At 43.4% G+C, this 144,179-nt stretch overlaps 1 protein-coding gene across 1 annotated transcript; it reads left to right on the top strand.

The window, feature by feature from the left end:
- Window positions 1–36,128: 36,128 nt before the first annotated feature.
- LOC109895290 (A disintegrin and metalloproteinase with thrombospondin motifs 18-like) lies at window positions 36,129–85,954 on the top strand (the record flags this gene model as incomplete). The annotated part of the gene is made up of 22 exons (XM_031829445.1): window positions 36,129–36,300; window positions 37,047–37,366; window positions 53,987–54,254; window positions 54,769–54,968; window positions 55,151–55,234; window positions 55,343–55,493; window positions 56,324–56,429; window positions 57,401–57,538; window positions 57,678–57,831; window positions 58,799–58,894; window positions 59,497–59,645; window positions 68,184–68,356; window positions 69,906–70,036; window positions 70,260–70,383; window positions 71,154–71,398; window positions 75,671–75,791; window positions 76,287–76,413; window positions 80,865–81,069; window positions 81,881–82,075; window positions 82,471–82,704; window positions 83,094–83,268; window positions 83,373–85,954. Coding segments are annotated over 22 exons (3,714 nt in total), but the record flags the coding sequence as incomplete, so codon positions are not given.
- Between the last annotated feature and the right edge of the window lie 58,225 nt (window positions 85,955–144,179).

Genomic DNA, 144,179 nt, shown 5'->3' with positions numbered 1-144,179 from the left:
ATCACACCCAAAAGATGAAAAGGGTGCAGAATAAACTCAACCATTGTGTGTAAAGTATTATGAGCGTGCGCGTGCGCGTGAGTGTATTAGGTGGACGTGTCCTGACAGAGAAGGCTAGATGCAACCAGGGGTGTCGTTATTGGCCCATGTGACCTCAGTGTCAGCAGTACTCTCATGGAGTTGAAGGAACGTATCGGCTTTACAAGACAGTTGAGTGTGTCCCACTGTTGCCTGCCCTGAATAAGCCTTTAGGAAGTCTGTAGCATGGATGACGTGCACAAGACTCTCCTTGTCACTGCCAGAGTTGAACTTAACAAGCTCACTGCCCTGAAATGCCTTGATTATACCCAGTGTTTGTTACTTCTGCAATTATCAGTCCATCAAACCCCCTGCAATTACAACTAATCCACCTATTCATTCTGTAATTATAGGATAACTACAAAATAGATGGATAAACCAGACCTATACTTTGGAAATTGAGTTTCTGCTCTTATTTCTAGGAACAATAAAGACAATAACGTATATTACCACTGCTATAGTTTTTTTGTATCTAATGAGCAGTACAGACCTGGCCCTGGGTTGTCCAGTAAAGAACATAGAATGCATCTACAGTATGTTTTGCGCTAAGGGGGACATCATGCAGTCTTCTGGCATGCTCTTGGGGGTGGTTAATGAAGAGCCGCTGTTTCCAATCAGAAATAAATGACTTTTTATTGTTTAGAAAGTCCCAGTGCATGTGTGCAGGTGCCCAGTCTGGGTTGTTATATTATGAAACTGGATCTCAGCAGAAGGCCACACCTAAAACCCGCCAGGTCCTAACCAATCAACACACAGCGCAGCACTCTGCCTCCTGTGGGCTTTGGGGTCAAAGCACTTCATTCTGAAAACCTGTTGAACTTGGAAGGGATTCCTAGTCATTCCACAGTGGAGGAGCTGGAGCTGGCCGGCATGCAGACAGAACCCGTCTTATTTTCACAGACCTACATTTCAAGCTCGGGAGACGGGAGCCACAAATCCCCTTGAATTCAGTAATACACTTTTTATTGTCATTTTTATTTGACAAAGTATGAAGACACTATTTTTAGACAACGGGACATAATATCACTCTCAGCTCATGTAAAAACCTGTTATTGTGAGTTAAATGGTTGTGCATTTAAATAAACTGCTACATTCCAAGGTTACAGCCCATAAGTCCAAACGTGCAACAAAAAGCACAGGGTGAAATGGCTCCAGTTGAGCACTGCCATCTAACTCGGCTATCTAACCTCCCATCTAAACTATCACCCTACAAGGAGATAGACTTTCCTCTTCCTCGCACTAGATCTTTCAGGGAATCCAAAGACACTTATAATTTCCACCCCAGTGCTGAACAAATTTGAAATGCCATCCATGATCATTCTCTGAAGGGCTGCGTGTTGCTGTAATTTCCTGTCTCGATTGTATAGATTGAGTGTGCGACAAGTGACCTGAGGAGTGGCATTGTGCCACTCCTCAGGTCACTTCATCAATGAGGTCCTGTTCCTTTTCTCTGCCTCATTCCTTCATTTCTTGTCTTCAGGATAGTCACTGTGCTTCTTTTAAAGGGATGCTGCAAGATTCTGGCAATTAAGTCTATGCTAGGATACCTGAAGAGTTGGCTCACAAAACGACCTCTAACTTCCTTCATACTGCATGCAAGAGACATAAAATGGTTCTTCTGACTCTGGATAAGTAGACAAAATGTTTTATACGGCATGAAAGTTGTTTTCCAGGAAGTAGCCTTGTAGTTCTAGAACTTTTGTAGGCTTTTTGAATGTTATTCAATGGACAAAAACTTAATAAAAGCATACATTTATCCACAAACACAAATGTAATTGTATAAATATCTTAAATGAATGCGTTTTCATGAATTTGATGATCGTCAAACCCATTCAAAAGATTAGGGGAGAGGACCCAGAACTATGACGTAGCAAGATTATTTCCATAATCTCTCAGTATCCCTTTAAGAACACATTTTTGATGCAGGGCCCCCGGCCGCTTGGGGCCCCCGACCCCCCAATTTACTGTTGAGGGTTATAATAGTAGAATATACCAGTTGCTAAAAAATTATTATTGGTAAATTAGTCAACCCAGCTATCTAATGGCCAAATTACCGACCAGGCACGTGCCCAGGCGTCCTGACCTCCAGTGGGCCCCCATCGATTTTGCTTGTCACTCTCAGCGAGATATCATATTAACATAGCATAAGTCATGGCAAAATTTGTAGACTTTTGGCAAATTTGCTTTAAAACTGCACATTGGCAAAACGAGTAGAATTGCATGAAATTAGTTATAAAATGGCAATATTTTCTCCCGAAAATGCTAGGGCCGGCCGTGCACACACACACACACACACACACACACACACACACACACACACACACACACACACACACACACACACACACACACACACACACACACACACACACACAAACACACACACACACACACTTCTCTTAGTACGATCCAAAATGAGAAAGCCAGAAAATCAACCATTTCAATAATCCAGTGTGTTGCCTTCTTTGAGATGGGGTCAGGAGTTTGTCTCCCTCCATTGTATGACCCTGGAGCCCAAAGACAAGGCCGGCTTTCCAGGCACTGGCCTCAGACAATAGGCCCAATAGCGGCGAGCGCTGACAAACAGAACGAGGGCCCTCAATTTTGTATTGGCGATCAAGAGAAGTGAGGGAAGAGAGAGGGAGGGGGCAGGAATGGAGATGAGGTCAATGAACTTCACACCTCATAGCTGGACTTTGATACAGACTATCAAAAGCTCTTCAGAAGCCACTAGAAAATGTAATTGCCTGACCATGTCCTCATGTACCTCTCCCTTGCCCAAATGTCTTGACTTAAATCTACTATCTTATAAAAGACTATATGTTTCAATGTTCAGTCTTCAATGTCTTCAGCAACACGCAATTTAACATAAAATGTTACATTCCTGTTACCAAATATCACTTGTGCTTTCTACCCCCTTCTATTTTGTGGTGCGTTTTACAAACAAGCAATACATATTTATATATACATCAAATGCAACCATTCTACCCTCCGTCAGGGAAAGCCACAAATTGGGAATTAACCGTCTCCAAAATCAGGGATGAGATGATCTCTTGGAAAGACTAAAAATACAATATGCCAACATGTCTTCTACTTTGCTGCTTGCTTGCTCTGAAAGGTTGTGTTTATCCTCTCCTGATTTATTTTTACAGGAGATGTTTACCCAGGAACTTTGGGTGAGCTGTAATTTGCGATGTCCAGAGTAACTTTTGGGAGAGAGGGGAGGCTGAGGCCACTGACCGCTAGGCTCCTGCAGTCCTGCTGATAGTACGTGCTGTGCGGTGGGTACCTCAGTGTCCAGGACTCCAGCACCAGAGGGGCCTGAGCTCAGTCACGTCCCCAGGGCCCTGGGCACTGCCCTAGGCAGCAAGTGTTGTGGGCTGTGCCTGTGGGCCCAACAGGCCATGCCATGTGGCACAGATGGCTCCCTCATGGGTGAGAGCTGCATGTTGGCACGTCGTTGCGGAGCATGGCCTAGCCTGGATCTCACAGCCCTCATTATTCAATTTGCTCTGAAGTGACTCACTCAGGGAAACTTCCTTTATCCATTCTCTCTCTCTCTCTCTCTCTCTCTCTCTCTCTCTCTCTCTGTCTGTCTGTCTGTCTGTCTGTCTGTCTGTCTGTCTGTCTGTCTGTCTGTCTGTCTGTCTGTCTGTCTGTCTGTGTCCCCTCTCTCTCAATCTTTGTCTCTCTCGCTGTCCCTTCTTTCTCTGTCCCTTCTTTCTCTCTGTCTCTTTCTCTCTGTCTCTTTCTCTCTCTCTTTCTCTCTGTCTCTTTCTCTTTCTCTCTGTCTCTTTCTCTCTGTCTCTTTCTCTTTCTCTCTGTCTCTCTCTGTCTCGCTCTCTCTGTCTCTCTCTCGCTGTGTATGTGTGCAAGTGTGTGTTTTGAGTTATGTTTCTGTCTCCAGATTTTCTTCAAGGTTAAAACATGATCCAGACATGCATTAACCAACACTAACGTTCCATTTGGGTAAAATATACACTTTAACAATCTGGGAATAACATCACAATATATGCAACTTCTATTTAATTTAATCTAAGTACCACATGTTTAAACTGTCAATTAGGCTGGGATGAATGTAGTGTGAGCTGATGGTGGTCAAAAGTTTACTGATGTACTGACACGGTTTTCCAGCACACACTGCTTGATACCTGTTGTCTGTCTACTTTGGATACATATTTCATTTTATCTGCTAGCATACTTTGGAAGGATTAAAAAATGTTGCCTTCATTTTCTCAATCCTTCTGCTAGATGTAACTGCAAATGTATAACAACATACAGTTTTAATTTGAAGCTGTATAATATATTAATATTTCTGTTATGCTATTCTGAAACCAGCCAAAACATGCCTGAATGTCTCAAAGTACAGAAGAGTGTGCAAAGCTGTCATGAAGGGAAAGCATGGCTACTTTGAAGAATCTCAAATATAAAATATTTTATTTGTTTAACACTTTTTTGGTTACTACATGATTCCATATATGTTATTTCATAGTTTTTGATATCTTCACTATTATTCTACAATGTAGAAAATAATAAAAAATAAAGAAAAATCCTTGAATGAGTAGGCGTATCCAAACTTTGGAGTGGTACTGTATGTAGCAATCTTTCATTCATAGGCTAGGTTGTAGCAACCTCATTATGGATGTAGGGAAAATTCAAGTATCGTGTAGTAGCCTAAACCTATCGATGTTAAATTGAACTGCATGAATGGAATATGAATGACAGTCATCCAACATGCTGCAATAGAAATAAGGCCATGCTCAGGATTTCATCACATGAGATTAAAAACGATCATGCAATTAATATTTTATCCTGATATAGATAAATGATGGCAGGGAGTGAAGAGGATGAGAGTTTGAGTAAATACACTTTTTCTTTGTTTCAGCCTTTTTGAAGATCTGAGTGACTGCTGGTCCCCAAAACAATGCTTCTCTTATCCTCCTACAAGGCATAAATCCAAACTCATTTTGGTAATCCCTGACAAATATTCTCTTTGGATTTGGATAATATTCATCAAACCTTCCCTGCTGATTTTAACTTCTGATGAATTCCCACGCGCATGTGGCTTTATGCGCAATGGTACATAAAAAATATATATATCAAGACTGACACGAAGGTATTTAGAAAGTAAAGTATTTTTTTATTGTGCTTATTGTACTGACTCAGAGCTAGACTTAAAGACTTTCACAGGTCAAAAAGCCTTTTGTTTTGTGTGGATTACTGCACTGTAATGTTTTATGATCTGCATTTCCACAGTGTCCACTTAGGTTGATGGTCTCAGAAGGGGCTGTAAAATGTAGTGACCTAGTGCAGGGAGGAGCAGCATTATCCTCAGTAAAAACCCGGATTTACTCTGGGGAATATTTCTCAAATGGCTGACTAGATGGGTTGAGAGGAGAGGAGTATACTACTAATCATCCTCCATGCCCTCCTCCCTTCACCCCCGAATCAACGTCTCCATTTACATGCCACAAAAGTCTCGACCCACACTAATTTTCTTCACAGATCAACAGGGAGCAAGTAATAAAAGAACACAACAGAACAAAGTACACCAATTTAGATGGCTAAAGCATCATTTATGGTATTACAAATATAGCAGTGGATCGTGATCTGGCACTCAAGGGTGCTTGTGTGCAGTGCTCTTGACAGTGACGGATAGGAAGCTCTCCCTTTGCTTTTCTTCATCCTTCCAACATTGCAATCTCTTCTCATCTGGCTCAAAATAAAGTATAGAGTCTACTAAAGATAGTAAGAATGGAATAATGCTGACCATGGGTTTTTGTTTTCCCAGACCGTAGCATCCTTATGCCCTGCTGCCACCTGTCACCTGACGCCTCCACGTCTTTGTCTCATCTAACCTATTGAGCTGGTATCTCAGGCCGCCAGGGCGCCATGTGACAGCAACAAACACACTCTGTCATTCTGCGGGGCCCCCGGCACCCAATGAGGTAATGCTTCTCCATTCACAAATAAAAAAAGGTGCTCAACAAAAAAAACTGGGTCATAAACGTCCATTGTGGGATGGGTAATTGGAGCTGCTCGCATAACCATGTGCCTGCCAACTTCCTCTTCAAAAAAAAAACTCTTCTTGAATGGCTAACTATAGTTAACACTGGTGGCCCTGGTAATGACAGTGCCTGGCTTAATGTCTTCTCTTATCTGTGGTGACCTCTGTGGGACGAGTCCTCTCGTTTTCACATTGCATTGCGCATGAATGAATGTTAAACATTTGCTTTTGAAATCCCATCATGGACTATGGGGTATTTTTTTTTAAGGGGTTCTTATAGACTCTTACAACAGCAGTGATAGGATCTTCATCACATTGTTCAGTTATTATTGTTCATGTGTGGGTTTATGTCATTATTAAAACCCTATTCATACACAGAGTGTGTTTCTAATGGTGGAGACTAAGGTGTCCCTTCAAGACTGCTCTTGTCACCTCACCTCACCACGCTCTCCTCTGTAGTCCTTCCACTGCTATAGCTTTTAGCTTGGCAAAGATAGATGAAATCTTCTCACCCGTGCCCATTCTCTGTCAAAACAGTGTGATAGAGAGAGAGCACAGTGCAACAGCCAACTCATTTCCACTCAGACATAGAAATGATTTCCTCCTGCAACATAGTGGCCTATTCAGATTTGGTCTGAACAGGCCACACAATCTGAGGGCCAACTAGAGCTAATATGAGTGACATTTTCCTACCTTTTCTCCTGGAAGAAGAAAGCCATATTGTCAGTATTGTCCTAGATGGTGCTCACACTGAGCTAGGATTCTGCCTCTTTTGAAGAAAGAGGAGTGTGAAATAAGCAGATTTCTGCCAAGCAGCTTTCAGTGTGTGTGTGTGTGTGTGTGTGTGTGTGTGTGTGTGTGTTAGAGGCCAGAGGAGAGGGAAAAGAGAGGCAGGGGTGTATTCAGAGCAGTGAAAGGCCCACCAGCAGGAGGCCACAGCGGGCACCCCCACGGCCCGCTGGGACTCAGACCCAAGCCTGTCAATAGGGTGCTCAGCCTCATGACAATCCTCCCTCAGACTGGCTCCTCATCCCGCTATACCCCATTCAAACCCACACAGCCAACACTCTTCATTTCTCCCTCTACCCTTTCTCTCTCTCTCCTCCATTCTCCTGACGCATCTCTTTGTCTACATGAAATCCTTTATGGTGAAACTGCCATGTCCGTTTGCAATATTACAACAACAAAGAAGTTACCGCAAATAACCAAAACACTTTTTGTCCTTCTGACATTATTGAACCAGTGATGGAACAGAAGAACACTGTATCTACTGCTTTTTTTTACCAGGTTGCACAGCACGTCCTGATGTTCCTCACCGCTGCTTTGTCATAAAAGCAAAAACAATAACAGCCGTAGGGTAGACAGTGGCGGTGTTTCCCCCTACTGTGGATTCCATCTTTAAACTCTCTCACCCTTGTTTCCGTGTGTGTCTTTTGCCATTCAATATTATGATACTAATTGAGTTGTGCACATGCTGGCTTACCCAAAGACCATTGAGGTTTAATTACTGTACAAAATCCTTTTGTCTTAGATAAGCAAAAAGGGAGAATGTTTGTCACACAAGAAAACTGGTACTCACATTTAATCGGCACAATTTTTCACGATTGCAATGTGTGAGGTGATAGGCACATTCATGCATACAGTGCCTTCGGAAAGTATTCAGACCACTTGACTTTTTCAATTTTTTATTACGTTACGTCCTTATTCTAAATTGATAATATTTTTTAAAAAATCATCAGCTATCTACACACAATTTCACATAATGACAAAGCGAAAACAGGTTTTTCTATTTTTTACCAAATATATTAAAATTTAAAAAATCTGAAATACCTTATTTACATAAGTATTCAGGCCCTTTGCTATGAGACTAGAAATTGAACTCAGGAGCACCTTGTTTCCATTGATCAGCCTTTTTTTCTACAACTTGATTGGAGTCCACCTGTGGTAAATTCAATTGATTGGACATGATTTTCAAAGGCACACACGGTCCCACAGTTGACAGTGAATGTCAGAGAAAAAACTAAGCCATGTGGTCAAACTAATTGTCCGTAGAGCTCCGATACAGGAGTGTGTCGAGGCACCGATATGGATAAGGGTACCAAAAAATGTCTGCAGCATTGAAGGTGCCAAAGAACACAGTGGTCTCCATCATTCTTAAATGGAATAAGTTTGGAACCACCAAGACTCTTCCTAAAGTTGGCCGCCAGCCTAAACTGAGCAATCGGGGGAGAAGGGCCCTGGTCAGGGAGGTGACCAAGAACCCGATGGTCACTCTGACAGAGCTCTAAAGTTTCTCTGTGGAGATGGGAGAACCTTCCAGAAGGACAACCATTTCTGCAGCACTCCACCAATCAGGCCTTTATGGTAGAGTGGCCAGACAGAAGCCATTCCTCAGTAAAAGGCACATGACAGCCCACTTGGAGTTTGCCAAAAGGCACCTAAAGACTCTCAGACCATGAGAAACAAGATTCTCTGTTCTGATGAAACCAAGATTAAACACTTTGGCCTGAATGCCAAGCGTCAAGTCTGGAGGAAACCTGGCACCATCCTACGGTGAAGCATGGTGGTGGCAGCATGCTGTGGGGATGTTTTTCAGTGGCAGGAACTGGGAGACTAGACAGGATTGAGACAAAGATGAACGGAGCAGAGAGATCCTTGATGAAGTACAGAGAGATCCTTGAAAAAACCTGCTTCAGAGCGCTCAGGACCTCAGACTGCGGCGAAGGTTCACCTTCCAACAGGACAACGACCCTAAGCACACAGCCAAGACAACGCAGGAGTGGCTTCGGGACAAGTCGGCAGGGTAGCCTAGTGGTTAGAGCGTTAGACTAGTAACCGAAAGGTTGCAAGATTGAATCCCCGAGCTGACAAGGTACAAATCTGTCGTTCTGCCCCTGAACAAGGCAGTTAACCCACTGTTCCTAGGCTGTCATTGAAAATAAGAGTTTGTTCTTAACTGACTTGCCTTGTTAAAAAGTTAAAAGTCTCTGAATATCTTTAACTGGCCCAGCCAGGGCCTGCACTTGAACTTGACCAAACATCTCTGGAGAGATCTGAAAATAGCTGTGCAGCAACGCTCCCCATCCAACCTGACAGAGCTTGAGAGGATCTGCAGAGAAGAATGGGAGATACTCCCCAAATACAGGTGTGCCAAGCTTGTAGTGTCATACCCAAGAAGACTCAAGGCTGTAATTGCTGTCAAAGGTGCAAATACTGAGTAAAGGGTCTGAATACCTATGTAAATGTGATATTTCGGTTTTTCATTTTTTATTAAATTAGCAAACATTTCTAAAAAACTGTTTTTGCTTTGTCATTATGGGGTACTGTGTGTATGGGGGTAAAAAATGATTTAATAATGTGGCGTACAGCAGGTCAGCCACCAGGGGTGACTCGTCGAGGCCTGATGGCAGACGTAGTCTACATTACGAGGCGATGGCTCCCACTGCTGGACGTGCCAGGTCTCGACGGGCTCTCGGCCTGGACTAATTCGGGCTGATTGTGGTTGGTGAGTAATCAATGGCTGATTGCTCACCAGCTGTATGAGTCCCATAAAGCTGCCAGAATGGCAGCACACAAGGAGGGGACTGGGGGAAGAAAGGTGACTTCTGTAGAGTTGGAGACGGTGCCTGAACGAAAAGGAGGAAGTTCAGTTTTTGTGCCCGACCAGGATACAGCAAGACCTGGAGTCCAGAAGTTGGTATCCCAGAGAGGGGGTCATGGGGGGGAGATCTATCATTTTCTTTTGATTTATAATTAAAATATACACCCTTGAAACTGAGCTAATCCTACTCTGTCTGTGTCTGATCTGTGTAAACATTTTGACCAAACCCCTTGGTTTCACAAGTGGTGGAGAATACAGGCATTCTGATAACATGGTCAGATCAGGGTTGACGTTTACGCAGCATCAGCATGGACGAGTTGATAGCCCAACAAGCACAACAGTCGGTTCGGCAATGAACGCTGGAGGAACAGCGACTACAAAATGTCCGCCTCGTTGAGGAAATCAGGAAGCTACAAGGAGGAGAGTCTCCTGAACCACATCCCAACCAGTTTTTAATCAAGCCAACGGAAGACGATGACATCGAAACATACCTCTGTACATTTGAATGGACAGCACTACGGGAAGGATGGCCAAAGCCGAAGTGGGCAAGTTTGCTGGCCCTGTTCCTCTCTGGGAATGCCCCAAAGGCGTATTGGGACCTGAATGACGAACAGACGGCTAACTACGACGGACTCAAACGGAAAATACTCAGCCGCTACGGGTACAGCCTGGCTCATCGGGCTCAACTCTTCCACGACTGGAGGTTCGTAGCCGACGCATCCCCCCAAGCCCAGATGAGCGACCTACTGTGCGACATCAGGGCATGGCTCCTAAACGACGTATCCACCCTCTCCAACCTCAACAAAGTGGTCCTGGATTTCTTCTTACGGGCGCTACCCCACGACATGAAGAGGGTAGCGAGTCTATGTACACCCCAGACCTTGGAGGGCCTCCTGGAAGCAGTGGAGATGCATCAGAACACTCATGCCGCGCCGAGTCGGCGACCCGTTCGAGGGGACGGAAGGACAGCCCCACCACTGTGTACCCCGAACCGATAGTCGGCAGGGCCAAGTGACGGAAAACCCGTGGAGAGACGGCTGGGGTAGGCCCAACCCACTACCGACAACCCCAGGTAGATGGAGACCAAAGGAGGTGTTTTGAGTGTGGCACCCGGGGGCACATTGCCTGGAATTTCCCGGCTCGAGAGGAGTCGATGCCATCAGCAAGCCCCTGGAGGTGAGGTGGGTCAAGTCGTGAACTATGTCACCTCCTGTTGGGCGAACCACAAATCAACTGCACCCATGGTCCCGCTGAAGGTTGACAGACATCACACGGAAGCTCTATTAGACTCCGGAAGTATGGTTACGCTAGTAACCACGAGCCTGCTGAACCAGGAGACCGAACGTGGTAGGGAGATGTCCATTTCCTGTGTTCACGGTGACACAAAGCAGTATCAAACCGTATGGCCCAACATCATGAGGCCACAAGGGAGCTGCCAGATGAGGGTGGGTGCAGTACCACTGTTGCCGGTACCTCTCCTAGTGGGATGGGATTGTCCTCTGTTCACGGCCCTATGGGGGCACGAGCTAAAGAAAAAGAAACGAGCCGGCCGAAGAAGAGAGCGAGGACGACCCATCGCCTGTGCGGCCTGGAAGCAACCAGAGTCGGAGGGGGCCAGGAACCCTACCGGCACATCCTGGTGATAATAGATTATGCCACCCGGTATCCCGAGGCCATTCCCCTATGGGCGGCGGTTTCCAAAGGAATCGCCCGGGAGCTGTTCCACCTCTTTAGCCAGGTGGGCATCCCGAACGAGATCCTGACAGACCAAGGTACTGAGTTTATGTCCCGCCTAATAAAATATTTGTGTGCTCTCCTGCAGATCAAGCAGATCTGGACCTCTGTCTTTCACCCGCAGATGGATGGGCTCGTCGAGTGGTTCAATAAATTTCTCAAACAAATGCTGCGGAAGGTCATCGAGCAGGACTGGAAGAACTGGGACCAGATACTGGTCCTGCCTGAGGGAAAAGGAGGGAGTTCAGTTTTTGTGCCCGACAGGATACAGCAAGACCCGGAGCCCAGAAGACGGTATCCCGGAGAGGGTCTCATGGGGGAGACCTATCATTTTCTTTTGATTAATCATTAAAATATACACCCTTGAAACCGAGCTAATCCTACTCTGTCCATGTCTGATCTGTGTAAACGTGTAAACTGCCACAATATGTTTTAGAATAAGCATGTAACCTAACAAAATGTTGAAAAGGGCAAGGGGTCTGAATACTTTCGGACGGTGCTGTTGGTTTAAATTATAAAATCCTTGCAAGGTTAAACATTTACTTGCAAGGTTAAACAAACTTAATTTTAAAATATGTCTGGCATTGCCATTTCGGTAGCTCCTCCTTTTAAGAGGGCATGCAATCACCTTTTTGGATATAGATGTATTTTTTTATTTTGCATATCTTTGCGTTGAGATTTACTTTTGGATCTAGGACTCTTCTTGGATTTTGGACATCCTTTTTGGACATTATTTATGTTGGCCATTGGGACTTTAGTTAGGATTATACAGTACCAGTCAAAAGTTTGGACACACCTACTCATTCATGTTATTTTTTATTTGAACTATTTTCTATATTGTTGATTAATAGTGAATACATCAAAACTATGAAATAACACATATGGAATCATGTAGTAACCAAAAAGTGTTAAACAAATCAAAATATATTTTAGATTCTTCAAATTAGCAACATTTTGCCTTGATGACAGCTTTGCACACTTTTGGCATTCGCTCAACCAGCTTCACCTGGAATGTTTTTCCAACAGTCTTGAAGGAGTTCCCACATATGCTGAGCACTTGTTGGCTGCTGTTCCTTCACTCTGCGGTCTAACTCATCCCAGACCATCTCAATTGGGTTGAGGTCGGGTGATTGTGGAAGTCAGGTCATCTGATGCAGCACTCCATCACTCTCCTTCTTGGTCAAATAGCCCTTACACAGCCTGGAGGTGTGTTGGGTCATTGTCCTGTTGAAAAACAAACGAGAGTCTCACTAAGCGCAAAGCAGATGGGATGGCGTATCGCTGTAGAATGATGTGGTAGCCATGCTGTCACATTCGTTATAAGGATCGGACCAAGGCGCAGCGTGGTATACGTACATTCTTATTTATTTAAAGAATGAACACTGAACAAACTAACAAAATTACAAAACGAAACGTGAAGCTATACAAACGAGTATAGCACGCCAGAAGCGCTGGACTGTGGAGGCGCACTGGAGACCTGATGCGTGGTGCCGGAACTGGTGGTACCGGACTGAAGACACGCACCTCAGGGCGAGTGCGGGGAGCAGACACAGGACGTACTGCACTCTGGAGGCGCACTGGAGACCTGGTGTGTGGGACCGGTACAGGTGATACAGGGCTGAAAACACGCACCTCAGTGTGAGTGCAGGGTGGAGGCACAGGACTTACTGGACTGTGGAGGCGCACTGGAGTTCTGGTGCGTGCGACCGGTACAGGTGGCACCGGGCTGAAGACACGCACCTCAGGGTTAGTGCGGAGAGGAGGCACAGGACGTACTGGATTGTGGAGGCGCACTGGAGATCTGGAGAGTAGAGCTGCCACAATGCGTTCTGGCTGGATGCTTACTTGAGCCCGGCAAGTGCGGGGCGCTGGCACAGGATGCACTGGGCTGTGCAGACGCACCGGAGACACAGTACGCAGAGCCGGCACAGGATATCCTGGTCCAAGGAGGTGTACTGGAGACCAGGAGTGCTGCCTGGATGCCCATTCTAGCCCGGCAAATGCGAGGAGCTGGAATAGAGCACACCTGGCTATGAATGTGAACTAGAGACACCGTGAGCATCACTGCGTAACACGGTGTCTGACCAGACACACGCTCCCCACGGTAAGCACGAGGAGTTGGCTCAGGTCTCCAACCTGACTCAGCCAATCTCCCCGTGTGCCCCCCCCCCAAAAAAAAAATGTATGGGGCTGCCTCTCGTGCTTGTCTCGTTGGTACAACTCCTCGTAACATCGCCATTCCGCGTTCGCTGCCTCTATCTACTCCTTAGGATGGCAATACTTCCCAGCCTGCGTCCAGGGTCCTGCTCCACCCAGAATCTCCTCCCAGGTCCATTCCTCCTGAACACGCTGCTTGGTCCATTTTTGGTGGGATCGTTATAAGGATCGGACCAAGGTTCAGCGTGGTATGCGTGCATTCTTATTTATTTAAAGAATGAACACTGAACAAAATAACAAAATAACTAAACGAAGCGTGAAGCTATACAAACGAGTGCTGACAGGCAACTACACATAGACAACAAACACCAAAGGGAAAATGGCTACAAAAACCCTAGACATACAAAAAACCCTAAACAATACAAAATAACTAGAGTACCCACCATAGTCACACCCTGACCTAACCAAAATATAAAGAAAATAGAGATATCTCAGGTCAGGGCGCGACACATGCTGATTAAGTGTGCCTTGAATTCTAAATAAATCACTGACAGTGTCACCAGCAAAACACCCCCACACCTCCTCTTCCATGCTTCATGGGGGGAACCACACATGCAGTGATCATCCATTCACCTACTCTGTGTCTCACAAAGACACAACGGTTTAAACCAAAAATCTCAAATTTGGACTCATCAGACCAAAGGACAGATTTCCACCAATCTAATGTCCATTGCTCGTGTTTCTTGGCCCAAGCAAGTCTCTTCTTCTCATTGATGTCCTTTAGCAGTGGTTTCTTTGCAGCAATTTGACCATGAAGGCCTGATTCATGCAGTCTCCTCTGAACAGTTGATGTTGAGATGTGTCTATTACTTGAACTCTGTGAAGCATTTATTTGGGTTGCCATCTGAGGTGCAGTTAACTCTAACTTTTCCTCTGCAGCAGAGGTAACTCTGGGTCTTCCTTTCCTGTGGCGGTCCACATGAGAGCCCATTTCATCATAGCACTTGATGGTTTTTGCGACTGCACTTGAAGAAACTTTAAAAGTTCTTGTAATTGACTGACCTTCATGTCTTAAAGTAATGATGGACTGTTGTTTCTCTTTGCTTATTTGAGCTGTTCTTGCCATAATAATGACTTGGTATTTTACCAAATAGGGCTATCTTCTGTATACCAGCGCTACCTTGTCACAACACAACTGATTGGCTCAAACGCATTAAATGCATTACAGGTGACTATCTCATGAAGCTGGTTGAGAGAATGTTTTATTTGTTTAACACTTTTTGGGTTACTACATGATTCCATATGTGTTATTTCATAGTTTTCATGTCTTCACAATGATTCTTCAATGCAGAAAATAGTACAATATAAAGAAAAACCCTGGAATGAGTAGGTATGTCCAAACTTTCAACTGGTACTTGTATATTAACTTTATTTTGGGACTATAATAAAAAGATTGAAATCTAATTTGTTCCAATATATTCATCTTTGCTAATGAGTGCATGCATGTTTGTGTGTTGCGTCTTCATATCACTTTGTCTATTTTGTTTTGGTTGCTCTCATATCGACAAAGTATTTCTTTGAACATTACAACTTTGTAACTTAGTTGGTGATCCATGCTGATTGTTATTAAAGCAGCACTTGTTTATGCTTCAGTAAACTTCCTGAGCTAAGTGTGTTGCGCTAAGTGTGTGCGTGCGTGTGCCTGCGCACTTGTGTGTGTGGCATTTGAATGAAGGGAGATCTCAGCTGAACTGGGCCCAAGGGTATTGGAAGTAGTATTATGTTTCAGAGCCATGTAAAATGCCACCTTGGTATGTATATTCTGAATGTGACAGGATTAGCAATAAGACTCAGGACATACCTCCCATGCGGATGTCTTGGTCACCTCTATCTGAATGTCTGTCAAGCTGGGGAATCAACTGAGGACATTTATCCCCGAACCACCTCACCCTACCCTATGTATTCACTGAGACGTGTAAAGAGAAAATACACTAAACTTCTAATGCACCTCGTTCCATTTTGCCAGGTATGAAAAGTGGACTACTTTAGGAGTGACCTAAAACAGTTAGATTTACACAGCCTTTGATAAATCGAAATTAAATTAAAGGATGTGAACCATTCCTCGCAATGCATAAAACAGAATTCATACGTACCACAGCGCCTTTGGCAGGATTGGTTGTCATATAAATTACGTTTATAGATAGACATTATTTCGCAATCTCCTCTTAATAAAACAAGAACAAATAATCCTATGAATTCATAGGGACTGAAGTTAGAGAAGTGGCGGCGGCGTAAAAGAAAGGCCTTGCTCAAACTCATCGTGCCATTCCAGCCACACACACACTTAAACATGCATTAACAGTTTTTAGCCAAACTGGCTTCTATAAACTAATCGACATAGGTTCTATAATGCATCTCTCATCAGTCACTGAAGTGGTTAATTCAGTATTTTAGAATCCAACCTCAAATCCACAAAACACAGCCTTTCAAAGGCCAAAACCTATACTTTATCTTCATTTTTAGAAAAAAATAAACACCCACGTTGGCTGCAATTTCTCACTCTAGCTGGAAAGATGGAACCCAAATCCCATTCCTGAAAGCACGTGGAGATCGACAAAATAAAGAAAATAAGAAAAAAAAACAAAGTCCTCAAAGCTCAGTTTATCCAATTTTAACACAGAGTGTTGCCCTATTCAGAAAGCTAATTTGTCCGAAATAATCCGGGGAAGATGAGAAGAGGAGAGGTCTCTCTCCGTTGTCCATGTTGTTATTGATTACACTATTTAACTGTCACCTCACTATCTATCAATGAGGAAAAGATCCAGGTTTGTAAACCAGCAGGGTTTCACTGTAACGTCAATGTATCTGCATGGGTGGAGCCTGGATCGAACAGGTCAGGCTGATTAGGTGTGAGTAATGTTTTCAGGATAAGACAGGACACTTCTGCAGGGAGCCCTGCCAGTTGGTCATTCGGTGGTGCTGTAGGTGGGAAGTGAGCCATACAAACAGTCAAAATCAGGGCACGACTCCACCACCAGACCGTGGCTAATGCAAAGTAAACAATGTATTAACATTTTGTGCAGTCATGTTTCTGTCCCCCACAGCAGTTGGAAAAATGTTAAGCTGAGCTATGAGGACTTTAAGCCATAGTCCAGTGAGAGGGAGAGTGGTCAGTTCTCTTACAGTGTACGGAGAGATTCATTCTTACTATAGATATTGGGAGTCTGTAGAAGACCCACACCGGATGCACTTGTACTTTAAGTGGCATGCATTCTTTATTAACCTATTTTACTACATCCCCCAAAAAGAATAACAGTATAGATACAGTATAGATCTCCTCAACACTCCTAAATCAGATCCCCTCCCATCCACTCTCCGCCAGCTTGTGATCAAAGATGGCCTTATCCAACCAGAGGGGAATAGATTACAGATCTAAAAGGTTTATAGGTACGTAGAAGGTCAAATGTACATCTGGACATAAATCCAGAGGAAGACCAGTCGATACATACACTGAAGTGGGACAATGTTGGGTCAGTCAGACTCCACCATATGCTGTGACATGATCTACTGTACAGTTTTACTGTTATGCTGTAGCCTGTAATCAGAGAGGGACCGTTCAATGATCTCTATGCTTGACTGTAGTGAGTAATTGAACAATATGGCATGACTTTTGCTTTATTACAGCCATTATTCATTCCAAATTTTTTAGTGGCTTTTTTTTTTAGTAATATGGGTTATTTGAGCGTCATGCATCATTATGGTTCCTATAAAGTTTCTCTATAAATGCATGCACAGGCATTTAGAAAAACACAAGGACTTGTCCTTCAGACAACTGTTGTGATTCATGTTGGATCAATACAGCTGGAGACAGTACATGACTCACTCACAATAAAAATCTTGAACAATCATTAAGTCATGCTGGTGCGTTTTACATTGAGATGGATAAACAAGAACACATGAAAGTCCTTTTCTCATTGCTTTGATCATTGGTTTCTATGTGTGCTTGCTGAGGAGTGTATGTTTCTATATGTGTTTTCTATGACAACGTGACAAATGAGTGAATCAGTATGGTTGTGTGTGTGCGTGTATGTGAATCTGTTTGCATCAAAGTGTGAGATGAGCGGCAATGCACTTGAGAGGGGTCTGTCTTTGAGCCAGGTGGAGGCCAGGTGGCTTAGCTGGTGTGGCCCACCCCCCTAGGCCTTAGGCCCACCTACAGTGCCAGGTACAGTCTGGGACCTGGTACTGTTCTACTCTCTGCCTGGGTTCTACTTCTAGTGCCTCTTACCAAAGATTCCCAGATGGTTTGGACCAGGGCCAAATGGTACGCTTTCTGATCATATCATTTATAGTACGTTTAAGAGCCCTCGAGCCCAAATGTGTTGGAAAAAAGTGGTTGGCACTTTTCTCACTAAATCATTCAGCTGGATATTATTTGTGACAGTAACTTGTTTTATTGTTTTCATTTGTGTTGATGTTTAAAGGGAAGATTGTAGAAGTCTGTTGCTGTTAAACATTCAAACTTGTTTCATCCTTCCAACTAAAAGTCCCATTTTATATTTGATCCGAATTTGACCGGTCATGTCGGAAAAACATTGGTAAAAGTGACGTAAAGAGGAACACTACATGAGCTGGAGTGAAGCCACTGTCCATAGACAGTGGCGTGAAAAAGTATTTGCCTCCTTTAATGATTTTCTCTACTTCTGCATATTTTTGATACTGAATGTTATCAGATCTTCAACCAAAACCTAATATTAGATAAAGGGAACCTGAGTTTACAAATGACAAAAAATAAATATACTTTTTGTTTTATTTATTTAATTAACAAAGTTATGCATTACCCAATTCCCCTATGTGAAAAATGAATTTCCCCCTTACACTCAATAACTTGTGCCACCTTTAGCTGAAATGACAGCAACCAAACGCTTCGTGTAGTTGTTGATCCGTCTCTGAAGTTGCTGTGGAGGAATTCTGGCCCACTTTTCCAAGCAGAACTGCTTTAACTCAGTGACATTTGTGGGTTTTAAAGGAGAATCCTGCCACAACATCTGAATTGGGATTAGGTCTGGACTTTGACTAGGCCATTCCAAAACTTCAAATTTGTTGCTTTTTAGCCATTTTCATGTAGACTTGATTGAGTGTTTTGGATCATTGTCTTGCCGCATGACCAAGCTGCGCTTTAGCTTCAGCTCACAGATGGATGGCCTGACATTCTCCTGTAGAATGCTCTGATACAAAGCAGAATCCTGAGGCAGCAAAGCATCCCCAAACCATCACACTACCATTACCATGCTTGACCGTTGGCATGAGGTTCTTACTGTGGAATGCAGTGTTTGGTTTTCTCCAGACATAATGGGACATAATGGGTTCCCATGACCCAGTCTGCCCGAAGCGGTACGACTTTCTTCCCATCTTGACCAAATATGTATGCCAATAAACAATGCACTGCCGACACCAGGCCGTTCCTCTCGATGTCAAAAATAGAAGTATGATTATATAATTATTTATGTTTGTAAAAACTTCTGCATCAAGACCGTTTAGGAATATAATCAACCTATTATGCACCCTGTCTTTTAACCCTCTTTCAGGAAGTAGGCATGTGAAAATGACATGTCTGTATTGTACCTATCTGTAGCGATGCTGGCTGTGGGACTTACTCCCTCATCTTGTAGCTTAAATGTTTCGGTTCAGTCAGCTATGACGTATTTTGCAATGTGACAAACTGCTCAGTGAAACATGTCAGACACACAAAACAGTTAACACTTCAATTTGTTTGAGGACATAAAAGATGGAGAGAGAGAAAAGTGCTGAATCAAAGGAAATGGGCAATTTCTTTCTCCTGACATCTGGCTTAAAAGTGATGAAATATTTTTAAACCTGTAATCGCCTCAAGATCAAAGTAAAACTGGGGAAATCCCACCACACACTCGGTATGTATAAATGTTCTCTCTACTGCTAAGCAAAATTCCTTTAATTTGCTTTGCAGTAATAAACCCTTGGAGACGTTACTATGTCGTAACACTGCTACGTGTTTGGTTGTGATTCCTTGACACAATTTCTTGGGATAACAATTTAGGTCAAATAGTTTATTTAGGAAACAACACCTGCCATGTATCACCTTAAAACGAAACATCATCCTAGCCACACTCAACTCCAGATAATCACGTTGATCAGTGGTCTATGAGAGTCTGTGCTACGCATAACATTGACCATTTTACAGAAAACGTGAGTCTTGTCTCCCCTGAAACATTTGATCTTTAGTTTTGGATTGAGATAACAGTCAGGCTGTGGTCTTCAGCAGCCATTTAGACTGGGATAACTGGGATGATCGTAAGGATAAAATGTTAAGCCTGGGGGTCAGTCTTGAAAGGCAATTACCCAGTCCTGTAGACTGTTTGGGCTCTCAATGACTGAGAAAAATAAACAGTGTGAGAGACCCCCCACCGTATCCCTCCTCCCAATGTGTGCTCATGTCACATCTTCTGATTGATGATCCCGTAACCCAAGTGTGGTTGCTGGGAGTGTTAAGTACATAGGATCCAATTAGGATATATGCTGAGGTTAGCCTATACAGTATATCATTTGACTTTGGCTAATGTGTGTTCTTCAGTGAATCTCCCAAAAAATGAAGACCATGACTGAATCCTAACTTAGAGAGACACTAAACATGACATACGAACAGTGATTAATCTAAGTCGAACATCCCTCCTCAAAAGTACATGAAAAGTAATTGAAAGTATTCCATGCATTCTCGTTGGCCAAAAAGCATATGGGATCGGTGGTATGTCGTGCAGACAAAACAGGGTTATTTCTGCTCAGTTACGGAAAATCACAAGGGCAAAGGACGAGCACTGACTGACAGGCAAACATATGGCTGCCACAGGGGCAACCACTAAAAGCACCCAAAATAAAATCTAGGAGAAATAGCAGAACTCCTCCCCCCCCCCAAAACGCTTGCAGATATGAGCAGCAACGAAATTACAAGGGGATGGGGACTGTAAATGAGGAGCAGATACAGGGAGCAGCATACGGATGCTGGCACAAGAATCTGAACCCAAGCCACGGCTGGAAAAGGGACTACCACACAATAAGCAAATAAACTAATTAAAAACAAACAAAACTAAAGGAGGAAAAGAGAATGGGAAAAACGGGTAAAAAAATCTCTACGGTTACCCTTTGGTTATGACCTCACTGAGTATTTGTGTCATTGGGTAAATAATTTGATTCAAAACAGAATTCACTAATTATCTTTGCCAGCTCGCAGAGCAAATGCTGAGGAAACTGCTGTGGGTTGTTTATGATAGCATACGCTTTGCATATTGAAATGACAGCAAGTGAGAGTTCTCGGTTCACAGTATGTAAGCTAATCATGTCTTTTGTTATCAGATGTCATGTCCTGTTGCGGTTTCTGGGATTTTATATCCATCCCCACGAGAACCACACTGGTTACATGTATTCGTAATGTGATATCTTGTATTCCTCTCCCGAAACAAACAACTTAGCTGTCTGACAGGCTCCAATGAACAGAGAGGCTTGGGTGAACTTCTTAACATTTGGGACATTTTGGACAGTTGGTCAAGCGTACCGTATATAAACTCATCTGTGAACACAGTGGTGTGGTGTGGCCTTGTTCAGTTTGGGGCCATCTGTGGCCACTCTATCCTGAATTGTCAGGACTGAAAAGAGAGAAGAAAGAGAAACATTGGAAAACAAGAACCATCTGGTAAACAACCACATTGTAGTCAAAGCAAAATGTGCTTTCCTGCCCTCCGTCCTCCTTGCATGTTAACAGTTCCATAGGCTGGGCACATTAGGAGGGCTGTGGTTGACTGGCCTGACACCGCCGATGTCAACCACATTATCTCAGAATGAGTACTTTTGAAATCCTGACAGCACAGACAACCACACTCTTAGAAAAAAGGTGCCATGTAGAGCCCTTTACACAGAGGATTCTACATGGAACCCAAAATAGTTCTACCTTGAACCAAAAAGTGTTGTACCTGGAACCAAAAAGTGTTGTACCTGGAACCAAAAAGTGTTGTACCTGGAACCAAAAGTGTTGCACCTGGACCAAAAAGTGTTGTACCTGGAACCAAAATGGGTTTTCCTATGGGGACAGCCGAAGAACCCTTTTGGACCCTTCACAATCCCGTCAATTACTGATTGAAACGTGGATAAGGTGAAGAAAATCATATGTATTTTAGACTAGCCCTAACTCCAATATCTGCAACATTATATATTTTTTATTATATCATAAACGGGCATATTTTGTTTTGGCTAAGTATACAGTTTTGTTTAATATGAATCATAAAAGATAATAATGCCAATCATCGGTACACAACCTTATGGTAAATACGGTCTATGATACCAAATAACAGGCAGGGAGCTTATGACACTGAAAAGCTATTGACAGAGAGCCGTAGAAGTAAGCTACACCTAAAGATGTCCTCTGTCAGCTCCCAGACATGGCAGGAGCTCAGGGGACTTGCTGTGACACAGGTCACAGATGTGAAAGTTGGTGGAGGGAGAGGTAATGGGTAGCTACAGCTGAGGTGTCAGTGTGCTACAGGTGGCCTGAAAACATCCTACCCATATAGCCCACAGTAATATTATAACACATGAATAGCCAAATACTCTGATTCTGAATCATTTCACATGGTCTAGTGAGTGAAGCTGGTTGGCCTAGGTGCAGCTGTCTTTTCCCTAATAGGATAGTGGCAAGGTCCACAAAAATGTTTGATACTCCTACCCGAGGTATAACAAACCAGAACCATGTTTTTCCATATCTCTAAGGTCTTCCATATATGAACTGGATAGATGTGTCAAAATATTTTACTGCAAAAGGGGTTCAATTGATAGATTGTGACACACCCCTTTAACTCAGTGCAGAATAATGCCTGGCTAGAGAGGGGTGGGACACATGCGCTCATGTAACCCAATATTGCAAGCTTTGATAATGCTGAAATTTAGAATACACGTAGTCAATTGTCTGCCTTGCATACAGAAACAAACAACATTAGCATATCTTAAAGCATTTTGGAAATATAGACCTGTAAACACACAGATACAATATGTGGAAAAACCAACTATGAATATTTATGATTTTTTTTTGGTAGCTGTTCAATAGACAACTTTCCAGGACAAATGTGCTCTCAGTCAGTGCAGTATGGTCCTACCTTACAAAAATACATACAGTTACACTTTTGTTGATGTTGTGGCTATTGTAATCAGCTCTAAGGAAAACAAATGGGCTCAGACATCGAAATACAATTTTTGGGGGTTCAAGGTTCATAAAAGGATTTTGTATCTTTATCCCCTAGTCTTGCAATTAGGCCAGGGGGCTATCACAGATTACCTTTATACTTAGCCTCAAATTCAATATGGCTGCCATAATAACATTTGATGGAGGTAAAATCACATGTAAATATGACATTTGTAAATGAGTGGCATTTTTCAGAATTGTGTAAATTTGATTCTGAATCTGATATGGCCAACATGTGTACACTCAAACACCTTTGCCTGCATATAAGTAGCCCTTGTTCTTGTGGTATTGTGTTATTATGTCTTTAAAATGGTTTCGTAAGGCTCTTGGTATATCTAGGACTATAAGTGGCACTGCCATACCTCTGTTCTGTTTGAATAGCCAAAGCCAACTAGTTTTGTGTTCATGCTTAATCTCAGTATATCAACAATGGGCAATTCCACAAAATACAAGCACACAGTAACGTAACCAAGTTACAGGGAAGAAAACATGGTTGTGAAGTAAAGTCTGTGAAAGGGCTGTCACAGACAGACTTGCCTTTAGATATTTCCAATGCCTAATATGCCTGCGGGTGGAGTTTTTTAAAATGTTGAATGAGGCAAAAAGACATAGCACAGCTCCACACACATATGCATTTGAAGATGATCCCGGGGCTTTGATGGACAGTAAAAGAGTTGCAGAGGATCAAGCATGGCGCACAAAGGCCACTATGTCACAGTCAATCCCCAGCCAAGATAAATAATCACATACAGCAAGTTGTACCTCTTGTTTGCCATAAATGGCATACTGTACAGAACCAGTCAAAAGATTGGACACACCTACTCATTCAAGGGTTTTTCTTTATTTTTTACTATTTTCTACATTGTGGAATAGTAGGGAAGACGTCAAAACCTAAGAAATAACTAACGGAATCATGTAGTAACCAGAAAAGGTTTAAACAAAGGAGCCACCATTAGAAGGTACGAGTGTCACGAATCCCGTTTCCTGAGTCTGATATTTGCCAGTGTTCTGTCCTGGAGTGTTTTTTCCGGCGTCCTGGAACGCACCCTGTCTGGTTGCCGGGCAATGTAGCCAGTTGGGAGTTCTGATTACCCGCACCTGTATCCCATCAGCTATCTGCACACCTGGTCCTGATCATCATCTCTCCTCTTCATAAGCCCGGACCTGACAACCATTCCCTGCCGGATCGTTAGCCATGAACAGTATGTTGTGCCATAGTATCAGCCTCAAGTTGGATAGAATTTGTTTTGTTGTTTTGTACGTCTTGCTTGCCTTAAACTTACCTCCGTTTGTTCTGTCTTCAGTTACTCACCCGGATCATTTACCCCATTCCCGCCTGGTCGTCGGAGGATTCCGCTTCCCCATTGGATCCACCTATTTACTCCCATCAACTCACCACCGCTGCCCACTACGCCACCTGGATATATCTACCCATTCACATTCACTTGTAAATAAATACTCACCTTCTTCCTACTCTCCTTGTCCTGGTCTGCTTCTGGGTTCAATTTTGAAGAAACGTGACAACGAGGAGTTGCTTTGTGGTCTTATGGAACAGTTCCAGAACTTGGCCGCCACACATTCCTGGAGTAATTCCGTGGGTTGTCTGTCAGGCAGCCTACCATGACGGTAACCTCCCAGTCCCTCAGTCACTGTTACCCGGCTGTTAGCAGCACAACCTCCCCGGCTACCCCAGTTTCCCGGCAACCCTGCTTACCTCCCCGGGAACGCTTCACTGTAGAGTCAGGAACCTGTCAGGCTTTTCTCGCGCAGTGTTCTCTCATCATCGAGCTGCAGCCCTCCTCCTTCCCCTCGGATATAGCGTAACTCATCACACTGATGTCTGGAAGGGCTCTCGCCTGGGCTACGAAGTGTGGGAACAACAGTCGGCTGTATGCCTCAGTCTGGAGGAGTTCGTGGTAGAGGTGAAGAAGATTTTTGATTCTCCATTGTCCAGAAAGAGGCTGTCCGGAAGTTACTCCAGCTTCGGCAAGACTCCCGCAGTGTGGCAAACTATGCGGTGGATTTACGCACAATGGCAGGTGAGATTACCTAGAACCCGGAATCGCTGTTCAACACATTCCTAGCAAGGATGAACTAGCAGCCCGTGAACTACAGACGGATCTCGACTCACTCTTTGCCTTGACCATCCAGATCGTTGGGCGGCTACGGGAACGTAGGAAGGAGAGAATATCCCATTCCATTCGCACATCCAAGAATTCCACCTCTTGCCGAGCGGATGCAACTAGGCAGAGCTAGGCTGTCCCCAGCCAAATGTCTACACTGGCATCACACAAAGAGTTGCCTGTATTGCGGAACTACTAGTCATTTTGTGTCCCCCTGTTCACTAAAAGACCCATGCTCACCGGTAGGGGCGAGTACTCTGGTGGGCCATACAGAACTTTTCCTCTCCACTTACTCGCACCCCTTTCCATACCATCGTGTTGTAGGGGAACCAGTCTAAATATCTACAGGTGCTCATCGACTCTGGGGCTGATGGCAGTTTTATGGATGCTACCCTGGCATCCGAGCTGGGCATCCCCACTCAGTCCCTCTCCATTCCCATGGATGTTAAGAGTGCTGGACGGGTGTTCTATAGGCCGGGTCACCCACAATACCACACCCATCATTGGCACCAGCCTATGTCCAGAGTGCAGCTGCCAAATTTCCTGGGATTTGCCAACTTTTATCAACGCTTTATCCGGTGTTACAGCACCCTGGCTTCCCCCTGTCTGCACTCACCTCTTCCAAGGTTTTGTTCACGTGATCCCCAGCTGCGGACCGGATGTTCCGGGACCTCAAGCAACGCTTCACCACAGCTCCCATATTGGTTCATCCTGACCCGTCTCGTCAGTTCGTGGTGGAGTCTGATGTCGGAGTGAGGCATGTCCTATCCCAGCGTTCTGCCCTGGACCTCAAGTTACATCCCTGCGCCTTCTTCTCGCATCGCCTCAACACCATGGAGAGGAATTACGATGTGGGGAACCATGAGCTTCTCGTGGTGAAGATGGCATTGGAGGAGTGGAGACACTGGTTGGAGGGGGCGGATCATCCGTTCATTGTGTGGATTCGTTCATCCGTTCATTGTGACGGATCACAAGAACCTGGAATATCTCTGCAATGCCAAGCTCCTCAATTCCAGGTAAGCTAGGTGGGCCCTGCTTTTCAACCAGTTTAACTTCTCCCTCTCCTAACAACCGGGATCAAGAATATCATGCCGGATGTGGTGTCAAGCCGCTATAGCCCCGTCTACAACCGTCTACAACCTTGTACACCGAGACCATCCTTCCCACCTCGTGCCTGGCGACGGCACACAGATGGGAAATAAGGAAGCAGGTCTGTGAGGCACAGAGTTCCCAGCCGAACCCGGGGGGGGAGAGAGAACCTGATGTTTGTTCCTTATGCTGTCTGCCCCTTGGGAGTGGGATCACTCCTCCAGGCTTGCCTGCCACCCAAGCTCCTGTCGGTCCCTGGTCTTTGTGTGGCAAATGCTTTTGGTGGCCTACCATGGTCCCGGACGTCTGTGCAACAAGACTCCTCGGCAAGCTCCGGCTGTTCTCCTTCAACCACTGCCTTTCCCTCACCGTCCCTGGTCTCACATATCCCTGGACTTCGTCACGTGTCTCCTCCCGTCTGATGAAAACACAGCCATTCTGACAGTAGTGGACCGGTTTTCCAAAGCCGCCAACTTCATTCCTCTCCCCAAGCTACCCTCTGCCAAAGTCATGGCTCAGCTCATGGTCCGGATCCATGGACTCCCAGTGACATGGTCTCCAACTGGGGTCCTCAGTTCTCCTTCTGGTTCTGGAAGGCGTTCTGCACATTCATTGGGTCATCGGCCAGCATGTCCTCTGCACACCTCAGTCTAACGGCCAGTCGGAGTGAGCCAAACAAGACCTGGAGACGACTCTGCAATACCCTCCCCTGCTCCGCTACTGGACTCTCGCCTTTCAAGTGTTCTCTGGGTTATCAGCCCCCACTCTTCCTGGAACAAGAGGAAGAGGTCGGCATACCCTCGGCCCAGATATTTGTCTAGGATTAAACCTATGTCTCACAGCCCTTTGTCTCCTGTTTTTAGGCCCACCCCTCTTCCCCGTCTTATCGATAGCTAAACGGCGTACACGGTGATGTGCCTCCTGAAGGTTTGACTGTGGGACAGGGGATTCCATTACCTGGTTAACTGAGAGGGTTATGGCCTGGAGGAGAGATGCTGGGTCCCCGCTAGGGACATCCCGCTGAGTTTCAACGCCGGCACCAGGGTCAACCAGCTGTGTGCCCAGGTAGGTTGCCAGGTGGCGACCCTAGAGGGGGGGTACTCTCACACCCTGATTTGTTTAACCTGTCTTTGTGCTTGTCTCCACCCTCCTCCGGGTGTCACCCATCTTCCCCATTTATCCCCAGTGTACTTATTCCTGTGTTCTGTTTGTCTGTTTCCAGTTAGTATTGTTTCGTCAAGCCTACCAGCGTTTTCCTCATGCTCCTGTCTTTCTCTAGTTCCAATTTTTTTAGCTGTCCGGGTTTTTGACCATTCTGCCCTGACACTGAGCCTGCCTGCCATTCTGTACCTTTCAGACTCTGGATTACTGACCTCTGTCTGCCCTGACGCTAATCCTGCCTGCCTGCCATTCTGTACCTTTCAGACTCTGCTCTGGACTACTGACCTCTGCCTGCCCTGACGGTGAGCCTGCCTGCCATTCTGTACCTTTCAGACTCTGCTCTGGACTACTGACTACCTCGCCCTTGACCTGTCGTTTGCCTGCCTCCCTGTTTCTGTAATGAACTGTTTTTTACTTTGAAACTGTCTGTATCTGGGTTTTCTCCTGAGCCTTGATAAAAAAAACAACAATGGAGAAAATGCCTCCCATAACATTTTAACTAGGAAATAGCTGTTATATCATTCAGCCTACAGTAGCACCCAATGTGTGGTGTTCAATATAGGCCTACATTCCATGAGGCTTTTGAATAAAACATGCTGGGCTTGACATTTATCCACTTGTCCTTCAGACAAGGAGGTGACTGAAAATGTTGTTGTGGTGTTTGATGCAAGAAACCACTTTACAAAATAAAACACATTATTATTCCCATACCATTATTACAGAGAATCAGACAAATTATGCTACCCTGCCTATTGGCTACTTAGCTTATTCAAGCCTGTCTCGCATTACACCACTGCCCCTTTAAGACAAAAAAAATGCTCTTTACCTGACTTGTTTTTCAAAGATGTACATGTTTTGTGCTCTTGTAGGAAGCAATCACTCTGCATGCTGATCTCGCTTTGATCTCAAAACAAGCACATCTACTCATGACCTCTCATGCTGTAAACAGTCCGGTTCAAAGTAAATTTCACAGATCCATAAATAGCAATGGTGTATTTAAGTGATAATGCCCAAGAATCTTGTGTTTGGAGGATATACTGGTATCCTCAACACCAGCTTCTCTGGGATTATCACTTTTACACAACGGGTTACCAACATATTCAAATAATGATTTACATATTTTCTTTAAAAAATCATTTTGATGAATTTATTCATACTATTTCATCCTTCCACAAGATATAGTCCCAAAACAAATGTAGGGTTGCTACCCAAGCCGGCTGGCCGTTAGTTCTATTGGTTCGGTTGCCAGAGACGTGACCCAGTCGTTCAGTATTTCTGTTCTGTATCTATGGACGCGACCCGGTCGTTTGTTCTAAATGTTCCATTGTCATACTGGCCGGCAGCGTTCTTATCCCTTGATTGCTAGCTAGCCAACTACGGCTAACATACAGTCATGGCAAACAGTGCAGATAGAATAACAAAAGTAACTGCATTCGTTTAAGCTGTTTTCTAGAGACATTTATTTGGATGCATCCATAACAATGAGCTAATGAGGCACGATTTCACCTGGCATAGAAAATTCATTAGGGCACTGTTGTTCAGAGGAGCACGCCAACAACACAGCTAACACAATAACTTCAAACTGAAGCTGGAAAGACTGCAAACTAGCTGCACTTTGTTTTGTTTGACCTTTTTGTCAATTGAGATTTCTTTGTATATCCATAAAAATTATGCCAGCTGATTCATGATTTCGACTGGTTGAGAAACGCTGCCTGTCTCTCTCGTCCCGACTCCCGAACCCTACACGTTCATTACTATGTGACAGTTGGAGATCGAATGGCCAATATACCACAGCTAAAGGCTGTTCTTAAGCACGATGCATCGTAGAGTGCCTGGACACAGCCCTTGGCCGTGGTATATTGATCATATACCACAAAACCCCAAGGTGCCTTATTGCTATTATAAACTGGTTACCAACGTAATTAGAGCAGTAAAAAATAAATGTTTTGTCATACCTGTGGTATACGGTCTGATATACCATGGCTGTCAGTCAATCAGCATTCAGGGCTTGAACCAATCAGTTTAAAATTGCATATAGGCCTACTTCAGCTCTGATTGTTTATACCGCACCAGTCTGTGTAGATTACGGGCTGAGTCGTGGGTGTCAATGCAATAGAATCCTACAACAAAATATCCTGCATAGTTAGTTTTGCATACTAAGTCTTGCATAGTTTGTTTTGTTTCAGTATGATGCATTGAAAGTGGCTAATAATTGCGTTGATTCGATCACAATTGCCACAGTAAACGGAAACAGTGGTAGAGTTAACTAAATTAAAATTCAATCTCGTGATTCTCTCCATTGTCATGTACGTCTAGAAGTAGTGGGTGGAGGAGTCAGGCGCAGAGAGCAGGGTAGTTGATATGTGGAATGTTTATTCCCAAAACAACAGTGTCGGTCAACGCCACACACACCGGCGCAATAAGACCCAGTCCAAAACAACAGGACGAAACGGTTTGAGAACAAAATACTTCCACAGAACTCACACACATCATATAACAGAAAACAAGCCCTCACAAAAGCCGGTGGGCCTACCGGGTTTAAATAGCCCAAAACCAAAACCTAAACAAGAAACAGGTGCAACTAATCAGACAAAACTAAATGAAACAGAAAAGGGGATCGGTGGTAACTAGTTGGCCGGCGACGACAACCGCCGAGCGCCACCCGAACAGGAAGAGGCACCATCTTAGGGGCGGCAGGGTAGCCTAGTGGTTAGAGCATTGGATTAGTAACTGGAAGGTTGCAAGTTCCCCCGAGCTCCCAAGGTACAAATCTGTCGTTCTGCCCCTGAACAGGCAGTTAACCCACTGTTCCTAGGCCGTCATTGAAAATAAGAGTTTGTTCTTAACTGACTTGCCTAGTTAAATAAAGGTTAGGGTTAGTGACATCCATGGGTTGATACTCTATTTATTCTGCGCAGCAGTCTCGGGGCTATATGGAAGGCCAAGAGTTTCAAATCGTCTTAATACTTGTAATTATCATTTTCACTTGCTTTTTTCAAGAGTCAAATGTCATTTTTTGTAAACATGATTTTTCTCACCTGTCCAGTGTGTGTGTTTACAGGTGATTTGAACGCTTGTTATGGTAATTTTTACATGCGTTCATTACACCTGTTCAGTGTGCATTTACAGGTGATTCGAACGCTTGAATATTGTACTTTCAGACAGATTAAATTGTGCCACTGCACACGTTCTGAACGCCTGTGTAGTAACGGGTACATTTCATGCGTCTGAAAGTACCACATTGTAGCCCCTCTCACATACATTTCTGTGAGTTTGACTTTGTTGACTTCCAGCCTGTTGCGATGAATCGCTTACTCAAGGAGAGAGGAGATGTTTCAAAAAAAAAAATAATAATCATTTTTATTTCACCTTTATTTAACGAGGTAGGCTAGTTGAGAACAAGTTCTCATTTGCAACTGCGACCTGGCCAAGATAAAGCATAGCAGTGTGAGCAGACAACAAAGAGTTACACATGGAGTAAACAATTAACAAGTCAATAACACAGTAGAAACCAAAGGGGGAGTCTATATACAATGTGTGCAAAAGGCATGAGGAGGTAGGCAAATAATTACAATTTTGCAGATTAACACTGGAGTGATAAATGATCAGATGGTCATGTACAGGTAGAGATATTGGTGTGCAAAAGAGCAGAAAAGTAAATAAATAAAAACAGTATGGGGATGAGGTAGGTAAAAATGGGTGGGCTATTTGCCGACTATGTACAGCTGCAGCGATCGGTTAGCTGCTCAGATAGCAGATGTTTGAAGTTGGTGAGGGAGATGAAAGTCTCCAACTTCAGCGATTTTTGCAATTCGTTCCAGTCACAGGCAGCAGAGAACTGGAAAGAAAGGCGGCCAAATGAGGTGTTGGCTTTAGGGATGATCAGTGAGATACACCTGCTGGAGCGCGTGCTACGGATGGGTGTTGCCATCGTGACCAGTGAACTGAGATAAGGAGGAGCTTTACCTAGCATGGACTTGTAGATGACCTGGAGCCAGTGGGTCTGGCGACGAATATGTAGCGAGGGCCAGCCGACTAGAGCGTACAAGTCGCAGTGGTGGATGGTATAAGGTGCTTTAGTGACAAAACGGATGGCACTGTGATAAACTGCATCCAGTTTGCTGAGTAGAGTGTTGGAAGCAATTTTGTAGATGACATCGCCGAAGTCGAGGATCGGTAGGATAGTCAGTTTTACTAGGGTAAGTTTGGCGGCGTGAGTGAAGGAGGCTTTGTTGCGGAATAGAAAGCCGACTCTTGATTTGATTTTCGATTGGAGATGTTTGATGTGAGTCTGGAAGGAGAGTTTACAGTCTAGCCAGACACCCAGGTACTTATAGATGTCCACATATTCAAGGTTGGAACCATCCAGGGTGGTGATGCTGGTCAGGCGTGCAGGTGCAGGCAGCGAACGGTTGAAAAGCATGCATTTGGTTTTACTAGCATTTAAGAGCAGTTGGAGGCAACGGAAGGAGTGTTGTATGGCATTGAAGCTCGTTTGGAGGTTAGATAGCACAGTGTCCAAGGACGGGCCGGAAGTATATAGAATGGTGTCGTCTGCGTAGAGGTGGATCAGGGAATCGCCCGCAGCAAGAGCAACATCATTGATATATACAGAAAAAAGATTAATCAAATTGTTAAAATTAGTAAATTACATTTACATAATGTACACGCTACGGCAAGGCATTGGTGATAAAAATGGAGTAAGAAATTAAAACAACTATTTCCACATAGCATTACAACTACAAAGCTGACACTGGCTAGATAGCTTATTTTCATTGAAATAGCATGGCTAGTGAGCTAGCTAGCAATATATTTCTGTTTCGCCTGTAACTAATGGTTGTTACGTTGTGGATCAGAGCAATAGTTATTTGTACTTGTCATTTGGTTGAGACTATCTTTATATTGGAAAATAATTGTTTACTTTGTGTATATTTCTTGTGTAATTCGTTGGCTTGGCTAGTTAGCAAGCTGAGATTTATTTGCTCAACTTGGCTAACCTAGCTATAACTTACGACACTACGCGGAATGCCTGGATACAGCCCTTAGCCATGGTGTATTGGCCATCTTTTATTTGATTTTATTTAAACTTAATTTAACTAGGCAAGTCAGTTAAGAACAAATTCTTACTTACAATGACGGCCTACCAAAAGGCCTCCTGCGGGGACGGGGGCCTGGGATTAAAATAAATAAATACAATGTGAATATAGGACAAAAACACACTTCACATCAAGAGAAACAACACAACACTACATAAAGAGAGACCTAAGACAACAACATAGCAAGGCAGCAACACATGATAACACAGCATTGTAGAAACACAACATAACAACAACATGGTAGCAACACAACATGGTAGGAGCACAAAACATGCTACAAACATTATTGGGCACAGTCAACAGCACAAAGGTCAAGAAGGTAGCGACAACAATACATCACACAAAGCAGCCACAACTGTCAGTAAGCATGTCCGTGATTGAGTCTTTGAATGAAGAGATTGAGATTAAACTGTCCAGTTTGAGTGTTTGTTGCAGCTCGTTCCAGTCAATAGCTGCAGGGAACTGAAAAGAGGAGCTGCAGTAGATAGGGCTGCAGTAGTTATCTCAGAGAGGGGGTAGTGAGGCCTAAGAGGGTTTTATAAATAAGCATCAACCAGTGGGTCTTGTGACGGGTATACAGAGATGACCAGTTTACAGAGGAGTATAGAGTGCAGTGATGTGTCCTATACGGAGCATTGGTGGCAAATGTGATGGCCGAATGATAAAGAACATCTAGCTGCTCGAGAGCACCCTTACCTGCCGATCTATAAATTACGTCTCCATAATCTAGCATGGGTAGGATGGTCATCTGAATCAGAGTTAGTTTGGCTGCTGGGGTGAAAGAGGGGCGATTACAATAGAGGAAACAAAGTCTAGTTTTAACTTTAGCCTGCAGCTTTGATATGTGCTGAGAGAAGGACAGTGCACTGTCTAGCCATACTCCCAAGTAAACCCTCAGAGGTCGTTATAACACCTGTGGGAAGAGGGGCATTCTTCTTACCAAACCACATGATCTTTGTTTTGGAGGTGTTCAGAACAAGGTTAAGGGTAGAGAAAATTTGTTGGACACTAAGAAAGCTTTGTTTTAGAGCATTTAACACAAACTCTGGGGAGGGACCAGCTGAGTAAAAGACTGTATCATCTGTATATAAATGGATGAGATAGCTTCCTACTGCTTGAGCTATGTTGTTGATGTAAATTGAGAAGAGTGTGGGACCTAGGATTGAGCCTTGGGGTACTCCCTTGGTGACAGGCAGTGGCTGAGAAAGCAGATTTTCTGACTTTATACACTGCATTCTTTTGAGAGAGGTAGACCAAAGACCCAGGCCAAACCAGGCCAAAGACCCCTAAGAGACACCAATACTCCTTATCCGGCCCACAAGAGTGGAATGGTCTACCGTATCAAAAGCTTTGGCCAAGTCAATAAAAATAGCAGCATAATATTGCTTAGAATCAAGGGCAATGGTGACATCATTGAGGACCTTTAAGGTTGCAGTGACACATCCATAACCTGAGCGGAAACCAGATTGCATACCCGAGAGACTACTATAGACATCAATAAAGCCAGTCAGTTGATTATAGACAAGTCTTTCCAAAACTTTTGATAAACGGGGCAAAATACCGTATACCACAAATCCCCAAGGTGCCTTATTGCTATTAAAAACTGGTTACCAACAGTAAACAAGTAATATTGACTCATACCCATGGTATACGGTCTGATATACCATGCCTTGCTTACTTGCTATCTGTCTCATGTTGTACCGATCATCAACAAGAACAAGAGTGAATTCTGTTGAATTGTCTGGTCTAAATTCTTGTTAGGAAGATGTTGTTGTTCACAGGAATCTCCAAATGCTATGTTGAACGAGCACCACAGATGAAGGAGGGGGAGGAAAACGGACAGCTCCTTTCCACCACACCTTCACCAAGTCATACAATGTTTACTTCATGAACAACTGTTACATCAGATTTTAGTTTATTCTGTTTCTAATGTTTTTTATGCCTGATGTGTATTAAATATATATTCAGTCAAAACTTACTTATGATTTTATGTTTGCTAAAATAATGTATGTTTTGTACTGTTACTTTTTGCATACTGAAAAAGTCTAATTATTTTGTAGGGGAAATGTCTACTGTAAAGGTCTACTACCATTTTAAAAATGTTGTAGATGAATGACATTAGCACATTTTTTAAAATAGTTTGTTGCAACTGTCTGGCGAGGAAGTGGGCAAAATGGAATACATTGGAGGAGGAATGGAGAATTCACAAGAAACCAGAACTTGCACCCTGGTCCTTTCCTCCGCTGCCCCCTTAACAGTTTATAAATCCCTTTTTTAGAAAACATTTTAATCCAGCCTTTGTGGTTTGGAAGGTACAGTGACTATTATTGATTTAATTTATTTATCAAACAAATGGGGTTTTGGAGAAGTAGGTACTTTTCTCAAAACAATCCCATCTGGTGGATGGAAAGTGTCATAATTTTTATTTTTTTTTACATATGGACTTAGAGTTTGATACTTCAGACAAGGAAAAATGATGGATAGCTAATTAAAATTAAGAAAAATAAATCTGTGCTTTTTCAATAGATAAATGCTTAAATTCTACCAAATAAGTTGTCTTCGGGCAATTATCCAAAAACAACTACAAAAACGCCATTACTTACCCAATAGGCTGAACAGGTATAATAAACGTGTGTAAAAATAGCAAGTGTTCTAGTCCCCTGTAAATGCACCCTGGACAGGTGTAAAGAACATGTGAACAAAAATGCCATTTGACACATGGAAAAAGCAAGTGCAAAATGATCAGAACAAGTGTTCAAATCACGTGTAAACACACACTGGACAAGTGGAAAAAAAAATCACGTTTGCAAAAATGACATTTGATAATTACATTTCATACAAAGGTCTGTCAGGTGGGCAATTTCTTATAAGACTTTTAAAATGGAATGAAAATCTGACCTTGAATTATAGGCTACACAATTCGTATCCAATCAAATACTTTCTGTATCTTCCTTGGTGTGGAAAGTTGCTTGGACCTGAAATATTCATTTAACATCTCTATATCATTTCCACTGGTCATAGACGTCAGTTCAACGTCTTGTTTTGATTTACATTTGGTTAGTTGTCAACTAAGGTCAATTCAACGTGAAATCAACAACAAAAAATCATAATGCCATTGGATTTAGCTCTCAAAACTGGGTGAAAAAAATATGAAATGCACTTATGTTGATGACTTTTTGCAAATCCAATTTGTTTTCCACGTCGATTCAACATTATCACATATATTTGTTTGGGTTACAATTACGTGGAAACAACGTTGATTTAACCCGTTTTTGCCCTGTGGGTTGTGTGGGGAGCACGAATTTGTTCAGCTCAACACTGAGCCAAAGAGAGTTAAGAGCTTTCCTACACAACAGTAGACTACTTATCTCAGAGAAGATGATGCTCTTTGCTGATTGGCCCCGCTTCGTTTCCACCCGCGGGTGCTACTGCTGCTTTACAGTCTGCAGGAGCTGACTGTCACTGTTCACTATAGAGAGCACAGTCAGCACTCCGGCGATTTGCTACCTGTTTCAGAAAGACGCACGAGTGCGCTTTACCTCTCCAGGCACAGCCAAATGGACCCGGCGGACTTGACGTGATTATATGTAAAAGGCACCTAAAGAAATTAGCAATGTCTTACAGTTGCATTATGCGCTGCCGCAGGTTATTACTTCTGTGTTTGTTGAGGAGGTAACAGAGGAGGTATTGCATGCCAACATGGATTGCCTTTTTCTTTTGCTATGGACTTTGCCTATCCCACTAGTCAGCTGCACATCAGTGAAGATTTTATCCACTCTGTGGTTCTGGAACACATTGAAGGCAGGTGACAACTGTATAATCAGATATACGTTTAAATTGCAGTAGGCTGCCTGTTACAGTAAACTGTTGCGCATGTTGTGCCATTAACTTGTTCCTACCTGTCGTTTTGCAGACGCTGCATATCTACTGCTCACATTCCATTTACTCTGTTTCGTCCACTTTTGCCAGTGACACCAGTGGACTGAATCACGGTTCGTATTTTTGCACGGGCCGGTTGTTTACTTCTCTCCATAACAGATAAGAAAATGTTTACTAACAGCATTGTAGTCTGCAACAGTCTGTTCTTTTTTTTACAATCCTTTAGAATGAAACAATAACATAGCTACTGTTCAGAAATAATAAAACGCATTACTTGTATTTGGTGTGTTAGGTTTATCGATGAGTCGCCAGTTAAAGCGCTCATGGTGTCTTGCGCGCATACTGCCTCTCATCTTCTTGGCTGGTAAACTTTAGCCACGCGCGTTATGCCGGTGAAGGAATTCCCTGCAGAAGCGGCAGTTTCCTCATTGAGCAGCCGGATACGGGGCGGGTCAAGTTTAGATGATTTACATTCTTTGATTTACCAGTGAGAGTGGATGTGACTGTAAAAAACTATCTGGATTTGTTTCTGGGCGTTCCTATTAGGCCTACGTGGCGTCTGATACTGTTTCTAAATAATGGGTGTCTCCTTGTTCTTATTGAATAAATGTTTATTATATTGATATAGGCTATGATAGTGGAATAACGTTTATGACTTTTGGATCTGAAACATGATTTGATGATGTCTAATACTCCCCTCATAAATCAGTTAAATATTATGACACTGTTTGACCAACTATACCGTGATCAGTATAATTAGACTAGAGGGAATTGAGATTTGTGCAAATGCTTTGTGCAAATAAGATGAACCCATTGGATGTGGATTTGGTAAGTGACCTTCTCTGTGGTTCTCCTTCAGATTACGTGTTTGTGACGCCAATTGAGGTGGATGCTCAGGGTGGGTATGTGACCCACGATATGCTGAGGCGAGGCCGGAATAAGAGGTCCCTGCCATCCATGAGGGGCCCTGTACACTACAGACTCTCTGCCTTCGGGTGGGACATGCACCTGGACTTACAGCCTTCCATGGTAATGGCAGAGGGCTTCACAGTACAGGTACTGGGGACAGAGGGCATCACCACATTGGCACAGGAGCCAGCCCATCAGGACTGCTTGTATCAGGGATTTATACACAACTTCACAGCTTCCTCTGCAGCCATATCTACATGTTCTGGCTTGGTAAGTGTCCCCTTGAGTCCTTACACTTTATCCTTTGTCAGGAAACATTCACCAGTTTTTTTTCTTGTGATTTAGACTTTTCATGGATTGCATCTTGTGTCAGTCAAACCACCTTTATAATATGCAATGTAAGAGACAGTTCTGTTTTTTAAATTGCTGGCCTTAGTGACTTTTCACTATTACCTCCCCTCGGGTTGGACACGCAGATCACGTCCCACCCCGGACACTAGGCCTCCATAAAACATACCTTTATTTTTGCCAATAGCATCTACCTCTTCTGCTGCCTGCTTTTTGTCCCTTGTTTGCCCTGCTTCCCCAACTCCCTTGTTCAGTGCAATTAAACCCAGGGTGAAGTTTTAGCCGCTTGGCTGGCAGTGCTACTCTTTGTATTGTCCCTTTCATTAGTAGTAGCTTCTCCACAATAAAACAGCAGTGACCCATTCTTTTAAAACTGTGCAAGGGACACAATGTAATTTGGGAGCAGTTGCATTTGAATAGACTGGAAGGACTCTTTGACCTGTTTTCTCCTCCCCATTTTCTTTTTTTCTCTCCCAAGGATGACCCGAGGGCCATCAGAAATTCACTTAGTCCACCGTTACGTAAAATGTGCTTCTACTTTTAGATTTCAGACGGAAAGGAGGGAGAGCCACATTAAAATACCTACTTTTACAGTAGTACGTTAAAACTGGAAAAAGGGGGAAGATCGAAAAAAAACATGCACCGGAAAGAAGGTCTGTTACACTGAAAGAGTGCATAGGCTGGAGGACTTTAACCCCACATGTCATCTCCCCTTCACGAGGATCTTTGGATTAAGTACAAATGAGGACCCATTCATCCCCGTTGATCCTCAGCAGCTTCTTTTGCCCGGAAACGGAGGATAACTGGCAGCCTGTTTGGGTGAGAGCTTGATTTTGTTTTTGTGCAAGAAGAAGAATGTTCATTCCGAGTTTGGAGTGGCGCTCCTAGGGAGGATGGTTGCTCTCTCTATGGGCCTATGGAGGCCCTCTCTGTGGTAGTGTACAGTAGGTCCCCACTGCTGGCACACAGACAGACAGGCTCAGGGTCAGTCAGTCTGCCCACGCTGGTTCTCTTAACTACTGTTTGACAGCATCATGCCCCTAGCAGATGGAGGGGGATTCTGTTTTTAAATCAAGAACAGGCAGACTCTGTATTAAGACCGGGGATAGGGGATTTGCTTAGTAAATCCTGAATAATTTAACATGGTGTTTTTAATTACATTCCTCATGAGAAGGACATGTACTTCCTTTGTGTGTCAATAGTATTTTCTCTTTTTCTCTTTTCTGCTGACCTCAAATGACTTCAAGACACCAGATAAAAATTTTAAAAACTAGTACAGCTATTGCTGGTTGCACACGAGTTTTCTGCCTACATTCTCTGGTACCAGAGGTCACGGTGGTTGACCTCAGTCACTCTCTCTTTCAGGGTCGTGCTGGTCTCAGTTCCTCTGTAGTGCAAGTTCAAAGCTGCTGTCCCATTCCTCTGTGAATGCAGGGAGAGATAAATTAGAGCTCTGCTGTCCTCCTCAGGCCACCACTCCGTACACTGGGTGACAGAGCCAGCCCTTCCTCACAAGGACCAGTCCCCAAGAGCTGAACTGAACTCAACAAGAACTGTTCCAGCCCACGACCAGTAGGCTTGGATGCACTCTCTGAGACCTTCCTTAATATGTCATTTATTATCTTATTGGAAGGCGGGAGCATTGGTGTGTGGACCTATATTGTTTGGCTGTTGAGCCGTTAGATTGCCCCTTCAGCGGATTCCGGCTCTCTGGCTAAGCGTGTCCGACCATGACAAACTCGACCATGACCTTTCCCAAGCCCCCTCTTCCACGTTAGGATGCGTGTCTCTCTAATCTATACAGTTACAGCCACACCTTTTAAAGTTGAAGTGTTAGCTGAGAAAACGATGAAACACATTTCTGATAAGACTTCAAGTTCGTCTTGGGCGCATATTTTATGTGGTTGAAATAGTCGGCTTGCATAACAGCGTCAAAGATAACACATTACACGCGCTGTCACTTTTTCTCAAGAGATACTGAAAGAAAGAAATGCGATTTCTCCACTCCTGTAGCCGAGACAAAATGAACATTTGTTGTATAATTTTACAGCAAGAAATACATAATTCTTGCAAGAGTTAATATTATATTACTCTACGTGTGAGAGGTTATAGGCCTACAGTCGGTGTCCATATTTCAGTTAATATTCCATTTAACCAATATAATCTTAAATTAGGAATATTCTGTTTATTTACAGATACAGGGATACTCGTGAGCGGGTGCAGCTTATCCCGAGTAAGACTAAAACCGGGCTATGAGCTACCATCCGGAATACTGTGTGCATGTAAATGTGGTCACTGCGAGGCCTCTCTCCTTTCAGTGTTCCCTATTGAAGCAGGTCACTTTCGCTTAGGTAACCACATATATTCTGAGAACACGCTTTTGTTGTTCTTTGCTTTAGAAATTAGCCTGAGAGGTCTAGGTGTATTATTTTCCCACAACCCCTGTGGAGTTGTAGACCTGTTCTAATTAGGGGGGGTAATTGAGTCTGTTTGGATGTGTACTAGGGGTCTTTTTAATGACCCCCAGGTACTAGGGGATGAGTGAGAAAACTCCCCCCTTTCTCTTTCTTTCTCTCATTCCCCAGCGTTTTGCTCTCAGACACCTCAAAGCAAGTTGTTTATTTTGCTGAGTGCCTTATTGTGGTCGTTGACACCCTAGAGTGTGGAATACCACTCGGGGACAGTTGTGATATCCATTAACGATGAACTGAGGAAAGGAAACTTATCAGCAGACATGCACATTTGTCTGTCCCGACGAGGTGTAAGTCGCAGGACGTTCCGCTGTGTGAAAAAAAAAGACGGTCATTCCCTTCCCGTGGGGTGGTATTGGTCATATAACCGGTTTATTGGGATTATTATTGGGAATATTATAGTCCTACATACATTACAAAACATGATTTATAGGTGATGTGGTGGCCATAAATGATTGTCCTGGAGTGAACTTTTCTTTGGAGAGTATCATATTTAAATGCTGTGCACAGGCCTGAAATAAACAAGATGGCTGCAGATCAGTTCTTTCTCAGCACCACATATGACCTACTGTAAACCACAACTCTCTCTGCTCAGTGTCCCATGGGCTCCATCTCCCCACAATGGGCTCCATATGGATGCAGGGCATACAGGGAGTAGGGCTGAGCCTGATACATGACGAGGGATTCTCAGGTAGGGCTTTGGGCATTTGTACTTGTCCATTTTCATAAGAGGACTGGACAAATTGGAACGTCTGTTGGGCCTCTGTAGTTACAATGGCTCCCTCGTCCCTCTCATAACTCATAGGCTGTTATGCCACATACGACGTGAGCCGGTCGTGTTGTGAGCGCTGCAGAGGGCGATTCCCTGGTGGTCTCTGTGGTGACAGTGATGTAGTGCCCACCGCTAGATGCCAGTAGGAGAGGGAGCCAGGCCCTCGCCATTCTGCTCTTGTCACAGGCATTGTGCTCGGGTTTTCTCACGCAAGACGAATGAGGAGCGCTGAAGTGGTCGTCACTTCACAAAGCAGAATCCATACATATTCCTTGACGCGTCTGTGTCAGCACAGTAGATGCAGTACAGCTTTTGTTAGACAATATGTTATTTTCCAACAGCGGTTCTGGCTTGTTGTGAGATGAGGATAGTGTTTTGACCGGTATGGCTGCTTTAGTGAACATTTGTCTCTGTGTATAAGACGTGCACAAACATGGTTGCGTGCACATATTGGTTGCGTACACCGATTTTGCAGATGTTATCACAGGTGCAGCTAAATGCTGGTGTTTCTAGCTCCAACAGTGCAGCAATACGATGCAATACAAGACACTACACACATAATCCAAAAAGTAAAAAAAGTAAGAAATTAAGAAATGTCATAACGAATCCTATTAACAACCCAAATAGCACTGTAACAGTAATCCAAATGCAATCTCTACGTATCTACCCTGGATGAATTTACACAAGATATTCTAGGAATTATATGTACAGTTGTAGATATACCAGAGTGAGCTATGTCAAGAATCCAGTATATACAAAAAATATGCGGTGTGTATAAACAGTGTCAATAAAATGAAATGTACAGTATTAAAAATATTAGAATGAGAGAATAAATTATTGAAATACACAGTACAAAACCCAATAGCAAAATGGACAGAATTGCAGGAAATCAGCTTCCGGACCAGAATCAAAATAATATATACAGTGCCTTGCGAAAGTATTCGGCCCCCTTGAACTTTGCGACCTTTTGCCACATTTCAGGCTTCAAACATAAAGATATAAAACTGTATTTTTTTGTGAAGAATCAACAACAAGTGGGATACAATCAGGAAGTGGAACGACATTTATTGGATATTTCAAACTTTTTTAACAAATCAAAAACGGAAAAATTGGGCGTGCAAAATTATTCAGCCCCTTTACTTTCAGTGCAGCAAACTCTCTCCAGAAGTTCAGTGAGGATCTCTGAATGTTCCAATGTTGACCTAAATGACTAATGATGATAAATACAATCCACCTGTGTGTAATCAAGTCTCCGTATAAATGCACCTGCACTGTGATAGTCTCAGAGGTCCGTTAAAAGCGCAGAGAGCATCATGAAGAACAAGGAACACACGAGGCAGGTCCGAGATACTATTGTGAAGAAGTTTAAAGCCGGATTTGGATACAAAAAGATTTCCCAAGCTTTAAACATCCCAAGGAGCACTGTGCAAGCGTTAATATTGAAATGGAAGGAGTATCAGACCACTGCAAATCTACCACGACCTGGCCGTCCCTCTAAACTTTCAGCTCATACAAGGAAAAGACTGATCAGAGATGCAGCCAAGAGGCCCATGATCACTCTGGATGAACTGCAGAGATCTACAGCTGAGGTGGGAGACTCTGTCCATAGAACAACAATCAGTCGTATATTGCACAAATCTGGCCTTTATGGAAGAGTGGCAAGAAGAAAGCCATTTCTTAAAGATATCCATAAAAAGTGTTGTTTAAAGTTTGCCACAAGCCACCTAGGAGACACACCAAACATGTGGAAGAAGGTGCTCTGGTCAGATGAAACCAAAATTGAACTTTTTGGCAACAATGCAAAACGTTATGTTTGGCGTAAAAGCAACACAGCTCATCACCCTGAACACAACATCCCCACTGTCAAACATGGTGGTGGCAGCATCATGGTTTGGGCCTGCTTTTCTTCAGCAGGGACAGGGAAGATGGTTAAAATTGATGGGAAGATGGATGGAGCCAAATACAGGACCATTCTGGAAGAAAACCTGATGGAGTCTGCAAAAGACCTGAGACTGGGACGGAGATTTGTCTTCCAACAAGACAATGATCCAAAACATAAAGCAAAATCTACAATGGAATGGTTAAAAAATAAACATATCCAGGTGTTAGAATGGCCAAGTCAAAGTCCAGACCTGAATCCAATCGAGAATCTGTGAAAAGAACTGAAAACTGCTGTTCACAAATGCTCTCCATCCAACCTCACTGAGCTCGAGCTGTTTTGCAAGGAGGAATGGGAAAAAATATCAGTCTCTCGATGTGCAAAACTGATAGAGACATACCCCAAGCGACTTACAACTGTAATCGCAGCAAAAGGCGGCGCTACAAAGTATTAACTTAAGGGGGCTGAATAATTTTGCACGCCCAATTTTTCAGTTTTTGATTTGTTAAAAAAGTTTGAAATATCCAATAAATGTCGTTCCACTTCATGATTGTGTCCCACTTGTTGTTGATTCTTCACATAAAAATACAGTTTTATATCTATATGTTTGAAGCCTGAAATGTGGCAAAAGGTCGCAAAGTTCAAGGGGGCCGAATACTTTCGCAAGGCACTGTATGTATGTGAATGGGGGTTATTGACAGTATATGAATAGAAAAGGTGTGTATAGCAGTGAAACATTTTTTTTTTTAACCTTTATTTTATCAGGGAGTTATACTGAGACCACGGCCTCTTTTACAGAAATGACAGAAAACACACATCAAATATAAATACAAAATGCAAGCAGAAAGAAAAAGCACATTCATCCGTAATAAGGTCCCCAATCAGCTGTATAGGATGAGCCATGACAAGAATACAGTATATACATATAAAGTGGGTAAAACAGTATGTACACATGATTAAAGTGACCCGTGTTCAATGACTGTACAAGGGCAACGGTCTCAAAGGTGCAGGGTAGAGTACTGTATGTTAGCCGGCTAGTGACCGTGTCTGTGATTCAGGGCAGGGTACTGGAAACAATGGTAATTGTAAAGGTGTTAGCTAAATTGAACACAGAACCCTATACAGTATATCCCATATTTACTTTAAGATTGAATCAATTTCTCTTTTCCCCTCATATCCTCTTCTTCTCTCTATTTCTGACCTCTTGTGAGTTTGGGAGTGATGGGGTGCCAGAAATAGTGGACTTCCCAACTTGGCCGCCTGCAGAGTCATCATCCACTGTCAGAGGAAGTTGCTTGGTCCCAACTGGTCTGACAGGAAAATGAGTTGAACCTTGCCCATTCGATTCAGCTGATAAGGGGGCTGTATAACATCATTAGCCATGGTGTTTCCAGGCCCACCTCTGCTTTATTTGGAGAACAAGGGTTGCTCAGTGGGTGTCTATGCTCTTTAAAGGCAATTAGTGACGCCACACACTCTGTGGAATGCTCTATGCTAACGCTGAGGCAAACTCAAATCATTATGGGCCAGGTCGAATGATAGACATGGAGACATAGACCGCTCACACAGAAGTGGGCTGTATTTTGGACTGATAATGGCCTGTATCCTTTTACCATAGTTGACAGAAGCTGAGTGATGTGGATGCTCTGGTCTGCATTCACCGACACTGTGGTCACATGTAACGCTGAGCTGGAGTGCAGATGTGTTTTAGAGCTTTATAATCACTGGCTTTGAGTTTCTCACACATCTCTCTCCCAGTCTTTAACGGCATGTAAGCGCTTACTAACTTAAAATATAATGTCATGGCTGGGAGCCTTAAAAGCAGCTACAGTTTACACAAAGACAAGCTAATTACGTTTTCCCCCGCGACAGACCCTAAGGAACGAGCTATAAATTGTGTCCCGTACTAACACTGAAAACATGCATGGCCGAAATGTGTAAGGTTACAGTATGTAGTCACAGGCCTCGGAAAACCACATGAAAGCAAAAACAAAGTAATGTCGTAATAGCTTCCATAGGGAAGTCCTCCGAGACCATCGGTGTGTTAGCCAACTCCCAACATGTAGACTGTTGGGTTCGGAAAACTGTCTACTCAGAGTAACCATGTGTGTGTGGGGGGGTCGTCTGATGTCTGCAGGTCTGAGGAGAAATAGACTGGGGTTGAACAGAGGACATCTCCCTCTAATCTGTGTAACTCTTACAAGTGTACATTTAAGGAGATCACTAGAGGTCTGCCACATCAATATGCCACCTTTCCCTGAAGTCTGAGGACCTGGTGTCTCTCTACTCCCTGTGAAATTCAATACATCTCAAGTACTTTTCAGATGATATATGTTATCGTGAATAACATCCATTTCACAGCACTATACATAACAAAACATGTATTAAATGTTTTGCCCGAAAAAATACAGTACATTGAGGTATTAGTATCTGATATGACTGATATTTTATGGCTACAAGTATGTTTATGTTTTCTTTGCATGTTGTCCCTTTAGTGTTGTACTTTTACATTTCATTTTACAGTTCTGCTAGTCTTCGCAGGACTCTCACATGCATTTCAGGCAGAACAAGAAGAGAGACGCACCACATCTCGACAGATGGAATCAATTTCCTCCCATTATCAAGCATACTGCTAACTGCTGGAAGATGTTATTAGATATTTTATAGTAAAGTGTGGTATGTTTCTGAGACAAATGGAATACATGTGTGATAATTGAGTGTGAGGTGGTGAGTGGGGTTGGCAGACAATGGGAAGCGCTAGCTAGCTAACAGTGGATTTGCTCCAGGGTGTTGGTTAACTTTGTTGTGGGTTAAAGGGGGGGAGGCACATTACAACAGGAAGTGGCTAGCGAGATTCCAGGCTAATCTGCTAACAGACTGTACACAGATAGAGGTTAGAACCTGGAAGAGGTTATTTGTCTCCTCCATCTTTGTCTCTTTTACAGTTTCAGTCTGTGTGAGTGATTCTGTCGCTGACAGATTTGTTAATGTCACAAGCTTAGTCCAGGGTAGCTGTACAAAACATATGCAAATGTTAAAAATGGGCTCATCTGGGATGAACTACTACTACTATCACCACTGCAAAAAAAAGCAGAAAATATAATATCTTTATTGATGTAACGCATAGCCGAGATTTATACAAATAGCATCCATATATCCATGCATGGGCCTATATTGCTTGACAGTGTGCTGTGAGTTAGTTGGTGAGATCCCTAAACTCGTCAGTTCAAAGGGCTGGAGCAGGCACCAGACTGACCCGGCTACCAGATCTTTACAGTGCAGTGGAAAAGTGTAATGAAATGACAGTGAGGGTTGCACTCAAGTCTTGTGGCTATTAAGCCAGTGGAATGGCTTCTAAATCCAGTATAGCATTGTGTATCCTCACCATGTTTGTCAGTGTCTCCTTGCTCTCTGTCCTCACACTGTCTACTCCTAAATTATGGCCTGTGTCGTGGGCTAGCTAAGGCTGGTTCACAGGGAGGGGTCCTGGCTGTTCTGGCTGCCCAGCTGTGCTGAAGACATCCCGTACGGTTATTCTCTCTCTGTCTGGACACAGTTTTCTAAGGCTCTGCCGAAGTCACGTTAGAGAACAAGGAGGAAAATGTGACACAGGAAGGCAAGGCACACAAGGTACCCGGTGGCTAGGCCAAAATAGACGTCACTGCATTTAGTGTAAACCCCCTTTGATTGAAACCCATCAGTCGGAAAGGGAAATCACTCAACAAAGCACTGGAGCAACACAGAGAACGAGGCTGACAGACATCGACGGACGCCCGAAGCCATTACTGCCCATTACTATCATGGGAGAAACAGAACCAAGTTTGACAAGAGCCCCTGGGTCACACACAGGGCCTTTTGATCCTCATCGGGGGAGGAATGAGCGATACGAGGTGGTTTGGTGGTTCTGTCAGGTCCTGGGGGAAGAGAGATGGATGGGATTATGGTGGACTTGGCCTCCCCAGAGTGCCCCCGTTGTCCCCCTGTCCTGTCCCAGGAGGTGGGAGTCTGGGAGCGGATGCCTGTGCATGGTGGCAGTCTGCCATGGCCCGCCACTGTTTTCACAACAAGAGCTTCTGCATGGCTCCCCCTTTGTGCGCATATGTTTACTTTGCCACCTGCTAGTCTGGGGAAATGTGGATCAGGAGGGTGAAGGGGGAGGTGGGTGTCACACATAGAGAATGGACAGGGGTCATGGGGTGTGAGGGGTTTGGGGGGTGTGGATGACAATGCACAGCTATTTGAGCTGGATTTGGGGAGTAGGGGGTGAGATTAAATGGTATTCCATGGCCAGACGGAATGTGTGAGGTTCAGCACTCTAGTCAACGATCTCGGACATGGTCAGAGAGTGGAATTAACTGCTTGGTCATCGAATGAGAGAAAGGACAGGCTTGGGGAAACCAAAGAAAAAGGAATTCATTTTTCTTCATTCACCTCTCTTCACTCGGTTCTTTCTCTGTCTCATGAAATCACATCATCACATAAACGAATGACTAGGCAATACATAATAATATAGTAGTGCTGACCAAAAGAAAATACATATTTTTTCCCCCTAGTCTGCCAATGCTTACAGAGTCCATTTTACCATTATTCCTCTGTTTGTAACTCACAGTGGATGAGGCCAGGTGGATACATCCTGCTCACCAGCGCTGTCTAACGCTCTCTTTCCCTGCTGACATGAACATCCACAGTAGTGAACTGATTGCCTGTCAGAGGCCAGGGTGTTTATCAGCCTGTCTGTCTGGTCGCTCTGCCAGGCGGAATAAACCAAACCCACAAGCCTCTTCATTCTACAGCAACACGACACATTTCACGGACTGCGATAAATGCACGCTCAGCTAGCACAGCACAGCAAACTCTTCTAGAACGTCTTGGATGCGGTCGTGGCTGCCAGATTAATGTTATCTGTGTTCTTGTCTTATATTGCAAACCTTTAACTGAAGTGCTGTTGCAAATTGCACAACTTGAACTCATTCAAAACTACACTGGACAAAAACATAAACGCAACGTGAAGTGTTGGTCCCATGTTTCATGAGCTGAAATGAAAGTTCCCAGAAATGTTCATATATGCACAAAAAACTTATTTCTCTCAAATGTTGTGCGCAAGTTTGTTAAAACCTCTCTGGGATATGTGGGACGCCCACCTGGCCAAAAGCCAGTGACAATGCAGAGCGCCAAATTCAAATAAATTACTATAAAATTCAAACTTTCATGAAATCACACATGTAAGATACCAAATTAAAGCTACACTTATTGTGAATCCAGCCAACATGTCAGATTTCAAAAAGGCTTTTAGCAAACGATGCTATTATCTGAGGATAGCACCTCTGTAAACAAAGAGAGAAAGCATATTTCAACCCTGCAGGCGCGACACAAAACGTAGAAATAAAAATATAAATCATGTCTTACCTTTGACGAGCTTCTTTTGTTGGCACTCCAATATGTCCCATAAACATCACAAATAGTCCGTTTGTTCGATTAATTCCGTCAATATATATCCAAAATGTCCATTTATTTGGCGCGTTTGATCCAGAAAAATACCGGTTCCAACTTGCGCAACGTGAGTACGTGAGTACTTTGCCAAAACATTTCAAACTACTTTTGGAATACAACTTTAGGTAATTTTTGTTGTTGTTGAATTTGACCCCTTTTCTCCCCAATTTCGTGGTTGAAAGCCATGCGTCCTACGAAACACAACCCAGCAAGCCGCACTGCTTCTTAACACAGCGCGCATCCAACCTGGAATCCAGCCTTACCAATGTGGCGACCTGGTTAGCGTGCACTGCGCCCGGCCCACCACAGGAGTCGCTGGTGCGCGATGAGACAAGGATATCCCTACCGGCCAAACTCTCCCTAACCCGGACGATGCTAGGCCAATTGAGTCTCTGGTGGCACAGCTAGACCACTGCGCCACCCGGGAGGCCCAACTTTAGTTATTTTTTAACGTAAATAATCAATAAAATTGTAGACGGGATGATCTGTGTTCAATACAGATCAAAACAAACTGTAGCTAGCTTTCTGGTCACGCCCCTCTATCTAACAGTACACTTGAAGTGACCCTCGTTCTGAACAGGGCTACTTCTTCATTACACAAAGGAAAAACCGTAACCAATTTCTAAAGACTGTTAACATCCAGTGGAAGCGGTAGGAACTGCAAGAACGACCTGTTTGTCTTCGGGGTTTCGCCTGCTAAATAAGTTCTGTTATACTCACAGACATGATTCAAACAGTTTTAGAAACTTCAGAGGGTTTTCTATCCAAATCTAATATATATATATATATATATATATATATATATATATAAAATCTAATATATACTATATACTAATAATATGCATATCTCTTTGGGGGAGAGGGGTGGGCCTGGGAACAGGAGACAAAGGGCTGTGAGACATAGGTTTAATCCTAGACACATGAAAGGTGGGATGAATACGGAGGGTACGGGGAAACAGAAGATGAACAGCCGAGGGGCTAATGATCTAAAGGTATTTTAATTATAAAATATACAGTGGGGAGAACAAGTATTTGATACACTGCCGATTTTGCAGGTTTTCCTACATCCAAAGCATATAGAGGTCTGTAATTTTTTATCATAGGTACACTTCAACTGTGAGAGACGGAATCTAAAACAAAAATCCAGAAAATCAAATGTTTTATTTAATTTGCATTTTATTGCATGACATAAGTATTTGATACATCAGAAAAGCAAAACTTTATATTTGGTACAGATTTGGCATTAACAGAGATCATACGTTTCCTGTAGTTCTTGACCAGGTTTGCACACACTGTAGCAGGGATTTTGGCCCACTCCTCCATACAGACCTTCTCCAGATCCTTCAGGTTTCGGGGCTGTCGCTGGGCAATACGGACTTTCAGCTTCCTCCAAAAATTTTCTATTGGGTTCAGGTCTGGAGACTGGCTAGGCCACTCCAGGACCTTGAGATGCTTCTTACGGAGCCACTCCTTAGTTGCCCTGGCTGTGTGTTTCGGGTCGTTGTCATGCTGGAAGACCCAGCCACGACCCATCTTCAATGCTCTTACTGAGGGAAGGAGGTTGTTGGCCAAGATCTTGCGATACATGGCCCCATCCATCCTCCCCTGGTATTGGCCATTGTGGAGAGGTTGGAGTCTGTTTGATTGAGTGTGTGGACAGGTGTCTTTTATACAGGTAACAAGTTCAAACAGGTGCAGTTAATACATGTAATGAGTGGCAGAGCAGTGGAGGGTGTGGAGGGCGTATTCAACCCACACGAGTTGCTGGCTCCAGGTGGTTGGGTTTGGCGGAGACAATGCAGTGAAGAGTCATCTCCAGTTCTTGATTGGCTCGCTCCAACTGGCTGTTGGACACAGAGAAGGCAGTTGGCCGAGGCGATGAGTGGTAGCGGGTAACAATCCTTCACCGTGATGTCATTGAGGCCCTGGTAGTCGATGCATGGGCGCAGGGTTTTGCCCTTCTCCACAAAAAAAGAGCTGTAGGGTCAGTGCCGGAGCAAGTGAAATGGCCCGGGCCTTACTGAAAACCTCCCAGAGGTCCTGGTCCTGGGATACTTGAGAATGGCGGAGAGGTCTGGGGCAACTACCGAGCCCACAGGAAGACGTCCCTGGGAAGGCTGCGCTGACTTCAGACAAAGGCCGTGGCGCCCAACAGTTCAGTCTATGATGGGATTATGTCTTTGGAGCCAAGAGAATCCCAATACCTGAGTAGACTTAATCAGCATAAATTGGATTGCCTCGCTGTGGTTCCCTGGTTGATGGGAGTGGTATTGTGAGTGACCCGGCCTATAGAGCGCACATCCAGCATTCTAACATCCATAGGAATGGAGAGGGGATGTGTGGGGATGCCCAGCTTGGATGCCAGGTTAGCGTCCAAAAAACACTCATCGGCCCCAGAGTCGATGAGTACCCGAAGAGATTTCGACTGATTCCCCCACAGCAGGATGGCATGGAAAGGGGTGCGAGTAAGGGGAGAGGAAAAGTTATCCATATGGTCCACCAGAGTACATGCCCCTTCTTGATGAGCCTGGGTTTTTAATGTGCAGGTAGCTACGAAAGGTCCCGTAGCTCCACAATATAGACAACTCTGGGTGTGGAGTCGGCATAAGCGCTCAGCCAGAGTCAATCTAGCCCTGCCCAGGTGCCTGGACTCCGAAGGAGTCCTCTGCAGCCCTCGGTAATTCCAGAGAGAACTCGGGTGACTTCGGGTTCATGTAGACTTCGGGGTCTCCGGGATTCTTCGGAGGCAAGGTGGGAATCAAGGTCGAACGAGGGCGACAGGGCACAGATTCCCTCTCCCTCCTTCTTCCTCGAAGCCTCCCATCGATCCAGGTATAGATACACTGGGGAGAATTAGGAAGATGGGCGACGCCTGGAGGGCGGTGGAGACAAGCACAAAGACAGGTGAAACAGATCAGGGTGTGACAATATGAACGGGAACAGTAAAATCGTTTAAATTGTTGTATGTTGCGTTTATATTTATTTTCAGTCTAAATTAAACTGTCAGCCTGTGGTGATGTTTGAAATAATATTTTACACCTCCATATAGTGTGATGGTATAAACAAGGAATCTACAGTTGATGTATTATAAATGTTTTATTAATTGTTCTGTATCTATATGTCATCCTTTCAAAGATTGATCATATTGCTATGGATTTCCAAATGTAGGACTGAAGCAGTTGCACATGGCCCATAGACAGAAACCTGACTAGTGAGTAAGTCAAATACATTTCCAGAGGTGTTACAGTAGCTTGGTGCCTTATGTTCTGTTCTTGATTGACCTTTGCCTAATTTATGAAAGGATATTGTCACTTTTGAGTTGAACCTAAACCCCATTCTCCCCGACCTATTGCTCCATGCAATCATCAAGCTACACACACACACACACACACACACACACACACACACACACACACACACACACACACACACACACACACACACACACACACACACACACACACACACACACACACACACACACACACACACACATATGTGCGCACGCACACGCACACACACCACAGGGAACGAAGGGTGTTGAAGAAAAGCCTAGCTATCTGCCTCGAAGGATGACAAAGAGACAATATTGGATCTTTTCAATCAGTTGTTGGCTTGCTAACAGGGTTCCATAGAGAGGCTATCTCATACATCGTGGCCCTCCTCTAACATGTAAAGGGAAAGTGAATGCCGCTGTGTTCGGCTCTTTTCGCTAATCAAATTGATTCAGTCCCCTCCAGTTCTAGCTCCGTCAACAGGACCATGCTGATGCTTGAAGAGTAATGGCCTCCCGCCTTAATGAGTTTTTACAGGCAGACCCCGAAAGGTTGTCTCAACACTATATTGCTTTCTTTGGAGTGTATTGGAATCCTTTAAATGAAGAGCTGATTAATTAAAGAACAGTTTCTGTCAGAGGTCTGTTCAAAAGGAACTTTTTCACTTTGGGTTGTTGTTTCTGTTGACCTGCAAACATTTTTAGACACTACTAGTCAGGAACTTCTCTAACAACCTTTTACCAGTTACACTCTGACTGCTCTCACTATCACTCTCACTATCATCTATAAAGCTGTCTTGCATCATGCTACTTAATATTTTTTACACTGGATCTGACAGCTGTATCCATGGCAACTAGCAGTACTTAGGTTGTGCACAGGAGTTTTTCTATGGCCGTGTTTGAGAGGTAAACTACGCTGTAACTGAAAACTGTAATTTATACAGTATTGTGGGTTATTAACAACTGTAAAATATTCAAACATTTTACTTACTTCAAATTATGGTGCTTCAAATTATGGTGGGAAAATGTTGTGGACGAGGAAAGAATTGCTGTATTTAGAATGGTACTGTTCCTAGAATACTTGTCATGCCCTGACCTTAGAGAGCAGTTTTATTTCTCTATTTGGTTAGGTCAGGGTGTGATTAGGGTGGGCATTCTATGTTTCCTATTTCTTTGTTTTTGGCCGAGTGCGGTTCCCAATCAGAGGCAGCTGTCTATTGTTGTCTCTGTTTGGGAATCATACTTAGGTAGCCTTTTTCCCCACCTGTGTTTTGTGGGTAGTTATTTTCTGTTTAGTCTCTGTTACCTGACAGAACTGTTAGCTTTCGTTTTTGTTAATTTCTTCTTGTTACTTTCTTCAAGTGTTTTTTGATAATGAACACTTTTCACGCTGCGCTTTGGTCCACTCCTTCTGACGACAGGCGTTACAATACAAGGGCCGGGACGATACAAGTATCGCAATACTAGTTAGTATCGTGGCAAGGAAACAAAACACGAAGCGGATTTAATTTCTTTAGGAAAACAGCCCAAATGTTGGAAACAAACATTATGTTGTCATTGTATTTACTTTCCAAGCTATAGCACACAATATTTTACTTACAGCAGGTGTTTAAAGGACCAAAAAGTTTCATCTGCTTCATGTTTTCACTTTTGGGTACCGTATCTTTTGGAACGCCAAAAACCTTTTGGGGTGCATAGAATTGTTGTTAATGGCTCATTAACATATTTTGAGGCATGCCTTGTAAGAGGCTATATTTGTTGCATCCATGAGTGAGAATATTGTACAAATTTAACTCCAATGTGGTTATAGTACCCCATCAATTTAAAATGTATAGGGGACAGATTGCAGTGGCAGCAAGTCTTGAACCTTAAATTGTTGAGTGTTTTGCCATGTCCGTTTGGTCTGTTTTGTCCTGTAGTTGCCAGTTTGAAAGCCGTTATTGAGGCCTCTAGAAAGGCAAGTGATATAAAACACCAAATATGCATAAATACATATTTTTACATTGAAATACAAACCCCTCCCCTCAATTAATTTAATTTATCCATTCATTCATTCTGATTACGGTAGCATTGACTTTTGTACAGTATAATACAGTAAATTCTGCAGCATTGTACTGTGTGTCATTACACAGTACTTGCTTTGATACCATATTTATATTACAGTTGGTGTACTGCAATATGAAATACATCATTTTACTTGCCACTGAACTGCCTGTAAGTTACTGTCAAATTCATGGCAACCCCGATACAGTGTAAAAGTTGGTGCTAGATGGTCTCTGAACCCACTACCCTTCTGGGTTAGGAATCCTGTGTTGAGGAGCAGCTGCCCCAGAATACCTCTGATACCCTGTTCTATCATCCTGACAGACAGTAAGTCACATCCCTGTGGGAGCTTGACCTAAGGAAACACCTACGGAGACAGCACCTTGTCCCAGGGTTTCTTGTGTCTGTGTCTGGTTTGAGATGACTCCTCGCTATTTTTATGTCCCTTCAGGCCTTATCCAAGAACTGCTGACAGACCTCTTACTTACGCCATTCCTTAACACATGCCAATCTACATGACTTATTACTGACCCGACTCTCACCTTCATCCCCCATAATGAATGTTTAATGTTGATGAATACATCTAATGCCCAGGGGTATCTGTGCTCTCCAGTCAGGTCTGATCCGGATGTCTGATGAGGAGTACTTCATCGCCCCCTTGCCACAGCACCTAGCTGCAGAGCACAACTACAGCTCCCCGAGTGGACACCACCCACACGTGGTCTACAAACGATCGGCTGAACACAAAGTCCATGGTGGCCAGGGATCAATCCACAGCTCGCAACCTGACAACCCATATCTGCAGCACCATCATCAGCATCACCATGACGACCAGCACGGGAAGCTGCAGAGACAACACTTCTGTGGACGCCGCAAGCAATGTATGTAAGGGAACGTCCTTATTATTATGACTGCCTTTGATTGGCTCGCATGAGAAACACACATTACAGTCACTGTGGGACTGTTTGCACAGGACAGTGATAGTAGAGTTGGTAGAGAGACATGCATTGTGGTTTTATCACAGAAACAGAACGATAACAGTGCAATAACAAATATAAAATAAAGGTCAAAATGTCCCACTACTGATTGTTTATGATGTAATGTGTATAATGTACTTAGAAAGAAAAAGCGCTCAGATAGTGTATGGTATAAAGTAGCTGGCCTTTATTGAAATGAATACATGCAAGCAGCTTGAGAAGTGAAAGACTTTGAATATTTCCTACTCTTTCAACTCTCTGCCGGCCCCGTGGTCTTATCAGGGAAAGGTCCAGGAAAAAGGAGGAGCTGTCATTTGAGATCCTTTTCAAAGCATTTTTCCCCCTGTCTCCTCTTTCTCTCTCTTCATATCTCTATCCCTCCCTACCTGCCCTCTATCCCTCTACCATATCTCTGCAGACACTCCCAAGCCCCCTGCTGAGGATCGTCTCGTCATGCCTGATGAGTTTGAGCTCCCAGGCAGGGCGAAGCGATCACCCATCACATCTAACAAGTTGGGGGGCCTGAATGTGGAAACGCTGGTGGTGGCAGACAGGAAGATGCTGGAGAAACACGGCAGAGAGAACGTCACCACCTACGTCCTCACTGTTATGAACATGGTGAGCAGGGGAGGGACAACAGTCAGTCAGTCATCAGTCATGTAACATATCCCGAAGTAGGTTTTATCCTAAAGAAAAACCCTGGCCTAATCCTTGACCAACAATGAATGTCATGATTTATGTATTTATTTCACACAAAATGTTAAGCAACGATTAATTTGAACCAAAATGTTATGTTTTAGGTTTCCAGCCTTTTCAAAGACGGCACCATCGGAACTGATATCAACATTGTGGTGGTCAGCCTGCTTCTTCTAGAGCAAGATCCAGTGAGTTACATTGATCTGAGTGCATGACAATAAAATCACCAGCCTCCACAATGTCATGAATTCTCCAGTCTCCCTTTATGATCTATTTCCTCTCTGTCTCCTCCCCAGCTCGGCCTGTCCATCAACCACCACGCTGACCAGTCTCTCAACAGTTTCTGCCAGTGGCAGTCGGGCCTGATCGGGAAGCGCCACGACCATGCTGTGCTCCTCACCGGCCTGGACATCTGCTCTTGGAAGAATGAGCCATGTGACACCCTGGGTAAGGTCTCACCCCAGGGGGGATGGTGGGGGTGGGGGGTGAAGCAGGTCAGCCAGGGCCCCTGTTGGAGATTAGAGCCCTTAGTCATGGTGCTGCTGGGGGATTAGACAGCACCAGAGGTCATGGGGTCACTTCCAGGGTGGGCGGGATCCTACATGCTCTGCCTGGACTCCCTCCGGCACTAAATACAACCTTGTCAAAACTCACAAACACACACTTACAGTCCCCTCCAGTCCCCGCCATGCATACATGAGCGCACGCACTAACACGCACATACATGTACACACCCACACACATCTTACACCCATCCCGTTCTATCCTTCTCTTCAATAGTGTGAACGATTGGCAGCATTGTCAGATCAGTTAAAACTGAAGCATCAACCAACTGTAATTAATTTGTCTCAATGGCCCTAACCCACAAGTATGCACTTTGGGACGTACAGTGTGAGGAGCAAGCAAGGCCTTGATTTAAATATGCTCTTTGTAACACAACCCACAGCCTTCATGCTACTATACAAAGTGTTCATGCTGTCCGTGGACCAATTAAACCGTAAAGGCATTTATTGCCATGTAACAGCAGTCTTGGCTCACTCTAAAAGCAGGATTTGAATTTTTGAGGTTGGCGATAGTAAAAAAAAAAAGGCAGTGTCTTGTAACACTGCCTACGGCCTTCCTTCTCCCAGAACAGTTATGTTGTCTGGCGGTTTTTGTAGATAGACATAGTAGCTTTGTATGAATACATATTTGAGCCTGATATCTCCCCGACAACACTCTTTAACTTTACACCTCTCCTCCTCTCCTTCTCCCTCTTCCTCTGCTTATCTCTGCAGGTTTTGCTCCTATAAGTGGAATGTGTAGTAAATACCGGAGCTGTACGATTAATGAAGACACAGGACTGGGCTTAGCTTTCACCATCGCTCATGAATCAGGCCACAAGTAAGTCCATCAATGCCCTCGCTATTAGCGCTAGCCATTAGCTTTACCTTCACATAGAGCAGAATAGACCCCCATATATTTTAGGCGAACAGGAGAACACCTAGTACAGGCGATGAACTTGTTACTATATAGATGGCTTTAACTTACAGTGCCACATCAAAGAAGGATGAGTCCATTTAAAGCAACAAAAAATGCAGACCGAAACAATAGCATTGCGCTAGCAAAGCACTTAATTTGCTCCATGACCACATGTGAAACCATATGAAGTGCCACAGGCGATGGGTATGCTCGGTTTGTGTTTACACGTTTCCATCGAGATAAGAGGCTGTTTATATTTGAGATTTGAGATTTGAATTATTACGGTAAAGCCCTTTGTCTGCTTGGCACTCTCTCAACACAAACGGGAAAGAAGCTGTTCCTTCGATACGCCGAGCTGGTAACATGTCAGAATTCCTGTAATTTTCAATGGCTCAATCACGTTGGTCAAATGAATAGGAATCATTCCCAGAATTTGCACATTGTTGAGATGAAAACCACTTCCAGGCCAAATACCATTAATCACTGACAAATTGAGGAGATGTCATTTCTAAATAGATGACGTCGTCTTTTACAGACTAGTGAACCTCAGCTATGTACTGTACTGTAGGAGGGTAGACCGAAGCGTTTTTAATGCTGTATCAACACATGCCTGTTCATAACACATATGTTTCTCAACCAAAACGTGAGGCTATGTTAGAAACGTGTGACCCATCACACTCCATGGAGCTTAACGAGTTTTATAAAACTAAAATGTTTTAAGGTTACTAGGGTAAGAGTTCCGACCTGACCAGTTGAGTTCTGACCTGAGGTTGGACATTAACAGTCTCTCTTTCTCTTTCTCTTTTTCTTTCTCTCTCTCTCTCTCTCTCTCTCTCTCGCTCCGTCTCTCTCTCTCTCTCTCTCTCCTTCTTAATGATCTGTCTCTATGGCAGTTTTGGGATGATCCATGATGGTGAGGGGAATCCTTGTCGGAAAGCAGAAGGAAACATCATGTCTCCAACCCTGGCAGGAAACAACGGGGTCTTCTCCTGGTCTGCCTGCAGTCGCCAATACCTCAGCCGCTTCCTTGGGTAAGCCTTATAAATTAACCTCTGATATGGCTGCCATGCATGTAATGATGTAGTGTGGTTCTCATGCACCTGTTTGTGTTTATTAGTCTTTAATGATAGGTCCCTGTCCTGTTCAGTGTTTCTTGGTTTTACTCCACAGAACAGCTCAAGCGTCGTGTCTGGTGGATGAGCCCAGGCAGATTGGGCAGTATAAATACCCAGAGAAGCTCCCAGGCCAGCTTTATGATGCTGACACACAGTGCAAGTGGCAGTTTGGCTCCAAGGCTAAACTGTGCAACCTGGACTTTGTCAAGGTACCTGACACTGAAAGGCACATTCGTTAGTGGGTCTCACGAAGCTGTTTGACAAGTGTGCTACTGGGAAACATAGGTAGGGTTTAACCCAGTATTATCTCATTTGCATGATCTTTGTGGGACAAACCATTATATGTTCAAAACAGCCGTATTTAACCTCCAATTACAGTATTCAAAACGGGTCCAACAGACTTGAACACAACAACCCTAAGGGAATGGGCCTCTTTAACCTTCCACTATACTACATTCAACAAGACATGCATTGACATGCAAATCCAGCATGAATAAGGAACGGGTCAAGAAAGGGAGGTTGTGTGTGGGAAATCAACATCCACACCAGTCCATCTGTAGGATTAGTGCTCATGGTATAGGCTGAGCCATTGCATAGCCCCCATACAACCTTTTGTGTTCTCCTGAACCCCAGCCCTAAGTTTGAACCCGTCTCCTGAACCTCGACGTAGGTGACTCCACATCCTAATTAACAAGGATTTGGGATGTTTGCCTCCCTGTGTTTCTTCCCCCTGTTGGGATTCTGCAGTCGTTTCGCACGGTGCAGAGGAGAGCTAATTAGCCGCGTGCTCTGCCCTTACGGCTGGCCGTGGCACACTAGCCCAGTCAGTCTGCTGCAGAGCTAGATTAGCACGGGGGGACCAGCTCTCTCATAACCCCAGTCTCGCTAGCTGTTTGCCAGATGCAATCGGGCGGCACGCCAGTGTGGCACAGGTCCACTGCCTGGCTCCCAATGCCTCATCTCTCCATACTTACCGCTGCATTGTGGGAAGGAATAAAAGATACATGAATAGCGTGTTTCAGGGAATACAATGATTGGTTTTGACAGTTTTTTTGGAAATGGGGGGGGTTATTGCTTGTAACCATGGCAGTGGGGTGTTGGTGTTGTAGTGGTGTTGTTCTGATGAGGGGAGGCAGATGCTGGACTCACTGTTTGGTGTGTCTGGTCACTCGGCAGGACATCTGTAAGTCACTGTGGTGCCACAGGACAGGTCACCGGTGTGAGACCAAGTTCATGCCCGCCGCCGAGGGCACCAGCTGTGGGACTGACCTGGTAAGTGTACCATCTGTTTCCATGGCAATGTTGCCCATCGTGAAAGGGATGGAAGGAGACAGGGATTTCCATCTATCAGTATCACTCAATGTAACACGCATTTTAACACACATAGACATAAAAACACACACAGGGACGCGTACACAAATGCCCAAGGTACAAGCACCAGCACAAAAGACAGGTTCCCTCACAAATCCACATATGCACACACCTGCAGGAGCGTTTTGTGCATTGTTAAATGTCCCCTAAGAACACAAGGCTCCTATTCTTTTTCCGCAGTGAAAGATGATAGTGGGAGAGAGAGAAAGGTGGTGATGTGTGCGAGTGTGTGGTTTGGCTCAGATAGGCCTAGGTCTCCAGGTGTGGTGCTGGGCATTCACCCAAACCAGGAACCTCAGCGTTGGGGCAAGCCAAAGATCCTACCACCGATACTAACTCAACATTTTAATTTTTTTTCTGTCCATCCCGCCCTCTTCCTCCCCCTCATCTCTCTCTCTCTCTCTCTCTCTCTCTCTCTCTCTTTCTTTATATTTATCTTTATCCCTCTCTCATTCTCTCTCTCTATCTCTCTCTCTCTCAATCTCTCTCTCCTCTTTCAACAGTGGTGTCGGCGAGGCCAGTGTGTGAAGTATGGTGACCACGGTCCGAGAGCTGTCAACGGTCAGTGGTCAGGATGGTTTGAGTGGTCGGACTGTTCCAGGACCTGTGGGGGAGGGGTTATGTACAGGGAGCGATCCTGCACCAGCCCCAGGTACAGTACTGTTAGCCATACTAGGGGGTCAGGTGGGGTCATAAGAGTTCACTGCTAATTTAGAATCTCACTCTAGGCTATTTTAATGCATAGCCTACTAGGGGAGAGTGGTATCACTCTGTCACGGGAAATATAGTATTATTTTGAACAAATATATCTACATATATTTCAGGATGTTGTGTATCCCTGAAAATAATTAGAATTCAGGTAAAAATGACAGTTTTGAAAACCTAGATTGTCCCAAAAAAGTGTTATCTTAGCAGAACTACAGGGTAAGTTAAGCCGTCTACAAATTAACATAGGCTAGGCCCTGTTGTTACCTCATATCCCAGTGATAATGCCTTGCATTACTACGCCTGTGACGGAAATAGAAACATTTGCTCAACTTTCCCTTGGCTCGACTATTGGCTCAACTTACCCCATTTTGACAATATTAGCCCACACAGCTACAAGGATGCACTTTCATGCTAGGTTTAGGACCTCATATTCACACTTATAGAGACACCAACTGGTGTACAAAACAGTCTTAAAAAGATCTACTTGAAACATCTAACACACTAAATGAATTTGACTTGGTGAAAATCACGCTTACCACTTTTTCCGTGACTCTATGAAATTATGTTTGGTCGAAATATTTGGTCGATTAATATATTTTGTGTACAAGGATGGCTCAATTTACCCCTTTGGCTCAACTTTACCCCACTCTCTCCTACCATAACAAGCCTAGATTTGCACTGGGTGAACTCAACAACTCCTGGTCATACCCCAGAGAGGATTCTTACTGTGATAGTTACTTCTCCCTCTTTTGAGGAATTTTACCTTGTCTGGCAGAGGTAATGCTCCATACAAGACGGCTGGTGGATAGATGAGCTTGAGGCATGATTAGCCACATTTTACCTCAGCTGTAGCTTGTCTTCGCTAAGTCTCTACCAGCACTACCATAGAACACATGAAGAGCTCCACATACAGTGTGTCTGCTCTGTGCAAACAGAACAGGGTTGGATTTGGACAGGTGAACGTGGCCTTCCTCCCAGTCAGCTCCCCCTGACTTACTAACTGAGCACCTGAGAGCGTGGCCTGCCTGGCTGCCTGCCAGTTGGCTGTCAGCCCATTAAACGCTATTATCTGTCAGTCTACAAAAAGACAGCAGGCCAGATTAAAGGGTTCTCTCTCGTGCCAGTTTAACCTGCTCAGCTCACAGCGCTACTCAATGCTCTGCCTCAAGCTACTCGCCCAATCTTCTGACTTCCCTGGGCAACACAAACCTATTATTCTTCAAGCATTCACAGCCGAGGCAGACACTGAACACACACACAGATGTAAATATAGAGATGTAGCACACAAATGCCCCAACACTAGATTCAATTCTCAGACTCATTTTAGCTTATCAGTTAGATCTTCTGTGCGCTATATGTCTCTTTGCTAGATTGTGCTCATAATATGTCTGGTTGATGTCAGACTTTGTGTGCTTGTTGCATGGTACTCCCACTAGTAGTCACATTGATGTGAAACCTCAAGTAGAGCCAGATTGCATCTGACCTTTGGCTTCTGGATTAATTTGAGATTTACAAGTCCCCCTGAGGGCAGGTTTGGCTTCGGAGGGCTTGGCTGCTTCAGAAAAGGACAAGGAGCTGAAAGAAGGAGGGCCTTTATTGATGGACAGGTGGCTTAGATATCTTAGCATCTGGCTTGTTCTCAGGTTTGTGTCTTGCAGGATGGGATGTAATCATGCCTATTGGATAACATCCAGGCACTCAACCACTTTGATTGCATCAAGGATAGACTTTTAACTCAAACCTTTCGAGTGTGTTGAGAACACTGATTTCTCTGTTCTGTAATTTTGATGAATAAGACGATCTGTTAGCCACACCAATTAGACTATGATCGAGAAATGTAATTTAACAAGGCTATGATTTAGAAATGTAATGGCAGATAGGATTTCCAGGACAGTTTAGTGTGTATGTGTGTGTGTGTGTGTGTGTGTGTGTTTGTGTGTGAGTCTGATGGTGTAAGCCCAGGTGTTTCCTCCCAGCAGTTGCAGCAGGTTGATGGAGGATATCTCCTCTCAGCACAGGCAGGATAGAGTAACCTTCCCAGGCACAGGTGTCCCTATGCTGTCCCTGTGTGGAAACTATCTGGCTTGAGAAGTCCACCTTACCTTCCTCACTTACATACGTACGTGTCTCTTTTTGTTAATAGCGTAACGTCTCAATGGGTTTTACTGTTACCTCAAATAAATACATGCAGACAAAGCAACAAACAAAAAAAATCAAAAAATCCCACATGTTACAAGAGGGAAACCCTCAATTGGATTGGATGTAGTGCCTCAGCAGAGAATTAGAAACTACTTCTCCCTCTCCCCCAACATTCTGTCCAGTCAACAGGCTGTGTTGGAGGACTGCTGTTGGTGAGGTGCTGTCCTCTCTGCTGTACCTGATTGTTCACTTAAACCAGCCTGGACCAGCCTGGGAGAGAGAGAGAGCCAGAGGCAGACAGACCCTCATATGATGCACATTATACAGTCAGTGAATAGCATACATGGAGCTATAGAAGTATAATCCACTTTAAGAGTCATGCTGATTTTTTTTTTGGGGGGGGGGGGGGGGGGGCAATAAAGAGGTATTTTTAGTAAGAAGCAGATGCTAAATCTTGGTTGATGTTGCGAATTGGGAATCATGGCGAATCATGACCTATAAATTGTCACGGGTCAGTTTACCTACAGATCCTACAGGATCCTAATTTGATTACGCTGTTTCAGGAAATGTAAAACTTGTATTGTATTTGATGTTTATATTGTAATTTGTCATTTCCATTTAAACTACAGACTGGATTTTCCCTCACGAAAAATGCATCAACCCCTACACAAATGTCAATTAATTATAATCCACATAATAGTTTACATTTCTTCTTGCGGCAGGATTATTTTCCTGCTATAAGCAAACGGGCTCAAATTAAGGTCCTACATCTGTACAGAATGGAGCAATGATATTTATGGTACTTTACTTCTTTGCTGACTACTTTGCGTGTTTCTGACAGTTTGTGGTCCATTACAATATTAGAATCATATATAACTCCCTTCTGAGCACAGTGTCTTCCATTTCACCACTGGACTGTTGGATCTGTTTGTCTCCTTAAATCACATTTTAGCTCTGATCCGTGAGAACAGGAGAGTGTATTTTAAGCAATCCGTCAGATTATTTTGGCAGCCCCCTCTTGGTATAATCTGTGGTTCTGAAGATGGATTACCCTCAATCTGCCCACTTGTTTTGGCTCTCAGACTGTAACATCCCCGTGTAGTTTACAGATTAGGGTCGAATATGTTCTCTCCTCAAAAACAACAGAACATGCAATGTATTATGCAATTATATTCAGCAAACATTATTTGTTTGAAGACAGTTTCAAACGTTTCATAGCTACCTAACATACATACTTTGCAGGGGTTGTAAAATACAAATACACTTGTAGCGAGGGAATCCCCTCTGAACACAGCAATCACCTGGCAGATCAAATACATTTACAGTCCTGATAAATATGGCAACATGGTGTTTGATGGTAAGATCCTTTATAAGTTGGTGTTTGATGGTAAGATCCTTTATAAGTTGGTGTTTGATGGTAAGATCCTTTATAAGTTGGTGTTTGATGGTAAGATCCTTTATAAGTTGGTGTTTGATGGTAAGATCCTTTATAAGTTGGTGTTTGATGGTAAGATCCTTTATAAGTTGGTGTTTGATGGTAAGATCCTTTATAAGTTGGTGTTTGATGGTAAGATCCTTTATAAGTTGGTGTTTGATGGTAAGATCCTTTATAAGTTGGTGTTTGATGGTAAGATACCTTTATATATTGGTGTTTGATGGTAAGATCCTTTATGAGTTGGTGTTTGATGGTAAGATACCTTTATATATTGGTGTTTGATGGTAAGATCAAATCAAATCAAATCAAATCAAATTTATTTATATAGCCCTTCGTACATCAGCTGATATCTCAAAGTGCTGTACAGAAACCCAGCCTAAAACCCCAAACAGCAAGCAATGCAGGTGGAGAAGCACGGTGGCTAGGAAAAACTCCCTAGAAAGGCCAATACCTAGGAAGAAACCTAGAGAGGAACCAGGCTATGTGGGGTGGCCAGTCCTCTTCTGGCTGTGCCGGGTGGAGATTATAACAGAACATGGTCAAGATGTTCAATGTTCATAAATGACCAGCATGGTCGAATAATAATAAGGCAGAACAGTTGAAACTAGAGCAGCAGCACAGTCAGGTGGAAGTTGAAACTGGAGCAGCAGCATGGCCAGGTAGACTGGGGACAGCAAGGAGTCATCATGTCAGGTAGTCCTGGGGCATGGTCCTAGGGCTCAGGTCAGTTGAAACTGGAACAGCAGCATGGCCAGGTGGACTGGGGACAGCAAGGAGTCATCATGTCAGGTAGTCCTGGGGCATGGTCCTAGGGCTCAGGTCCTCCGAGAGAGAGAAAGAAAGAGAGAAGGAGAGAATTAGAGAACGCACACTTAGATTCACACAGGACACCGAATAGGACAGGAGAAGTACTCCAGATATAACAAACTGACCCCAGCCCCCCGACACATAAACTACTGCAGCATAAATACTGGAGGCTGAGACAGGAGGGGTCAGGAGACACTGTGGCCCCATCCGAGGACACCCCCGGACAGGGCCAAACAGGAAGAATATAGACCCTTTATAAGTTGGTGTTTGATGGTAAGATACCTTTATATATTGGTGTTTGATGGTAAGATCCTTTATAAGTTGGTGTTTGATGGTAAGATACCTTTATATATTGGTGTTTGATGGTAAGATCCTTTATAAGTTGGTGTTTGATGGTAAGATACCTTTATATATTGGTGTTTGATGGTAAGATCCTTTATAAGTTGGTGTTTGATGGTAAGATACCTTTATATATTGGTGTTTGATGGTAAGATCCTTTATAAGTTGGTGTTTGATGGTAAGATACCTTTATATATTGGTGTTTGATGGTAAGACCCTTTATAAGCTTGCATGGGATTGGAGATGATCAGATTGCCTGTTTCACGACAGCATCTGACAGGCTCTGAAAGATGCTTTGCAAAGGTTAAAACACAGCAGTTATTGACAGCGTGTGCAGCCTTTGATTCTATCAGATTGCAGAGCCCTGGGTTGACCGCAGCCTGGTATAGGGGAGGCCCAGTAGGCCCTGAGGGGAGAGGTCAGTAGGGCTCATTGGGGGCACCGCACCGCACAGAGGGGAGTGTGATCCAGCAGGGAGGCCCAGGTCCCAGCGGGCTGGAACTGGGGAGGAAGCAGGGCAGCAAAGTAGGAGGTCGAGGGGTGGTCGCTGTGTGAGGGACAGGGAGGAGGATGAGAGAAGGGAGGACAAGGAGGGGGAAGGGAGAGAGCAGGTGATGACTAGCCAGACAGGATGACCTCTAGTCCACTGAAGTTTGGACTCGTTGCTGTCGCCGGGAGATTTATCGTCCCTCTGCGATGCTGGAGGTATAGGATCTGTTGAGAGAGAGCGAGAAGAAAATAAAAAAAGGTATAACAAGAAGTTAAACTTGGCTGGCACCCCCCCACCCCCCACCCCGAGTCAGCTATCCCAAAACTTTTTTTCAATCTACCGAGTAGGGGGTCAGATACTGTACTGCAGGGTCCCCCAACTGCCTGCCCGTGGGACGAATTTGGCCCGCGTGTGATTTTATTTGGCCACCCCAAGTTTTCTGGAAATGTCATATATATGTATTTTTTTTAAATGCAATTGTTTAACCTAATAGACTATAAAAACACCAGCAAATCAGCTCCAAGTGATTCAATTTAAAAAAAATCTGTTCAAAAGTATTCCCACGCATAATTGAGAGATATATGTGATCTCATAAGAATGTAAGCAAGGTTTGAAATTATGATGTTTTAGTCAAATATTATATTTGTTTGGGCTTCTTGCGGTCCGTTTGCAGGCTACAAATAATTTGGAATTAAGTTCCAGTCCCCTGACTATCCACTCAAGAAAAAAGGAGCCTGCGGCTGAATGTAGTTAACGATCATTTACTGCATCTCATCTCCCTGAATTAAACAAGTAGCACCCGAACCCCTGTTAGAACCCCGACAACGTCTGGTTGTCTGCGTCCCTCATAAGCAGTCTAACATATGGGCCTATGTGTCTCCATTCTTAAGCCTTAATAGGATCAGACTGGGAGCTCGGGCCCAGATCTCTGCACACAAAATGAGAGGTGCTCTGAAAAACAGGAGGTTGACACTGACACCTGTAATAGAGCCTGTCATTCTGGGCCTTCCTGGCAGCTCCGGGATGCACCAGAAAGAGGTTTGCCTTCCAGGTTTTCTATGTAACAATCCACTGTTATCAGCACATGCTTTTCTCTGTGTAAGCTCTGCTCAGATAAGTGTTGACAGTAAAATATATTATGGAATGTGTGCCCGCTTTGATGCTGAACATCATGCACGTAACGTTTTCGCTGAGTGTGGTTTGATAGGAGTTAGTGGTATGAGATGTTTTTATAAGTCCTGTGTTGCTTTGCTGTTTAGTGTCTGGGCTGATGTTGTTTTGTTCGATTACATATTTGATCTTGGCAATGAAATCCAATAATATTTCCCAGAGTTGGTTGGCATCAGCCAGAGTTGGTTGGCATTTTAACACAGACGGTCTACTAATGCACATACAGTTGAAGTCAGAAGTGTCACGCCCTGACCTTAGAGAGCTTTTTATGTCTCTATTTTGGTTTGGTCAGGGTGTGATTTGGGGTGGGTGATTTGGGGTGGGCATTCTATGTTCCTTTTTCTATGTTTTGTATTTCTTTGTTTTGGCCGGGTATGGTTCTCAATCATGGACAGCTGACTATCGTTGTCTCTGATTGGGAACCATACTTAGGTAGCTTTTCCCCACTTATTTGTTGTGGGTAGTTATTTTCTGTTTATTGTTTTCTGCACCTGACAGGACTGTTTCATTTATTCTCTTTGTTTTTTTGTTATAGTGTTCAGTTTAAATAAAAAGCATGAACACTTACCACGCTGTGTCTTTGTCCCCATGTGCAGTTGCAAACTGTAGTCTGGCTTTTTTATGGCAGTTTTGGAGCAGTGGCTTCTTCCTTGCTGAGCGGCCTTTCAGGTCGCTCAGCAAGGACTTGTAGGACTTGTTTTTACTGTGGATATATCTTCACAAGGTCCTTTGCTGTTGTTCTGGGATTGATTTGCACTTTTCGCACCAAAGTACGTTCATCAAGAGAGACAGAACACGTCTCCTTCCTGAGCGGTAGGACGGCTGCGTGGTCCCATGGTGTTTATACTTGCGTACTATTGTTTGTACAGATGCACGTGGTACCTTCAGGCGTTTGGAAATTGCTCCCAAGGATGAACCAGACCTGTGGAGGTCTACACATTTTTTTTATGAGGTCTTGGCTGATTTCTTTAGATTTTCCCATGATGTCAAGTGAAGAGGCACTGAGTTTGAAGGTAGGCCTTGAAATACATCCACAGGTAAACCTCCAATTGACTCAAATGATCAGAAGCTTCTAAAGCAATGACATCATTTTCTGAAAATTTCCAAGCTGTTTAAAGGCAGTCAACTTAGTGTATGTCAACTTCTGACCCACTAAAATTGTGATACAGCGAATTTGTGAAATAATCTGTCTGTAAACAATTGTTGGAAAAATTACTTGTGTCATGCTCAAATTAGATGTCCTAACCGACTTGTCAAAACTATAGTTTGTTTATAACAAGACATTTGTGGAGTGGTTGAAAAACAAGTTTTAATGACTCAAAAAAACTTCCCGACTTCAACTGTTTGTCTACCCAGGGCTTTTGAAATTAAGACATATCAATCACTTACTTGAATGAATCATGGAAGACTTTCCTTCTCATCTAACAACACACTGTTCCCCATGTGTAAAAACACAAGCACACATACCAACACTCACACATTCACTTAGCTGGAAGTGAATGCTGGCTCTGCTCCAGCAGGAAGAGCCTAACAGAGATTCATTTGCTTTGAGGTTAGGCAGTGGAATCCTGCCCAAGAAGTGCACTGCTCCACTTTAAAACAGCCTATCAGGCTCACAACAGGGAAACCGGAGGAGGTTGGTGACACCTTAATTGGGGAGGACGGGCTCGTGGTAATGGCTGGAGGGGAATGAGTGGAATGGTATCAAATCCATGATGCCATTCCATTTGCTCCGTTCCAGCCATTATTATGAGCCAACCTCCCCCTCAGCAGCCTCCACTGTTAGGTTGTTTCTAAGAACAGAGGTATTTTCTATTAATGTGGCTGAGTGGAGATACATGTGGCTGCTGTCTTCACAGGAGTGGTTGGGAACCTGGATGAAAACCCAATAACCTGATTTGTAGTGTTGTTTTGAGGCTGCCATTGTATACTTGGTCTTGACTTGATCTTGCTGAGTCTTAAATGTGATTTATTTCATTCTGCTTTGAAACTGTCAATACAGGGCCCTAGAAATGTTGGCTTGAGTCCCTTCTCCCCATGTGTTGAAGAAGAGAACGCCTGCCCTAACCTAGTCTACATGTGTTAATTTTGTGTTGCTTTAGGCCACAACACAACGGGAAGTTTTGCCAGGGCTCCGCTCGTCTCAACCAGCTCTGTAACACAAAGCCGTGCCAGCCAAGCGGAGTGGACTTCCGTGCCCAGCAGTGTGCTGAGTACAACAGCAAACCCTTCAGGGGCTGGTACTACAAATGGAAGCCCTACACCAAGGTGGAAGGTATGGCAGCTATTTGTTCAATTCCCCCTGTAATTAGGAACAGGGTAAATGTTGAATGAGCCAATAGAGTACATCTAGAATGCACCTCATTCAGTCAGCTTTTATAGATTCGCCGTACCCCCGAGAGGGACATTTTATAGATTCGCCGTAGCCCCGAGAGGGACATTTTACAGATTCGCCGTACCCCCGAGAGGGACATTTTACAGATTTACCGTACCCCCGAGAGGGACATTTTACAGGAAGTCCAAGAGTACGAAAGCGACTTTATAAACCGAGAGAAGAAAACGCAGTCGAGTTAAATACAGTGCTTGTTAAAAGTGCATTTAATTAACATTGCAAGTGGATCAGATCTTTGTCCTGTTTATTCTTGTAAAACTGTCAAATGAGGCTATATGTTGGATGACTTTGCAAATCTTTTTTAAATCTTTTGTGATTAACCTTGTTTACTCATTTGAATGCTGAAGCCACAAATGTGCCTCATGTGCACCATGTCAATGCGTCAGTCTACTCATGCACGAGAGTGCTGTGAATAACCTGTGAGTCTAAACTACATGGGAAACATGTAGCCACCCTTTGCGAGACCTCTGATTTATGAAGATGCAAGCAGCAGATCCTGAACAGCCTCCTGGGGCCTGAGGTGAACGGTCGCCTCCGTTAATTAAAGGCTGATTGTAAGTGTGCTTCCACACCGCTCTCCCTGCTCTCTCTCTCTCCCTGTGGAGGGACTCTCCCTAAGGCCCTGCCTGACCTTTCTGACCTAGGCATCTTTTCAGCGGACAAGCCGAGGTACCAGGAGGTAAAGACAGTCTTACCCTGGTCTAACTGGGCTCTAAGCACCAGATCCAATACGCTTTATGAAATCCAAGTGCCTTGGCCTACGGATGTGAATTACTAACATGGAATGTCAAATAGAAATCCATAAGATGCTTCTGGAATGCATTCAGGGGTTCACATCCTCAGCAATGTAAGAGATTGGCATTAAGAAAAGATGGAAGGAATCTGAATAGCCAGAGACAGTCTAAAAACTGACGCTGGTCAGATAACGATGCCCCTGTGTCCCCAGGCTGTCATGCTGTTGGTAACACCCCTGTCATTAGACTGTTACTGTGTGTTGTACAGTAGAACCCGGAACCCATGTCTGGGAGCTGTGTGTGAGGTTTGTGGAGAAGCTGCCCTCTCTGCATTCCCTGTTTCATGGGCCCATTTGTAACAGCCTTTCAGGTCTGACGTATGTGAATTGTGCCAGAGGTCTGCTACTCCTTCAGTCCTCAGAGGTTCCGTACATTGCGCTGCAGTGGACATGCACCATTAACACAATAGAACCCTGTATACGTTCTTCACCAGTACTCCATCGATTGGCTCCTATCTTGCCTCATCAATTGGCGAGTGCGGCTCCTTCATTACCACAGCCCTGTCCTAATCCCCACATTGAAATATTGCGTGTATAAGGAGGTAGGCACAGGTGCACAGGTGCAGGATGCACAGGTGCAGGATTACGTCCATGATCTTGTTTATAACACATGTTAAATCTTCTCTATGTCCTCTGTAGCTGAGGATATCTGCAAGCTGTACTGCATCGCTGAGGACTTTGCCTTCTTCTTTGCCATGGCCAGCAAAGTCAAGGACGGGACATCCTGCTCAGACCACAGAGGTGACGTGTGCATCGAAGGAGGCTGTGAGGTAAACGGCAGATTTGTGGAACGGGATGTACTGTACTGCAACACATCAACTACTGTTCCGAGACCGTCATTGAAAAATAAGAATTTGTTCTTTAACGGACTTGCCTAGTTAAATAAAGGTGAAATAAAAAAATAAAACTACATCTAAGTCAACTGGATGTGATATAGGACACAGGGTGCCGTCTGTGTTCTCTAAGTTCCTTCTGTTTACTTCCATCCTGCAGCCGGTGGGTTGTGACCAGGTCCTGGGCTCTAAGGCAACTCTGGATGCCTGTGGAGTTTGTAGAGGGGACAACTCCACCTGCAAGTTCTTCAAAGGCCAGTACGTCCTCCAGCACAGAGCTAACGGTACGTCAAGCGAGAAGACTGACAGGGTCAATTTGAATCGGTGGGTGAGAGGGGGAGCTCTGTTGTAGGACAGTTCTGGCACAGTGTTATCGGGGCAGAGTTATCTGAACATGACAGGGTGAATTCTCTAGCAGATGCCACTGTTGGGGAGACATTCTCTTCCTCCAGACCTCATACTATACTCTGTGTGTGTGTGTGTGTGTGTGTGTGGCCCTTTAAGGGTCCAATAGACAGAGCTTTATGACTGAACCGAAAAGTGACCGCTTGGCAGACCTAGATGTTGGGTCATGGAGCACAGGCTGGGGTTGCTACTAATATAGTGGAAAGTTATTTATGTGGCAGCTTGCATGCGTCGTTACACCAGGGCAGCTGTGTACTGCAGAGAGTTATAATGGTTTATGCTGTCTCAGTGAATTAAGCTTACTGTCTCACCTCTTTACTGAAAACATGGCACCATATGATCATGTAAGAAAAACACATTGTAATTCAATGCACAAAGGTAAGATTAAAACCAGGGAAAGTTTTTCGTATGAAGGCATTTTTTGCACTGGTAATCTACTTTTTTTGTGTTTGGTGTTTGATGAGAATTCATACCAATAAAATACTTGAATATACCCATGACAGTCTATTGCTTGTATAGGATTATTATACAAATTGTGCTCTGTGTTTCCACTGTAATGTGTATTGCCACGTTGAAAAAAAGATGAATCTCTAATAAATCAATTTCCTGACTCTCAGATGGTAAATGAGCTCTTTCTCTCCCTGTTCAGAATACTACGCCATGGTGACCATCCCACCTGGAGCACGGAGCATCCATGTTCAGGAGATGGAGATCTCCACCAGCTACCTGGCTGTACGCACCCTGAAGAGGAAGTACTATCTGACAGGGGACTGGACTGTGGACTGGCCTGGAAAGTTCCAGTTCGGTGGGACGGTGTTTGACTATCAGCGCTCTTTCAACCGCCCAGAGAGCCTGTACGCGGCCGGACCCACTAATGAGACCCTGGTCTTTGAAGTAAGCTGCCCCTCCGTCCCCGTCTGCCCTGACGTCCGTTAGCGAATTAGCGGTGACAGGGCCTTGGCACAGCGCTCGGACACTCACTCAGATGAAAACAAGGCCGGGCTGTAGTGCAGGGTGGGCGGGAAAAAAAAGAGAAAACTCCCAATAACAACGAGTGGTACATCGGAGTAACGCTACTGTTCAGGATTAATTGTGTCCTGATTCTGATGTCGTCGGGGCTTTCATCTCCAAAATCAAGAGGTCTGGGGTTCAAACAGCTCGCCATGCGCTTTGAACTTCCAGAATCGTGCACTTCATACAAAAAGAAGAAACCAAATCTGCACATTCCGCAAGATTTATCTGAAACCAGGCCGGCGGCTTTAACTTCAATAGAGTAGCGGGGAGAGGTGTCAGGCATCTCAAAGCGGTGGCCAACAGACAGAGAGAGAGAGAGAGGGGAGGGGAGAGAGAGAGAGACCAACAGAGGAAGAGAGAGGAAGGGAGAAAAAGGGGTCCATTAGGCTAAACGAGCTATCATGCTCCCATATTCCATCCAGGTCAAAGCGGACCCCTCACCTTATGTGTCACAGGCCATAGTATGTGATCCTATGATGTAGTATTTTCCTTTTGAAACATACTGTTAATAAAGATGTAGAATTAGCAGCTGGTTGGACACAGACACTGCACAGTTTGCACACGCTCGGCACATTCTTATGTATTATCTTTGTCTGTCAGAGCAGAGGCCTAAGCTCTGAGGTAAAAGCGAGTCATTACTTGTCGTCGCACATTGCTGCAACTGATGGTCGAAAAGAATAGAAATTAAGATCCTGACAGCTGAATGTCATTGATTGTCCTTGGCGAATAAGTGACTCTCAAGGTTGGTCATGCTTTAGTTTGTATATTTAAGAGTTAGGGTGTTGAGAGGTAGAGGATATATTCCCCAGATAGCTATGTAAACGGTGGCAAGCTTTTTTCACATGCCCTTTGAACTTAGAAACAGAGGGGGAAAACCAGGTGAGTTTAGAAAGTTTGGTTTGTTATCTATCCACCAAAGGCAAGGTGAAAGTCATGTAAAAGCTAGTTTGGACAAAGCCCTCGGCCATCGGGCTACCTGTGAACTGAGAGCTGAAGTTTAAACGGTGCCTATAAATATACGAGAAATGCCATAGTGAAATCTCTGGAATGCCTTTTAGTAATTTTTGTCATTTTGCAGAAAGGGGGGATTTGACCGTGTAGTTCCAATGTAGCCATGTGTTTTTGTTAGCTCTACATCACCACACACAGTTGAACTGACCTGATTTGATCGACTTTAAAGTGCTTAGTGCTCCACTCTCAGCGTGGTAACAGCATGCTGCTCTCTGCACTGACTTGGTTTTCTCCCATGAAGCCTGAGAGTCATGTGTCCACTAGCAGGGTTAGCAGTAGCAGGACATTAATCTCTCTAAGTATGTTCCGTAATTACAAAAAGAAGAGAGAGGGACACAGATTAAAAGATTAAAATAATTCTGCAATTGAACTGTATAGATCTGAAAAAGCTTGGGTCAGGGCACTGAGAGAGAGACTTAAATACGTTCCAAATTAGAAACGCAACAGAAGGGGAAGGAGACTGATTTCTACTGAGCCTGGCAGATATTTTATGCTGTCGTGGAAAACTAGAACATTATTGAATGTTCTGAGACCCTGACTCAGCTAGAAACAATTTATGAAAACAAATGTTGAAGAGTGGTGAGGGTAAACTCTGACAGTGTTCATGTATATAGCCTAATCAGACAGGAGAATGGAAGGAGAAAGGCAGAGAGAAACGAGACATAACATATGGTGAGCTCTAGGGATGTTATTTGAAATAGAATAGGGCTTATTCTCTGTATTCACATTCTTGTGGCAAAGTGTTCGGTGGGGTCACGCCAGTCGAGAGCAGAGGATTGTGGACCTGGGCAGCTGGCAGGCAGCAGGTGATGCTGGGGAGTTGTAGCCATGTCTGCCACACTGTAATTCATCATAATTTTCCCCTTAGCCTAATGAGAGCTACAGTGAAATGAATAATATACCCTGGGACAAAGTATTAATGATTATTTTCATAGGCATTAATCTACTCTAATTATGTGAGAATGGAAAGTTGAGATGTTGTTAGATTGTTGGTTTTTGTCTGTTTGAAACCACTGTGGCATATCAGAGAGCAGTCAAGCACCGCATTTTTCTACGGCTGGCCATGCTTTCCACCTGGCTACCCCTACCCCTGCCAACAGCTCTGCACCCCCCACAGCAACTTGCCCAAGCCTCCCCACTTCTCCTCCACCCAGATCCAGATAGCTGATGTTCTGAAAGAGCTGCAAAATCTGGACCCCTAAAAATCTGCTGGGCTAGACAATCTGGACCCTCTCTTTCTAAAATGATCCGCCGCAATCGTTGCAACCCCTATTACTAGCCTGTTCAACCTCTCTTTCGTGTCTTCTGAAATCCCTAAAGATAGGAAAGCTGCCTCTTCAAAGGGGGAGACACTCTAGACCCAAACTGTTACAGACCTACATCTATCCTACCCTGCCTTTCTAAAGTCTTCGAATGCCAAGTTAACCTTTTGTAACTAGGTGGCAGTATTTTCATTTTTGGATAAAAAACGTTCCCGTTTTAAACGGGATATTTTGTCACGACAAGATGCTCAACTATGCATATAATTGACAGCTTTGGATAGAAAACACAAACGTTTTCAAAACTGCAAAGATATTGTCTGTGAGTGCAACAGAACTGATGTTACAGGCGAAACCCAGATAAAAATCCAATCAGGAAGTGCCCCATATTTTGAAAGCGCTGCATGCCAATGACTCCTTATATGGCTGTGAATGGGCTACGAATGAGGTTACGTTTTCTACGTATTCCCCAAGGTGTCTACAGCATTGTGACATCTTTTTACGCATTTATGTTAAAGAATAGCCGTAAGGGACCACATTGAGCAAGTGGTCACATGATGGCTCCCGCAGAAAATCTTGCGTAAAGTACTGAGGTTGCCATTATTCCAAGTGTATATAGATTTTTCTATTGTGTTATTGACTGTACGTTTGTTTAGCCCATGTGTAACTCTGTGTTGTTTGTGTTGCACTGCTTTGCTTTATCTTGGCCAGGTCGCAGTTGTAAATGAGAACTTGTTCTCAACTGGCCTACCTGGCTAAATTAAAGTGAAATAAAAAAATAAAATGTGATTTTGGTTGAGGCTTGGATATAGGTGGAGGTGGGGAGAGGGCAGTTAGGGCTGTGGACTTTCACAGGCAGGCAGGGTCAGGGAGGGCTGTCTCATATTGTGTCTGATGTCAGGTGGCTTTCTGTGCTCCAGATGGACAGGGGAGCCCCCGGGGCCACGTTCTGGAACTTGTGTTTGCCGTGCCTGATGTAAATTTGGACCGGTCGTGGACAGGCTAGCGTGAAGGGTCCAATGGCATAGCTCCAGGGCAACATAGTTAGCCTGGAAGCTCTGGGGGTCAGCTTAACTGTAACGATGTGCGCTGAGAGTCGGGAAGCAAGTTCAGGGAGTGAGTATTTTAATAAATAAACACAACGTAATACAAAAATAAGAAACACGAACAACGCACAGAAACAGAACTCGACATTCTATTACTGGGTCACATACAAAACAACATTTGAGACAAATGTTAGCATTTTGAGATGAGAAACAATTACTTGTCACAGGTAAAGAATTTGCTATTTGCTTGCATATGCCTAAATCTATTAAGTCAGTGTCACTTGCTGCTGGTCATTGTCAACAAATCCCTCAGTTTGGTTTGAATATTGTCCCCAAAAAGTTTTGGCCAAGTCTATGGGGAACAAAGCAGCCCTTCATTTTGAGAGCTTTCCACTCCATTAGAAGCAACCCCAGCCTGTGCTCCATGACCCAACATCTAGGTCTGCCAAGCGGTCACTTTTCGGTTCAGTCATAAAGCTCTGTCTATTGGACCCTCACAAGGGACACACACACACACACACACACACACACACACACACACACACACACACACACACACACACACACACACACACACACACACACACACACACACACACACACACACACACAGTTCCACAACGCCATTGTCACCAAGTCACCAGTTTCCTGCCACTTCACTTGTCTTAGTTTTTCATTGTCATTCTCTATGGTCCATTGCTTGGAACCACTTCAGGGTATGCTTAGACTTGTCTGTTTTGGCAGGGGAGAGGAATGACTGCTAACCACACTTGTCAAGGTGCTAAGACGGATCCATTACCTCACTGTCATATTCCCCCTCTCTCCCTCTCCCTCAGATCCTGCTGCAGGGTAAGAACCCGGGTGTGGTGTGGGAGTACACCTTGCCTCGCAGTGAGAGGAAACCCAACTACACATGGGGAGTGGTTCGCTCCGACTGCTCTGCTCCGTGTGCTGGAGGTGAGCCTTGGATGAGAGAAGTGTGTGTGTGTGTGTGTGTGTGTGTGTACATTGGGGTGGCAGGAAGTGCGTTCTGGCTTATCAAAAGCATCTTTGTAAGTGACAGTGAAAAGGTTGCACGGTCTCCCTTGGTCCTTTTACAGACGTCCCTGAGTACTCTGTCCTATTCACTCATCAATGTATGTCAGCGAATGTGTGTGTGTTATATGTGAGCCTGGATCAGTGGCTCGCTTACTCCATTCACTTTATCCCAGTAGGGAGGGTGACAGCAGACAGAGAGCTCTAGACAAGCTTAGAGCAGAGATCGCTATCTGCACCCTGTCACTATTTCGTTCATACTTTACTTTAGTTGTCAAGCCCTCCCGTGTTGCCCAGACGGGAGAAGAGAGTGGGCTTTGTGTGACCTTTTCAGTGGTTGTAAAACACAAGGAAAACTGATAAGAATGATGTCTTTCTGCCTCGCTCTCTTTCTCTCTCTCTTTTTCTCCCTTTCAGGTCAGATCTCAACAAAGGCCATCTGTTTTCAAGATCAGCGGACCCAAGTCAACTCGACACAGTGCAACCCTCAGACCAGACCAGTGCTCAGCTCTCACCTGTGCAACACGCAGCCCTGCCCAGCCTAGTAATTAACTCTCTCTTTCTCTTTCTCTTTCTCTCTCTCTCGCGCTCTGTTTGTCTGTCTGTCTGTCTGTCTGTCTGTCTGTCGCTATTTCTCTGTCTCTCTCCCCTCTTTCTGACAGACACATACCACAACCTCGGCCTACTTTCTGTGCAGTAGTTCCACTGGCGAGCTGCTGTGGCTTGGGTCTGGGATGCTGGTGTGGTCTCTTTACTGTGGGCAGGGACTACTCAGCCTTCTTTCCCTGTCGCGTCCTGCTGGAGAGCCTCGTACGTTCCCTACCCAAGGCTCCGGCTCCCAAACCAAACAGGATTAACATACCCTCCAGACAGGGGCAGGCCCGGCCTGCTATTCCCAGCCCTGGCCCCTGCTCAAAGCCACAGCTTCTAGGCCGCGGAGAGCTGCCCCATCCCCCCACTCATGCTCAGTTTCACTCTGCCTGGCCGTCTGAGTACCGCTCGCACCGATAAGGTTCAGCGCAGAGACAGCTCTGAAAGAAGACCACCACAGCCTCTCGCTTCTCCTCAATGGCCGGTCTTCGCCACCGGAGAGAAATAAGGAAGAAGCTAGAAAAAGCCAGACAGAGATCACAGACGAAATGTAGTAGCCCATTATTAACGACTGTCTGCTAAATTGGGATAGTCAACAATTTTCTACAACCACGACAGACCAGTAAAAGTAATTTCCAGACACTTACTGGGCACCAGCAATCCTTTCAGACATTTTGGTTGGTCTCATCCTTCGGGGAATTTATTTCAGACACCAGCCATTTTCTTCAGTCACTGGATACTATTCTCAACTTTGCAAATTGGCATATTGAATGGACTTCACTTTGAGCTCTGCTCCAGTGACAATCCATTCAGCTCCTATGGGACTGGCTCGATTTACGATGCTCCTGCATCAAAAGGAACAGCCATGAACCCGTCAGTAGAGAGACTCTTTGAGCCCGACACACTGACAAAGAGATGAGAAACGCCTTCTCTCTCTCCACCCGCCTGTCATCCTCTCCTCGTTGTTGTCTGCCTGTGTTGTCTGAAGTCCCACCACCACATTCACGTTACAGTACAGCGTATATGAGTGATGGTGGGTGAGGTGGAAATCAGGACCATATGACATCCTTAAAGAAACAATAGTAACCCGTGCAGCTTTCCCTGTCCAAATCTTGACAAATCGTTCAATAACAGTGGGTGATTGTAAAACAACTCTAAGCCTGCTGGGAGTCAGTGAGCGCCTTTGCTGTGTGTGTTGTTGTGTGAGTACGGTACTGTTGCATCTTGCGGAGTGCGTTGGTACATCATTCTATTCTACGTCATTATCGCTCAGACATGTTGTAGGCCTGGTGCTAGACCACTTACACCACTCACGTTCTTCTGTGCTCAGGGGACTAACGTCGCAGCACATACCACAGAGATCACCTTCCCTTCTTCTGTGGTATGTGCCGCGGTCACATTTTTTTGCCACTTCACATTTCCACAGGCGGCTCCGTCACTGTATAGAAGGCTAAGACCCGAGGCTGTGCTGCCCCGCCTGCGAGGGTTAATAACCAGCCAGGGCGCTATCAGTTACAACTTAAAACACGCCCACCATTTGAGAGGGGGTTCTTCCCTGTAATCTGGGTCAGACTATATCTGCTATCAGGGGAAAAGTTTAAATGGACCAGACCACTAATGACCCCCCCCCCCCCCCCCGTGTGAGCTGGAGAGGAAGTGTGCCGTCCAGGTGAATGATATCATCAACATAAATCCAAGAGAAGAGTCCTGTCCATCAGTACCAGACTCCTGAATCAGTGGACCCTGTTTCCCGCTGATTAAGTGTCAGGATTTATGGGATACCTTTTAGAAATACTTCCAAACTGTACGGGCATGCTATCAAAAACAGAAAAGGAGGCGCGTAAAAGAGGCCTCTTTCCAGCGACTATCTGCAGTTCTGACAGGTCTGTCCATGTTTTATTATAGAGAGAGAGTCTGGATCCCCCACAGGGCCAGATCAGTCTAGCCAGCCAGGAATCCAGCAACTCCAGCACTGGTCTCGGGCCCCAGCCTCAACCAGACAATGCAGGCTTGCCTGCAAGGGCCACTGGCTTCTGTGCAGTATGGGGCATGGTGAGATCAAACACCACGGGGCCTTCTAGCAGCCAACGTTATCTGCCAGCCCAGGATGTCACCGGAACGATAAATGTTAATGCCTTAAAGAGTTTTGCAGTTCCCCTGCTGCGTCCGTTTCTACTCTCTCTCTCTCTCTCTCTCTCTCTCTCTCTCTCTACTTTCTTCTGTCCGTCTCTCTCAATGTTCCTTTTGCTTCCCTTTCTATTTATTTGACTCGATTGTTTATTTAGTTTTATAGTTTATTTAATGCTCTGAAGAAGATCCCCGTAGGCAGGCTGCAGCTGTGGAGTTACTTACCTGGCTCTTCCTGGGTCGTTGTGGCACGTGCACTAAACAATGGGAGAAACGGGGAGACATCAGCAGGCAGGCCCAGAGCAGGGAGGAGGAGGAGGAGGAGGAGGAGGAGGAGGAGATGCTCAGAGAGACTGCTGTTTAGAATGGTGCTTGAAGTTCTAACCTGAGGTGCTTTTGGTTGCTGTGCGAGATCTTTCACTGCTTACGTTACACTTGAACAGATTGTTAGTGGAGTAATTAGTCGATCAGATTATGCATCCGATGAAAAGTCGTATGCGAAATGCAACCCCATACCATGACAGTAAAATGTAACCACTGCGTGAATGTAAAGCCATCCAGTATTTCTCAATATTCCCTACATTTTTCAAGTTAAATTGTATGGCTGGACACATGCGAGTTATTGAAAGATTCCAGAAATACAAATTACAGCTAAGCCAACATTGAAGCACATATTGTTATTTATATTGCAGTGGGGGAAAAAAAGAGGATAGAAATCTGAACCGGTGCTTTGCTAGACGGGTCGTGTTTCTCCCCTCAAAATTGCAGTTTAGCCTTCTCTCTTATTTATCAGAGCTGTGTTTGAAGGGAAATGAAAGGTCTGACAGAAGGGCAGTAGGAGTGGCTGGTCGGCACCGGAGCTTCAGAACTCGACTGAGTCAGCTGTCCGTCCTCCTTGCCCCTGGTCATGTGGTTGTCAGAGCAGTCATTTGCGCTAAATCTCCCTTTGCCCCAAAATGCCAAGACACAGTCTATTTTCGAGGCAGGCTGCTTTCATCAGAGGCTGAGAATGATCCGGAGATACCAGAAGGCCGCAACTAGTGGAGACACTGAGTGTAGCATCCTGTCCCTCCCTACAGCCAGACTAGGCCAGGGGAGAGGAGAGTTGGGCTAAGGGGTTAACTGAAGGTGAGAGTCGGGTGTATAAGGTTAGCCTTATACTGTATGGAGGAAACCTTGCAGTGTTTAAGTATGTTGTACACAAATCAAACCACATTGTATTAATCAAATACTTCGTAAACAACAGGTGTTGACTCACAGTGAAATGCTTACTTACGGGCCCTTCCCAACAATGCAGAGAGAGACGAAAAAAATAGAGAAATAATAGAAAAGTAAAACACGTAATGATAAAAGTAACAATAGTTACACGATGAGTAACAATGAATTGGCTATATACACGGGGTACCATTATTGAGTTGATGTGTAGGGGACGAGGTAATTGAGGTAGATATGTGCATATAATTAGGAATAAAGTGACAGATAATAAACAGTGGCAGCAGCGTATGTGATGAGTAAAAAAAAAAAAAAAAGTCGGTGCAGAAATTGTCAACGCAGATCATTTGGCTATTTAGCAGTCTTATGTCTTGGGGGTTAGAAGCTGTTCAGGGTCCTGTTGGTTCCAGACTTGGTGCATCGGTACAGTTTGCCGTGCGGTAGCGGAGAGAACAGTCTATGACTTGGGTGGCAGGAGGCTTTCACCATTTTTAGGGCCTTCCTCTGACACCGCCTGGTATAGAGGTCCGGGGTGGCTGGGAGGTCTGCCCCAGGGAGGTAATGTTTATGTTATGATTCTCGTGTGTGTGCTGCGTGCAGAGGTGGGGACTGATGCTGTTACAGCACATGTGCAGTATGTTTGTGTGAGTGTGGGCGCATGTGTATATACCTGTATGTGTGTGCGTGTGTCTCTGTCCTTCCTGTGGGCACAGAGTAGAGCGTGATGGCTGTGTTTAGACCCAAAATAAATGTAGGAAATCTGTGGTTCCTTGCTGTGATTAGGGATCTGCGTCATGTGGTTGACACGCTTATGACAGAGGTTAGGAGCGGAAAGTATACAGCCAAATCATCTGTTTGGATAGGTTCCCTGCTGACTGTGCTGAGTACAGCAGTTATTCTGCAGAGTGTGTGTGTATGCGACTGTGAGATCACGTGCAGGTTTATGAGTCACTCTAAGAGGTTTACCACCATTCTGTTTCTCATAATTCAGTCACTCTTTTTCGAGGAGTGTTTGTTGGTTTGCTACATGGGCTGACACGTCTCTCTCTCCATTTCTCTCCTCAGCTGGACGACAGGGAACTGGGGGCCCTGCAGTCAGTCCTGTGGGGGCGGCCAACAGGCACGTCACATCCAGTGCTTGCGTAAGGTGACGTACCAGCGAGAGGAGGTGGTGGCTCACTCCCTGTGCCCCGTCATCGCCCCGGCCCAGGTGCTGCCTTGCCACAACCAGGCTTGCCCACCTGAGTGGAGCTCTGGGGTCTGGTCACAGGTAGGCCACACTGCACGACATGCCCACATACTGCCATTACATTTTAAAAAAATATTTCTGGAGGAAATCTCTTAATTTGATAGTATAGGAGATATGTCAGGTAACGCTGCAATTAATAAGCAAATGTCTGTGGTGGCCTATTGCACGGAGAAAACACTTCCCCGCCCTCTGCTGGACACATGGTTAATTGCGTACTCACTGGCCTGAGAACAGTACTATATAACAGAACTATTTCAATCATATTATCATCATTAATCACGCACCATTATTGAGAGTCCCTCAGTTTTAGAGTTGGCTAGGCAAAACTGACATGGCCGGATTCATAGAGGCTATGATGCCTAGTCATGATCAGCGACAGTGTTCTCCGTCTGAGCCGGTGGTGACTGGGATCTCCACCTGCTGTTTCTGTAAACGCCTGTCTGTCAGTGATACCGCAGATACCCGGAGGGACGTTTTCTCTTCACTGCATTGTCTGACGTATATGTTTTTTAAATTAAGCAGTGCACAGTATATGGTGCAAATGAAATGACATTCCCTTATACAATACTTTGAACATACCTGACCTACGCTGTTATGTTCCACTGTTTTTTCAGAGTTCTCGGGCCATCTCAGGATGAGTGTGTCTCTTTGTAGCGAGAGCCTCGGAGTGATTTAGACACAGGTCATTCGGACTGTAGACAGAGTGCACTGACTACCTCCCTTGTTGACTACATCCTTCACAGGGCTCAGACACAACTCATTCTGAGCTTGCCTCCCAGTATGAGTTCAGGCTGAGTTTACCAGACCCTCTGTTCCTCCGCTCTCCTCTCAGTGTTCCAAGTCGTGTGGGCGTGGGATGAGGAAGCGCGGCGTGTTCTGCAGGAGCACTGACCCCGGAGCAAAGGCCGTGGTGGTGCCGGACAGCATGTGTAAGCCACACCTCAAACCCAAGGCCCAAGAGACCTGCGTTCTGCGCCGCTGCCCCAAGAATGACCGGCTGCAGTGGTTCACAACACCCTGGGGCGAGGTAGTGACTCACGGAGACAGACAGACAGACGCACATGCTGTACAAACACATACTTTTGTATAACCTTGTACACGCCGACACACAAAGAACCCAATACATGTATTGAAAATGTCTAGACAGAAATGCATTTGCGACAAACATACACATCCAGAGTGCTGATGCTGTGTCCCCTCGTCGGAACAAAGCAAATAGACTCAATGCCAAATGTAAACTTTACAGACATTCAGACATTCACTTTCTAAGTTGAGCACTGTTGCTATGGCGATGCGGGGTGACCTTGTCTTGTTCGCTCCACTGGGGGACCAGCTGTATTTCTCTCTGAGGGTTCTCACGTCGTCTTATTCTCTCTGCTCTCTTTTTGCTAATGGTGCCCCCTCTGGCCGTTCTCTCCGCAGTGCTCCACATCCTGTGGCCCAGGTGTCAGAAGGAGAGAGCTACGTTGTGGGGAGAGGGATTCACAGGGGGACTACACAGACTTCCCTATGAGAAGGTGCAGGAACCTTCCCAAACCCTCTGGGGATCTCCAGCAGACCTGCAGCAGGGGGCCGTGCCCAGAGCCTCGACTTGTCTCCCCAGGAAGGACAGCCAGTGCAGTGGTCCTGGGCTGGTACTCTTCTCCTTGGCAGCAGGTACGCATATCCACTCTCCATCCACCCTGCCTGTTCTCCCAGACATGATGGGGATTCATGTTGAATGGATATGGATTTAGTGAAGCATCCTCTCGCTCTCTCTCGCTCTGCTGTTAGGCCCAAAGGGGGTGATATTCATGTATATGTATGTAGTATCTACCAAGGCAACCTCTTACAGTCTGACATCTGACTTCCCCTTGATCAGCGGGCCTGTGATGTCTGTATGCACGTAGGCTCTCTCTCTCTCTCCTCTCCCTAGACATAGCTTGGAGGTAAAGGACATGGTGTATGCATTCGTAATCTATTCTATGCGCAATCCTCAACACATCTCTCTCTCTCTCTCTCTCTCTCTCTCTCTCTCTCTCTCTCTCTCTCTCTCTCTCTCTCAGTGTTCTGTATCCTGTGGGGGAGGGGTACAGTCCCGTTCTATCCAGTGTCTGAGACAGGGACGTCCTGCAGCTGGATGCCTGAACCACCAGAGACCCGTAACATCCCGGGCCTGCAACACACACTTCTGTCCTGCTCCTCCTGCCCACGTTCCTGCTCCTGCGCCAACGTTCAAAGGTGAACTAATTCAGGCACTCGTAGGAACAATTGTAAAGTTCTGTCTGACATTTCTGTTGGTCTCGCGTCTATTAACACTATCCTCCTGATCCTCTCTCCATCAGGCGAGCAGTCTTGTGTCGACTTCTTCAGCTGGTGTCACCTGGTTCCTCAGCACAGTGTGTGCAATCACAAGTTCTACGGACAGCAGTGCTGCAAGTCCTGCAATAGCAAAAAAGCTATAAGATTGGAGGACACCTTATTCCCATGAGCCTCTAGCTGCAAATTGGAGGGAAATGGCATAATATGCGCTACAACTCTAAAGGACACTGTGGTTCAAAAATACATTTTGGGCCATAATGCATAAGAGAACTGAGGTGCAGTCTTTGTTCCTGGAGTACTTGACTAACAGTGATTAGCGAAATAAAAGAGAATCACCTCCATGTTTGTGGACACGTTGTGCTAACGATGGCAATGCGGGCAAAGACATTCATGCTAAAGCAGCGTCTTCTCATAACTGGAAACACAGTGCAACAAATGATTGCAGGACACTCTCTGTGTAAATGCATGTGTTGTACGCCCAGACGTTGTCAACATCAAACGAGCTCTAAGAACATCTGCATTTTTAGCTCACTGATGTTTTTTTATTTTTTATATTTAAAGGCGTCTGGTTTCCGATGACATTTTAAGTTATTATGGCCCACATGTTACTTAGCATTTGTCAGGTGCACCATGGGCTTTGTGTGCTGCATGTGCACCATGATTCCAGCTCTTTGACATGTAGAGGTATGCCTACCGCGAAAACTCCGCAGATTCAATCGTTAGACTGTACATTGTACATGTAAAACTTTCAAACTTGATCACAACTCTCACATGCACTTGTCAGGCCTGGTCCCTCTTATCTGTCATGGTTCATAATTGGTGCTTTACTGTGTAACGAGATGCAGCATTTACAGTACATGTGTACATTCCAGGCATCTTCATGTCGTGCATACATGCCTATTTGTGTATGAGAAAGTAACGTTTGGTTACCCATATTGTAATGTATCCTCCAAGTGTCTTGTGAAAATATTGGTGCAAAGCTGACAGCTGCCGGGATACCGTAGGTTCTTTCCCCCATCCATCATAATGATAAGTAAACATCCTCTGTATATTGGGCCAGCAGCACTGAACCTAGGTCCCTTCACACCGGGTAGATATGATGCCAAATCATTAACTAGCGCTGGGTAGAGCCACAGAGGATCCCCCAGACTTCCACCACTCATTAATGAAAATCAATGTCTGCAGGCTAGTAAAGGGAGCTGTGGATGGGGCCGGGTCAGAGAAGATGCTTTATTTCCTCTGCCTGGCCAGGTGGGAGATGTGGAGAGAAGTGGTGGGCGAGAGTTGGCAGGAATAGTTGGGTGGGAGGAGGGGGGGGTAGCCGGGGTTGAGGTTGTCGACTTTCTCTCGACATACTTTTTCAGAATGCTAATTAGTCACAGAGCCTGGCGTAGTGGGAGCAGACAGGCTTTAGGGGGGAGCAGAGCAGACCAACAAATGCCTCTGAAAAGGACTGCTGCATACTTCCCTCTGTTTACTCTGCCCCTTCTCTCACCATCCAGACCAGCTCTGTTTGGTTTGTTTGAGAAAATGTCAGCATCCCTCCACTCCCCCGCTCCCTCTCTCGTGACCCCACCTTCATTTTTAGCATCAGTTAGTGCTATGAAATACTGTAGATCGCAGCTACGTTATGGTAAATCCCATTTGCACTAGTGGCCCTGTGGAAGGCAATGGGATAGCCAATTGTACAGACAGCAAAGGCAACTTACTTCCAGCCAGCAGGGAGAGAAACAGGAAGAGCGTGGCTGGAGTATAGGATGTTGTTTGCTGTCGATCATAAAGATCCTACGTCTCCACCTACTCCCCAGAGAGGGATGGCCCCATACAGAGGGAGAGAGGTCTGGTCTGGTCAGGGGCACTCATGACCAGGGAGTTGTTTTTCCTCCTCAGCCTGCTCTCCATCAATGGCTTGGGTTGTAGAGGGAAGGAAAGAGCAAGACTGATATGATTGTGAAGTACATTCCTGAGCGGTGGCAGTGCTGGCCAGGGCTCTCTCTGTCTCTGGTTCTGGTTCTAACACTGTCATTATCACGGGAGGTTACCGTTCCTTCCAATACCACAGCGTCCTCCTCTGCCTTCACCAAGCCTCAACAGCATCCCTGCAACCTACACTCACAAAGGGGTCAAATATGGACTATTGACTGTTCCCTCTGCTTTTCTTGCTATACTTCCACGGTCACGTTTATGAACTGGTTTCCACCAGGGATGGCACTCTGTATTATAAAACCACTCAATTAGCCTCCGTTCCCTGTGAGTTGTCTGTGTGAATTATCCCTGGTTTAAATGGTGTTGAACGAATGCTCTCAAAATAGACGTTCAAATGTCATGTTGGACTGTAGGAGGATATTTGATTTTTATGTGCGTTTTTCATCAGCCTTGCATAATTCTACACGTGTTCTTGTTATTTTCCATGTCCTGTACAGTTGTTGTATGCTCTATTGTCTTTTCCCCTGCAAAAACAGGAAAAGTGTAATTTATTACCGTTTCATTGGATCTGAGAAACTGAACACATTTGGTTGAGAGGGGAGCTGCTTGTAATATAGAGCATGATCAGCGTAATATTTCTTACTTTTTCTCAATGTTTTATAATAAAACTATGACAAGATTTATTCCCCCCTACCTCTCCGATGCTCCTGATACTTTTGTGTCACACTCAGCGGGAGGGATGATTGGGTATAATCAACACATTTCTCTCAATCCAACCTGAATCATGACGGCAGGGAATCCCCCCTCATTTCCACTGCACGCTTACAGTCCTACTGAGAGGCAGGCAGGACAGGGTGAATTATAAACACCTAGCGGATCAGTGCAACCATTTTGTAGATTTTCAGGGGTAGTGATGGAGTTGGAGGTTTTTCGGCTATATTCTTCACTCTGTTCATGGGAGGATGTATGTATTTTCGTAACCCTGTGCATAACAGGTCCCTCTGTTTCATCCATGATCACCAGCCCGCTCTCTGTCAACTCCATCCTCCCCAAACACTCACAACACCACTCACATACAGACCTGTCACAGTGTTACAGTCCACCCTTTGGTTACTTCTCCTCATTGTGTACTTCAGTTAATTTATTTAGAAATACACCGTAGAGATGATTCATTCCAAAGAACATGGTGCTGTATCTCTTTATATACACTGTCAGCATCCAAATGGATCTGAAAAGACCCTGAAAGACGACAGTCTTTTTCTTACTTTCATATTGAGCATTGAGTTAGTTGTCGTGGGTGTTTCTCAAGGCAGTGGAGCACAAGTTGCCATCTGACCAACTCCGGCTAAGTGGTAAGTTGGTGGTAACCCCCACACTCCACAATCCTTCAGCCTCATTCAGGCAGTCACCTCTGAGCTCCCTGTGAGGTGAAGCTTTGGAGAGCTGCGTACTTCTGACAGTCACTCTAATCACATTTCAACAGAGCTCTGTCCGTAAGCGTCTGCTTTTCTGTGTGAGAGTGATCTCTCTGTGTCTCCCAGCGCCCAGGCTACGGGCAGACTTCAATTGAAGTGAGAACTGTCATATTTCAATGCCACCTCTCCCATCTACAATGTCTGACAGAGTTCACTGAGCACGTACTTGTGTGTGCATATGTACGCACGCACGCACGCACACACACACACACACACACACACACACACACACACACACACACACACACACACACACACACACATTCTTCTCTTATACACACACACATTCTTCTCTTATACACACATTCTCAGACAGGGTGTGTGGATATTGTCTGATATTCCCAGTGGGGTTATTTCAGGGGGATTAGGGCATCAGATGGGTTTAGATCTGTGTGATTGTGCAGGGGCCCAGGCACACGCCTCATTTGTTGCTGTCAGGTGAAGTTGCCAATTTTTTTCAGTAATTTCAAGATGGCAGGTTCCATCGCCCCATTTGTCACTGGCAAAGATTTCTCAGATTATCGTCTCAAAGGAACTGACAGCTTCTCACCCGCCTTTATACCGCCATCACATCGACTGAATCAGAAGCCAGCACAGACCCCCCCCCCCCCCCCCCACCCCCACCCCTCAACACCCCTCTAGCCTTTCACCCCCACCCTCCCTAGTACCCGCCAAATCCAGACCTGAGCCCTGACTCCTGAACCTTCACAACTTTGTAGCGGTTGACTCGCAGCATTAACCCCCCTGTCTGAAACGCTACCCGGTTTTGTGGAGTGACACCTATGCTTCACTGCCCTCATAGGGGGATCCAGTGGTATTAGAGTGTCTCGCTGCATTGAGCACAGAAAGACAGGGCTATGAGAGAGCAGCGGAAACCATAGAGCCACCCCTTTTAGTGGTAGTCAGTCAGGACTGGCAGATTGGAGTGGATCCAAGAGGCGATCTGTCCACATGGAGTGTACATCTCTATAAAGCCGATACACTCTGTTTCTCATGGTTATCATAGCGAGATGACATGAGGTAATAAGGTTAATGTGTCAACTTGGAGACACTAAGTGGCTCTGGATAAGAGCTTCTGCTAAATGACACACAAAAAATTATGTAAACCTAATGTTATTAACCTAGTTTAATTATCTGGATTCGTAGTGAATCCTTCTCTAGATCAGTTATGTTTGATTTCTAACAGACATTTGATATCAACATGAACGCCAGATGTGTCTATGCCTTCTTTCTGTTTGTGTCCACCCGCTGCACATTCCTCGGAGTACTGTCATTTTCTTTCCACTCCAATCCCATTCAAGCTCATCGATTAAAATGGTTATTTATTGTATTTTGTCCTTTGGGCTATGCATATTATTGATCTGTATGTTTGTGGCGGCCCTCTCTCATCTATCTTCCTTTGAGCGACTCGTTCTCATCATTTTCCCCTTGAAATGTTAGAATTGATTACAATCCACATCCCCGTAGACACCAGCTGCGGCCACCGAGCCGAGCAGAGCAGAGCACTCTCTGACCTTGAGCAGAGGAAACGGCAGCAAAGTAGAAGCAAAGGATTTGGTCTCTCTCTCTCTCTCTCTCTCTCTCTCTCTCTCTCACACACTCTCTCTCTCTCACACTCCCTCTCTCTCTCTCTCACACTCTCCCTCTCTCTCCTTCACTCGTTTTCTCTCTCTCTGGCATTGCCTTCCCTCTCCTGCTCCAAGGCCACACTGCAGAATTTCATGACTCTTAAATTGTCGTAATGTACATTCGGAAGACCTTCCTTTTGACACCTTTGAATTAATCAATGTAATGCTGTGAGCGGATCCATTTCCGCTGTTGTATTTCAAAGTGCTGATGTGTACCCGACTTGTAAGACAGTGCCCCCCCCATCCCTAGAGATGCATGGCTTTGGAGGACATCCATTTATTTTACATAGTAATACAAACGCCGGGGTCACCTACAGTACTGCCAACCATGCGTCATTTTGTGGGCACATACGGGTCAGGGCAACCATTTATGATTAAGCACTGGATACATCATTAACGTTGAATCTGACTGTAAAGTAAGCTACATTTCCTGTGTGAGGATAAAGAGAAACTGTGGGGACAATGACACTGACTGCGTTCGGGTGGAGGCCCTCCATTATCAAATATGTCTATTACTTTTCCGTCCACCAGAGGACAATGCTCACCAAAAAACACATTCCAGACAGAGTCCACCACCCCCCCTCTCAGTAGACCATTTCCTTCGTACAGGGTGACCTGTATTGTCTGAACAAATGATAAATAAGTCAACCAGAGATAAGCTATAAATATTTGAGAAACAAATCACAGGTTCTGGTTTTTATTACATGCATTAAATCAGCTGTCAAAATATCAAAGATTTCACCAAAAGCATGTTATCTCTGATAGGCTTACTGTGGATCAGAATTTTCATGGATAACATGCCACCTCGTGTTTGGTATAATATCCATTTGATAATAACAACCTTTGCATACTACTGTACTTTATGCCCCATTAATGTCTGGCCTCTTCTGACAATCATCTGTATGGAATGGTTTTGTGTGATTCCATTTGATATAAATTCCTAAAACACTGGTTTTAAGAGCATAAGAGCATTCTTGCGCCAAGTGTTACCCCTGATGAATAAGGGTAAAACGGGCTTCGTTTTGGTGTGCCAGTGATCTAATAGGTAAATGGAGCACTACCATGCCTGCTAAGTGTTGTTTTGCAGGGCCAAGGTGCATCTCCGGCGTCATAGCAAAACAAGGAGAGAATGTGTATGTAATTGGCCAAGGTCTAAAAAAGGGTCTAGCATAGCTTCAAACAAGCAAGCAAAATGTCTTGGCTTACTAGGCAAACGCTGTTTCAAAGAGAACCGTAAAGCTGGCCAAACCGCATGCCCTACTGTATGTGGTGCATGAACCATGCACTGTTCAACTGTACATATCTTTTAGGTTGATGTATTGCACTTTTGATTAAGCTTTGTCATTATTTTTGCACATTTGAACAAGCCTTTAGCTTTGCATCCTTTCTGAACCTCTGCACTCCTCCATTGGAAAACAATGACTTCTGACAAGCCCTTCTTCTAAGTATAGAACAATGTGGAACCTGCTTGATGCGGCTTAGGCAGCATCTAAACTAAACCCTAAACCATTGACAGGAGATGCTTTACAACACTTGGAACAGAACAGGAGCTATTTTTATGAGCAGCCTGTGACTCTCTGCGTCTCTGAAGATCCCTCATGCAGACGTGTGATAGGCAGGTATAACTCAAGACAACTCCCTAAGACAGCAGCAGCAAACCATTACCTGAATCTCTGCGGCATCAGAGCTGTCAGATTTGTCACCGAAATGGGGAAAGTGGGAGACGGCGTCCGTGACGGCGTCCTGCGACAGGCGCTCCTCACAGTCAATTCTTTTCACATCACCTCTGGTAAAGTGAGCATGAAAGCAACGAGGTATTGCAGCGACGCTATTTGCCGACGTTATTACACACAAAAACAACTGTCACCAAAAACTAAGGAAACAATTCTGATGGGGCTGCATGCCTCAGCTTAGCCCCTTTTGCGCGGCAAAACGCAAAGCAAATAAAGCATACACACCACTCATAACTCCTGAATAAATAAACCATATTTACAAATGGATCCGCTTATTAGACATAGCATCAGCGGGTGCCTCTAGCTCCCTATGGTCTACCATCTCACTGGAGCTGACGGAACAGCTGTCAACAACAGTAACAATTACAATAGATATCAGCATAAATTAAGCCAATCAATCAGCCCACCTGCTCCCCTACTTCTCAGAACAACAAAGAATAAACAATCATTAACTTTCTCGCAAGCCAATATGCACGGTTTGTTTTGGGCAGGCTCGGGTTTTCCTATATGAGCACCTTGGGGGGAGGTGGAGGGGGTTGGTGGTGAGTAGGCGTGTCTGACTCCGCTGTGGAGAACTAGTTACCCACTGTAATCTTCCTTCTCAGCAGTCCACCAACCCTCAAGGAGCCATTGATACCTTGTCTGTCCCTTGCGATGGCCTCAATTAGTGGAGAATTAAAGTCCCACTCCCTGGATGGGATTCACAGAGGATGGTGGAGCTTAATTACACAAGTTCCTTGCATGCTGTTGTGGAATGATTGCAAGGCAAGCACCCAAATAGAGCTTGAAATCAGCAGGAGATATAGATTAGTTATTCAACTAAATCAATGGTAAAGAACCAAAAGAGTTACTTTGTTGTGTCAATTCTTCCTGCTGCCTCCAACGGGACGAGAGAAAGACAAACTGCCGCAAAAGTGATGCGTGTCTGTACGAGGAGCCCATTGCGAGAACTCCACTGTCATTTGTGACATTTTCATAAGGGGATGAGAATCGCAACTCAATTCATAGATAAGTATAATCACAGATGATATCATGCTCCACAACGTATTTCTACGGCAAACCATTACCCACAGTATTAGGCAGGTACAAAATGACACCATTTTTAATCAGAGATCTCAATACAGGCATTATAAGTGGGTGGAATGTTAATGTGTCTGTGCTCTCTCTCCATGGAACAAAAACCAAAGCACCATTGAGCTTTTTATAAAGTCCAAAGAGCCACTTGTGCTCTGGGAGATGGAAGTGCTTGCTATTCCGGCAGCATCCTTGATCATTGAATCCCCAAGAGCTTTGGTGGTCACTGCATCCTTCCCCATATGTTATTTATGCCTTCTCCTCGAGAAGGTCAGCCTGGAACACAAAGAGGCACAAGTCACTGAGAGAGGGCAGATACTAGGGGAAGGTGAATGTTGATTTAGACTGTTCAGACCACAAGGGACGATTCTCATTCATCGCCAATCCCTCGGTTGCCGCAGGTTCCCGATTTATAGCTAAGCTTTAATTCATGCCAAGGACATCGAGTCGCAAGAGATGACTTCCAGACGGCGTGTTAACATAGACGATGTGCACATATGAACTCATACATGCATACTGTACATATCCTCACCGTCATGCACACGCTCCTCTGACAGCATCTGAAGAGAGAGGGAGAAAAAAAATTCCCGTGTGGTTATGCACACGTAAGCATGGCAGTACATCAAAGACGGACTAGACTAGTGCAGGTCGTAATGGCTGAATTGATGGGACCCGGGGTGGAATTGATGGCATTATCTCGCTATATGCCGTTTCCATTAACTGTGTGCTCAATTGGGCTTCCCCAACACCTAAATCTGACAACAACAGCAGGACTGACAGACTACAGTGGTTCAGACAGTGATGCTTTATAGTGCATTACAAAAGTATTCATACCCCTTGGATTTCTTCCCATTTTATTGTGTTACAAAGTGAGATTCAAATGTATTTAATAATTAAAAAAATGTCTACCATCTACACAAAATACTCTGTATCGTCAAAGTGGAAGAAAACATGTGTAGTTGTTGCTTAAGTATTCAGCTCCCTGAGTCAATACATGTTAGAAACACCTCTAGCATCGATTACAGCTGTGATTCTTCTTGTGTGAGTCTCTAAGAGCTTTCCACACCTGGATTGTGCAACATTAGCCCATTACACTTTTCATAATTCTTCACGCTCTGTCAAGATGTTGGGGGATCATGGCCTGACAGCCATTTCAAGTCTTGCATAGATTTTCAAGCAGATTTAAAGTCAAAACTTTAACTTGGCCACTCAGGAACATTCACTCTCTTCTTGGTAAGCAATTCCGGTGTAGATTTGGCTTTGTGTTGTAGGTTTTTGTCCTGCTGAAAGGTGAATTCCTCTCCCAGTGTCTGTTGTAAAGCAGAATGATGCAGGTTTTCCTCTAGACTTTTTCCTATACTTAGCTCAATCCTGTTTTTTTTTATCCTGAAAAACTCCTCAGTCTTTGCCGATGTCAAGCAAACCCATACCATGATGCAGCCACCACCGTGCTTGAAAATAAGGAGACAGTTACTCAGTGATGTGTTGTGATGGATTTTCCCCAAACGTCTTTGGATTTAGGCCAAAAAGTGTATTCCTATGATGTGTCGTCGTCCCCCCTTCTTTTCACTCTGTCATATAGGTCATTACTGTGGAGTCACTACAATGTTGTTGATGCATCCTCAGTTTTCTCCCATCATCACTATTTAATTCTGTAACTGTTTTAAAGCCAGTCAAAAATCATGTCAACCCCTACTATTTAATAACAGAGTGAGTCAATGTGATTTGTTAAGCCAAATTTAACTCCTGAAATGCTACTCCTGATCTAATTTAGCTTGCTTAAACAAAGGGAGTGAATACTTACGCAACAACTATATTTTAGTTGTTGAATTCCTATCAATCTTTAACAAATGTTTAAAAATAATTATTGTACAGATTATTAACAAAAAATGACAATTAAATCTATTTTAATCCCACTTCGCAACATAATAAAACGTGAAGAAATCCAAGGGATGTGAACACTTTTGCAAGGCACTGTATCTCTGTGCTAGAGTAAGACAGCAGTGGAGTTGTACTTTCAGCTAAAGCTGGCAAACGATCTTCCTTCATTAATGCTCCAGAACAGTTGTTGCAGGTAGTTTAAGAGTTGTGACACCTTTGAGTTGAAGCGTTGTGTTTTCTGTACACGTTTAACACCCTCTCCCCAGGCGGTGACGCAGCCTGCGTAAAAGCAGTCTGTTGAGGACTCATCAGCTGGTTGGCATTTGATCAATGCAGAGGTCCCTTTGTGCTGGTAACCCATAGATAAAAGACATTGTTATCTGCTGCTGAGGATCAGCTCCAGATAGCCGTGTCTGAGAGGGAGAGCTGGCGGGGAGGCTTCAGCAAGTGGAGAGGGAGGCAGGGGGGGGGGGGGGGGGGGGGGGGGCGGTGGCGCCATGGAGGTCAACACCTTGATACAAGCCTTTACAGCTGTCAGAGGGCCCCAGAGAGATAGTGGGAGGGAGAGATGAGGAGAGAAAGAAATAAAATGGCATCTAAATGACAGGAAAACCACAGCAGGCTAAAGTCTATAACAACCGTGTCCACTTAACGAAGGCTGAATGCTGGAAATAGGAAAATTATACATATCTCCATATGCGACTCACACCCTGTGTGGTTTGGCCAGTGGGAGGACATTATCGAAACACTAGTGAACCTTGACCGTGCAGGGTTTAAACCACATTGCATGCTGGGAAAGGGAAAATAATACAACACCCTGCTTTGTACAGTCTTTAGGTGGCACAGGAGGATGTCAGGGGGGTCATAACGTTCTGTCCTCACCTCCCCAGTACACGCAGCCTGCCCAACCCCCCCCACCCCCCCCCCCCCACCCCGCCTCCCCGGATACAAACAAGACCAGCGAAGCACTCTGTCCATTATTAATGTTTAATGATGGACAAAGACTCAACAATATTTCACCTCAGGCTGATAATACCGAGGCCTCCATTAATCTGGCCTGGATGAGACATTCTTGCCCTCATTCTGGCATCCAGTCAAGACAATGTCATCATTTATCATCCGTTCTAGATGAAGGTGGAAAATCCACCCTCCATCCGTACAAGTTACTTTTTCAGTAATGTTGTTGACAACTTTGTCAACATTTTCCTTTGTTTCATGTAGCCACCGATATTCAATTTAACATCGCAGAGGTCATTTCAGAGCAGTACTTTAAAACATTATAATTCATTAAAGGGCCCAATTCCATAGAGAATGGAATACACAGGACCCGGCACGAGAAGAAAATAGCTCATTTCGATGGGTGCGTGACAAACAGAATAATGACACGATGAGCAGAGTGCTTCATTTGATGTGTATTACTCATTGTGTCAAAGAAAACAGAAGTACAACAAGAAGCTGACAGATAAGCTGTATTGTCCCACATGGAAACACATGAAACACAGACACATATGAACACTCCCTACAGCTTGAAAATAACTGTGTTTTTCTTTCTCACAACATTTGACGAGACAGGCGTCAATTTGCAGGAGAAAAACAACACAGAGTGGCGCCTTTATTTATTATGGCGAGAGAAAAATAGGGAAACTAATGTCGCCCTTGCTTTCAGCGGCATGGGTTGAATCTGCACAAAGGTGATTGGACGGAGGGGAGTGAATCGGTGGAGGTGGGTGTGCGTAGCGGCAGCGGCTGAGGAGAGGAGAGAGGGATGAAGGAGCGTTTGACGTGGCGAATGGACCAGACCACCAGGTGTCGGTGATGTGGAGGAGCCTCTAATTGGAGAGGCTCTCTTTGCATCATGCAGTCCTCCCCAGATACCCCTCCGCATGTCAGTAAGCACTCTTAACGCCACATCCATATGCAGAGCTAGAAAGCAACCTCAGAAAGCTCTTCTCCTTAAATACCAACTATCAGTAGGGGAGATATAAGAAAACACTTTTTTCTCTCCTCTCCTCTACTCTCCTGTCCTCGCTCCATGTAAAGAGGGGGCCTTGAGTGGGAGCCAGTGTGGGAGCCAGTCAGTTGGAAGGCCGGGCTCAGGTGGGACTGCAGGACTTTTTACCTCCCCTGACCTTTCCAGACACCCTGGAGACCTCCTTTGTCTCATCCCTACCACCCCCATACCGCCCCCACTGGCTACACGGCGCAATGTAAAAATAGACCATTAATAAAGGTGTGGAGAATGGAGCGTGTTGCCAGGAGGGATCTGGGATTATCTGGCTAACCAGCTGTGGGAGCTCATAATCAATGTGGCTTGGTGCACTTTGGGAAATGTTAATGGCCAGGCTGCCTGTGCGGAGCAGGAGACTGGAGGTGGCTGACGCTGGGAGATTGACAGGGTTTATAGCCTACCGTGGAGTGCCCATCAGCTACTTGTCCACCATGTCACATGGCCTGTCATGCTGCTGTTTGTCACAGCAGCAGCACCGCCCACAGAGGAGGTAGGAGGACATCCTCCTGTTTAACTAGGAGAAAGGGAAAGAGTGTATGGATGTGTGGTTTAACTAGGATAAAGGGAGAAGAGTGTATGGATAGTAAACCAAAACCAAACACACATACACACACACACACACACACACACACACACACACACACACACACACACACACACACACACACACACACACACACACACACACACACACACACACACACACACACACACACACACACACACACACACGTCCACAAACATACACATACACACATTTGATATCTTCTGGGACCACAACCATCTACTCCCTCTCTATGTATCTATTTTTATCCACATCTAATTTGTGTTTGCAGCTGCAAAACCATGTTCTATATTATATCTCCAGGCTTCCCTCAGTGATCACAGCTTTCTTCCCCACAGAGACCTGGGAGGAATCTAACATGGATACCCAAGTCAAAATATTTGTGACTGCAAATGTGATTTCTAATTCCAGAAAGCCCACCATAGTCTCCAGTGTTATGCTATGACATCACAGCTGTCAAACTAATCCCGAATGAACAAACATACAGTATGTGTCAACCACATCCACTGTTCTTATTTTTCCTTCCCAGACACCCTGACAATGCCACAGACCTTTAGAATCTGTCTGTTCTCCACTTCCTCAGTTAGACTGACCTTTCCCCCACACTTCCTCCACTGGTGGAGACAGCAGCAGCTGAGACCAGCTTTGAGACCAGCTATGGATACTATGCATTACTGGAGGAGAGAGGATGGTGGATCGGGCTCAGTAGTAGCAAGTATAGTGTTATAGCACTATCTAAATGATAACTCAACATTAAAGTAATCAAACCTGTTAATAATGAATAATGATTACACTGGCAAATTCCCAAGAGATGTATGTTGACCGCATTAGGTCTGAGTAAAGGAGTAGAGCATTGGCAATAATGATATTAATGGAAGAGCCTGTCAGGGATGACTAGGAGTGGAAGGTAGGAATCAGGTGCAGAGAGCAGAGGGTTCACGGGAAAATGCACTTTATTCCGGGCACAAAAGGGTCATGCCTAAAACACAGGGCGGAAAACACTGACCAACCCAAAACACAGGGCGGAAAACACTGACCAACCCAAAACACAGGCGGAAAACACTGACCAACCCAAAACACAGGGCGGAAAACACTGACCAACCCAAAACACAGCGCGGAAAACACTGACCAACCCAAAACACAGGGCGGAAAACACTGACCAACCTAAAACACAGGGCGGAAAACACTGACCAACCTAAAACACAGGGCGGAAAACACTGACCAACCCAAAACACAGGGCGGAAAACACTGACCAACCCAAAACACAGGGTGGGAAAACACTGACCAACCCAAAACACAGGGCGGAAAACACTGACCAACCCAAAACACAGGGCGGAAAACACTGACCAACCCAAAACACAGGGCGGAAAACACTGACCAACCCAAAACACAGGGCGGAAAACACTGACCAACCCAAAACACAGGGCGGAAAACACTGACCAACCCAAAACACAGGGTAACACGGTCCGGAGCACAATAACACCTCCGATTCAAAACGTGAACACAAAATAATCCCGCACAAACAAGGGCGGGCTTCACAAGCCTAAATAGGTAAGCAAATCAAGAAAACACAAATAGGAGCAGGTGCAACTCACAAGACTAAACTAACAGAAAAGGGAAAATGGATCGGTGGCGGCTAGTAGGCCCGGTGACGACGACCGCCGAGCGCCGCCCGAACAGGCAGGGGAGCCAACTTCGGCGGGAGTCGTGACAGAGCCTTTGAATTCTGGGATTTCAGCAGCGCCAATTCTTAAATCAATATTCTTTTCATTACTTATCTTATGTTCCCATCCACTAATAATAATAGCACATCATTATTGTGTGCACTATAAGTGTGCCTGTATTCAGGGCCCTGCAGTCTACTATCTTCATTGCAAATACCTTTGCCTAGTAAAAACCACATGATTTGTCAATGCAACGAAATTGCATTATGTAATGACCATTTTCCTAATTGTGTTGCATTTTACCTCTCTTCCCACCCACAGCCTCTCTCCCTCGACCTCTGCTCGTCTGTGATGGACCATAAGCATCAATTTGCGGAGCTGCCACACAAATGGTTATTAGTCAGCGCCTCTGACTCTTTCATATCATCCCTTAACAATTACAGATAACAAGATGAACATTGGAAATGAAAAGACATCAGCAGCAACATACTGTACCGTAGGGCTGGATATTTGTGTGAGCCTGGTTGTAAATGCTACCTGTCTCTCTTAACGAGAGTGTCCATGTAGATGACCCCAGCACAGATGCATTATGTGCAGCTGAATATAGTCATCCACAGTGTAAAGTGTGTGCAGGCTGATAATAAGATTTTGATAGAGCGCATCAGTGCTATGGCTCTTAAAGTCTGATTCACTGCACACGCAGCAGACTGAGAGGGGATGAGAGAGAGAGAGAGGGAGAGAGAGGGAGAGAGCGTGAGTGAGAAACCGGATAGAGAGATGCTAAAAGCTGGCGTTGTGGATGGAATCTGATAACCAGGGGATCCTGTTCCGTCCCTTGTTTTAGACTTACAGGAAAACACAGCACATTTCGTTGTTCATCATCACTCCCTTCCTTAGAAATCAGACAGATTAGCCTTGACATTTTCACAGATGAGCGGCTAACAAACGGAGCAGACAATTACCATACCAATGCACATCGAAATAGTTCCAAGTGGTCTTTTCATGTGAGCTTTAAGTCCCATTGCTATGACAGTAGTGGGGATAATGCACCTCCGACTTACCTGCAACACGCAGGGATAGGAACAGTAGAACGCAGACACAGCCGAGGAGCTGTAGATGAGTCCATCAAGCATGAGGACAAAGAATGTGTACACACATAAAAGATCCCCTAACATTTGATGTTTCCGAAAACTAGGAGCAGCTAATGGATAAGGGCTGCCAGGTTTTCCATTATAGTTTCAGACTCTGAGATCGAAGGTCTACTTATCATTCTCTCACAAGATGGCAGTGTATCACCTTGGTTCCTCTAAGAGTGAGGTGTGCTATTGTTGTTAGAGCATGCCTCTTTTATGGTCTTTGTGAACACTGTAGATAAAAGAGGTAGCTAGCGATTGATGAACTCTTCCAATCATGAATTATATGTTGTTTGATCATTTCGATTGGTCTTCATAACTAAATGGTAAATAATGGTTGCCCTTCAACAGATACCAGCCTCGTGTAAGTGACTGTGCCTCTTTCTATGGTGGTGCCTGCATGTGCTTGTGTGAATATGTGCCCATTGTTTGTTATAGTTTTGCGGTGATCATCGCAGCTTGATCCTTTGTGCGGCATATGCATTCCTTTGCTTGTTGTGAAATGGGGACAACATGCAGCAAATCCCTAGCTGTACGCTCTAATGTAGCTAGCATTCTGAAAGAAAGAGGCAGAAAATATTCAAAGGCTCAACACATTTATATATATATATATATTTAAAAAACTAATCCCCAGCCCATTTCTCATTTTCCCGGATAAGTGGGCATTAAAACCCTTTAGTCAAATAAGTCTATTATTTACATCTCTTAAAGATATGCCTGGCCTTTGAATACGTTATTTGGCTTTCCTGTGTGCTCGTGATTCATATTGTTGCCGTCTGATTCTGATATAATGAGGTGCTGTGCATGCGGATATACATCAAGCATGGGAATAAGACATTCTCAGGGGAGAGATCAAATATAAGAGTCTTGGAGAGTCACCAGCTTCACAGAGTGGCTAAATGGGATCTAGCCGTGCTCTGTGAAAAGTATCACAAAACCCTCATCATGAACTTTCTAGTTTCTTTGCCAGTGCTCAAGCATCTAATAAACAGCCTTTCAGAATTAAAGCAAGAGGATCTCACTGACTGGTGCTAGGAGAGATAGTCAGACAGAGAAAAAAACACAGAGTAACTAAGATAGAGAGCGTACCAGCATCAGAGATGAGGTAGATAGAGATGACAGAGGGCCTGTTTTTCATCATGGGATGTGAGATGATCTATTCCCACATATCTGGCTCCAGATGTTTGGCTTCCATTCTGTTTTAATGAGCGTCTGAGCAGCAGCTCACTCTCAGCAGCTCACTCTCAGCTCCCTCTAAACAGCACATCACCTCAGCTCTGGTCAGGTGCGATCAATCTGTAACCAGGCCACTCGCAGAAAAAAATATCGACCTTTCCCTGTCACATTTTCCAGATGGATGATGGGTCTTTTTTTGCGTTAGCCCTTAAATATCTGAACAGAAAGGCCTGGGAATTTAGGACGTATTGTATTGATTAATCATTAAAGGGCCAGAGAGTACCTGGGCCCTCTACCCAATGCAGGGAAACACAGGGATTGAGCTCAAGTCCACAGGTTTCTTCTTTCTTTTCCTCAATGGTTTTGACCTTCAACATACCCCCCATTCCTTTTGGTGTGAAACCTTTTAACCTAAAAGGCTTGTCCTACCTCTCCAGTCCTCAGTGCATTAACTACCAGAGCGCCCCTCTCCTTCTCCTCTCTATATGATGGTTGAATACAAATACAGTTTGAAGCGTACGTTTCTTGGAGTTTGCTTTAGGCCAGTACACCATGGTTAGAGCAGAACACTAAGCTACAAGTGCAAAAGCTGTTAGATGTTGCCAAACATTCCATCAATTTGTGGGTGATAAGGATATCCTATCCTTTAGTTAACAGCACATCCTCAGACTGTACATTATGTAGTTAAAGTTCACTGCCTAAAAATGCAGTCCTGTAAGCTAATTAGCAAGCTACTTAGCCAGCTGCTACAATACTACCAGATAAAATGTAGCTTAACTTCCTGATTCTATCTCTCATTCCCTCTTTCTTTCTCATGCTTATCCTCAGGTTTAGAGAGTGCTTGTTGCCTTTTTACAGTCCCCACAGTCCGTTGGGCTCGATTATACGATTATAACAGTAGGCTAGTCCAGCAGATTTATTTCAAATTCATGTGAGGGATAGTTGATTGGTCAAGATCTATGTCTCGCCACTGACACAGACAATCAGTAAACAGAACCTAGATGTTTTCAGGAATGTCTAATAAACCACCTAAGTGAGAAGACGCAGGATTAACAATAATGCGCAAATATTGACTCGTGATGCTGAAGAAAAGTGTTGTTTTTTAAACGCATGGTGAAAAATGCTTCACGTTATGGAAGCGCATGGAAATTTTTAAAAAATACATTAGACTATTGGAATTATCTTGTTCGAATGACTTAATTGTGCTTTTGTCTAATTAGGCCTCATTTGTTATGCAGCGCGAGTTGTGCTTGTCAGACCATTGCCGCAGACATATATTCACTGATTCCATCCATTGATAAGATTATTCTTTGACGGTTATTTGATAACCTGCACCAGGGCTGCTTCTGAATGCCAGCTCATGTAAGTGGGTAAACAAGATCTCACGGTTTTACCAATTTGACTTCAGATTCTGATGTTTATCCACGTTTCTTCAAACATAAAATTTCAAAGTCATGTTTTTGACATCCTTGGTTGCTCATCCTGCTCAGCATCGTCCTTCCAAGGGCTGCGTCTTCAATCCCAGTGATAAACACTTGTTTCATTTTTCTTTTGTTTTAACCGTGTCCCAAACCTTAAAGGTGCTACAAAATAGGATTGCTTTGAATATTTGCATTGTAATTTTGAATATCCATAGTATATCTTCAGTAACAGAGGAAGGATATTGTTTCAAAGTATTACTTAACCGCCAGTGTTGTGATTGGCTGTGATATTTGCCTGTTGATTTCTCCCGCCGGGCCGGCATCTGTTGTCAGTATAGAAAAGCTGTTTTGACTTTGTGGCTATGTTATCTAGTGGAAATGGGGTCAAATGGCCAACGTAGAAATCACTCTCTCATTTCCTGGTTGCTCAAATTCTACACTGTTTGCTCAATTTCAGTTTATGAGAGAAAATAAGCACTGAATAGTGGAGGGAATCATGTTACCATCTACATTGCTGTGAAATATATTTTCAATAACAGAAAATATAGTTTTTAACAGCTGTTTGAAGCTGGTGGACCAAAACCGAAAGTAAATGGTTTAAGTGTGAGTCTCCGCCATGTTACTGGGAAATGGGATGCGGTGGAGGGGCAAGATTTGTTTTGAATGCATACTACTGCTGTTGCAATTCACCTAGCTTCCAAATAGGGGAGAAATTCAGAAAAATTCTATGTAGCACATACCTTACCTTAACCATTTGGGATGAATGCATACACTTAACAGTGTAGTTGTTTTTGTTTTAACCCTATCCAAAAACACTAACCCTAAACATAAGCATTCAAAATTACACCCCAGGATGTCAAAAAATACATTGAAATTTGATGATTGGAGCAACTTTGAAATGTGATGTTTGGAGAAACATGGATAAGCATCAGAATCTGAAGTCAAATTGGTAAAACCACGAGATCTTGTTGGCCCACTAAATGATCTGGGATCTTGTCCGGACGACTTAGTATCTTGCTAAAACAAATTAGTATCTCATTTGAATATAGATATATATGTTTTTTTACTACGATACGACGTACTGTCTTGTTTGAACTACTTAGTATCTTGTTTTAATGTATATACATATGTACACAGTACCAGTCAACAGTTTGGACACACCTACTCATTCCAGGGTTTATCTTTATTTTTACTATTTGCTACATTGTAGAATAATAGTGAAGACATCAAAACTATGAAATAACACATATGGAATCATGTAGTAACCAGTATTTTATATTTGAGATTCTTTAAAGTTGCCACCCTTTGCCTCGATGACAGCTTTGCACATTCTTTGCAATCTCTCAATCAGTTTCATGAGGTAGTCGTTTACATAAGTATTCAGATCCTTTACGCAGTACCTTGTTGAAGCACCTTTGGCAGTGGTTACAGCCTCAAGTCTTCTTGGGTATGACGCTACAAGCTTGGTACACCTGTATTTGGGGAGTTTCTCCCATTCTTTTCTGCAGATCCTCTCATGCTCTGTCAAGTTGGATGGGGAAGTCACTGCACAGCTATTTTCAGGTCTCTCCAGAGATGTTTGATCGAGTTCAAGTCCGGGCTCTGGCTGGGCCACTCAAGAACATCCAGAGACTTGTCCCGAAGTCACTCATGCGTTGTCTTGACTGTGTGCTTAGGGTCATTGTCCTGTTGGAAGGTGAACCTTCACCCCAGTCTGAGGCCCTGAGCACTCTGGAAAAGGTTTTCATCAAGGATCTCTCTGTACTTTGCTTAGGTCATCTTTCCTTCGATACTGACTAGTGTCCCAGTCCCTGCAGCTGAAAAACGTCCCCACAGCATGATGCTGCCACCACCATGCTTCACCGAAGGGATGGAGCCAGGTTTCCTCCAGACGTGACATTTGGCATTTAGGCCAAAGAGTTCAATCTTGGTTTAATCAGACCAGAGAATCTTCTTTCTCATGGTTTGTGTCCTTTAGGAGCCATTTGGCAAAATCCAAGTGGGCTTTTATGTGCCTTTTACTGAGGATTGGCTTCCGCCTGTCCACTCTACCATAAAGGCCTGGCTGGTGGTGCTGCAGAGATGGTTGCCCTTCTGGAAGGTTCTCCCATCTATGCAGAGGAAGTCTGGAGCTTTGGGTAAGGGTAAGGGTAGTGGTTCAAGTTAGGATTAGGCTTTAGGTTATGGACGTCCCAAGGAGCCCGGAGAGCACTGACCAATATGATGCGTTGGGAATTAATTTAAGGTTAGGGATAGACATAAGGTTAACAGTGTGATAAGGTTAGAGTTAAGGTTAGGTGATGACTTTGTGGCTGTGCCAGCTAGTGAATACCCTGCAGCTGCCTCCAGTACATGAGTCATCCCAATAAATGCCAACCTGCTATAAAATTTAATGAAATTCAACAATATTCAAGAACTTATTGAACTTAGTAGGAAATACACTAAATGTATCGAACATGTTTGAAAATTAAAGAATTTTCCAAGTTAAATCATACTGTAAGACATCAACAAAATGCATTAGTGAGTCGTATTGTCCTGCAACTTTCTGAAACTGTATATGTCTACCCTTTGTGTAGCTATTAGCGATGATGCTAACGATAGCCATCGTCTTGTAAAAATGCAAAGGCTTTCCCAAAAACATCCTCAATTAAATGGTAACTACAAAGTAGCCTATGCGAACCTGGCAGAATGATGTCATGATTATTTTCATTGCTATGCAATGTCTTCAATCACATGAGCACTACAGAAACATCTCTAACCAAACAATGGTCTCTGGCTTGTGTGCACTTGAAGGGAAGGTTTCTTCGATTTTTCCCAGACCTCAAAAGTGGTCTACTGATGTGGCATTGTTGTGGAGATAAAACATCAAATCGTGTGGTTTTTGTATGAAGAAAGGGTTATTTTAAGACTGAAAACCTGGAGAAAAAAAATGTACCTGGAGAAAACGGAATTTGGGAAAAATCTAAAAAATCTAAAAGGTATCAGGGAAAAAATGTAACTGCTTGTATAGGGCCCTAGTATTTCTGGTTGATGATTGCAACAGAAAACACAAAGTTTGAACATCATTGTCAGTCACAGCCTATGGGCGCTCATTGGGTCATTTTTTGTCTTAAATCGTCCCACCAGGATTCTAGGAGCTGTCATACTCTATTTCTCTGTCATTCCTATCAACCACTTCCCACCATCATGGCAGACATGCAAATTATACTGTCAATATTTCCTACAAACGAATTGTGCACATTTGCCCCGTAGCCAGAGAAATGGGGCTATGACCTCTGCTGTCTGTCAAACTGCACACTGGGTTTTCTTCTGACATTTTGGTAATGTAGCTGGTCCGACTAGTCTCATCGTGCTAAAAACAGATAGGCAAAATTAAATTCAGAGTTCATTTTTCACTTTGCAATGGGTTCCAGAATAATTTCATAAACATAATGATAATTTTTTTTAAACCACCAATATCTTACACGCAAAAAAAAGCACACACACTTTATTAGGATTCTTTTAATTTGCTCCACTTTTTTTTTGCTGGAGACTGGTGACACTTGACTTTTGTGTGGTAAACAAGAGAAAGCACTGCAGTCCTACATGAATCAACCTCCGAACCGTTACAGCACAATAATATCACATACTGTAAACTTCACCTTGGCACAAGCGAGGGCTCTGTCGCATGGAATCGTGTGTTGCACTGTTTGTGCTTTGAACGTGTTAAACAGCGACCGCCCTAGGGGAACGCAAATCGTGTATACAGGGGCACTCCGACCCGTCTGAACAGGCACCGCTGTAATACAATAACAGGCGACATGACAGCCATACCGTCCCTCTGCTCTGCTCTAATTGTGTGCAACATATCTGTGGAGCGGAGGGCCACTAACCCCCGCCTCACCCAATCTAAAAAAGCAAGAAAACACAATTTCGCTCTTTATGAGGTGTAAAGAAGCAAGAAACTATAAACATTTTAATGAATACCCATTAAGCAGAATGGTCTTTGGCCACACGGTAGTTACAGAAACAGAGATGAATAACATGATCTTATGGTCGTCCAATGATGGCTAATTGAATCAGTGTTTGTGTTCATTTGCCACGGTAGGCTACGCATGTGCACACAAGGAGGAAAAAAAAATATCTGAATTAAGTATTAGACTTACAGCAGTGTGATCAAAGTGAGTGACCCATTTTCTCTTGCCTGATTCAATCCCCCCCCCCCCCCCCCCCCCCAAACCGCCCTCAGGGGAAAACAGCTCCGGAAAGAAATGTCCTTCCTGAGAGAAACTATGACAAGTAAAAGCCATAAACAGTTGTCAATATAGTTTGACAAAAAAAAACGAGATTGGCACAGGTATAGACATCTCTACTTCCCTATTGTGGCATTCATCAAACATTAACACTGTAGACTGTTGCCAAAGTGTAGCCCCAAGCCTGTGTTTAGTGAAAACTCATGACAAAAAACCCTGAAATGCATTTGACAACAAGTAAATATTGTATTGAAAGATAAATAAGGTGCATGCACTAAATTATTAATAACAATGTATCTTGTTTAAGATACTGTTTCACCCCAGTATTGTTGTACAACTGAGTAGTTGACCTAGCCCCAGAAGAACCCCACACAATGACACACAGTGAGATCTGAAACCAATGGGAGAGATAGAACAAATGGAAATATCTCGACATTGCTAATACATTTTCACTTTTAATTTCTGTCAAATGTGAGTCACACACCACTCACCAGAAACACTTCTACTATCCCCGGTTGGTCTAAAAGGTACAGGCCATTGCTATTCATGTGGTGCTACACAATACCATTTGCTGCTCTGCATCAAGTGACTCCATTATCCCTCCAGATCCATGCTTGTAATGCAAGTCTTGTGCACTTTCATTATACCCCGCATTTTAATATCTCTGTATCACAGGACATGGGTAGGGGGTAGTGGGTGGATGGTGGGTAGGGGGGTGGCAGTGGGGGATTAGGGCTGCCAATCCAGCTTTTGTGATCTAGTTCCAACTCGCCGCCACCCCTGGGGCACCTAAACCCCCCTCTTCCACTTGGCATCCATTCCCAAATATGCAATAATCTCCATCATTAGACCTGCTACCTTCTGTAAGTACACCAGGAGTACTGAGGCCCAAACCTCACACCACCTACTCCTCATTGCCCACCAGTAGCACAGTCAAATGACCATTGATTTTCCCCACTAGAAGCCCTGTGCTGAGGAAGAGGGCCCAATGCCAATGAACCCACCCAGGCTAGGGCAGGAAGGAGTGAGAAGGGAATGTGAAGGCCATGCTGTGGAGGAGACAGGGTAGCAATCCTCTGTCACATCTGCTGCTCTCTCCATAGGCTGCCAAAAGCCTTCACATCCCAATCCAGATCTCAGACACCCTGGCGCTGGGCTAAGCTTCCAACCGTCCCCATGTTTCCACACTGACACCACATTAAATGGGATGATAGGTTTTGCTTTTCTCACTCCCTGTGCATCTTCTGCCCCTAAACCCTCATCTAAAAATGATTCTAGATTTCCATCATATCCAACCGCTTCCATGGTATTCAATTTGTGGAATGACTACCCCTATAAGTAGGACTCTAATGCGACATTGGGATAACGGCAATGCTTTGTTTTCTTTTCCTGGAGGCTATATGCATTCATCTGAATTTCTCTGCTTGGGTAAGCCAAGTGAAAACATACCAAACATACCATTGCACCCTCTCAGGCCAACTAATTATGGACTTTGATTGTTCCCATTTTGTTTTAGTCTGTGCACCACCATCGCCAACAGCCGGGCTCCCATAAAGGCCAGTGCCATTGATGGTCTCAGTTTCAGGCCTAATTGAGCCAAATGGGAATGGCTACTGCCAGAGTTCCGTCTCCTCCAGTGTTTACACGCTGAACCACAAGATATACTCTCATTATCGCCTCCCAGAACCACACTTCCAGTGAAACACGCCACAGACTGGACCCAAAACAGTAAATAGATAGACATATTAAAAAATGGTAACGTTTCAGTAGTCTGTAGACAACAGCTGTGAGTGCAGATTCTTATGTTGCTTGGTGCACTATTCAGCGTCACACTCTGTTGTTTTTCTTCAACGCGGCTTTAAAGCCCATCTGTAGAAGCACGTGACTTTCAGCTATTAGAGGAATAGTTGTTACTTGCTTACGTAACAACCCTGTAACAACCCTGTAAATACATAGGCAGTATAATTAGACGGAGTAACAATGGGCGCTATCAGGGACAGTTGAAACATTTGAGTGATAGAGTCTGTATAATGCGTTGTGTTTTTCATGCTGTTCAAACGTCCCCAGTGTAGCTTCATTCACGCTTGTAAAATGGCAAGTTACAGAGCTATTACCAAGGAGTCATACCGCAGAGACCCAGGCAATACAATGGCTCCATAGGCAAAGGCAGAAATAAACCCAGCGTGATAAATCCACGGCATCAACAGCATGATATGACAGAGTCTGGCAGTAATTCATTTCTGATATGCAGCTCATTCATTGAGGTGGGATTATCAGACACAATAAGTGATGCGGATGGAATATAAAACCTTAGTGCTTTTACACTCGTCTGATATGATTACGGTTCTTTAAGCTCTGTGATGAAACTGACACATGATCCTCAGGCCGATCATGTTTACGATAGCGTTTCTATCTCGTAGCGCCGACTCTGGATGAACTAGATGTTTGTTATTAACATAGATATTTAGTGTCTCTACTAATGTTTCCATAAAAAAAAAATCCCATGGAACTGGGGAAGTATCACAGAAGTCTCCATAGCGGAGGAGAAAAAGCACTCAATGTAACTTGATCTGCCTTGATAGGCAATGAGTTTGTAACTCTGAAAACGGTGTACCTGTAGGGTCAATATTGTTTATGGCAGCATTAAACATGTAAATAATTATTGCACTTAGTTAAATGATTGTGGAATTAATTAAGTATGAGATGCGGGAGGGAAGTGATATCTGGCCATGTTTTTTTTCTCAGTCTCTCATTATGAACCTTAGACCATGCCAGTAGCAAGGAGCTAACTCTCTCATGCCTCTTTGCTTGCAATCCAGATATTTATTTTGCCATAGGGATACTTTTGTCCACAAGATTAATAATGTTTGACAAGGATCTATTGGAATCAATTCAAATGATCATTCACTGCAGTAAAAAATAAAAATAAAAAATACTGTGGATCCCCAAAGATATAGATACACTCCTTTTGTCTGCTTTTCAAGAATAGTATTGATGCAGAACTTTCTGAAGAACAGTACTGAAGGTTTATTATTAAAAACTCTGTATTTAGTGTTGTTCCAGCATATCTTACTCTCTTCACTTAGATTCTGCAGTCAGTCGAGGCAACATTTAGACATCACAAAGTGGAGCCGACAGAGGCAAGACGGCAAAGTCAATGGGAGCTGTCCAATGCTCTTTCATTCTCCGTGAAGGACACATTTAATCATTTCATGTAAATAGGAGGAGCCACTACTGGTGTATTTCACATCTACAGGCTTGTCTTCTCTGATGGATCAGGTCCGACCGTGTGTTTATCATGGCAATATCATTTCAGCCCATCCCTCCATATTCATTTTATCCAGCTCCACCTGGCAAATCACTCTTTCACGAATGAGAAAGCACGGTAATTAATTCTTAAACAACTCTCTAGACAAATACATGTCATATTAATGACGAGACATCTGACTACAGTTCTGTACAGCCTAACATCCAGGTAGTATAAGATCGGGTTTCCAATATTGTTTTAATAAACAAAGCATCTCAGACCAGATGTAAAGGAACTCTTTAATAGGCATTTTGGAAATTGCAGCTCTAATTACTCAAAGTCCATCAGTTAGCTCTGCAGAAGGCAGCCTCCTACAGATTTAGTTTCTGAGTATTGCCTCTTCCTGCCCCAGGGAGCAATCGCAGCACCAGCTCTATTAGTTCCGACAACACTTAAACTCTTACCAATATGAAACACTCAATAACAAGAGATTCACAGTCTGATGTTAGCACTAACTTCTACACTCTATTACTCAGGGTCATTTTTCCAATATCCCTGTTCCAACCCAAGGACACCCTTGTGTAACATTATATTTAACGATACAGAGTAGCATATTTAATTTTATTTTTAAAAGCTTCCGAAAACATGCAAATACGGTCAGTTGGAAAATATTGATAAATGGAGGGAGAATATTACTGTGGGCCTCTGTACTTGGAAAAGAGCCACCCATGTTGTACCTTGTTACTGGAACAACGGTTTCTATTTAACGTACACAGGCAGGCACGAACACGTATGTGTTTTTCCTCTGGTGTGACAATGGAATGACTCTGAGCATACAGATGCCATCAGAATGTGCTTGGCACAGTGGATCAGATTTCTCTGGGCTCAGGTGCTAATTTATGCTGCCACACCATTTTTCCCCCTGACTTCACTGCCAGACACTGCTCAGCTCTCCAAGGGCCAATCCCGTTCACTGGTAGGACAAAGTATTCGCTCTACAATACGTTTCACCTGCCTCCTCCTCCTTGTTGTTTTTCAGACAATGGCAGACAACCACAGGTATTATATAAGTACTTATTTGAGAAAAATGAATTGGAAATTGTTATTAACATTGTAATGTTTTTAAAATTGTATAAACTGCCTTAATTTTGCTGAAGCCCAGGAAGAGTAGCTGCTGCTTTGGCAGGAACTAATGGGGATCCGTAATAAATACAAACACAAAGTGGAGTAGTTTCGACAGTCAAACCCTAGCCATGTGTCCTCTGGGGAAGGAGAATGTGTCTGCTCTGAAGTCAGAGTAAGATAATTCCAGTTGATGGTTAGTTACAGCGATGTAATTGTGGTTGAGGGAGTTACTAGGGCAAAGCCTCTTGAGTTGTTGACTGGACAGTCAATGAAACTGAGAACTGGGACTTACATCTATCATTAATGCTCTGGATGTCATTGAAGTCCATCCACATTGTTGTGGAATTACCTTGGAGACACACACACACACACACACACACACACACACACACACACAAACACACACACACACACACACACACACACACACACACACACACACACACACACACACACACACACACACACACACACACACACACACACACACACACACACACACACACACACACACACACAATGGCTCTACCTGCCTTTTAAGCTATCCCCTTAATGTGTGCTCCCATTTGTTGCAGCAAGGAAGAGGGCACTTTAAGGACGCCTTTAAGATGTACATAGCGACTACTGGCGAGTGTGCAGGTAGATCTGTGTTCAAAAGCAATCTCAGGACCCTATGGAGTCTCAGCTCCACTCTCAAAGCCCTGTGACTCTGCAGCTCACGAGCCATTCTTGGAACCATGAAAGACACAAGCACTTCAAGGAAAATAACAGAAAAAAAGGAATTGGAGATAAGAAATGGCAATTTATTGTATTATACAGTGGGGCAAAAAAGTATTTAGTCAGCTACCAAATGTGCAAGTTCTCCCAATTAAAAATATGAGAGAGGCCTGTAATTTTCATCATAGGTACACTTCAACTATGACAGACAAAATGAGAAAAGAAATCCAGAAAATCACATTGTAGGATTTTTAATGAATTTATTTGCAAATTATGGTGAAAATAAGTATTTGTTCACCTACAAACAAGCAAGATTTCTGGCTCTCACAGACCTGTAACTTCTTCTTTAAGAGGCTCCTCTGTCCTCCACTCGTTATCTGTATAAATGGCACCTGTTTGAACTTGTTATCAGTATAAAAGACAAATCCTGCAGTGCCAGACGTGTTCCCCTGCTTAAGCCAGTACATGTCCAGGCCCATCTGAAGTTTGCTAGAGAGCATTTGGATGATCCAGAAGAAGATTGGGAGAATGTCATATGGTCAGATGAAACCAAAATATAACTTTTTGGTAAACACTCAACTCGTCGTGTTTGGAGGACAAAGAATGCTGAGTTGCACCCAAAGAACACCAAACCTACTGTGAAGCATGGGGGTGGAAACATCATGCTTTGGGGCTGTTTTTCTGCAAAGCGACCAGGACGACTCATCCGTGTAAAGGAAAGAATGAATGGGGCCATGTATCGTGAGATTTTGAGTGAAAAACTCCTTCCACCAGCAAGGGCATTAAAGATGAAACGTGGCTGGGTCTTTCAGCATGACAATGATCCCAAACACACCGCCCGGGCAACGAAGGAGTGGCTTCATAAGAAGCATTTCAAGGTCCTGGAGTGGCCTAGCCAGTCTCCAGATCTCAACCCCATAGAAAATCTTTGGAGTGAGTTGAAATCTGATATCTCTGTTGTTGTCTATCTGAGTTGTGGTTTAATGGCTAGTCAGCTTACTGGTGTGTCTTTGGCAGTACTTTGAAATGCCTTGGCTTGAACCTGTTACTGAACTAACACAACGCTAGGGAATGTAATTCTGGCAATTCTGTTTTACAAAAATCATAAACATGTTAGCATATGATCAATTTCAGAGAAGATTCAACTTTGTGTGCCAGAGATGACATGTGGGTCCAGATTACAAATATGTACAGTAATTGAATGTTTTCTCAATATATTCCATACATTTTTATTTAGAAGATAATGCCCAGTAGGGCATGCCCAGCCTAGTAGGTTAACAAAGCATTAGTATAGGACCCCATTAGCCTGCTGTCTGGTAACATCAATAACACTTGCAGGGGCGGATCAGCACTTGAAAGTCAGTCTCAGAAAGTAATACCTACATTGAATTATTTTTTATTTATACAGGTAAACCCACTGTATCTTTGCAGCCCATTTACTGAGATATCCAGGTGTCAAGGCAAAGCCGAATCGATAAAACACAATTACATCAGGACATAAACTTGAGGAAATCTGAGTGATTCAGAGATGGTCGGCTTAGTCTGGGTTCGAATGCAGATAATGAGCATGAGACAGAAATGTGCCTTGAATGTCATCACACATCCATGAAGTGCTCACTGAAAGTCTTAGTATCTTTGATGTCCAATACCAGTGAATGATTTACCATTATCCCTTCATTTTATTTTCAATGTAGCTTTTCAATGACCTTGATCCTAGACAATTGATTCTGGGATGATGTAACGGAGCTGTCCAGGAAAAGTTTGTTATGCCAACAATGCTATAAGCAACTGCAAAGCAATTAACATGCAGACGTAACATGCCTTGTGACCTTTAACATTACATGGACAAAGCTGTCTAAGACATTGTAGAGGCAAAAACAGACGTGAGCACTTAAACTATGTGAACTATGTGAACTGCAAAAGCAAAACCCTGAGCCTGGCTCTGAACTGAAGGGAGGGAATAGGAGCAGACACATCTGACGAGACAAGGGCTGTGACCCATGCATTGCCAAGACCACAGGGCACATACATAGTTGAAATCTAATTGTTTCCAAGAGACATCTACACTGTGCATTACAGATGTGTTGTTCTGCTACAGGGTTTTCTGTATAATATAAATACAGATTATTTGTCATGCAAGTGATCAACCATTGCATACCACAACCTTGAGGGAATGTCACTTTGACTGTGTGTGAGGCTGGAAGGAGGGGGGGGGGGGGTTGTGGGTGGTCACAGGGAACCTTCAGAATACACATCACCCTCTAAAAAGATTGAGCACCACTGAGCTGAACTGTTGCCAAAACAGAGCACCCTTTGAATAAGGAAAGAGCTAGGGCAGGAAGGAGTGAACATTGCACCAGCCCGAAAAGGTATACAGTATGCGGTCAAGGGGAGCCCAAACAAAGAGCCCTCGTCAGGTAAATCAACTGTGACTTTTATTTCTTTAGGTGACAAAGCTGTGTGGCCTTCTCAGACCGGGCAGCAGTAAGATGTCCTGACAGAGGCTCTGAGAAGGGCACTCAGGGGGCGGGGGAACAGCATTCTGTCAGTTCCCTTGTGTGTGTTTGTGTGTGTCAGTGGTTGGGTGGGTGGGTGGGTGTGTGTGTGCGAGAGAGAAAAAGAGGGCGAGAGGAATAGTAGGAATCGATTATGTATAAAGACGATAGTACGCTACAAATTACAGTACAAAATGGGTTAATTTTTCAAAATTTCGATCAAAACTAATTGACCAAGAAAAAATGTGGGTTTGTAACCCAGACGACCAAAACTGGGTTCTAGCCTGCACTGCCAATATTCACCAATCACACTCCTTCTTAAAAGAGACACAAATTAACAGGGCTTCATTTTCTGCATCTTCATTTCCTGCAGGCATTAGCATCTACAAAATGTTCTATCATCGTTAAATGTTTCCCAAACAACCATGCAGAGAGAGCGTTTGCCATAGTGTTTTGGGAAACACTTAAAGATACGTCACACTAGGAAGGCTCTGGGAAACAAGGCCCACTAGTACTAACGTCTGCTTTCTAGACCAGGTGACTAATTCAGCACTTTTCCTCACAATGGGGTGTAATGTGGACGTCATCAAACACTACATGTGCATCAAGCCCTTATGCACCAGAAAGCGCTGACACAAACCTCATTCATATTTCTGTAGACTCATGCTGCCTCTGAAGTTTAGTTTGTAGTGTGGGTAAAAGAGTGGAATAACCAGTCTGACTAGGATTGGACATATACTGTAGAGCCAAGGTATCCTAAAGATGATATACTGTATCCTCATATTCTACATATATTACTCTCATTACACTTTTCCAGTGTGATTTCAGTACAGCAGCCCTGTGCCCTCCAGTGGAAGTAATTTGCTGTAAATCATGTTTAAACATACTCTTCCTGCCCCCAGGTGGACCATGGTTAGCTTAAGAAATTGGCAATTTGTAGGACGAAAATGTACTTACAGTATAATGATGGCTGAATTAGGTCACTTCTGGACACACTAGTAATGCAGTCATTGGAATCCTTATCTATTTTAGTGTGTTCAGTAGTATGAATTTACTTATTTTTTGGGATGAGAGCTTTTATGGTCTCTTGCTCTCCAGACCTCCATGTCGGGATATGACAAGATCACTGCTGGCAGGGGTGTCAGGAATCGATTTGCCACCATCAGGGCGTCAAGGGACAAAACCTTTGGAACCCTGTCAGCTAGTATTCAACATTCGTATTTCAACACTCAAAGAAAAGTAGTTCACCATCTATTCTGATGGGAATTGTTTCACATCTATGGAGGTAAATAATACGTTAGAGAACTACAGAGGGCAAGTTTATTTATTTTTTTCGGGGTAGAAAAAGCAGTACTCAATTGTGCAATGCTGCTTCTCTGAACGTCCGCAGGTGTGGAGATGGATAACGCTGTCAATCGTAGAACTCTAAATCTCTCTCAAAGTATGTTTACTTATTTCTGTTCCAAATCCGGATGGGGGAAAAAAATCCATCTCCCTATACTGAACCTGTAGATTACTAAAGTCAATAGGAGTGGTATTGGCCACATCTCATCACCAGATGCTGATTTGTTGGAGCATAGCTATAACATTAAAGCAGTCACAATCATTGCAGTCTCATTCTAGGCTGTTGTCACTGAGGTATTGCTATCCACAAGTAGAACACCCGAAGAGCTTAAAGTGATATAAATGTCTCCGAATGACAGCATAAATCTGTATGATGACAAATAACCCCTTTGAAGCCAATGCCGCGTCAAATAGGATACAAGTTTCGTATTTTAAAAAGCTAGAGACCCCAGTAATAACACAATGTCAAAGTGACAGTCTTAACTGTGTAGGTACCGCAGGGAAGGCTCCGTTGCGTTTATCTGAATAAGAATGTCATGCCAACTTAAATTTACATTTTGTTGTAAGTAGGCCCCCTGACAAGGAGGAAAAAAAGCTAACAATAAAGTTCCACAAATTAATATTTTTTCCTGTCCAATGTGTGGCACAATTCATCACAATTCAGCGCCCGGGACCAGAGTCATATATAAACTTAGCACGCTGTCTTGTAGCAAAAAATGGAAATGGACTTCTAAGAAATGAGCAATTTCCCTGTGGAAGAATAGAAAATTCAGAGGGCTGTCTCTGGCTGACCTGTCATCAATCACAGCTCGAGTCTTGGGGGCTGGGTAGAGGCAGGGAGACTGGGCTTCCATTGACAGGTGATACCCGCTGCTAATGGCACACAGCAAACACAGTCAAGTGCTGGGAAAAGGCAATAGAACTGTTAATTGCTCTTGCTCGATTCTGGAATGCAGAAAGCAGCTGCCTGGAGGCAGGGCTGCTACAGCCTCTCAGTCTCATTCCCTTAGCCTCAGCAAACACGGATTGCTCACAGATTACTCACTCAAACCAATTTGGTTTAGGCCTCCAATAGTAATTGAGGAAGAGGGCTGTGACATTTGACAGTGTAAGATACTAGAGGTTGAATGGGAATGACTCACTGCACGAGCAATACAATTTCCCCTGCCAATTCTAGTTTGACGGCCATTTAAATGACATAATTGCTTAATTAGAAAGTCATGTTTTATATAAATGAGGAAATTAACACTTTAAATTACCACATTTACCTACCTTTTTATGAAAATGTCATATCCCCCCTCCCATGTAAACGCCATGTGAAACTATGTACTGTCCATAACATAGATCTCATGGATGCTGGAAATCAGTTGCTGTGCCCTTGTTTATGCTATATAACGCTTTTCCTTTCAGTTTCCTGAACTGTGCATGGTGTTCTAGCTCAAAGATAAATCACAGGGGCACGTAAATGTTATAAAAAATGCATTACACAAAGCAAACCCTCGTGTTTATTGCCATCAAGTACCTGGTTCTCTCTCAACGTTGCTCATTTTAGGTCCTCATATAAGTGGTCTTTGAAAATGTCAGCTTGCCACAACTTCCAAAGTGAACAAGGTTGCATTTGTGTGTGAATGTGTACTGCTCTTCTCTTTTGGAGTATGACAGAGGTAGAAAGATGCTCATTGAGTTATTATGGGTCTGTTAGCCGGGAGTAGTAGAGAGGCTAAGTGTGTGTCGGGGATTGTGGGTCTGGGCTGGGAGGCTTTCCCCATTGTGTGGAAACCTCTCCACCATCTGCTGCCCTGTTCCAAACCCCCTGTTGATCCACCCTGATGAGGGCCAGATGTTCTCCCTGGCTGCTGTGCTCCGTTGTTGCCTAATCCTATCTCACTTTGGCTCACACAACACACTTGGCAAAACAGTGCGTGAATTACAGTAGTGTGTGTATTTGAGAGTGGCTGTGCTTACGGTTGTGCAGGTGCATGCAGCTGTGTGAGTGAGAGAGGAAGTAAGAAGGTGAAAGAGGTAGAGAGAACCTGACTCATGTATTTGTTGCCTGAGTCTAGGGATATGCTTGTTCAATATATCCATCTGATATATATTCTGTATATTCTGGCATTTCTGAGTATTCTGCATACTCATATTTGATTTTCAACTCTCTTTGTAGAATCTGTTTCTTCTCTGACAGTTAATTTAAGTTACGGGCATATTGGGATCTTACATACACACAGCTGAATATGAGGTTAGTGAATTTGAGATCTTCAGTTGATTTGATCATTGTTGCTAATGCTATCTTCTTGGCTGACAAGGACATCTGCCCCAGAAATGTCCTCCTAACCTCATGTGAGCAGAAAGTGTTATTACAGTGTCAGTGCTGAACTCTTTAGTCATATACATACAGTAGGTAGTGCCAACTCTCAGGTGGTTGGTGCATGCCAAGAGTTTGAGTCTTTCTGCATGTTTGTATATTTAATCGGGGCTCCTAGAGAACCGTATTAATAATGCCTGCAATAGATGCCTCAATGTTTTGTACAGAATTGCATCTGTAATAACAAACTATGTGTTCATCAAGGTCAGCTCAGCATCGAGCTGGCCTCACCATGACATCATTAAGTCCCAATGTACCTGACTGTGAGAGTCCTTATGTCTTCACTAAGTGAACAGGGGGAGAAAAATAGATAAAGTACAAAGATTGCATTCTTTTCACATATATTCACCATCCGCCAACCCCACTCATGCTGCTAACAGTTCAGGAAAGAGACTGTGATTAACATTTGAGGTGGGAACTTTTCCTTTTGATTCCCTGCAAAGCAGCTTCTCGGCGAGGAGGGATAGGTCAACAACAGCTTCAGGGAATCTTCATTATAAAAAAACGTGCTGTTTTAACAAGGTAAAAACACTTTAAGCCTAGCTTGGGGTGAGCACTGATGTAATTGTTTTAATAATAATAAGGCCCATAAGATATGGTTCATGAGACAAGGTACATCCACGCAGACATAAGAAACTTGGAAGATTCCAAGAGAAAGAAAATGATTTCTGTAACCAGTTCTGATTCCCCTTAAGGCGTCAGGATATGTTCAACCACATTTGGGTATTGTATGATATTGATCATGTGCACTGAAAGAGACATAGATAATGATGGACAGCAGCCTGGCAACTAACAATGATTTGCCTTAAGAGATGTTCATAAAATTCCTTTTGTTATGTCACAAAAACAAACGTTGAATACATATATTAGAGTCAGTCTTACTATGTGTCTATCTAGCTGATATACTAATGTGTGACTGAGTCAGTGAGCTCATTTGAAGAGAGTGTCTGTAGGCCTACCACAAGACAGGATATTAAATAATGTCCTGATCCCTGAAGGGTGGTAGTCATCATTATGTAGAAAAGATGCTACCATCTCAAGTGGGAAAATGATTCTCCAGTATGTACCAAATATATCCAATTTTGATGTCTAACATAATGTTGTTTATGACGTTTCATTGTCGAATAAAATAGAGAAATGCACAGATTCAGCATGTATTTACGGAAACAAATGTGACAGTAATGCTTTCCTTCAAAACACTTAAGAACAGGATTAAGCATATTTTGAAGCATCTTTTAAAGAATTTCGACAGCGATATATGTATGGTTATTCATCTTGTCCCATTGACTCATTAAGTCACATGCATGCTGAAACGCTAAATTGTCACAGGATTAAGTGCAATTCCTGTTCTTTTCTCTCAATCTTCAAACCCTAAAACCTACATTACAAGCTATAATGAGGCAAGAAATGTTTGATGTATCCACCTTGTTAATTCAGAAAATTGTAAGGTTCCAGTTTCATAATGATAATGTAGACCCTCCAATTGTAAAGTGTCTAAATATAAGATTATAGATGAGGTGAGGGTTTTGCCGTGTGAGCAGAGCCTTTTGGGGGCCTTAAGCTACATTTTGTTTGGAGGGCCCCACCACCTCACAGGCAAAACATTTTAGTGGCCCGGTCGACCAAGATTACTACAAGTTTAGATAAATGGTTAAAAAAAAAATCTATATTTATTTAGTACTTTTTTCTACCCCCTCTCCCCAATTGATAGTTACAGTCTTGTCCCATCGCTGCAACTCCCGTACGGACTTGGAGAGGTGAAGGTCGAGAGCCATACGTCCTCCGAAACACAACCTTGCCAAGCTGCACTGCTTCTTGATACACTGCTCGCTTAACCCGGGAGCCAGCTGCACCAATGTGTTGGAGGAAACACCTGGCGACCGAAGTCAGCGCTAGAGCATGATGGAACAAGTATATCCCGGCCGGCCAAACCCTCCTCTAACCTGGACACGCTCGGCCAGTTGTGCACCACCTCACTGGTCTCCCAGTCGCGGCCGGCTTGGACATAGCCTGGGATCAAACCCGGGTCTGTGGTAATGCCTCTAGCACTGCAATGCAGTGCCTTAGACCACTGCACCACTCAGGAGGCCCGGCTAGACTAATTTACCAATCAAAAAATGTTTTTGCTGACATGGGCTAACTGAGTAACTGTCAGTATCTGACCAAACAAGAAAAACACTGCTGATTTGCAAACACATTTTGAAAATGAACCTGGTGTATTCTACTGTTCTAACTCTCAACAGATTGAGTTCCAAAAAGTATATATACATATATATTATATATATATACCTGGGGCCCTAGGAGACCACATATGTTGCTTATGCTTGGGGCCGGCCCTGGCTGTTAGTACATGCCCAATGAAATCCGTTGACATCCTCGGCACCCCATGAACGAAAGATGAAACTGCATAAAGATCTACAAATCAATTTTAAAGGGCTTCGCAAAGAATAAGCAAAATCTATATAAAACCATGTAATACTTTGTATGGCGATACAGTACATGGGGCAGATTCATGTATTTAAAAAGCATGCCTTAGAATAAAATGTAATAAATCAAATGTTATTTGTCACGTGCTTCGTAAACAACTGTTGTGGACTAACGGTGAAATGCTTACTTTACTTGAATGAGCACAGACTCGAGAGGACATCTGTCTTAGCAACAGAGCAGGAAGCAGTTTGAGCATCCTCTGTTCCTGTGGGGTCTTAATTTATACGCTTAGTCTTGTTTGCCCCCAACATGCATTCATACCATCTAGTCACCCAGAGAGAGCTTCAATAGAAATGGCTCAAAAAACAAGTTACCATTTGCCTGGATGGTCTTTGACTTTGCACCTTGAATCCCTGATTTGGAATCTATTGACCACATGAGCCATTCCCATCACAGTGCCAGACGAGGTGTCCAAAGGGAATTTGCCAACCTCCCAGTGCAGTGAAAGGTCACCCAGCAGAGGTATGGCTTTTTAATGCAATGCCCTTTGTGGCAACAACTCAACTGTATTCCCCTCACATGCTTCAGGAGAAAATGCTTTCAAAGCCTGAATAGGGAGAATTCCAATGACACCAATCCCCAGTGCCGTAACGCAGATAAAGAAGCCCAATGGCACTTTATTGAGATAGTCGCGGCACTGTTGATATTAAATAAACAAAACAATAGGCTTTCACCTCACCACGGGCATGAGGTCTCTTTCTGAAGAGCCATCAGACAGTTTTCAAAGCTGACACCCCAGCTCTAAGGTGATGTTCCCGTCAGATATCCTCAAAGAGGAGAGGAATGAGCCTGTCAAACAGATGACACCAAGTTCATAATTACTGGTCTGGAATAGGAAAATGTGCAGCCTAGGTTTGTATGACAGTGTAATCTGTTGGTGTGTTTATGTGAGCGTGTGTGCCGTTGTGTAAATGTTTTTTTTCTTCCTATTTCTTCAAAGAAGCACATAATGAGATTCAATTTTAATTGCCAACACTGGTCTTTCTTACCCAGGATTGAATTCTGGCAAAAAGAACTAACGCCAAGGTCGAACATTGTTTTCAGATCCAGTACATGTTGAAACAAACAAACAAATGGATGATAATAAGACTAATCTAGTTACTGTGGATTATATTGTTTTACATCCAGACAGCTCTGTTTCAATAATTGATTTCAAATTATGAGGTTATAGCTGACAAACAGTAATAATAGATATGATGTCATTTTTTAGATAAAAAAAAAATTTCTGAAATTGCAAGAACCTCAATGAAAGAAAATGTGTCTTCACAGTAAAGTTTCATACAGGTTGAATAAAATCCAAAATTATTTGATGAATTCTGACATTGCTGTAGCTGCATATGACCAATTTGTATGTTCAAATATTCCTTTAATGTCTGATGCAACCTGTTGCAAGACTACACAATGAGAGAGCTGGTAGATAGGGGAGAAAAAAAAGTCATAATTTATCCCCCTTAGCAATTAAAGCATAATCTTTGTAATTACCATTATTATCATAGCTAAAAAGGAAAGCATTTCTAAAAAGCAGTGTTCACGACACTGCACATTAAGCTGATATTATGTCCAATTTCCTATTAAAATCAGAAAGAGCAATTATGGCAGCTGGCGATGAGTCATTAAGTCTCATATGAAAGAGTCCCCAACATCAAATGTAAAATTCTCCCTTTCTTCGCCAAACTACACAAGCTCGGCACAGCACTGTCACGCTCCACAACTGTTCAACAAAGCAAGCATCAGTCACAGTAAGCCAAGTAAACAAGTCGAAGAATAAAATGAGATGCTTTTTACTGAGACAATGGGTTTCCCGCAAGAGAAAATATGTTGGATGAACACAATGTGACACGACTCCTATAGAAAAACGCATAAGAAAAATGTCAGGCCTCCACCATACTGAAGCGATAAATATGGCGCATTGATTGCTATGAAAGCTGTGTGTATGTTTCTTTGAATCTTTGAAATGGAATGCCACAATTGTATGAATCCCCATAGTTTCCAAGCAGTTGAAGTAAAAACAATGTATATATGTATCTTAACGGGAAACTACACGTATATTAATTTGCGAGGAAAGGTTGTTTTAACAGCATTGTTTGGGAATTATAGTCTGTGTGATGAAACATTCCCATTGAGAGGCGTCTGAAATACCTCTCTTTAATAGTTGTATGTTTTCTGCAACAGGAATTGATGCAATACCACCCTGCCCAATTGAACAGCAGCTTCCTGTCCCCATTCAACTAATAATTTTTTTCTCTCCTTGTTTATGTGAGCCTCAGCTCCATGCAGAGCAAAAATCTATTTGCCATCTCAGATTGTCATATTCCCTCTCACCTACCAGACTTGCCGCAATTATTGTCTAGCAGCCACTTCTAGAGGAGAAATGGTCCTCTGAGTGCCAATGGCTTTTTTTTTTGCAACCAGCCGCTCCAATGCCTTCCACATACCTACAGGAGATTAGAACTGGCTCCTGGTGGGCCGGCTTAGAAAGAAGAGTTGCAGAGGGACACATGGGTTGGTGGTTGCCTCTCTGTCCCCCAGAAGTAGCAATCAAAAGACAACTGCTGCCCATAGTTGGAGAGAAGTTAAGAACAAGGGTTATTGCTGCTTCTTGTGCTAGTCCTGGGCACTGCACCCGTGTGCTGCTGCATGGCCTCACTGTCTTTATTACACATCATTTTAATGTAGACTAGAGAGGGAGCTGACATTTTTATTGAATTATTTACAAGAGAAAATAATGACAGCAGGGTCTCACTGCTAAACAAATAAATAAATCACAGGTTTAATCGAATTCGGGGATGATGTATTGGACAGGGACGTTATTAGGTTAGATACTAGATGTTAACCCTTGCATTGCCAACATAATCACAGCACGGTGATTATATCTTTGTTTTATTATGGTCAGGGCGTGAGTTGGGTGGGCAGTCTATGTTTGTTTTTCTATGTTGGCTTTTGAGTTCGGCCTAGTATGGTTCTCAATCAGAGGCAGCTGTCAATTGTTGTCCCTGATTGAGAATCATACTTAGGTATCCTGGGTTTCACTTTTGGGTTGTGGGTGTTTGTTTTCCGTGTGAGTGTTTGGTCCACACGGTACTGTTTTCGGTTTTGTATATTCACGTCATCGTTTGTTGTTTTGTTCGAGTGTTCTATTGTATTTATTAAAAAACATTATGGACACTTACCACGCTGCGCATTGGTCCTCCGATCCTTCTCGCTACTCATCCTCAGAAGAGGAGGACGAGAACCCTTACAAGCACATTATTCTATGCAGACTAGAGCTTAATTCGAGTTTAGTTTGCCTTTACGGTTTACCAACATAACACGGATTCTCTCTGTGGATCCATGCTGATATGGAGAACTGGGATGTTGAGTATAATTACATATAGTGATAGTGTTTCAAAGACAGCCAGAACAGAGCTAGTGTTGCTAGCTAGTGGTTTGCTAGTCCTAGCGATCAATTAAATGGAAGTATTTCTGTCAGTTATTCTGAAGCAACTTTTCAGATTTCAAAAGGTAAAACTGTAAAACCTTTTATTTATTTCATTTTTGTTATCCTACGGCAATTGCACATGATTCGTCTGAGTCTTTTGATCATGATCAGCCCTAACCACAAAAGAATAAAAGGGCAACACTTGCAGCTAATAAATAGTGTGCTTAAAAACCTACCTGAACTGACATCGAAGAGTGTGTGGTTATCATATCCCTATACACTTTCTTCCTCTCTCCCATCTGCACCGGCAACTCTCCACAGACGTCCAGAGCCTTTCATTCCTTCAGTCTCCTTATTTAAATTTTAAGACCGTGCCTGTAAATTGTATTACCCACCATTATTAAAGCCACATGAAAAAAAAGAAGAAGAAAAAGTGGGACATTAATTCATTGTCTGAGAGGGCGCGCAATGTGATTAAAAGACAGAGAGACAAAAATAAAATCCACAGCCTCATTGTGCATGGGCTCCACTATAATTGCCAATCAAAATCCAGCCCTTTGTCACTCTCCCTTTCTGTGCCCCATCCAGATATGTTGAGCTCATGGTCTGGTTTGCTTACCCTCCACTTGACACTTGCTTCCCCTCCTTTCTGTGCCCCCTGGGGAATTAAAAACCATAGACAGGATGGCCCTCAGGCCCTCAGCTCTGAGGTCACACAGATAATACATGTGCTAATCCTCTGTCGAGAAAAGGATGAGTTTATAGAGTGGGGATGAGAAGAAAATGACGATAACCTTTAGTAAGTACAATGGCCCTCAGATGCATTTTGCTGCAAACTGCTGTCTCACTGTACCAGCCGGTGCTGCTGGCTGAGAATAGGCCACGATTCACAAATGAATAATATTATTCCAGCACAGATCATGTCAGCATACTGGTACGGGCGAGGTTGGAATGTGGGACAAGGGCCACAGACACAAAAAAGGAACCATTACTAAGTGAAGCTCAAAATTACCCAGGTTTTAACAGGGATAACTTTTTTTCATTCTCACAATGAGGAATTATCAGCAAAAAGGGAAGGTGGAGAGAGATGGGGGGGGGGTCTATGTAATAGTGGGAGGATCACCATTGATAAAACCATCGAAACTCAAGGGCTTTGAACTGACAGGCAGCCCGAGAGGAGCTTCTGTAAAGAAGCTGGGGAGAGATAAAGGGACAGTATTCCCCAAACTCGAATAATCCCTCGACAGCAGAACCCCAGAATCCCCTTGGGTGATGTTCTTAGCCTGATCTAAAATTATTAACTTGCTCACAACTGGTGGGCTGAGGGAGCGATCAGCCGTCTGCAGGATTGGGTCCTTTGCCAATAAAACGATACGCCCTGGACAGTACTACAAGGGGAACTGCTTGCTATAAGGAGAAGAATATGGAAGATATATTCCTGGTTATAGAACGATAAAAACAACCTCCATCACCCTCAGCACATGACATAATCATCCACTGTGGTGTGGGTTCTGAAGATATCAGATACAAACATTCTTACTCAGTGGCGGTTCCGGTTTGTATGGCTCCCTGGACGGACCCCCCCAGAAAGCACCATTCTGCATTAACTGTCATTTTTTTTCAGACATTTGGAACAACACAAATAAATAATCCTACAATTTTAAAACGATATATAAATATAAAAATATATATAAAAATAAGACTCATCAATATCAAAAAGAAGTTACAAAGACAAATAGAAACACATTTCTATTGATTTGGCACTCGAGCATCAATACATTACCCATCCCCCAATACTGTCAACTAAGAGTCAAGACTAAACCAATTCACCTTGGTGGTGTGCAGACTGGTTTTATATTATTCTTAACGATTTTGCACAAACCAGAAAAAAATGCAACAATTTGTCTGTGAAACTACATATTTACAGTATTATGAATGAATTGTGGTTTATTTGGTAGCATTTCGTAGTGTGACTGATTTTACTCATTGCATTAGTACTGTATAAAGTTAGAGGTGCGATATTTGATAGATTCCCCCTGCTCCCCCTACCCCCGACCCCTCCCCATCTCGTACTTCTGAGTGGGAGAAATTCCCAGGCAGTAGCCTGCTTAGCTCACAAACTAGAATCAGGGCTCCCACTCAGACAACTGACCCACAGTCCCACACGGTGACATGATATCAATGACGTGACGTACAAATGAGCGACAGAAAACCGATGGGGCAAATGTCACCATTCCTATGTTTTTTGTGTGGGCGCCGAACAAGTGGCTATGCTGTTTATAATGTCATTTACAAGGACGTCATGTAGTGCATATTGAAATCCACCCTGAAACATACCATTCTAACATACCATACATGTGCCGCCCCCAGCAAGATACCGCCCTGGGTGGCTGCCCAGGTCGCCTATACCTAAATCTGTCACCGTTCCTACTTACTGCCTATGTGGTTATAATTTTATTCAATGACTACATTTACAGAGCACATGTACTCAGAGGACTACTCACTAGCTAAAAAATCATACCAAAGCATCTGTTCTCATTTTATATTCTCATCATGGTTTAGATATGAAACCGAGGTTAAGGTTTCTCATACCTTGGGTATCAGTCTCCCGGTTTCTCTACCACACACTCTAAAGGAATACTCTACCTGTAGTTTCAGAGTCCTGTGGCCAAAGATCAGAATCAGGTTCAGCCAGGCAGAAAATGGATGCCAGGGTCATACAGGCAGCAGCGAATGAGGAGCAGATGATCATTTTCAAGGTTCCTAAAAATGTACTGCGCTGTGACGTTCACTCAGTCACTTAACTGCTGTGTGTTTACATCTTAGATGGACTCCAAACGGCACTTCAAATGACATTTGAGAGTTAAAATGGCCAATTAAATCCAGGACCATACATGACATGTCTTCAATTACTGTAGGCCTACTGTGGAGGGCTCAAATATAGCACAACTCCCATTGCTCTTCGATCGTCTAAATTACTTTTGAGGTGTGTGTGTGTGTGTGCGTGCGTGTGTGCACACGTGTTTTGCCTGTGGACCCGCCTGGGCTCACCTCTGCGTTGTAAGCCCCTCCATTGTGCATATGCATTTGTCAAAAAAGCTCCATAATTTTCTCATGGGGTCTCCTGGTGAGCCACATCTCCCAGTGACTCCCGGTGAACACATTCATTATTTTATGAAAGTAGAACCAAGCTGAGAGAGTAATCAAAAAAAACATCAGCTCACCCTCTCTGCAGAGAGAGAGAGAGAGAGAGAGAGAGAGGGGAAAGCGGACACTCACAGGAAAAACAAACACTGTTGGTTAATTTTCAGATCTGGTACTCTTCCAAGCTCATTAAACAAAAGACTCTGATTTATTAAAAGCTTTTGTATAGTTTGAGCAGCTCTTGTGATACGGGACAATGAATAAGTGATACGTTCTTTGGTAATTTGCAGAACGATACAACTGTATTATTTACACTGCAAACCCAGAAGACCAACACCATGTGGTAACATGAGTAAATGTGACAGGGTTCTGTAGGCAGAATCCACTTAGATTAGAACTATCACAATCAGCCACACATTTGCATGAACAGCTACAACCTTGGAACTGACATTGTGATAACATGTGTGACAACTGACATATCACAGAGCATACTATTGCAATGGGGCAGGCAGCAGGGCTCACGCTGACCGGCACCACAGAAATGACCAAGCTGGGATCAATTTCCCCAACAGCATGATTGCTGGTCGATTTGGCATTCATCAGTACGGGTAGTACCTTTCACCTAATGTATTTGGTTTTCTATTTCATCAGACTTCTTCAGAGCCATGCTACAATTGTGACTCCTCTTTCAGTAGGCAGGAGGAAGTCAGAAAAAAAATATGAGAAGGAAGATTGACTAGTAGAGAGCAGAGTAGGAGGGTTGGAGAGAGCAGGAAATAGACGAGGGCACAGTGATCCCTAAGAGGGTAGAGCTCACTGACCTAGCTCAATACCTCTCAAATGTTCTCCTTTCAGACTGGGCCAGGCTGACCTAAAATTACCAGAGTATTGGAATTCTTCTTTGAAGTGGTACTCTGACATGCAATATCACATACAAACAGTATAACCGTATGTGGACATTTGTGATGATGTAAAAAAAAAAATACAAATACAAAAAATAACTCGTTTTTATTTATTTACAAAATGCCTATACAAAACAGTATTTTGTACCCACTATTTTCCTCACCTCCCAGAAACTGTACTTTTGGATATATGCACATTGTGTATTTCTTCTTTGTTCATTTCCGTCTTCACCATACCTCCTCCAAACACTTGGTGGAGCTATAAAGTTATCGCCTCAGAACAGTGAAATTAAGCAAGAACAAAAGAGATTGTGAGATACCGCATTAATGAACAACGTGGGTTTCTGTGATAGGTGTGTGTGAGAATGTGAGCTTGTATTCATTGCATGCTGTACCATATCTTTGATGCAATTCAGACTTACTTTCACCTTTGAACTTTTGTCTTTAAGCCTGCCATATTGCGCTCACTTTGCACTTTCTCTCAGAACAATTGCCTGCCCATTTTTCCCCCACTTTCTTTCCACCAATTTTGTCCCTTACCCCCATGTCTGTCACTGAGATCTCTGTTTAAAGCAATGTTTGTCATGGAGATTGACCTGTCAAACCTGAAACATGGCTGCAGTTACATCAAGATACAGGCAGAAATGCCCTTTGTGGTTTATGAATCATACACTTTATCGAGAGAAAACAGGTTGTTCCCTTAAAACACTCCGTTGAACCCTACGCTTGAGCAGGCAAACTGTTATCTCCTCTCCCCGACATGCACCTCCTTCTCCTCCTACTCCTCCTCATCTCTCTCAAGCCGACACGAGCTATATCAAAGGAAGCTAATGAGATCATTTGCGTTGAAATTACACAACACACTGTTTTGTCAGATAAGTCAAATATAACAAGCAATGAGCTTGCCGTTAGTCAAAGCAGATGAAAAAGAGATCAACCTTTCAACGAAATAAATAACAGAAACTAGAAAGAGCTACAATCTAAATGAAACTCACCAGATAAAATAATGAGAATTATAAAAGACAAAATGGGGCAAGATGAATGTTAGCAGTGGGACCTACAGTGGACTGTCTAACAATGTGGAACACATTTATAATGTTTCTTTAGAACAGTCTGTTTGCTAAAGCAACAACGTTATTAGCCTATAAGAAAAGGAAAAGCTGTGTTTAAATGTCTCACCATTTCACAGGCATGCTGTTCACCTTTCCTCTTCTGATTCACAGAGCACAGTGGGGTATAGGTGATAGGGAACAGAACCGAGAGCCGAAAATGCACTTAAGCTGTGAGCCCTTTCCAGGTTATCATTTTCATATATTATTAGGTGATTATGGTGCACAATCACAATATGCTGTGAAAGACCGTGTGTGTTGTATGTCAAGATACTCTGGCAATTGATATTGACATTTATTCATTACAACAAGTTTAATTCGTCTTCAGGCCAGATTCAACATCTTTCTTGAAAGGCCCTTAGCATCTGCTGAATTATGGTATGATCTAGCCTTGAAAAATGAAATAGAACTCTGATGTAGCTCCATTTTGACTCACAGTACCTCCATCAAACAGTATTGCTGCTGTCAACATCCTATCTAATCCTCAAGAAATTGTAGTGCATCTTTCATGGCTCACATTTTTTTGGTGAAATCAAATGGCTATAATTGAATACGGCTACAAGTGGCTATGCTGTTTATAATGTCATACAAGAACGTCATGTAGTGCATATTGAAATCCACCCTGAAACATACCATACTAAAAAATGCAAAAAAAAACTTCACATAATGTTATTCCTCATAGCATCTGCCTCACCCTTTTATATTTGTTCAACTTCTTAAACATTAACTCATAGGTATCTCACTTCAAATGTTGGGTAACCTTTTCACATCGGAGGTCAGGACAAAACCAAGGACTACAAGATGTGTGGTGTAGTGACTCACTAATGCAATGCATTATATTTAAACACCTATGAAAATATGCTCTGGTTTATTTGAACATCTAATCAAATGGCTACCCAGACTATTTGCATTGCCCCCCACCTACATGTACATATTACCTCAATTACCTTGACTAACCCCCGCACATTGACTCTGTACCAGTACATCCCTGTATATAGTCTCGCTATTGTTATTTTACTGCTGATCTTTAATTACTTGTTACTTTTATTTCTTATTCTTATTTGTATTTTTTACATAGATAAAAAAAAAACTGCATTGTTGGTTAGGAGCTCGTAAGTAAGTATTTCACTGTAAGGTGCATGTGACTAATACAATTTGATTTGATTTAACTTGTTTTTTTTATCCTAAATGATGGATGAGCTAATTTGGCAATTATACAGGTGTCCTTAATTGCCAAATGCATAAGGAATCCTGTAGAGGCCAGGTATAATCTCATGAACAAAGTTATTGTGGTCTTTAGAACTTTCACTGTTAGAGGTACATTTTATGTCTCAGTGTGTTGGCACACGTGTGCGTGCGTGTGTGCCAGTGTGAGCAAGCTCTGTTTGAATGCTAGTTTTCCAGAGGAGAAGGTAGGCACTGCAACACATCACTCGAGGAGGCACTCACATGTCTTTTATTTCCTTTTGTGGTAACCAGGTAAAGAGTCAGAACTCAGCACTGACTGTGAAAGTTGCTCAAAGTCTTTTTGAAACCAGGGTGAACGCAGCGCTGACACTGATACATAAATGTGGGGGATAGCATGAAAGACTCTGCGGAAAGAGGTTCAGGAATACAAGACTCTCATCTCAGTGTCATAAGCACCCTGCCCCTTTGAAGAAGAAAGAGAATGAAAGGTCTGAAAGGGAGATGCTCGTCTTGCCTCAATGCTGCTCATACTAATTTCCTGCTTTTCGGAAAACAGCAGGCAAATAGTATCATTATTAGACAAATGTCATAACAAGTAATAAAGGTTTGTTTGAAAAGCTACTCCCAAGTGTTGATGATTATCATCACAGTGGAAACATGTTTAAACATTCAATGAATGTTTGGGTATTAAAACAGTGAGATTATCAGACAATACAGGCATAATGCACAAGAGCCCATGGTATATCATGAATAGTCTGAAACTTAAATACCCTGACCTAGTGAGATATACATGGCAGAGGCTTAACCAAGCTAGTCATCTTGATTACTTTCTTATGACATTCTCTCTGGCATCAAAAGTTTAAAATGTGTTGATGGGGACAGAATGCGGTCGGATCATCACATAGTTATATATTACTCTTGCAGAATTTCCACGTGGGCGAGGATATTGGAAATGTAATCAAAGCCTACTGGATGAAAACTTGTTTTTAACTAGGACCGAAGAATTTATAACTGACTTCTTCTGACATAACATACGTACAGCAGATCCCCTTATTGTATGGGACACTTTTAAATGCGCCCTAGGGGGCCACGCAGTTCAGTTCTCATCTATAAAACTACAGCAATTTAGGTCAAAAGAGTCCATATTAACAAAGGACATTGAAGGACTAACAGTACAGACAGAAAGCAATAAAAACAATCTACCATAGAGGCTCAGAGTAAGCTAGAGGAAAAACAAAAATAAATGGAGGAACTTATTCAAGAAAGATTCAGTGTAATAGATTATAAAAATAAAGAGAACTGGAAGGAATATGTGGGAAAATGCACCAAATTATTTTTTCAATCTTCAACATAGAAATGCTACCATTTAAAAAAAACTAAAACTATACAAATGATGGAGTTACTCATGATTCACTGAACGATATTTTGAAAGAGGAAGTAAAGTACTTTAAGCATATTTTTTTGTTTCAGTCTCCACCATCTCCACTAACTGAAGCTAATTGTATGGATTTCTTTCCTATAAGTAAGGTAAAATTAACATCTGTACAGAAAGACTCATGTGAAGGCCAAATTACAAAAGAGGAATTTCTTGATGCAATTAAAGCCTTTAAGTCTGTTAAAACTCCAGGGCTGGGTGGCATACCAGTGGAGGTATACCATATATTTTTTTTATATACCCAAAGGACCATTATTGCATGTTTTAACCACTTCCACATAAATCGGAGATTATCGGACACTCAACAAGAATGTCTGATTTCATTATTACTGAAACAGGATTCAGGTGGTATATATATATAAAGATCCACTCCATTTTAAAAATTGGAGGCCTCTTACACTTCAGTGTATTGATGCAAAAATTCTAGCTAAATGCTTAGCGCATAGAACTAAAAAGCTTTTGTCAGATATTATTCATCTTAATCAAACAAGTTTTTTACATGGACAATACACTTGAGATAATATAAGACAATTACTGGAAACAACAAAACTATGAAATATTGGGGAAACCAAGCCTTGTTTTCATAGCTGACTTGAGTTTACATATAAATGCCTGGATTATTTGGGAGAATCTCTTATAAAATGGGTTAAGATTATGTATAGTAAACCTAGTAATTAATGGCTACATCTCAGAAAGTTTTAAATTGTCAAAAGGTGTAAAACAAGGTTGTCCGCTTTCGGCATATCTATTTATTTTCTGCCATTGAAATGTTAGCTGTTAAAATTAAATGAGATCCAACAAAAATATTAGAAATCCATGGCTTAACAACAAAGGTGTCATTGTAAGCTGATGATTCATGTTTTCTTGTAAATCCACAATTAGAAACCCTCCACAGCCTCATACAGGATCTAGGATACTTTTTCTAACCTCTCTGGATTAAAACCAAACTAGGTGTACTAATCAAATCAAATCATCTGTTATTTGTCACATACACATGGTTAGCAGATGTTAATGTGAGTGTAGCAAAATGCTTGTGCTTCAAGTTCCGACCATGCAGTAATGTCTAACAAGTAATCTAACAATTTCACAACAACTACCTTATACACAGTGTAAAGGAATGAATAAGAATATGTACATAAAAAAATATATGTATGAGCGATGGCCGAACGGCATAGGCAAGAGGCAGTAGATGGTATAGAGTACAGTATAGACATATGAGATGAGTAATGTAGGCATTGTAAACATTATGTAAAGTGGCATTGTTTAAAGTGGCTAGTGATACATTTATTACATCCAATTTTTAATTATTAAAGTGGCTAGAGATTTTAGTCAGTATGTTGGCAGCAGCCACTCAATGTTAGTGGTGGCTGTTTAACAGTCTGATGGCCTTGAGATATAAGCTGCTTTTCAGTCTCTCGGTCCCAGCTTTGATGCACCTGTACTGACCTTGCCTTCTGGATGATAGCGGGGTGAACAGGCAGTGGCTCGGGTGGTTGTTTTCCTTGATCATCTTTTTTGCCTTCCTTTGACATCGGGTGGTGTAGGTGTCGTGGAGGGCAGGTAGTTTGCCCCCGGTGATGCATTGTGCAGACCTCACTACTCTCTGGAGAGCCTTACGGTTGTGGGTGGAGCAGTTGCCGTACCAGGCAGTGATACAGGCCGACAGGATGCTCTCAATTGTGCATCTGTAAATGTTTGTGAGTGTTTTTGGTGACAAGCCGAATTTCTTCAGCCTCCTGAGGTCGAAGAAGCGCTGCTGCTCCTTCTTCACCAGGCTGTCTGTGTGGGTGGACCATTTCAGTTTGTCTGTGATGTGTACGCCAAGGAACTTAAAACTTTCCACCTTCTCCACAACTGTCATGTCTATGTGAATAGGGGGCTGCTCCATCTGCTGTTTCCTCTGCTGTTTCCCTACGATTTAAAAAATAAGAAGTTATTTCACCTTTATTTAACCAGGTAGGCCAGTTGAGAACAAGTTTTCATTTACAACTGTGACCTGGCCAAGATAAAGCAAAGCAGTGCGACAAAAAGACAACACAGAGTTACACACGGGATAAACAATCGTACAGTCAGTAACACAATAGAAATTTTCTGTATAGATTATATTTTTGCTTCCAGGCATCTAATTGGGAAGTCAACTGACATTGATATTTTACATGTGGCACTGTCCAATCACAGAGCAGTTAGTTGTAAAATGTTGGTCCCAGGTGGCAAAACCCGGGCTCTCCGGTGGCGCTTCAATTCAACCCTACTGCAGGACGAAGGATTCGTAAGAGAAATGGAAGAGCAATTCATTAAATGTACAAGTATTAATAAACCATCTGTGGAGGATCCTTGCATGTTGTCAAATGTTTTAAAGGGCTTTGTCAAAGATAAAAACATTGCATTTTCCTTAGAAAACAAAATAGCGGTCCTTGAACAGAATATGCACGACCGCCACATCAGATTTAATTTTACAGCGAGAGCTACAGACTAAATATCTCAACCAGTTACTTAGACACCGAGCAAATGTCCTTACACACAGAACAAGACACAATGTGCAGCTAAATAGTGCACAACCTAGTCCTTTACTTGATTTCAAACATTGCGTCAATTAAATTACCTAATGGGAGCACTACTACAAACCCAACTGAAATTAATAATACATTTCAGACATGTTATTTCAATTTGTACTGCTCAGATGTGACCTACAAGTGTGTAATTTCTTTTTAAACCCTTTACAGCTCTCATGCCTTTCCTCGGATGCCTTCCAGTCATTAGATGCCGCTGTAACACTGTCAGAGGTATAAAAAAAATACCACCCAAAATATGAATAAAGGTACATCTCCGGGGCTGGATGGCATACCACCTGAATTTTACATCAGGTTCTGGCACCAATTACGTCCACTCTTATTAGATTTAATTCACTCTGCTGTCATGAACGAAAATGATAATATTGCTATTATTTTATTGCTTTTATAGAAGGACAAAGACCCTTCTGAATGTTTTAGCTACTATTTCCACCTATCTCTGCTGAATGGAGACATTATACTGTATACCAAGATGTTGGCATCTCGCCTCAAACCCTTTAGACCATTCTAGTTCATAATGACCAAACTGTCATGGTTCCACCTGTCACCAGAGGGCGGCAGAGACCGTCCTAGCGACATTAACAACGCCCAGGTGTGTCCTATTACTCATTATGATTTCCCTGTTTAAAGAGGTGTGTTTTCGGTTTGTCCTTTGCTGAAGCTTGAATGATGTGCAGTGTAAGTTTGTCTCCTGAGTGAGTTTTTGAGACTTGGTGTTTGGTGATTTACCTGTGTTACTGTGATCCTTCCTTTACCGATTCCAAGTAAAGTATTATGTTTATACATAACTGCTGATTCCTCGTCTGGTCTCCTCTCTGCACCTGGAGCCAGCCTCGTGGCTGATCATGTTCGCCAACTCCTCCATATCATCGAAAACATCAGATAGTGCTAAGTCTCATAATGCAATTCTCTCACTTGATGCAAAGAAGGCTTTTGATCACCAAGAATGGCATTATTTCTGGGAAGTGTTACACCACATGGGTATCGGTGATTACTTTATATGAATGATCCAAAACCTTTACGCCAATCCATCTGCAATGGTTCTAATTGGAAACATCTGCTCCTGTCAGTTCTCCAGCTCCAGAAGTTTTCCCCAAGGCTGTCCTCTTTCTTTGTTGTTACCCATGGCTCAGACAGTATGCCAGTCAGTCTGCCATGATCCTATCACAGTCTATGGCACCAAACATCACATATCTCTGTATATCCCGATGACATGTTATTATTCTTCCAGAATGTTCATCAGTCTCTTCCCCACTTTTTTAGATATCTTCATTGCTTTTTTCACCATCAAGTCTAAGAGTAGAGCTAGAACATTCTGGCCCCTTGGGTACTGCCATAGTTACATTAGAAGTGCCCATCCAAGCAGGCTCAAGGTACTTGGCCACAGATAAAATGACATCAAATCACATATGTACAGTGGCTTTGATTGGACTGATCATGTCAACATCATACTTTAAAAATCTAAGCTAGCAGTCATCATCATGAATCAAGTCGACAATCTACTGGCAATCCTTTTGAATCCTTGTCATATGCAGAGAAATAACGTAGAGAAATTATAGTAAAAACGTATTGGTGCTCATCAGCCATTGGACATAAAGCAATCACTAGCCTGTTATTCAGTGGAGTGGCTATGATTAAGGGGCTATTTGCTACTTAAATGATGTAATATGCCAGGGAGTTATGTATACTGTAGCTAAGATACAAAGTAATACTAAGTGTATGCTGTGTAGAAAGATTGTTAGTACAGAAGACCCTGTGCCTCACCCTAGTAATTTGGTGTATTTACCGCTCTTAATTTTGCCTACTGTTCTGACTTGGTGGTGCACATGTAGCCTATAACCTGTTTTAGACAAATGTAATCATTGAATATTGTAAGAGCTTTTATTGTCTACTTATATGCTGCCCCCTTTATTTATCCTACGGTTCTGACTTGGTGTACAGGGAGAATACTGTAAGAACGGTGCATGTTCTGAATTCTGTCGCTGTACATTTCAGAAGTGCTAAACAAATAGATATATTGACTACTTCCGTCCTAGCTCGCTCATTAATGTCTTAATCAAAATTACGGATTGCCTCTTATTCACTTGTCACCCCCTTATGCCAATTGTCATTAGAAACCACATTTGTTTAAGCAGGTCAGCCATATCAGCTATGTTTTTTCAAAAGGAAGTAAATGAGGCTGAATGAACTGTTTTTCTGCAAGACAAGGCTCCGCTGATAGCCAGGTGTAGCAGTCGTAAGATGTTGGGACTGCTGTTGGGATAGCTTTATGTAGGCCCTAACAGATTGTGGGCACCGTTTGTCACCGTTATAGTGCAATGAATGTATTGTATAGTGGTGTGTTGTGTAGTGGCTTTGCTGGCATGCATCTCACGTTCCATTCCCCCCCCACCAATATTTACACTCTAAAATCGACACTGGATGGGCTACATCTCCCTATTAATTTCAATCATGTATTTCAGTGGTTAAAATGAACAGAACCTTTTTCAGTTTAATGTTCCCTATAGCACCACCTGATGGCTACTGGATGAAGATTCCTTAATCTCAAAATGTATCTGGAGGAACAAAAAAAAAAGAATTAAACTGTTGTTATTACAGAGACAAAACAACTCAGGTGTAAGCCTCAAAAACCTTCAATGGGACTCTTGGTCATTTGCTCTGCTTCCTCTTGCAATTTAGCTAAATTCAGAAACGTCCCATAGAAGACAAAAAATAAGCATCCGCACAGACTACACTACCTCATCTATTCCAATGTTTGCAATGTAAAGCAATCAAAATTAAGATTTGGCCCTATAATTTCTCACTCAATTTTTGGTTGGCATCTGGCTGAAAATAATTGTTGAATCACACCCAACTGGTATCTCAAATCACCAATTTTCCATAATCTCGGTCTCCCGTTGGGAGAGCGCCCTTTCTCATTTCCCCTGTGGCATGACAATGGAGTGTACACACTTTCAGATTTTTGGGGATGTGGGTATTCTTGTATTCCAAGACATCTAACAAAAGCACAACCTGCCTGGCACCTCATTATTTTTCTATCTACAATTACTTTTGGCTATACATGCTAATGGGGTACCTTGGGAAATTAAGCTTAACCTTCATCCCTTGCATGAGGTACTGCTTAGAAAATAGATTTTTTTATGAAAGGCCTCATTCAAGATGCTTTCAATCAACGAATTGTGGAAAAATAGATCAATCATCCAACAATGTTCTCAATTGGCAAACAATATGCCATAATTTACCTCTATCATCCAGAAGTCCAAATTACCAAATGATTCACTTTAATTTTGTTAACAGAACTCATTTTACTCCCTAGAAATTGTACAAAATCAAAGCCAAACAATCACCCAATTGTACTCTCACTCAGGGCACCTTCATCCATATGATGTGGGAATGCTCAGGGGTAAAATCATTCTGGATTATGATCTGCCGTGTGCTCTCCATTTTAATATAAAAAACAATCCCGTTTACCATCTGTTCCATTACTTAATGACAGAAAATGTTGAGCTCTCTATTTAACAGAGATGCTGTGGTGGAAAATGTTATCGTGTTTAGCTGGCATCATAGTAGTGTCATAACTGTCCTGTGAGGATCACAATGGGTCAGATCAGCTTGGGAATGGTTGACAATAACCAGACTTTCTCTCAGCCACAGTAGAGGGGAAGAGGGAGCTGGTGGGGGTTTACAGTTCACACCCTGTTGTAAATTACAGCAGAAGGGGACTCTTTCTCCCCTCCAGTATGAACAAAAATGAATGTCTTTGTTAACAGGCTTTTCCCGCTGAAACTCTAACATGTTCAAAAGTGAATACTGGAACAAAAGTGAATACTGGATTTTGTGATGTCATTAAAAATGAAATACTGTAACTTGGAAAGTATATCTCCTTTGTCTGTAAAGACAACAAATTCAATACGTTGGGCATATAATCTGAAAAGTTATGAAAGTATTTTTGTTAAGATATGCATGTGATTTTCAGAGTCATAAGATATAACTTGCTAACATATACCTTTGCATAGTAAGTGAGGCAGGGTAGCCTAGTGGTTAGAGTGTTGGAGTAGTAACCCGGAAAGTTGCAAGTTCAAACCGCCAAGGTGAACAGGCAGTTAAAGTAGCCATGGCCTGAGTGAGGTCAGAGAGCATGTCAGCCTGATGGAACTGTCCTTTTTACCCAGAGTGAATAAAAGGACTGTTTTAGAATGAACATAAATCAGGAAATGTGAGGCGGGAGCTACACATTTGAAATGGTTGTAACTTTGAACTTCAACACAAGGTGAAGAAATAAACTCACCTACCTTTAAACTACCTCTTCAGTGGTGCCCCAAATCCCAATGAGTTAATTGTTACATGATTCATTTAATTGGGTAACAATTAAACACAGTTACTTCATTAGAGATAGCAGTCATCAGATTAAAGAAAGTAAAGTCACGACATTAACTAAAAGGAGGGGGGTGGTTGGCGGGAGGGATTTCTCCATTTAACGCATTCTTTAATTATTGTTTTTGTTTTCTCCCCTTTTGTGCCTATTTGTATAATTTACCACGAATGGATAATACTATATATGCATATAAAAATAATGTTAACAGTAGCATATACAAGCACGGTAAAGTCATTGACATACCGAGTCAAATCTGCTGCTGTGTGCCAATGTCACTGAGTTGGAGGGGGGTACCGCTTGGGGACTGTCTTTTGGTCTTGTTGGTCCACTGTTGATGCAGTCCCGGGGTGTTTTGCATGTCGGTGATCAAGTTTTTTGGGTGTGGACTTTTCGGAATGTGGAGAGTGTCACAATATGCTGCATTTTGCATCATTTGATCGTGTTGTAGTGCTTTCTGTGTTATGGGGGAGCTCTTGGGGGCTTGGCTGCTGGCGTGCAGGGTATTTTGGGACTGTGTCTGCAGTGGACTGATGAAGGGAATTGATTTTTGGGTGGTATTTTCCTTTAAGCGTAAAAAGCTGATGTCATCTATTGCTGCATCTTGTTTGTAAAACCACATTATCATTATGAAAGCTACTATATTATGAACTACTATGTCTATTTGCTGTGTATATACCTGTTAACTAACAAGAGTCATCAATAAAAAATTAAAAAATTAAATAAAATGCTGCTAGCTGTGTTCTGCTCCATCTAGGCTCACTTTCCAACTCGTTTGTTGTGCATTGTTTGATGAATGTGTTGTTGCCTCGTCAATGATCATGCATGCCATGTGTGTTTATTTTCTCTTGTCAGTTCTCTCCCTCTGTCTTGTGTTCCACCATTCGGTTGAGGGCAATGTTAACAGATAAATAAAAAGATAATTGTAATCATACTGTTAAGACTTTGATCTGTACACATTATTAACCTAACAATGATAACTTGAGGGTGTAATTGTGTATCAAAAATATTGCACAGGCTATGGTATGATCATGGTTCAAAGTAATATAAATTATAGATGGTAAACTAAGTTATAAGCTATATAGGCTACCTAAGGCATTCTTATTAAAAAACGTATGAAATGAGGGGGTAACAAGCCCCAGAGTATCAAGCCCCAGGTGAGAATGTTCACGTGCCCTAACGAGTTTGTGGCTGCTCTCTCTCTGCAAACAATGCCCCTTTTCTATGTTCTGCATTTTGTTGTAGGTGGTACAGAATCTGATTCCACCAGCATGTGCTTCCAACCCTTAGTTCTGCACAAGGATGAAGACTGTTGGCAAAAATATTTAAAAGCTGATGGCTAAGATAGCTCAATTTACAGTATGGCATAAACATGAAATGGGTAGTGTTTGTATGGGTTTGTGTTTGTGTTAGGGGGTTACAGGGGGTTATATGTAGCCTGAGGTCCACAGAGTACCTTCTAGACCATGTAATCAATTTAGTCTACCCCTTTTCTCTTTTGACCTTTTCTCTTTGTAAAACTCAGGTTATCTGGAGTTCTTCTAAGGTGCCCTGCGGTTATGGAGACATGCAGTACCAGAAAGTCTTCTGCAAGAGGTCCAAACAGTTGATGGTTAAGGTCTACGAGCCCTACACCACTTCTGTCAGTCTTATCCAGCTGGCCGTACACCGCAGACAGGACAAGACCATTCATTGATCTAGACAGGTGGGTGTCCACCCCAAAGTTCAGCATGTCATGATGACAGACACCTGTCTTGATCATGGGAGAAGACTTGAAATAGACAAGATGGTGGCGTACACATTGTTGGATTACTTCATGGAGCAATACAAGTATTTATTTTAATAACACAGCATTTTTTTAATTTAGATATATTTCCTCACGACACATCTCATCGGTAGAAACCGGCCAGCTACATTTCCTGATTGTAAGCAAACCACAATATCCAGAATTCATAGCGATTTCAGGACGTGGAGGACTGCCCAATGGAGGAAATATCGAAATGTACGTGTTTGTAGCCAGCACTTTCAGACAGAGGATTTTGAAACGGAACTGAAGTCTCAACTGTTGGGGTTGCCATGTTGTCGAACGCTGAAAAGGGACGCTATTACTATACTATTACTGGCTATCTACTAAGCTATATAGAATTGTTTTAAGAAGGTCATACCAAGGATAATTTAGCTATTTGATTTTGAATTTTAAGATCCCTTAGTATAAAACAATATACACATGAAAAATATTTAATGCAAAAAAAAAATGGGTTCCTGACTGCTATTAGCCCATACAAACGCATTAGATAACAGATTCATTTAATGGAACAACAGATAAGACATGTATTTAACCCCTTATTTTTGGCACAATTCCCCCTCATCAATCTACACACAATGCCCCATAATGACAAAGCAAAATGTTTCTTTTTTCTTTTTTCAAATGTATATAAAAAAAAACGGATTTATTTATAAGTATTCAGACCCTTTATTCAGTACTTTGTTTAAGTACTTTTGGCATAAATTAAATGACATAACTTAAATTACAGCCTTGAGACTTCTTGGGTATGACGCTACAAGCTTGGTACACCTGTATTTGGGGAGTTTCTCCCATTCTTCTCCGCAGATCCTCTCAACCTCTGTCAGGTTGGATGGGGAGCATGGCTGCACAGCTATTTTCAGGTTTCTCCAGAGCTGTTTGATCGGGTTCAAGTCTGGGCTCTGGCTTGGCCACTCAAGGACATTCAGAAATATGTCCCGAAGCCACCCCTGCATTGTCTTGGCTGTGTGCTGAGGGTCATTGTCCTGTTGGAAGGTGAAAATTCACCCCAGTCTGAGGTCCTGAGCACTCTGGAGCAGGTTTTCATTAAGGATCTCCATCAGTGTAGGGATGGTATTGGCCAGGTGATGAGTGTTGCCTGGTTTCTTCCAGATGTGACACTTGTCATTCAGGCTAAAGAGTTGAATCTTGCTTTCATCAGACCAGAGAATCTTGTTTCTCATGGTCTGAGAGTCCTTTAGGTGCCTTTTGGCAAACTCCAAGTGGACTGTCATGTGCCTTTTACTGAGGAGTCACTTCCATCTGGCCACTCTACCATAAAGGCCTGATTGGTAGAGTGCTTCAGAGATGGTTGTCCTTCTGGAAGGTTAACCCATCCCCAAAGAGAAACTCTGGAGCTCTGTCAGAGTGACCATTGGGTTCTTGGTCACCTCCCTGGACCAAGGCCCTTCTCCCCCGATTGCTCAGTTTGACTGGGCTGCCAGCTGTAGGAGTCTTTGTGGTTCCAAACTTCTTCCATTTAAGAATGATGGAGGCCACTCTGTTCGTGGGAACTTTCAATGCTGCAGAAATATTTTTGTACCCTTCCCTAGATCTTTCTAAAAACATGTTTTTGCTTTGTCATTATGGGGTATTGTGTGTAGATTGACGAGGAAAACAATTATTTAATCAATTTTAGAATAAGGCTGTAACGTAACAAAATGTGGAAGAAGTGAAGGGGTTTGAATACTTTTCGAATGCACCCCTACCCCCCGCATAGCCGTACCCTCAGCACCCCCTGAAAATCAGTATAAAACAATGAACTGTTAATACACATTTTTCTTCACAAATGTAGTGCACTGGGCATTTACTAGTCCTGTATTAGGGGATCACTATAGCCGACTGTAGCATGGACCCCCCAAAAATGTGTCCCCCCTAAAAAATCTGGTGTCTGTTGGGGATGGGTATTGTGTGTAAACGTTGGTATGCATGATCTATTGACATAAAGAAAAAAAAGTCACCAATACACCAAACTGTCTACAAGACAACTGTTCCTCTGTCTTTTCACACCCTTGTAGACAGTTTTTTGGCATGGGAGAAAGAGGCTGTTATTACCCTCTTCTAGCCTATTCACTATTGTTGGAAGTGCTTGTCTGCTCAACAACTGTAGGTGCTGATACACAGCAATACATGACAAGACTATCTACAAGTCGAGCCCCCTTCAAAGCATTCACCTTTGCTAAAAGCCCATTTCAATGTCCCATTATTGAATGAGTGTAACAAAACACATTCCAGTTTACTGTACCCTTTTTTTGTTCAGAGATGAACATGCTTTATTTTATGGTTTCACATCCTCATGATCAGTCTTCCTGTCTTTCCAGGAGACTTGCAGTACAAAACAGTCTCCAACAAGAGGTCGAAGCAGTGGGTGGTGAAGAAAGTGTACGAGGGGCTTGTCCACCTGGCTGTGGAGTGCAGAAGGGACCAGACGGTTGTCTACAAGGAGCCAGAGTCACAGACTCCCCAAACACAACATCCCTGCCAACATCGCCACAGCGCCAAAGCCTGCCATACCCACTGCCATTATCCAACACAAGAAGAGGTTCACCAGCTGAAGAACGTTCTGGAACCTGCCTGGAACATTCAACTAACACAACATCCATATACAGTTATGATGGTGTATAATATAGAATGCTTAGTATGCTCACAACGTCATTGTGGTATAGATATTGCTAGGTGTTGTACGTATGTATATAGTGGTGTTCTATATCATGGTTTTTTTACATGTGTACTGACAAGTGACTAAATTATTCCAACTGCATCAGAAACCAATAGGGTTGACTTCAACTTCTTGGTAAATTGTGAAATTCATGAAATGTATTTGGATAAAATAGCTTCAGTCTTACTGCTACAACAAATGAGGCAGTTTGTTTGTTTATCATTAAACTTGAATTTGTTGGAAAGTAAACATGTTCTAATAAATCAGGAGATTAGTCTGTCAATATTGCATATAAGTAGACATGTCTTGTATTCAAGACAAAGTTTATTTGCTTTGGAAACTGGGTGAGTTTACACAACAGTATGCAGGAACAGTTATGGCAATGTATGACATATACAGTAGAAGAAATGTACTACTAACACTTATAATAAATACTACAGTCCTACAATGGGAATACTTGCATGTAGTGCAGTGAGGTGTTCTGAGTCACTTTGACATAAGGGGAGATTTGTTATTACGGCACCTTTCACATCTCTTGAGTCATCAACTTCTTTGTATCCAAGCGGTATTGTCTCTGAGAAAAATATAAAAATGGTATTAAACATTCATAGCAATCGTTGTGTACTGTCTGTATTCCTACTGTAGACGTATGGTGTAGAATCTGACAGATACATTTTAGCTGGCTAGCTAGCTACATCAGAAAGTTACTACAAGACTAATATGAGTCATCAAGCCAAAGTCATTCCTTTACTCTCCGCCATCATCAAAACCTTTATCCAGTTTTGCTCCCAATAAGAGACACTGAGGCTAGCTAGGCTAATTAGCTAGCAAGCTAAGACATTAGACTACAGTACATTTTAGGTATAGCAAACACAAAGCTACATAAAATTGGCTAGCTTGGCGTGTAGTGGTAATAGCAAGCCCTGTTATGGCCGAATGGATCACTAAATTGTGCTGTACTGAACAACACTGCCTCGAGTAAAAAGAGAGCTTATATTGGTAGCTAGGTACCGACAGAAAAACGACTTATTCGTTAGTAATTTACCCTCCTGATTCCTGGCCCGAGCTAGTCTAGTCTGCCGCTGCTTGCTGGTCTCGCAATTCTTTTTCTCGCTGTCTCAACTCCTCTTCAATATATTTCAACTCCAATAAATAGGGCTGTATGTTCCTATGTAAAAGAACATCAAAAAAGAAAGAGGAATCATCAGAAGCAGTCATTGTAGCTAATTATATAGCAATCTCAGATAGACAGTGAGTGCACGGTAACATAGCTCCTGTGAACCTATTAACTAGTAACGCTCCCATTTTGAAAAACCTCACTTTGAGGGTGGGAACAAGGATGTATTGCTCCTGTCAGGCTGTAGTCTTTACAAAGCCAGGGAAATTGAGTCAACCTAGATTTTGCAATGTCTTGGCAGATAGGAACATCGTTGAGACAAGTCCAATAGCTCTATTGAACAAGGACAACCATATCTAATCGCTTCTAGCATGATCGTGCAATCGGAAAAACACAGTAATTGCTACAAAACATGACTCCATTTATTTTTAGATCAGACTGCAGGCTCAGTCAACCATCTATGTCATTGGTTGAACTATCCCGGCGCAGAAATAAAAAATAGAGCTATAGTGCATAATTATGTCTGAAACACCCTCTCATCACTCATAACTATGTAGGGAGACTGGAAAAACACCTCAAATAGTGTCTAGCAGTGAAGTTTCCCTTTAAGTGACTGTTGCACTCTCTCTCTCTCTTTCTCTCTCTGCCCCTGGTGTCTCTCTCCAGTTTGTGTTCAAGCCAAAGCCGTACTCAGGCCTAACCCTAAGAGTGTCCATGAGGAGATGGCTGAAGCCATCGTCAAACTCTCCAATGACTTCCTCACCAGCAACAAACTGTTCAAGGTACTCTGTGTACTGTCATCCTACTATTACTTTTGACTTCACACACAGCAGACAACAGTAAATTACTGCTGTCTTTGTTCCTAATGTGAGTGTGTGTGTTTAAGTTCATATGTAGTTCGTCGCTGTGTGTTGCAGTACTCATGGTACTTTTTTGAGGACATGGTGAAGTCTATGACCCAGCATCAGATCCAGAGTGGTAAAAAGCTGTCCAGAAAACAGTGTTTCTCTGCCTCTTTCCACCACATAGTATACTCTGGTGAACATGCTGATGCATCACATCACCCAGAAGTACACGGACAAACAGGATACTGCCTGCAATGCCAACCACAGTCTGGCAGTCTTGGTGTGCCATGATTGGATTGGAACAAAAACAAACCAAAAAATTGTGTGTGATTCATTCTGAAAATTGTCACATTCAGTTATATGGTAATATTATTTCCTGGCTATGATAACTGATGATTGAATGTATGCTACAATGTATGCTACAAGAAGTAAAATGAAACTGTATACTGTCCTATTAATGAAGTTCCATTTATGGGGCGGCAGGGTAGCCTAATGGTTGGACTAGTAACCGGAAGTAACCGGAAGGTTGTGAGTTCAAACCCCCGAGCTGACAAGGTACAAATCTGTCGTT

This window comes from Oncorhynchus kisutch, linkage group LG8, assembly GCF_002021735.2.
Source record: "Oncorhynchus kisutch isolate 150728-3 linkage group LG8, Okis_V2, whole genome shotgun sequence".
NCBI lineage: Eukaryota > Metazoa > Chordata > Actinopteri > Salmoniformes > Salmonidae > Oncorhynchus > Oncorhynchus kisutch.
This window is presented reverse-complemented; position numbering and strand designations above follow the sequence as displayed.